The following is a 144,179-nucleotide window of genomic DNA, read 5'->3' on the forward strand; positions in this document are numbered from 1 at the left end:
GTCTCTATCTCTAATTGATGAAGAGACGCAGATCTGCCCAATGGTGCACCTCAATCCATGAGACAGATGGGTATCCATGTAGCTCGGCCTTGTATGTACTGCAGCGCAGCCTTTTTCCAGAGAGAGAAAGCACACACCCTCCTCTGCTGCAACCCTCTGCTTTTCCATGAGAGAGAGAGAGAGAGAGAGAGATTCAGTCGGCTCTGTATGTACTGCAGCGCAGCCTTTTTCCAGCGAGAGAAAGCACACACCCTCCTCTGCTGCAGCCCTCCGCTTTTCCACCAACAGGGAAGTGCCTCCTTGCAGCCCGCCAGTCCCTCTTCAGAAAAAGCACACGCATGGCTCCCCATAATAGCTTATGGGCCATGATCCCCTTAAAGCTAAGGGTGTTATTTTATTTATAAGGCTTTTAAACCTTTGTCCCCTTGGATTATGTGAAGAGACTTTAATCACTTGGCCCCAAATTGGTGCCATTCACACTATCCACCATGTCCCTATGCACACTTGCATACTGTCCAAAGAAAAACACAAGGTCGTGACAATATTCTTGACAAGTTGGATGGATCGGCATGCTTTAGCTGAATTGATTTCAAGAGTGGGTATCATTAAGTGCTTGTGGTGCTTGAGGATATACATAAAATCGCTTTCAGGATAGCATTTGGGCTTTATCAGTATCTTGTTATGCCTTTTAGTCTTACGAATGCCCTAGCTACATTCAATAGAATGATGAATCGCATGTTTTGTGGGATACAGGAAATTTACAGGTGTCTTATTTGATGACATCCTAGTCTTCTCGAAGACCGAAGAACAACATAGAGCTCATTTAACTATTGTTTTTAAAGAACTCTGTGACCATAAACGCTTCATAAATGCAAAGAAGAGTGAGTTCTTCTTGTCAGAGATACACTATCTTGGGCATATTGTATCCAAAGACGGAGTGCGGATGGATCTTGCAAGATTGATGCATTTGGAATTGGCTTGGACTGAGATCTACACGATAGGCTGGCCTATTAAGTGTTGAGCTACCCGGTACAAGATCAATGCGATTATGTTTCGGTCATACGGTTGGCAACTTATTTGGTAACTCATCCGCTAAACAATCATTGTACTCTTGCAAAAATTTCAGCCTATCATTACTAAGAGTACATGCACCTTAGTTTCTTCAACATGATTCCGTACAAAAATCAAGTACGCAAAAACACTCTTTCTCATTACATTCTTAATTTATACACGAGATACAATGGGGATAGTATCACCCTCTTCACTAGCATCAATCACATGCTCTCGGCCTTTATGCATGAAGGTGATTTTGTTGGTCTTGTAAGCCTTATGCGGATCAATGCACATGTGCCAAGGCTTTCCAAGCAATACATCACAGCCATTCAAAGACGCTACAAGAAAATTTTCATGATCCAAATAGCCTTGAATGTGTATGTGTAACTTACCAATGATTGGCACAACCTGCACTTCTTTACCAATAAAGGCAACCCTTGCTTCAATTTGAGGACCCATGTCCCTTACTTCAATACCCAAAGCGGCTGCCATGTGTAGATATAAAGTTCTCAGTTGTACAATCGTCAACAAACATAAACAAAGTGGACTGATACTTAAGTTGACCAAAAGCTTTACATACAACCCTGTCTTTACTATTATTTGAAGTATTCCCCTGCACATTGGGCTTCAGTGCATTCACATTATCAGGCTTCTTCTTGTTTGGGCATGCTTTTGCTATATGCTCAGTGCTTTCATAAGTAAAGCATTTACCCTCACTCATATAGTGCTCTTTCTGCCCAGCAGTGAGACCATAGTTTTTCACTTTGAAGGAATGCTTCTCGGCATATTTATTTTTAGCTTTTCAACCATTTTTGTCTTGGTTTTGGTCTTTTTTGCAAGTTTGGGGCAGCCCTCTCTTTGCCTTAGAATGAGAGTTTAGCCTTGTTGGATCGACTCAACTTGAGTTCCAATTGCTTGGTGGTAGTGGCGGCTGCGATTAGTTGTTGTAAGGTGTGACCAATACATTTGTACTCCCACTTTGTAGACGGGTTGTAATCCCCATTGGAACCTTCTCATTCTTTCCACCTTTGGAACATGCATAAATGGAGACACCTCCAAAAACACTTTCCAAAACTTGTGTACATATGTATTCACAGTTTCCCCTTCATTCTACTTCCAATCCCACGTCATTGTTATCTCATTTAATGCATTGGGAGGCAAGATTTGGGTATAAAACCTTTGGCTGAATTCTTTCCATGATCTAACAGGATTTGGGGAGAGCCTCTCAGTAAGCCACCAATAAGTAGTTGTACCTTTCATAAACATGCTTACATGCCAGATCATGGATTTCTGAATGAAATCCTCATCAGTAAAAGCAATATCGAATTGGGCAATAAAAGCAAGTGCCTTTGACACATCATATTTCCCATGATATGTATCAAACTTAACAGATTTGTCTCCGGCTTTGAAGTCACAAGACTTTGATGCATTAGCTTGCATCTCAACATGTTTTCTTGTGTGCATGTCCATTGGGAGTGTCTAGGACTGGGATCATTTTGGGAGCAAAAGAGAATGCATTGGGCAATAAAAGAAAGTGCCTTTAACACATCATTTTTTCCATGATATGTATCAAACTTAATAGATTTGTCTCCAGCTTTGAAGTCACAAGACTTTGATGCATTAGCTTGCATCTCAACATGTTTTCTTGTGTGCGTGTCCATTGGGAGAGTCCCTAGGACCGGGATCATTTTGGGAGCAAAAGGGGATGCATTGGGCATAGAAACATGTGCCCTATAAGCATGAGTCATGGTTTGCCCCTCAACATACATTGGTGCATTCTTATCCAGAACTTCTCCCTCAAGAGCACACTCGAGAACATGAGTAGCATGAGAGATGCACGGAATATCTGCACCAACAGAAAATTGCAGCCCATGTTGCATGTGTTGTGTATGCACATTTTCAGTCTCGGTAATGGCATTTGACATACGTTTTAACCACTACCATAAACATTGCATTCTTCACGGGTTACATAAGGTACACCTACGGCGTGAAGTTGATGATGGTTCCTTTCTTATTGTATGAGGGTTCATCCTCTTAGACATGTACTCTTGTTCAACCACGTGTGGAGATACTAAGACATGTGGGATAGTTGCATTTTCTCCAAAGGCATCCTCTGTACGAGCAGTAACCTCGGTGAATCTAAAAACATTCACCTGGCCAATCCTATTTAAGGAATCTGTAAGCCAGTTCAAACTACCCTTCCTATACTTAATTTCCATGCCAAAACCCACTGTGCCTTCTTTCCTTTTTCCTAACCTAGGTTAACTATCTTATAGGATAGGCTACGTCAGAAATATAGATACATTGGGAACTCTACATGCTGCAGATCCTAGCGTCCCATACCACTAGGATATACGACATATAAAATCTCTTTTATTTGATACTCAGCGTGAGCACTATCACCACCATCTTCCAAAGGCCAAGGGGGATGGTGTTTTTGGGACAGATTCCATACCACATAAAATCTCTTTTATTTCATACTAGGCCTGAGCACTATCGCCACCATCTTCCAAAGGCCAAGGGGGATGGTGTTTTTGGGACAGAGATTCCATACCACATAAAATCTCTTTTATTTCATACTAGGCCTGAGCACTATCGCCACCATCTTCCAAAGGCCAAGGGGATGGTGTTTTGGGGATAGATGCCATATCACTTGACCTGGTTGTGTGTGTGTGTTTTTTGAGAGAGGGGGGGTAGTTTAAGTGGACTGGTCTTTTACCCTTCAGGGCACCTAGAAGAGCTACTAAGGCCATTGTTTTGCCAAATGCCCGATATGGTAACAAGTGAATCCCTAATGTGACATCCTAGAAAACTCGAGGCCTTCGATAAAGATAGAGCCGATAGAGTCCTGCCCCAGGAGCTTCTCGAGGGAAGAAGGGAAGGAAACCTGACCATGTGTGCAATAGAAAGAAAAAGAGGGGGAAAGGAGATTCATGTTAGCAAAAGTAAAATTTAGATATGCCTACTGCATTGGATTGATTCTATGTTCTTTGGGAGGGCTGCCTTGGAGTAGGGTTCTGTCGTGACCCGGAACACACTGTGACCATATCCTCTCGGCATCTCCAAATTTCTTTCACCAGAAATAAATGTTAGTTTGAAAAATCTGTTGTCAAAGCCTGACAGGAAGCACCTCAATGGGCTGCCTCTTCTTAGGTCTTGTCTGCTCAATTTCTCCAGCCAACAGTTCTGGCCAGATGGGACAGTAAAATTCCTCCTCAATTTAAGTGCTTGTCTATTCAGTGCCCCACAATCTTAAATCTTGAAACATGGGTGTGGAGTTCTTTTTTTGACTCCTTTGTATGATATGCAGGTTTCCGAGGCATTATGGTTGTGACAAATGAATGAGAGACTAAAGAGTACAGAGTGGCATGATGGGCTTGTTATTTTCGCTCATTACAAAACATTTTTGTTTGATGTTCCATGTGTTGTTTCCGGTGACACTGGTTTGGGAGGCCGTGATAAGCTTCATCTCTCATGTGATACATCCTTGGCGCAATCTGTTTTGGTTTTGCTTCAACATTTACCTCAATCTATGGAGTGGAATAGGCTCTCTTAGCATGAAGATCCTTCTGCTGCCGATCCGGATTTACAATACAATGCGAAGAGAGGATACGGTGCAGTACATTTTACTTTACCATCTGTTTTCCATTTTTTGAGGGAGGGGAGTTAAATATAACTTGGCTTGTGAGCTCTTACATGAGTTGTCTCACCTCATTCAAACCCCAACATCTACTGAGATGTGCGCGGCCACACACATGCATGCGCACACATTCGTTTATATATTTTTATGTGTACACATATATACATATATATGCATGTGTGTGCTCACATGCTGGTGTGTGCATGGACGTATGCATCATTTGTGTTGTGTGTATGATCTTTGTTCAGTGTGGTCCAATTTTCTTCAAATTAGTTGGTGTTCCCAGCACAGACTTGCCTTAACACATACTGAATGCCGATGGAGCTGTAGCTCAAGGCCTCACCCAGGGTTCGAGCCTCCCCAAGGGCTACCCGAAGGCACCACTGTTCACGGACAGGTTTCTAACCTGTCCACGGACAGGTTTATAACCGCCTACGGGCAGGGGCTTCTCTACACGCCTACGGGTGGGAAATATTTACTGATGCAGGATCTCTCGATGGAATTTATAATACAGATACTGAACGTTCCATGCAGATAGAGGCACAGATGCAAGAAATACAAAAGCTTCATATCAAGTCTGAAAAGAGAAATAGGGAGTTGGAATGTGAATTGGAGCAGGTAATAGCTGACTGTAAAGAATTCAAGGAGCTACTGGAAGATGCTGAAACTGAGAAATTGGCTATTCTCAAGAAGTACCAGCTGCTTCAACTACGTGTAAGATGACATGTCATATAATAGCCTCCTACATCTGTTTGTTTTACTGGATATGTACACCATATCAAGACATCAAACAAACTTGTCATTGATATTTCTTTCTTTTAATCTTTTTCCTATTTCCAGGTTCTAAAATTGGAAGAAGAGAATGATTCCTTGAGAGCACAGGAGAGAATCTTGAAAAGCATCCTCGGAGGGAAAAGAAAGTTATTACAGCAGAAAGACATGGGTTGCAACTCTCTTGTGGAGAAACACAAGGATGATGAGGATTATGTCCAGCCTCTTGCCGTACACAAGAGAAACATTACTGGGAAGATACCTTTGCAACTTGATTTCAAACAAAGAAGTGCAGCTTATAATGTTGAAAAGCATTTTGTCAGTGAGAGAGGCAGACACGAAGGTCGGGAAGCTGCATTATCGTCCAGCATATTCAGTGTTTTCCTCTCTTTGCTAGTCGGAATGATCGTATGGCAGGCGCAAGACCCATGCATACCTCTTGTCGTAGCCGTGTTCATGGTCGTGTGTATGTCATTGAAGACCGTGGTGCAGTTTCATTTATCTATAGATAATGGGCCAGGTTTTGATGCTGTGGCCCTTCTAAGTTTCAACTGGTTCATCTTGGGCACTCTAGCTTATCCAGCTCTGCCAAGCATTGCTCAAATGGTAGCCCCGATTGTGACAAAATTGGGCCAATGGTTTTTGAGGTTGATTGGGGTGAATTACATTGCAGAAAGGCTCAGAAGTATTTTCTTGTAAGTATGAGTATATCCAAAGGGTGTAGTGTTTACAGGTACTGTTAGGCTTAGTATTCCACCTTTGCGTGGCGGGTGATACAAGTATAGATATTTATGGTGGTGGATCCAAGTATCCAAGTACAGGCATTTTTAGGACCACTTTTGACTGAGTGTGAATATGGCTTTTTGTGTGGCTTATCACTTGGTAGTTGGCAAGGGATTTTCACAGAGACACATGCTCAACAATAATTCATGTGAAATTGTCAAATAGCATTTTGTTCAGGTTGTGAAAACCTTTTCATTGCTAAGAATCATGGGCTTCAGCTCGTTAAGTACATGTAGCAAGTCACCTTCAGATGATAGCAATCCTTGCGGCATTGCTACTTCGGTGCGTGTAAAATATATTGTAAGAATCATTACTCCAGAGGTCACATTAATGACACAGCTACATTGGTATTTCTAAGGATGTAAAATGTAGTGTTAATAATGCTTGCTTCAAGAGAGGTTAAAGTGTTAGTTTTTTTTTATAATCTTTACCTATATATATGTAATATACATATATATACACATTTTTTTCTCTCTACAAAGCTCAAATGTTGAAGTAAAATTCTATTAGCTACCCACTCATCTATCTCATCCATAGTGCAGTGTCTCTGTGCTTTTTTGAGAAACTTGTTGAGAAAATGTTGTTTTAACTTTACACTGTTCAATTCTTCTACTCGTTAGTAGAACAAATTATGTGATTTGGAGACCAAATTAAAGGATTAATCAAAATGGCTTCATTTAAGGAAAATATTCTTGTAGATTCATTCTTGCTCTCGATTCATTTTGCTTTTAAATGTGTGTGTGTGATATATTTTATACTGTATGTCTAGAGGTTGGAGCTTTAAATTGTTTTTTAAGATCCAAAATGTGTCATGCTAATCAACTCTCTGCAAGTTATGACAAAAACGAATCCAAAGAATCATTGCTCCATGGTATTAGATATTTGATGTTATAGCATAGTCTTGTTTTAGTCTCTATAGTCAACACACATTTTATAGAACGTGTCCTTTTTTACTAGCAAAATATGAGAAGCAAATGAGAGAATATGGGGTGTACGAGACTTTTTTGAGGTATTATTTTGTCATCTTGGAGGATTTATTTTCCTTAACTCCATTTCTCCACTACAGAGGTGAATTGACCACAATTGCATCAAGCACCAGCTCTATCTGATGCTCTACATTTTTGTGTGGAGGCAAAGAAAAGGGCAAGTCAGATTTAAAGGCATTGGAAATTTTAATAACAATTTTCTTCCTTCACCCCCTATGCCATGCTACATCTAGAGACACATTTTTTCCTCCTAGATAGAGAACCATTTTTTAATCCTGAGGAAATCCATATGTGTGGTTCTCCTTCATATCCATCACATGAGTAAGGTCTTGAGATGGCTATTTAATCCCATCAAGCTTTTAACATATGGCACCTTTAAGACAACACTATCTATGTGGCAAAATTTTCAGTCTTCATTCTTCATTTGTAGTATCCATTCTTTAGGGATCTATTTGCATTATCATATGTACTTAACATCTGCATTCTATCATGGCCTAGGACAAGCTTCACTAAAGCATTGTCTTTGTCAGACAATGTCTCTTTAGTTTGGTAGAACGAGGTAAGAAGGCTCTCTAAGTATACAATAGTCTCTCTAACCCTCAATAGATTGCATCTATGCATTTTTATCTTGAGAAGAAAAATGGTTGGACATGGTGGATCAGTGTATGAAACACAACATGAGAGGGACCCAAAACTCTGCCAAAAAGGAAATGGAAAAAAAATAGGGATCTAAAAAATAGAGACATTTGAAAAGGTAGTTCTCTTCCATCCAATCTCTTGAATGTCCTTTGACTTTTGCTCCTCATAAAGCCCAATCTAGTTTAAATTGGATGTAAGGAATCTCAAAACGATGTACAATTTCTTGAGTTTTTTTATAAAGATTCAGAACAGAGCCATCATTCTTTCAAAGGTTACATAACACTATAAAACCAATGGCAAATTCAAATACATAGGCTTAAAACCTTGGACCTGAAATTTGGAAATGGCAGAGGTGGTTGGCAACGCAGAGACAGAGAGAGAGACAGACAGACAGAGAGAAATCATGCTCTAATGGGCTACTACGACTGCTGTATTGTAACAATTTACATTAGTTGATTTTGTTTTGGTTTATGGTAGAATTTCCTTTGTTTTTGAATGACTAGCATCTAATAAATTCACTCACTCACCATGCACACCCCAAACATTTTGTTGGGGTGCATTAATTAAATAAGGGCTGCATACACAGGGTTGTCAATGCTTCATGCAAACCCCCCAAACAAGTTGTTGCGGGTTTGCAGGATTCTTTTCTACACCAGCTCTGCCGGTTTCGTCTTCGCTATATGTCTGTCGTCTGCAAGTTTTGCTTCGTTCGTTGTTAGGTGCAGATGGCGGCGGCCATGCTGCGTTGGGTCTTCTGTAAACTTCGTTCTATCTGTGCTTGTCGTGTGCTCGTTGCTATACTTTACTATCTACAATGCTAATCAGGTGATTTTCGTTTTGATGTTTACTTTTAATTGGTTCTTGTTCTCTTGCTTCATGCCCTCTCTATTTATGTTTGCTTCTGTTTCCACAATGATTATGGCCTTTTAAATCTGGAATTGTTTTGAAGATTTAGAGTACAAAAAGTTGTGTAAATGAATATTTCAAAAAGTAAAATTTTATAAAAACGATTAATATGGAAAATTTATTAAAACAAACAAATTAATTAACATGTAGAAAATACTATAATAAATTAATAGATGATTGTCTTGACATAAAAAATGAAAATACTATAATAAATTTTATAAGTTAGATGATTAGTTAGATTCAAATGAAGTAAATTTAAATTACGTAGAAAATTCATAATAATGCTTTTTTATACATATCATTATAATTAAATTAACTCTCCAAGAAATAGAGTGAGCTAGAATTTACATTGAATTTTATAGCATTACTCAAATTGAACTGGATAAAAAGTATCATTTTCATAGAGGAACATTGATGTAATTAATTTATATTGTAAATGGAGAAAAAGTAAATGATTAATAGAAATTTGGTCATGAGGAGAAAGTAAAATGTTGGTCTAGAATTTTTAATTCTGCCATGTTGATTTTTGATCATTGTTAAATTGAATAAGAGTATAATCCTCTGCCATTTTCCTTGTTTTTTTGAAGGTTCGAGCAAACTAGATGCAAAAGGAAAAAAACCAATTCAAAATGAAAAGAATGCAGATTTAGAACCTTCCGTACATGAAATCCCGTCTTTTCCACCCAAAAAAAAACCAAGCTCTTTGAAGTGTCTGTTACAATTGCAATAGGGAATAGAGATATTCACTTATCCTGTACCATTGGAGGAATTTGTGAGGATGGAATGCTTGAAAGGTCTCTTTGCACTTGAAAAAAGGAGGAACCTTAAACCATTTACACTTTCAAATGGTAGCTACTTTAATGGCACCGTCCCTATTAAGCATAGGAAAAACCATAAAGACTTATTTAGGATGGGATTCGTTTAAGCCAGATGGTGCACTGGTTATGTGTAGAGGCCTTAGACAAGTTAAGATGCATACAGTCGAAGGGATGATGGGTTATTGCATGAAAGATTTACACAAACCACACTTTAAATTTTTTTTCACACAACATATCTGCTGAGGAAATAACTAGAGGTCGACAGCTATATGCCTTATATAGCTAGGCTGACTTGAAGAATAAAGTATGCTTATCACCTATCAATCTTTTTGAAAGAGCTTACGCCTACATGGATAGTTATATAGCCAATAAAATTGGCGTATCTTTACAAACCACTCTTCTAAAAATGATTCGTACTGGAAAGTACTACTCGGCAGCCTCGTGGATTATTCCAAAAACTGGGTTGGGTATGAGCAAAAAAAGGTATGCAACCATCTGGAAAGTCATGAAACTCCCGCATCTCACTCAATGCATAGATATAGAAGAGATTTTCTTTGTGGATACTCCTCCTACCAGGTACTTTGACCCCTTCAATGCAAGAACCAACGGAGATTACGAAGAGGAGGACAATGCTGATGCTGACGAAATCCAAGACAACAACAATACAACATCGAGAAGCCGATCAAATCCTATAGTTATTGATGATGATCAACAACCGCAATCACCACATGACTACAGTACATCTTATCTATCTGTATGGGAGAGACCATAGAAATTCAAAAAAGCTATTGTAGATGGATGATGAATTTGTACGGCTCTCCCTAGAAATCTGCAAGTTTGTTGGTCTTACAGATGAAGAAGCGTGTTTTGTTTAATTTCATGCTTCACTTCTCCTCATATGTAATTACACCGCGTGGTTTATGAGCTTTCATTATAAATAAAACATGTCCTTCTTACAAATTTTTGACTTTCTTGTTTTTTTAATTTCACAAATGTATTTCTATATACAAGTGATATTTATTTGATTTGGATTCTGCATATTGGCAGTTCTAACATCTTATTTTACAGAAACTAGCGTACACCTAACTTATAACCTTTTTTTTCTTCCTTATATAGAATAACCTTAATTTTTTAATCAATATAAAAATTTATCTTTTAATAAGGTTATACCTTACGTAGATAATGTATAATCTAAGGTTCACAAAAATGCACTCACAAAAAAAAAAGGTTAGAGTAAATATGCACTCATAAAAAAATTAAATTAATAGATTAGAGTGAATATGCACTCAATGTTTATTAGTCCAAGAATTGAGTAAATTTGTTCTTCTTCTCCAAATTTATAGGTTTTCCTTTGTTGATTTTGGCAAGCTTTAAGGTCTCCTCCATTCTCTTGATATGGTTTTGGATATCATGGGCATACATTGCTATAAAAAAAAAAACAAACAAACAAACCTACCCTCATCTACATTATCTATTCATTTGGATAGAAATAATGTAGATAAGAGGACCAGGTTTGAGGTAACCTTATCATGTTGCTTAGTTAAATAACCTAGCAAGAATGGTGCTTAGAACCATAGGCAAAAAATTTAATGTGTAGTCTTTCATGGTCTTTAGATTACCCTTTGTGGAAATTTTTCATACCAAGGCCATTTAGGTGTGGTACACAAAGAGGAGGTAAAATACCTTATCATGTTGCTTAGTTAAATAACCTAGCAAGAATGGTGCTTAGAACCATAGGCAAAAAATTTAATATGTAGTCCTTTATGGTCTTTAGATTACCCTTTGTGGAATTTTTTGCTTCCATTTAGCTGTGGTACACAAAGAGGAGGTAAAAGACCTTGGAAAGTGTGATAGATCAATTTGCTTGACACATGCATATGCATATTGTACTCCAAATCTAGTAACGTGGCGAGAGGTAGATTTAAATAAAATTCCAAGATAGATCAATTTCTCCTCACATACTTTCCAAGGTCTTTGTGGAAAAAGTGTGATAACGCATGCATGTGCATAATGTAGCAGGGTGTCAAGGTAGATTTATGGGAAAAAAGACACCAATGTCCCTAAAATCATTTCTCAAGAGGAGATTGTGACTGTGTCTTCAAGAAAACCCTTGTCCTCCAACAAATGAACCTCTCTTGCTCTTTTGGTGTAATTAATAGAGGCATTGGCAATGACAATAGCTTGATGTAGGCAATTACTCTTGATTAGTTATGCATTCATGAACATAGCATTTATTTTGGGTATTGAGACTAGCAAGAGTTCTACCCCTTATCTTAGTTTATGAAAGGAAGATTGCGTCTCTTTGCTAAATGTGTTTTATTAGATATTGGACTATATCCTCTAATCTAGAAAGAAAATGGATGGTACAAAGAGCACCAGGTTTAGTTTCATAAAACTCTTCCCCCACTAGAGGTCAAGATAGAGCTGCCTGTGAGAGTTAGAGTCATGTAAAATGGGCTATCTTGGGATTGAATCCAATGGAGAGGAGTAGGTAGTGACATTTCGGTAAATTGTGAGTAAAACTAGGGGTCCCGTGACAAAGTTATTTATGCTAGAGCTTCCACAATGAGGAACAAGTAATACTCTTTGAATAAGGCCATTGAAATAACCCTTTATAAATGATCACCCCACGTGCCTGCATAAAATCCAAGAAATGATGACCATATCCAGTCATGTTTCCCCATCATCAAAGAGTTTAGTTGTCTTTATTTCTTTAGACTTCATCTCTTACAATCTAACTATGTCTTTTTCATAATTAACCATCTTTATTTGCTTGTTTACAACTTTGGCATTGAAATATCCTACTAGAAGGACATGTCGTGCTTGTAGACTATGAGAAATGTTGATAATCTACAAGGTGAGAAATAAATGTGGCCACAAATACTAGTTGAGAATGTGTTACTGCCTTGAGTTACAAACTTTGAAAGATATGATGTGAAGACATCAAATACTAATTGAGATTCTTCTCCATTTATTTTCATCCACTTGTAATGTGCTTATTCCTTGAGTCACAAACTTTGTAATATATGATGTGAAGAGGATCGCAACACCTTTGAAACCTAAAACTTCAAAGGATTTTCACCTCTTGCCTCTTTTATGAGGCCTAGCAATGTCACGTCACTATTGGTAGTTCCCCCTCTCAAATTTGCTAATGTATGGATGTGTAAAAAATGGAATCTCTTCTTGTACAGATAAAGCTACACATATTTGATCACATTTTTTCGTTGCAATTGACAATCATGTATGGTCTCACATACCTTGTTCTATCATCAAAATTTAGCTACCTAAAATCTAGTCATCACTGAATGTCTTATCTTGAATCCATGACACATCATCTCAATTGATTGAGTAGAGCCATATTACTCCTAAACCTAGAAGAAGTAAAAAAATGGCCCTTGCGAGAGGACATTTTCTAAGCCATCGTGTGAGTGGTGAGTGGTCAATAATCATTTTTTTCAAAAAGGGTCACCAAGGGAAATTATGGACCTTCATGGATGTATGTTACTATACATCATCCATTGGAAGTATGTGATCCAGTTTCAACATGTCAAGAGCTAGAAAACGATAATGGAAATAGGCAATGGTCCTTGTTACATGGTTTAGCTTAGATGCATCATAATGTCCATAATGATGCTCCAAGTGTGCACCAAAGAAAGCCTCCAAACACCATGGAAGTGAGATACATGGAGAAAATTGGTAGTCCATAGTGTAATTTTAATTTCTCTTCTTGCTATCTTGTGAAATCTTGAACAAGGAGATCATGAAGGTATATGGTTGTCTTGAGAGCTATTTGTTTCTCATTAGCTCCTCTCACCATCAAGTCTCAGTGAGTAAGAGATGATGAGGTTATGTGGCTAATTTGTCATATTTGATTTTTCTCACATCGTAAGTGAATTGAGACAGGTCTTTACAAATATCCACATTTATATATTGAGTCAGAGGAGAATTACCTTTTCAAATGTCTTGTCCATTAAGAGATTAGAGGTCTTGCCTATTAAGACATTAGAGGTGAATATCATTGCTTCCAATCTCTTAATCAAAGATTTATAGGTCTCTTATTGATTTGAGACTAAATGGTGAGAGGAGCTAATGAAATCTCCATGGAGAGGCATGGGCGCTGGATATAGTTGGCATGATGATAAAAGCATTCAAGAAATACATAAAAACTTGTGCCTCTAAAAATTCATCTTTGTGGAGAGATACCCTAGCTCAATCCATGCCCAATAGATAGGTAGTAAGTCTATCTCATGATTCGGTTAATCTTATGTTTATTTAAGTGGAGAGTAAGGACATCCAAGTTGTATTGAACGTGTGCTAATTGGTCCATGTGGGTATCTAGAAAGAAGACATCCAATGACCCTATACAAATGTCCCCACTCAAATTTCCAAGATGCATGGAGGAAGTGAGTGCCACCAGCTTCCCAAGGTCACCTCCACATCACCAAAGGAAGTTCCACCAGCTAAGGTGCCACCTCGTCCACCCAAAACCATAACAAATAGTCACACCCCCCCAGGTGCAATTCCTCTTGGTAGAGAGAACTACCTCCCACATGGCAACATGATTAGTATGACAACTTTATAATCGACAAATAGTGAACCCATTACCCACCATGCTCAATCAAGATGCCCACATAGGTAAGCTTCGGAACTCTCTCTACTGTCTCAAGATCTCATGAAGGAATTCAATCTCAGCACATCGAAGGAACCACATCCACTATCACTATTAGTGACACCCACCTTTGACTTTTGTAGTGGCCTTTTTCTATAGCCATATTTGGTAGTGATGCGTGTGAGCACACTAGGACCATTTAGGGCACTTTCTTCTCTCTTTAGGAGGCTTTTTCCCACGTGCTAGTATACACCCATCTTGGGTTATACTTATCATCTTTGTATAGCACACATTCATTATCTATCTGTCATCTCATTGTGTGATCCCTTGAGCTTCTCCACTATGTGTGTGTATGTGTGTGTGTGTGTGTGTGTGTGTGTGCGTGTGTACACTCCTACAAGCCTTTTTCCAACATTTGGTATCAGAGCACACGCTCCTTGCCCCTGTGCGGCTACCTACCCTTCACCCTGAGTCCCCTATCTTCTTGATTCGGATCAAGGAGCCCTTCTAGAAGAAGAAAGAGGACTGTGAAGTATGTAGTACTTTGTACTACAAGTTTTTGGTCGGATTTTTGTTCCATGCACGACCGTTCGCGATTTTTGGTTTTCTGACATCTTCGGGAACTGGATTTGCACTATTCTTCATCGGATTCTGGAGTAGTTTTACTACAGACAGGTGTGCAGATACATGAGAAAGCATTAACAAACACTCACCACACTAGATTTTGTCTACCCGCTTCACTTCAAGCGACATTGATCTCTACATCTTACGAGTTAAATTTCTACTCACTATACTCTCCATTTCTTTCATACACCTTGCAGGTCTCCATTGTCAATGGCCTTATTAGCAGCCCCCTTGGTTGTATCGAAGGAGTACTCAGCACATTGCAGATTACATGATTACTTGCTTGGGTATCATTAGAAATGCCAAACAGTGATGTATTTCATATGTTATCCACTAAGGATAAGCTTGACGGGACCAACTACCCGTTTATGGTCCTATATGATGTGGCATGTATTGGTAGCCAAAGGACTGTGGAATGTTACGGTCAGTATTAAGAAACGTCCTGGTTCCTCTAATGAGTATGATGTAAAAGGAACATCTACAGACATGGACTTAGTTTCACATGGTGCATTACCACAATGTAGCATACCTCGTACGCATGAAAAAAATGGGATGGAAGAGATGCACACAGCAGGCACATACATTTCTTGCTTTGTTAATCAAGAGGAGTTTCGTTCCTCACATTCGGTCTTGCAGGACTGCTAAACATGCTTGGGATACACTTGCATCATTTTACCATGTACATAATGAAGCACGTGTTGCTTATATATGCAAGCAATTAGAGTCAGAGCATATGGATGAGGGAGACTCCATGGATAGTTTCCTTACAAAAATCAAGGATTTTAAGGAGTAGTTGGCCAGTATTGATGAAGTATATCCTGGCAGTTCATTGGTGCCTACTGTCTTGAATGTGTTGCTGGACACGTATTAAGGTTTTGCTTCTATATCAGACTCATGATGAAAGGCAATCCAAATGCCTTGAAGTTTGAGGAGTTGGTCTATGTGCTCTTGCAAGGAGAGTAATCCATGAAAAATAGATCTATCATACGTACAGGAGATTAGGCTTTTGCTGCACCAATCAACAAAGAGGTAAAGATAAATCCTTTCCTTAGGGTGGTTACAAGCTGAAATCAAAGTCATCAGGCAAGCTTGCAGACAAAAAAAAGCAACAAGCCTGCAGACAAAGAAAGCAACAAGCCAAAGAAAAAGGAGAAATGTAACTATTGTAGAAAACCTGGTCACTACATTAATGAGTGCAAAAAATGGCTAGAGAAGGAGAAAAACAAATACTCGGGTATGGAGTGCTGATGCATCAACATCTAATGCAAAAAACAAAGAATCTACAAACTATGCACATGATGATTCAGCTTTCATTATGTAGTGCAGTTTTGACCCTTCACATAAGGATGTATGCATGGTTGTTTACAGATGTACATGTCTAGTATTTTGACAATGGTGCTAGTAAGCACATTACTTCTCATCATAGTTTGTTCTCGTCATTTGAATCTGTTCCCCAGGGAAATACTATTACCTATGAAACAACTCCTCATATCTTGTAAAAGGAGTTGGTAAAAATTTTCTCACTGCTGTAAATGGTGGAACAATCACACTTTCATATGTATCATATGTACCCCGGGATCAAGAAGAACTTGTTATCTGTCTCTACCATTATTAAGGCTAGCTTAGTGGTGGAGTTTGTGGATGACAAATGTATTATTCATGATCGTTAGTGAAGGTAATACAATTGTTTCTTCTAGTACTTTGTCTCATGGCCTTAGCAGGCTAGATGCAGCTTTGGTCACTTAAACTTTGGTAGTTTGCTACACTTGCATAAACATGACATTGTGTTTGAGTTGCCAGATCTTGAAGCCCCTATCAAGCATGTTTGTGCGGCTGTATTCTTGGAAAAATGCAGCGCGCATCATTTCCCAAAGATGTTTCAACTAGAGTTGTCCGAAAATTGCAACTTATACACAATGATGTATGTGGTCCCTTCTTGTGAGGACACCATCTATTGGGGGCTACCTCTATTTTGTCACATTCATTGATGATTATTCCAGACATAGTTGGGTATATCCATTGAAACAGAAATTAGAGGTTTTTATGTGCTTTAGGCACTTTGTTGCTATGGTTCAAAATGGTTTTGCATGTAAGATTGGTATCCTACCTACTAATCAAGGGGAGGAGTATATGTCTAAGGAGTTTCATGCATACATGGCTAATCATGGGATAAAACACCAATGTACTATGCCCTATAAACCTCAGCAAAATGGTGTAGTTGAACATAAAAACATGTCTCTCACGTAGATGGCATGTTGTATGGTCAAAAGTTAAGAGTTACCTCATGGTTTCTGGCTCGAAGTAGTTATGTGTGGAACATATGTTTTGAATAGGTGTCCAACAAAGGCTTTGCATACAATTATGCCTTTGGATCTTGGAACGGCAAAAATCCCTATGTGGCTCACTTACACATTTTTTGTTGTCTTCCTTATGCACTTGTGCCTGAGCAACTTTGCAACAAGCTTGACCGATAAGGCTGTTAAATGTATTTTTGTGGGGTACAACTTAGAATGTAAAGATTACCATCTCTATCATCCTACTATTAAGCAAATTCTTGAGAGTAGAGATGTTGCATTTGTGAAAGATGTAATTCAACCCTTGCTTTCATGTAAAAAACAGCAAAATGTATGTTCGCAAGACGTATTCGACACTCTCCTTCCATTGTTCAATGCAAGACACATTGATATAGAGCATTTGGAATGCTGAAAATCACCCCACACAGGTTACAAAGCAGCATGTTTTTCAGCCTATTGATGAGATAAATGTGATGATGCAGTTGATGAGGAAAGAAGGAAAATTGAGGAGTCACAAAGCATGCCAAAATGGCTGGTTCAAACATTATGTGACAGCACAGTAGCAACTCCTTTGACTAGCAGAACACATGCAAGATCTCATCATGCATCTCATGTTGATGCAAGTTGTGCTCTTATTTCCAGTTTATGTGATGAAGAGGAGCCTGTCTCCTTTGATGAAGCAAAGGAATCAGAAAATTGGATGAGTGCTATGAAATTTGAGTATGACTCGATACTCAAAAATGATACAAGGGATTTGGTAAAGTTGCCTCTTGGCAAGAAGGCCATTGGTACGAAATGGGTTTACAAGCTCAAATGTAGAGCAAATGGCAGTGTTGAGCGATACAAAGCTAGGCTTGTTGCAAAGGATTATGTGCAAGAGAAAGGCAATGATTATGGTAAAACATTTACACCCACATGTCGTATGACTACCATGCGGAGTATCATTACATTAGTAGCACCTAAAGGCTGGAATGTATGTAGTTGGATATCAAAATTGCTTTCTTGAATGGAGATTTGCATGAGGAGGTCTATGTATCTCAGTCTCGTGGTTTTGTTCATCACAAAAGTCAGGAATCAAAAGTATGCAGATTAAAGAAAGCTTTATATGCTCTTAAGCAAGCTCCCAAAGCATGGTACGAAAAGATACATGCATGCTTGGTTGCATAGGATTTTTACAACATCCCAACTGGCAGTACCCTCTATATTAAGAGAACTAAGGATGTTTTATTGGTCATCATGTTATACTTTGATGACATGCTGCTCACAAGCCCTAATGATGATAATATTTCAGCTTTGATAGAGCTGACTTGGAGAAGTCTTTTGAGATGTCAGATCTTAGACCATTGCATTGTTATTTGGGCATTGAGTTTTGGTAACGTAATGATGGCATTGTATGCTGCAAAGAAATTACATAGATGCATTGATGAAGAGGTTCGACCTTGAAGACTATAAACCTATGGGCCACACCTATGGAGCTAGGTTTACGAAGAAGTCTTGACTCTTTTGATGTTGGCTTGTATCAAGAAACTGTTGGATGCCTTATCTTTTTGTGTAACACCAGGCTTGCATTCAATATGTGACCTCAATATTCAGTAGATTTATGTATATCCCAGGCACAAAGCAATGGCAGTCTCTCAAATGGGTGTTCTGTTACCTAAAGGGCACTAAGAACTTTGGGTTATTTTATCCCAAGGGAGGTAAATCATAGTTGCATGCATTTACAGACTTAGATTGGGCTGAATGTTATGACACATGAGCGTCCACGAGTGATTCATGTATATCATGGTTGAGCAACAAGAAGCAACCCATTGTAGCCACTTCTAGCTGTGAAGCTGGATATAGGGCAATGTTTTATAGCTACAGTTGAGTGTGTTTGGCGTAGGTGCCTTATTTTTTATTTGGTTATTGGCTAGTCCTTGGCCACTACCATCTTCATTGACAGTCAGAGCGTTAATGGTAGTTGCAAAGGAATCCAGTTTTTCATGCTGCACAAAGCACATTGGGGTGCACTATCATTATGTCAGGGAGAGATGCTCTGCAGGGAAAATCAGCTTGGCTTATGTGCTAATACATGACAACTTGGCAGATTTGTTCACGAAGGCTCTCCCACAAGAGAAAATTGAAGCTTTTTGCAAAGCTTTAAAATTACTTCCCTTTGGGGACTAGTCTCGACTCCCTATCACAATCCAAAGCACCTGGCACATCCTTATACTTCTAGTGCTAGATCACCCCTTGTTCACATCATCACTCCAAAAGAGATTTGTAGCCATATTTGGTAGTGATGTGTGTGAACACACTAGGACCAGCTGGGCCACTTTTTCCCTCTTTCGGAGGTTTTTTCCCTCATGCTAGTATACACCCATCTTGGGCTATACTTATCATCTTTGTACAACACACATTCATTATCTATCTATTATCTCATTGTGTGCTCCCTTGAGCTTCTCCACTCTGTGTATGTGTGTGTGTGCATTCCTGCAACCATGTTTCCAACATTTTCTTTACACTAACTTCTTCCCATGGCAACTCAATACATCTTTTGCGTATCTTTGTCCACATCGGAGGAGTCACATCCACTATCAGCAGTGGCACCCACCTTTCACTTTTGTAGTGGCCTTTTCCTCCACACTAACTTCTTCCCATGGAAAATTCAATACACTAACTTCTTCCCATGGAAACTCAATACACTAACTTCTTCCCATGGAAAATTCAATACACTAACTTCTTCCCATGGAAACTCAATACACCTTTTGCGTATCTTATATACCATTCTTTCACCTTTCACTTCTGTAGTGGCCTTTTTCTCCGCACTAATTTCTTTCCATGAAAAATTCAATACATCTTTTGCATATCTTCCATACCATTCTTTGGGCATCTTCAAAACCATTCCCTATCTTTTGCATATCTTCCATATCATTCTTTAGACATCTTCAAAACCATTCCCTAAATTGTTAGTATGATTAAAAGAAATCCTATGATAAGAAAGAGCACTTGGGCTCCCAAAAACCCACAAGGTTTGTGTCATCAGTTGTTCAAGTCAAGAGCTTACCTTAACCTTGTCAAATCAGTTGTTCAAGCAAATATCTTATCTTAGCCTTGTTAAATCATATGTTATTGGGTCTTACCTTCAAGCCACAATGCGACTTCCCAATGTGGGTGCAGTAGCTTGTTCCTCCCATCCTCACTCCGTTGTCACACTAGAATGCTCCTTTGCTAAGGGGGTGAAGGTGGAGCGCTCTATGCCTAGATGGAGGTAAAAATAGAATGTCCTTCATTGCAGTTCTTTCTCACAAAAGGTGGAAAGGGAATAAGCTAATGGAAGAGGGTAACCAACCTATAAACAAATCTATCTAGCATGCAAGCAAGATTCAATAGCATACATGCAAGCAAGAGTAGAGAAGAGAAGATCTCATAAGTATTCTATTGCAAGGGAGTGAATGCATATTGCTTAGTGTCAAAACTGAGTTAGTGACTAGTTTTCATACTAGGCTCACTAAAACTTAAAACTAGTCCGGCCACTATTACTAGTCTTAAACAAGAATGTATATGAAGTCCTTAGACTTTCCCTATTTAACCAAGTATGTACATGAAGTCCTTAGACTTTCCCTAATTAACATTAAGGCCACTTTATATGTCCCAGCACTATATTATTAAAAAAAGGTGTCGTTCGAGTCAATAAGATGGCAAACTACCTTACGAGATGGTAGGTCACGTCGTGAGTGAAACTATGTCAACCTACAAAGTAAGATGGTAAAGCACCTTAAGGTAGGTCGGGCGAGTGAAAAAAGGTCAATCTACGAAGTCATTAACATATCCCCTTTCCTAATGGTGCACCCTCGCGTCACCGAAGTCAGTGGTGAAACTAATTATTAACCAACCATGTTAGAGGAGTAGTGTTTATGGTCATGGATATGGCATAAAGGTGGTGTGAGAGGTTAAGTTGAAGATTCAGGATGAATCCACAGTTAGATAGAAGGCATGTTGTAGTAATCTTTGGATAGCCTTGGTGGTAGGAAACTTGTCGAGGCAATATGAAAGTTATATATAATGTATACAATGTAGAAGTTCTTCATACAAGGCCTCCTTCTTTTGTGGAAGTGGCGTGGGTCCTTCAAAGTTAGGTGATTGGTAGAAGTGGCTCGACGATATTAGTGGTAAAGTTTATCTACTAAGGGTAGGTCTAACAAAGAACGGCGGGTTATGTAAATGTAGTGAGAGAGTTACCTCATTTACAAGAAGCAGATTGAAGATTGGGTGTCTTCTAAAAATCAAAGATCGAGATGAAGAAACAGGACTCCTCTCCCGTGGGAAACTTTACTGAGAAAGGCACAAATCTGCCACCACAAATCAAAACGTTGATTTTTTAGATGATCTATGTCATCAAGGTTATCCATACCATAGCTTATTTCGATTGAATGATCTATGGCTCATTACTAGGGGAACTAGAGAAATTGAGAAACTTAATAGTCCTCATTAGCATATTGGAAAATGACCAAGATTTTATTGCGTTCCCTTTCAATATAGGTATAGATTTAGATCTATTGAATCTCTTTTTAAACACAATTAGACTTGGTGTTTTAAATAACTTATCTATTGTTTTTGCTCATCGTTTACTGCTAGTATTTGACGACCAAATTTTGATGTACAAAATTGTTAGCCCTTTATTAAAATTCAAGCATAGATTTAGATTATGAAGCAAAAGTGCATCTTTCCCTTTATGTGACAAATGAATTGTGATAAATGTGAGAATCAACTTATTCTTGTCAAGTCAGATAACCAATTGCAAATAAATAAAAAGTATGGTCGCAAGGCTCAAACTTAAAGGAATTGACGGAAGTCTGCCCATGAATTCAGCAGGAAATTCAGAAGGTTAATCCAGATCTATGGAAGTTGATGTCCTCCTTGGTATAGGGATGTTCTTTAGATTTTCCCTCCATTTTTGGATCTTCCTGAATCGGCTCTAAGGGTGGCATCCCCTCTTCCAAAGCTTGTGTAAGGGCTTGGTCATGTGCGGTATAGCCTCCAATCCATCCCTTTCCTAGGTGTCTCACTATAGGGTTTGCATTCTTTCTAGGTTTCTCTATTCTACGAAGGTCCTTCTTATATCCAGTTTTTGTTTCCATTGATTTAGGATTTTCATTTGTCTATAAGCCTCCCTGAGTTTTATTTATACCTCTATAATGTCTCTCCACTCCTTGTTTGTTGATTTTTTGTGTTTGCGTCATTTTTGCTTTTTCACATGAAAAACCAAGGTGGTGTGTTTTTAAAACTTTTTTCCAAAATCACAAAAGTATAAAAAAATATTATTGTTTGAGTCTTGTTGAAGATTTCACTACCTTAAATATGATAAGCAAACTCAAACTGCACCCTTTGAGCACGTAAATACAAGATTTAGACCCCCAAAATTAGATCAAAGATAATTATTGGTTTTTTACACTTGGAGTTTTTCACGGTCATGAAAAACCAAAGAAATTCACATCAATAAAATGTCCCAAATATTATGACTTGATTTGAGGGACTACTTTACCAAAAAGATAAATTCTTATCCTCACGTCTTGAAAGAAATTTTGGTGTGAAAAACCAGAGCTTTTCATGGTCATGTGACTATCTTGAATTTTTCATGTGTGACTATCTCCAAGGTACTCACATTATCAATTTCTTGTAATTACACCAAAATTAATTTCATCTATTGAGGTTGTTCAGGTGACTACATGATCTAGACTTGATTGTTTAAGCTCATCATAAGTAAATTTTATAGTAGAAGATATATAAAAAATTGGCGTAAAAAATTTAGACTTTTTCAGGATTGTGAATTGCAAGAAAATCACTTCAATATTATTTTATCTATTTGGATTACAAAGGTGACTAAAGGTTAGAGCTTGACTATTAAATTCCATTAGTAAAGAAATTATACTTAAAAGATCAAGTCCATCTAGCATGAAAAATAAGAGTTTTTTACAGTCCTTGCTTCTTGTGACAATCTCCAATTGTTCACAAGTGACTATCTCCTAAATATTCATCGTGATTATCTTTTGGATTAGCTCAATTATGGATGGTGCTTTGTCTAATCAAGTGTGGGAATAATACTAGTCCATGAAATCACCTCTTAAACTTAAAGGATAAGAGAAATTTTTAAATATGAAAGACTAGAGTTATTCACACCGTTAATAACCTAGCTTGAGGCTTATAAAAAAGGGTCCAGACATTGAACTTTGGCATGCTAAAATATCTTACATGCACTTGAGATCTAAAAAGATTTTGGGAGATGTGATTTTTCGAGAGGATAGTGCATCCAACTATCAACGATCTTCCTACCATAGCAGTATTAGATCCAGTACTTTAGTTAGCACACTCAAAGTCCTTTAGGATAGAGCATCCAACTATCAACGATCTTCCTACCATAGCAGTATTAGATCCAGTCCTTTAGTTAGCACATTCAAAGTCCGTTTATCTAGAAGGGTCTGAATTTAAGCAACACTAGTAGTGAAGAATCCATAGAAGAAGCTCAAATGATTGATGAGAAAGGAGAGGAGAAAGTTGCAAGCTCCCCCACAATATCCAATGGTCTGTTTAACATTTCTTAAAGGCTATTTGGATTGAAGTCAGATATGGATCAAGAGGCTCACTCAGCCAACGAGGGTCATGAGAGCAATATTCAAAGGTTCCCAATAGTAGGTAGAGGGGTTACACAAGCAAAACATCTCCTATAGACTTTTGTACCGAGAGGGAAACCTATATCCACCATCCTAATGAGCAAATCTCTTTCACTCCTAGGATTTAAAGGGATGTGAAAGGCATCACAAGGGCTGATTTTAAGAATGAGAGAGGGGGAAAGCCTTTCCAAGAAGGCATAGCATCTGTTTATCATTTTAAGATAACAAACAATTTAGAAAACCATTAAAAGAATAAAGAAAAATATAAGATTTCTAACTTACATGAATTCTGGGAGCTTTCCTTTGGCTTGATGGTTTGAGGGTTCTACTCTTGTTTGCAACAAGAGTAGCCACCAATTCTTTAGAAGAGGGAATGGTAAAAAACTAGTTGATAACGATAGCATATAATTGGACCTTGTGCCGCTATATTCCCTTCTTTGCTAATAATAATAGCATATAACTAGATCTTGTGGCCTAAAACAATTTCCACTCATTAGGTTATTTCAACACCTTTAAAATCTCTCCTAAAAGGATATCCTAAAAATATTATAATCTCTGCATCACAAAAATAATTAGACTGGAACAAGGAATTTAGGGTCTCTTCTAAGCCTTGAAGAAGAGCCTTGGAGTAACTTTGGCATTTTGCGAAAGAATTAATAATAATAATAATAATATAATCATGGGAGATTCAAGTTAGATAAAAGATAAGAAATAAAAACATTTGAAAGCCCTTGAATTTATTTTAAAGGGATCGTAATATAAAACTTTAAAGCTTTAAAACTCTGATATATACTTCAAACAATGAAAAGAGGAGATAGAAGCTTAATAGAAAGCTTTTATCAAAGCCTTAACCAAACCTTATCATCAAAGCTTTAACTAAAGGCTCCATTTCAAGTGAATTGTAGACGGCACATGCACGGCACAAAGCTTTAACTAAAGGCTCCATTTCAAGTGAATTGCAGACGGCCATGCACGGCACACAACACCACTAAAAAATAAATAAAGAAGAATTATGCCGAACGATTAAGAGGAAAAATATTTATTATTTCCAAACCTTTTAGCAAGGAGTGAAGGTAAGGGTAGGTATTTGAAGCTTATAAAAGCTTTCAAGTCTAAGATGAGGGTTGAAAAGTTTCTATTGTAAGCTTTATGATATAAAGCCTTGATATATCTAGGGTTTAGATAGCTACTTTATGGAACGAATTATACAACTATATTATAGGTTTAAAATTTAAGATTTTTAGAAGGATGATTAAAGCTATTAAAAGTTTTAATTTTAGTTTCAAGGTAACTCTACTAAAGGTTATAAGTAACTAGTGTGTAAGGACATGGAGCCCTCATGTATGTTTAAATATTAATCTTTAATTTCAACTGCACCTCTCCATATTCATGCACCGCCAGTCATCGGTCTACAATTGAGAATGGGTATATATATATATATATATATCATACCTTTGATTTTATTAACCCAAAACAAGCCACTAAAGCGCTGTGTTTTTTAAAAAATTGGTTGTGCCTGATAGAAGGGGCTATATATATATATATATATATATATATATATATATATATATATATATATATATATAAAAGGCTTGATTATTAAGCCTTTAAACAAGGCTTATTAGGCTTGACTATTAAGCCTTTAAACAAGGCGAAGAAAAAAGAGAAGAAAAAGAAAAGAATACATACATACATATATATATATATATATATATATATATATATATATATATATATATATATTCTAGCTCACCCACAAGCTTGGGTAGAGAGATTTGCGCCCAGCACATTACTGAGGAGGAGAAAAATAAAAACCCAAAAATAATTTTGAAAAATAACTCTCTGAGCAATTCTCATCCCTCCATTATAGGAATTGAACAGAGAGACAGCTTAGCAATCCTGAAATCAAGGTTCTAATCTCCTCAATTTGCTGATTCCTTCTATACGGATGGATTATGAAGCAGATTAGTGAAATTAAAGGTGATTTATAGTTTTGAGAAATCCACTAATGGTTTTCCACCTAGTTTTACCCTTTGGGCAATAGATTGATGGGGACTTGTTGTCCAATGGTTAAAGACAAGCCTTCTTTCAACCATACATAAACATAAATCCATAAACGTGAATTTAAATTGAAAAATTTACCAAAATCACATGTTCCTTTGTCTCTTTCACCTCTTTGTCCACAAGTCTTTGAGTGCCTTCAAGAAGATTAAATTAAACCAAAGCTCTAATACCACTGTCACACGAGACCCTTTTGTACTTCTTGAAGAATTAATTAAAAACTCATAAAATATATCAAAAATTAAAACAAAACTTGAATTAAATTAAAATAAAATCACATAGCATAATATAAGGCAAGGAAAAATAGAATAACATTACCATCAAGATAAGATTGGGTGCAATCTCCCCCCATGCTATGTAGCTCCACTTCCACAACATGAGTATTTAAGAATTTTATTCATAAAATAGCCCAAGGAACTAAGAATAGATGAGCGTACAAATTAGGCTTGCTTTTCTCAATTTTGGGGTATTGCTTTACATATTTTTAATCATACCAAAATCCCTAAGGTTTGTACATATAAAAACCTTTGCCCAAATATAATCGCTAGTGAGCCTTATTACATAAAATGACTTTGTGCACATTTGCACATATATTAATCTTGTGCTCACTTGCACATTCCATTAAGTTGAATCCTGCATAAATTAAATTTAACATATTTTTGTATGATTATTAATTCATCAAAAATATGATAAAATATATACCTTTAACACAAATAAGTGTTGAAGAAAGCAATGTGTTAAGAGCTTTCACCAAAAGGAGCTTCTACTACACAAGCACATCTTTAGCCACATGCTTATGCACAACACCTGTAATATATACACATAGGCTCTACATTTAGTAAACTTATCTAGTAGGTATAGGAACCACTAGCTCAAGCACCTGCATTAAGCCTCATTATTAACAACCCTCTCAGTATATTTTTACGACCATTGGTCAGCGCAAGCTTACCTATTATACAACCCATCACCTCATTTGTTGTTGACAATCGTTCTCCAATTATATTTCTGGGACCATAGTAGGTGCAAACATGGCCCAAGGCATGATGCATCACTTGGACCTTCCTTAGATCATTAGCAATCTTCTATGGCCTCTCACCATGCTAACTATTGATCCACATTTCCTCTTCCCTAGTTCTTGATAATTTCGAATCCCTTGAGCCAGAGAGGTCGCCCATCTCCATTGTAGCATTTATGAGCAAAGTCCCCATTGCCATGCATCAACTTCTAACTATCTTGATGCCCCAAGAAAAGGGATATTGAGTAAATGTCAAGAAAAAGCAACCAAAAAAGTCAAATAATTTTTGTGAGTTAGAGAAATCTTCAAGTTTGAGAAGTACACACATAAGGCACACCTTCCTCCGATTGCCCATACACGTCGCTTACATATTTCACTACTGACATTACATTTTTTTCACATCTTACATCTCATAGCATGCACGAACATATGCACCTACAATTAACCTTGTTAATGCTAACCCTCGAGGTATATCTCTCATGAGGGTACCATGGTGGGCACAAGCCTGGCCCATGGTAATGACCAATCGCCCAACCTCATGGACCTTACAGGTACCTCCAAGAGCTTTGCCCTTGCTAACATATCGACCCCACAAATAAGCCCACCCTCTAAGCATCACGTTGTGAGTCCTGAGCTAGAGCGGCGCCAAATATGTTCAAGTTGAGAGCATACCTTAGTATGTGTCATTGGGTCTTGTCTAAGAGCCGCAATCTACAACTTCTCGTGTGAATGTGCTAGCTCGTCTATCAAGTGCTCACTTGGTTGTCACATGGGAATGCTCCTTGCCAAAGGGAGAGCTCTCAATGCCTAAATGGAGGCAAGAAAAGATGGTCCTTTGTGATGGTTCTCCCTCACAAAAGATAGGAAAAGAAAAACCTAATGCAAGAGGGAAACCTACAATCACACCTTTCCAAGCACGCATCCATCAAGCAAGTAAGGATATATTAAAATGCAAGAAGTAAGAAGAGGGAAGGATGAGATATCACAAGAAAACTATCATAAGGGAATGATTCTCTATTTCTTATTGTCAAAAATGACTTGTAACAAGTGACTAGTTTTCACACTAATCTAGTCAAACTAAAAAATGGTTCGGCCTAAAAATGGTCTCACCTTTATTGCTAATCTTAAGTGACTATGTACACTAAGTTCGTAGACTTTCTCGATTTGACATTAAGCTCATGGTTGGTAAGGCTACTTTCTATATTCTAGCATTGTCTTACAAAAGATAAGTTCCCCTTCATGCAGATAAGATGGCAAAGCGCCTTATGGTAGGTCGGGCAGATAAAACCATGTTAACATACGGAGTGGTTAAAACGTCATCTTAAAAAGGATAACTTACAAAAGATAAGTTATAAAAGATAAGTCCCCACCATTGAACATGTCCATGAGCAATTAAGATGATAAAGTGCCTTATGGTAGGTCGGATGGGTGAAAACCATGTTAACCTATAGAAGTTGGGTGGATAAAGACCGTGTTACAAAGCACCTTATGGTAGGTCGGGTGGGGGGCAACCATGTTAACCTATGGGTAAAAACCATGTTAACCTATAAAAGCTGGGTGGATAAAGACCATGTTAACCTACGAAGCACCTTATGGTAGGTCGGGTGGGTGGAAACCATGTTAACCTATAAAGTGACGAGCAGGTTGGGGAAGTGAAACCATGTTAATCTATGAAGTGTTTAACATACCCCCTTCCTAATGGTGATCGCATCCTCATGTCACCATGTCACCCAAGTCAGTGTCGAAGCTACTGCCAAGGTGGAGAGGTGGAAAGGTATGGATGGTCCAAGATATGCCATGAAATTGGTATACGAGGTTAAGTGGTGTGGTTTAGGAATAATCCACGTTCAAATATAAGATATTTGTGATAAGCTTTGGGTAGACATCACACTCCAAAAAACATATAGTTTTAGAGCCTTGGATGTGTTTGTTGTTGCTTTTGATTTTGATTTGAGGTATATTTTGCATTAGGGTGTTCTATTTTATCTACTAGTAGGGTAAAACCTTGATTTTTTGGTGATTTGCATGAAATTTAAAGCCCAAGAGGCTTAGATTTCATTGCTTTGATCCAAGAATTAGTTTAGCAATTGTGATTAGAAGTGGAATCTACTCTAAAAACATGATCACTAAGCTCCATTAGGTTGGTTATCAATTTTTATTCATGCATTTCATAATTTGTTTATACATTATTGAATTGGTAAAGTAGAAGCATGTGAAATTATCCAAAACAAATCAAAAAATACTTCATTAGTTACATCATAACCCTTAGTTAGGATTTAAAACATTAAACACACTCCATCAAGTCCAAAAAATCATAAAAACCACCAAAATTTAGGCTAAACCAGCTCTCCGCCAATAGTAGGGGGGACGTGAGTCCATAGTCCCATGCAAAAAGACATGATTCTAGAGCCATGAGCTATGAGCTATAAGCTATAAGCTGTGAACCTGGACACATGAGCCATGAGCATGGACACATAAGCTATGAGCCTGGAGGTAGGTATGCCTAATATAGTTTAGACCAATTATCAGTTGTAAATACCCATATGGACACACCTACCCATGTCCTTGGAAGAAGGCAAAACCTTTTACAGGCATAAACCTAGAAACGGGAGCTTGGAGACGTGAGTCTAGAGGTATGAACTTGGACATGTGAGCTTAGAGACATGAATCTAGACACATAAGCTTGGAGATGTGAGTCTAGAGGTGTGAGCTTGGACACATGGCCCTAGTAATATAAACATACACACATGCACGCGTGCACACTCGCGCACACACACACACACACACATACTAGTCTGAAATAAATCTTAGACCTAATCTAGAAACACCTGATCTAAAGTAGTTGTTGGAAATGAAAATACAGTTAATGAAAACCCGATCTAAAGTAGTTGTTGGAAATGACAATACAGTTAATTATAGTGCATCAAACCAGACCTCGTCAAACCCACCAAGCCTTAATACCCAGAACCCAATAGAGTGATCCCCAGTTAAGAAGGCTAGACTCCTTACGATCCACCTCAAGCAAGGAGATTTGGGAAGAAATGAGCCAATGTAACACAGATATAAGTAGAGAAATAGTGAAACACCTGGAAACAAGAGGAGCCGCCAATGATCCTTCGAACTCCAGATTCAACAATAGGTTTTGTGAACACCACCTTAAATTTTATAAAGAAGGCATTCAAGTGCCCTATCTTTGGACATAGCTCTAGTGAAAGGAGTGGGAGTAAGACTTGAAACCTCAAGGTTTACTCCCACAAGAAGTGGTCAAACCACATCCACAACACCATAATGTTTCAAACATTTAGCATCGATCTTGAGTTGGGTTTATCCCAAGCAGACTATGACCAACAAAAAGCTCAATAATTGCAATTACAACAAATGAAACATGTGCATTTTACCATACCACCAAGGATAAATGTTCCACAATACACCCAATAGCAAGTGCACACAGCACAAGAAGCTGTAGTCCCGCTCTCCCTAAGGGACCTTTATAGAAGTGTATGTAGCCCATGGAACTAAGTTCCAATTCTTCTATGTTTGGCCGAGGAACAAGAAATGTGGGGAATGGTAAAGAGCCAATGTTAGGGAATACCTCCTCACAAATGGAAGTGCAATGGCATTTAGAGAACCGAAAGTGTCCTCAACCTGCTGCCGCCCATGTAGAGCAAGCTTATAGCCTCAAAGCCAAGCTGGGTGGATAAGAGGATAAGTGTCATTCAAAATCGCACATCCCAATCCCATAGGATAAGAGGTCCCATACCCTAAAGTAGAGGCTCTCACACAACCTCCTTATGCTCCACCACCACGTGAATATACCAAAGATATGCTTAGGATGGCATTAGAAATGGGAAGGGGGGTTATAATCAACACAGTACCTAGAGGCTTAGGGTCAGGAAAAACTAAGCCAATCCACATCTCAAGGATGATGCCCAAATTTGATGGAACTAGAAATCCCATTCAGTACCTAGAGAAGTTTGATCAAATTTATGAGGCCGTGGGATGAATTGATGATCCCACCAAGGTTTGTTCATTTGGACTTTACCTTAAAGGCAAAATAGGCCAATGGTTTATCTCTCTATACCCCCTTGAAAAGGTCACCAGACACACTTTCATAGTGGGATTCTTGCCAAGTGGAGCTAGATGGAGCCTCATTGCACAAATCCATAACCTCAAGTAGGAGGAGGGAGAATCCATGCAGGACTACATTGCTAGAGCCAAGTATCTCCACACAAGATGTAACACCCACGAAAGATAAATGACTTATCACTCATCGATCGACTTTATAATTAGTCTTAAGAGAAAAAGGCTTCATGACTCTCTCTATAGGTCTAGGCACTACATCTTTGATGAGCGTTGTTATGCAAGGCAATAGAACTAGTAAATAACCTCTAAGAAAAGGATGTAGAAGTCGTCCACTTGTACCAAGAGGTAGGGGATGCAACATCCAAAGCCTCATCATTGAGGGTGCAACTAGCATCCACAAAAGACTGAATGAATTATCATCATCGATCGACTTATGAGACCAGTCTTAAGAGGACAAGGCTTTATGACCATCTCGACAAGTCTAAGCACTACATCTTTGATGAGTGTTGTCACATGAGGCAATAGGCCTAGTAGACAACCTCCAAGATAAGGATGTAGAAGTCATCCACCACGCGAACCAAGAGATAGGGGATGCATCATCCACCACGCGAACCAAGAGATAGGGGATGCATCATCCAAAGCCTCATCATTAGGGATGCCCAACCAGCACTAGCTAAAGTCCTAGTCAAGGACATGAGCGTGGACGAGTTAGAAAATAATATGCTCAACCGATTAGGCTACTAGCAGGTAAGATAACCCCAATTAAAGCCAACCCGAGCTAGCATCTCAAGTAAGACACCCACATCTATTTCCATGGAGGGATATGGTTTAGTATGTAATTTGTCACCAAAATCATACAAGTACAAAATGTCTAATTCTAAGGCCTAGACAACAACAATATTGTGCTCATTGTTAGCACCACGAGAACCACGACACAGCTCATTATTGGTACCAGCGCAATAGGGTGGACTACAGCACCACGCTAGATGCTCCCTGTGCCAAATTGTCCTTGCCAACCCCACCAGTGACTCCTTAATAGGCACAAGATCTAGTGCCTATATATCAAAACCCTTTACTACGAGATTGGTCAAATTGCCATATCCACCTCCGGTACTATCACCCTAGTCGGTTCCTCCAAGAACTGCACCAATAAAATAGTACTCGGTGACCCTGCCCATAGAAACAAAAAGCCAAGAATAAGAGAGCTATGAGTCTTATGACCAACAAGACCCATATTAAAAAAAACAACATAATCCCTATGGGTATCCTGACCTAGGTTCATTACCCATAGACTACACCTCTCTATTCGAGGCCATGGTGCAACAAATAACAAGAGACCTCAACAACATGGTATGTAGGCCACCTATATAATGTTTTGATACACAAAGGCCCATACCGTATTATGGAGTGCCCTCACAAAGACCTTGCACCAAATCCCCCATGTGCTCCTAGCACTCTAAATCCCGTGCCCAATCCCAATGTAATTCCTTATGTGGGCACATGCTATAAGTGTTTATTTGACCATGCATACAAGGATTGTCCTAACAAAGTGACAATTACCTCCATGTGGTAGAAGCATCTACCTCCACTTTGAGACGAGCCTTAACTTATTAAGCATATAAGGAGGACTCATTTACACAGTCCCCCTTATATGCAATCACAAGGATCCAAGCCAAGACGACAAGGGTTGCAGCCAAAGGAGCATCCACCAAGGCTGCCAATAACTAAAAAATCCCAAGCTTCAACTTCAAAACAAGCAACTAAAGAGCCAGAAGTGCAAGCTTCAAAAGTTGTAGTAACCCCTAAAAAGGCCAATGAATTAGAACCCAGAGGTCTATAAACAAAAAACCTCAAAGAGCATGTATAATGCAATGCACGCAGGATCAATTGTCAAGGGCAATGACATTGTGACTATCAAAAGTGGTTTGGACGAGAGCTCTAAAGATGCCTCCCTTGCGGAGAAAACCAAGGATCTCTTCCATAAACCCACTCTTCCCAAAAAAAAAAAACCCATAGACTATGAAAAACTTACAAAGAAACTCAAGATTTATCCCAACACCATGTTGGAGAAAGAGAGAATGAAACAATTCCAAGAGCTTATCAGGAAGTTATAGGCTGAACTAGAGCCAGTGTTAGAGCAAGTTGTCAATGAGTATAAACCATGCCTGAGCATATCCCATACCCTATCTAAGCACCAATTATAGAACCAGTGGTGGGATCCTTAGAGTTCGCCCCCAAGGCCTCAGATAAACCTGTATCCATTCTTAAGAGGCCACAAACAAAACTAGTTTCGGAGCCTTTGCCTTTAAAACCAATCTAACCACCAAGCCCCACATTTCAAGATGATGTAGTGAGGGGATACTCAGTGGGAGGTGAAAGTTGGCCTTCCATGGGTCAACATGGAAGGGAGATGAAAGTGAGGTAAAAGTTGGCCTTTCATGGTCACTATAGTTAATGTAACATCTTTTTTGAGGTGATCGGCAAGGACTTATGCTGAAAAGAGTCATTAGAGAAGAAGGTTATAGCTTCTTGGATGGCTTCTTAGGCTAAAACTAAGTGACAATTGACCTAGCCACTCAATACTAGATGGTGTTTACTATGATGTATGCTATGGAATGGGGAACCTACACGTAACACATCATGCCATTCGGCCTAACCAGTGTGCCCCCACCACCTTCCAATGCTTGATGTGTGTATAGCCTTCAAGGATTTTCTTTAGAATATCCTATGACAATCTATGTGTACACTACAAATGGAAGGAGCATCTTGCTCATCTTCGGCTAGTCTTTGAGAGGTGGTGCAGACTCTACTGCATCTTGTTAAACCCTATCAAATGTTAATTTTAGGTAAAACATCCTTGGACACATAATCTCTAAGAACGGTATCTCTAGTGATGAAAATAAGATCCATGTAATCTTAGAGTTTCCCCCACCTATCAACTATAAAGGGGTGCAAAATTTCATGGGGCACATAGGGTATTACAAAATATTTATCTTCTTATATTCCAAGCCTTTGTATAAGCTATTGATTGTCTTCAAATGGACAGACACATGCCAATGGGCATACAAGAAACTAAAGAAGGAATTAGCAAGTGCATCCATATTGAGATCCCCTAATTGGATTTCTAATCTTCCATGTATATATAGATGCTTCAACCTTTGCTGGCAGATGTGTGCTAGCACAGTCATTGGGGGAGCACAACATGGGCTTCCCTCTAACCTTTGCTAGCCATCAACTTAATGACATTGAGCACAATTACACCACCACTAAAAGAGAGGGGTTAGCCATAGTATCATGCATTAGCTATTGACAAACCAAATTTGTGTTCTTTATCAGCATTGTTGTATTTGGTAAACAAGTTTTGTACCATAGGGCATATCACCAAATGGATGTTAGAGTTAAATCTCACCATTGCAGTGCAAAAAGTGTCTGTGCATGTCCATGTTAACCACCTTTCCAAAATTCTAAATAGAGAACCCACTCTATCTAGGGGGTGGAAGATGACACTCCATTGTTCCACATTGACCATGTATCATAATGGAGTGAAGACATCACCCACTTCTTGGCCAATGGATTTCCTATTGACTTGGCCATCAAAAAGGATAGAGCTAGATGCCTCATTAGAAAGGCATCCCCCCATGAATTGTGATAGTAAGTATGCTTTACAACAATAAGGGTCGAGACGGCGTTATGAGGAAGTGTGTTCGTGTGAACATGACTTTGTCACCCTTTCTGGCATAGGTGGACACTTTGCAAGGGACACAAGTTCCCACAAGGTTCACTAGCCAAGATTTGGTGACCTACACTCTTCGAAGACGTTGCGATGTGCTAATTTTTTCAAGTGCTATGATGACGATAAATGCCAAATGTTCACCATCATCTACAAGAAGGACCGAATGCCCATAACCCCAATAGCTTTGAAATAACCCTTTGAAAAAGGGTTTTAGATTTTGTTGAGGGAACCCAGGTGCATTTTATCGTCATCGTTGCCACACATAGATTATTTCACAAAATGGGCCGAGGCTAAAATGACTCAAAAAAGTTGACACAAGCACCAAGTTCTTCTATATGAATGTGATTACCCATTTTCATTGCCCATTAGAAATAGTAAGCCATCATGGTACACATTTTCCTTGTGGGGTGTATAGAAAGTCAACACCCACAAGGGAACGACAAAGTCCAAGGTAGAAACATGACTTTATGTACTATTCTCACTAAGAAGATGGTAGAAGCATCAAGGAGAAATTAGGAGCATTAGCTATACTCGACTCTATTGGCATACAAGGTGGCTGTTAAGCAAATTCAAAGGTTAACACAGCTATGTGAATAGAACACTTTGTTCTAATGCTCTCACTAAGAAGATGGTAGAAGCATCAAGGAGAAATTAGGAGCATTAGCTATACTCGACTCTATTGGCATACAAGGTGGCTGTTAAGCAAATTCAAAGGTTAACACAGCTATGTGAATAGAACACTTTGTTCATGCTCCAAATTGTGGCCAGACATAACCTTAAGTGAAACCCTTAGAGCAACTTAGTGAGTAAAGAATGCGATCCACTTACAAGCCATAGACCTAAGGCGCAATTGATGTGACCAACTCAAGGATAAGTATATGCAGGTAGGAGACATGGTGCTAATGTAAAATGTTAAAAACACAAAATAAAAACTTAAGTATAGAGTCCAAGGTCCTTACCAAGTGACAGAGATTGCTCCTTTAGGAGGCATAGTAAAGATAGAGACCCTTTATAGGATTGAGATGGAAGGTTATTTCAATGGTAGCAAACTGAAATGCTATTATGAACCTCTCACCTAGGACATGCTCTTCCAAATCCACAAGAAAAAAGAGGAGAAGCGAGAGGTAGACAACAAAAAATGGAGAAGCCCAAGAGTAGACCCTGTAGCGTACAAATAATGCAATCGATCTCCATGATGTAGCTAAAACAAAAACACCCATGAAACCTGCTTGCCTTAATCTGGAGTTTCCCAAGAAGACCATCTAGAGGTGTGGCCAAGCTTAACATCGGGGCTAGCCATAATGTTTTATCTTGGGAGACGTGGACCTCATTAGCACCCACCCCTCACACATTTCAACCATGATTACCATAGTAAAATAACTCCCAATCTATGACCATTGGTTGTTTTGAAGTGGATTTCCTTCTTAGATCTAAACCTACATCATGCGAGTTTTATGTGATCGTTACACAAGTAAATTAAAAGAGAGAATCATCTCGAGAGGGGATGGATTGTGGCCATAGATTACATCATAAGCTGGCAAAGAAGAATCATGCGATGCTCAAGCTCCCCTTCATAATGGTTACCATACCCTTGGTGTACCCTTAGTGGATGAGGACAACCCAAACCTATCAACATCCTAAGTCTCATCCTCCACTTACAAACCACCACCTCAGGTAACCTCTAACACTAAGCAACCCTCTCACCTCGCCACATCAACCACCCTCTTAAACCTCACCCCGATAAATATGAAGACCACCTCCCAAACCTCAACCTCAACAACCCCCTTCAAGGAGGTCACCAAGAGAGAATGGGTACCCAAGAGTACCCTAGCTAGCCAAGGAAATTATGATGCCCATACAAGGATGCCACCATGGCCCAAAGCCCAACCACGAGGTAGAAATCCACCAAGTGACCACCCCAAGAACCAGAGTTTTACCCAAACCTTGAGCCCCTGCTTCTTGATCCCCGTGAAGCCTCTAGAAGCCTAAGGCTTCTACAAAGGGAACCCATCTATTTGGGTCCTAAAACCTCGCAACATACATAAACCCGTAAGCCAACATACATTCATTGGTTGTCGACTAAACTACTAGAAGCACAAATATTTTATGAAGGCAACCCCCACATCTAGGTGCTAAGATTATAGAAATATGTGCCCTAGACCTTGCAAACACACCCTCGAACGTCAAACCCAAGTACACCTGCACCACCCATAATGCAAGAGTAAATTACTACATTTTAGAGGCAAATAGCAATTAAGTGTGATCATAGGTATGAGTTAGAATGTTGTATCAAACGTTCAAGAGAAAATGTGATTGAGGCTCTATTACATATCGAGAGTTCTCATAAAGATTAATGAATTAACCAAAAGGCATTCACTTTCTAAAATTATGGAAGAAAGATGTTCGTCTTATTGTATGGCGCAGTTAGATAGATGATTACTTTTTAGGAAAAAATTTCTCCAAAAAAAAAAGATTAAGTGGATTAGGTAGGGCAAGCATACACCTAGTACATGGAAAGAATTTGAAGAAACATTTTCTTCCTTCTTCACAATACAAGGCTAAAGCTCTTCAACAATGGGATTCTCTACACACTAAGTGGAGAAAGAAAATGTATAAGCATACATTGACAAATTTTAAGATATCTTATTGTAGGTTCAAGTGATTAAGAAAGTAAAGAAAGAGAGAAAAGAAGGAAGTTCGTTACCGGTCTTAAGCCTATCCCTCACGGCAGCTGTGAATATGTTCATCATCGTTACTCAGCTCCCTACTATGGATCTTGCTCTCAATTCGAAACCTAAAACTTATACTTCTAGAGATTCTAGAATGCAGGATATTAATTGTGCAAAATCTTTTAAACCCTCTTTTCTTCGAGCAATTTTGATAAATCTAGGATGTACAAAGGTAAATAAGTGGTCAAAGGAGATGTTCAAAATGATGTAAACACCAAACCCTTAAATGGCATGCCGAAGAATCACATCACCAAGTGTTTTAGATATCATTAAAAAGTGCACATCTAGAAGAACCCCGCACCTATAGCTCGTGTCAATATAGTTGAAGAAGATATTGATGATTATTCACTCAAGCAAGATAGTAACTTTGATCTTGACTATTCGAATGAAGGTAAGATTCCTATTCATGCCTTTTTGAGAATTCAAGGAAAGATAAAACGTAAACAAGTCTCTATTTTGCATGACAATGGTATTTCACATGATTTCATTTCCAAAAAGACATTACAGTCACTTAACCTAGATGCATTAAACTCTAGTTATAAAGTCAAACACATTCCAAGAAACTAAGTATAATTGCACTAAAGAAGTTGAGGATCTAGAATTGGAAATGAAATTAAGGAAAAAGAGGACATTTCTAGTTACTCCTTTGGAAGGTATTGATATTATTTTAGGAATGTCATGAAGACATGAACATAACCCTTAAAATTTGATTATGACACTCATACAATATAGTGAATGAAAGATGATAAGGAAATATGTCAAGTGTCGAAATAGGTCATCTTTTAACTCATACCCAACTAAGAGAGCTATAAGAAAGAAGGAGAAGACATTTTTGTTTCTTGTCAACTTGGTGCTAAGATTGACTCTAAACCTAATATGTCTCATGATCCTTTTATTTCTAAGTGTCTCATGATGCTTTTATTTCTAAGTTCTTTATGCTTTATGGATGACCTACCTCCTAGTTATCCTAAATTTGAGATAGTCCCTAGAAGCTCTCTGCCATGTAAAGCTCCGTATTGAATTTAAATGCTTTATGGATGACCTACCTCCTAAATTTGAGATAGTCCCTCGAAGCTCTTAGCCATGTAAGGATCCTTATTGAATTTACATTCTTGAGCATGTAAATTTGAGATAGTCCCTAGAATCTCTCTACCATGCAACGCTCCTTATTGAACTTACATGCTTGAGCATTAAGAAATTTAGAGACAAGTTAGGGAGTTGTTAGAGAAAACTTATTAGACCCAACAGTTCTCCATTCATCAATGCTCCAGTTCTTTTCATCAAAAAGAACAATGGGATATATCAAATGTGTATTGATTTTATATCATGCTGTAAACAAGTTAACTGTGAAGAACCAATATCGAAACCTCTAGTGGATGATCATCTAGACAAGCTCAAATGAGCATAAGCCTTTAGCGAAATTGATCTCAAATCTACTTACCATCATATCCGTATGGAGGAAGGAGACATTTTCAAGACTACCTTTAGAACCCAAATCGGCTACTATGAGTTTTTAGTTATGCCATTTGGGTTGACTAATGCTCTAGCTACTTTCAATTGAAAAATGATTAAAATATTCTTAAAGTATCAAAATTTTATTGTAGTGTTTTTTATGCTATCTTAAGTTTGATTTACGAATTGTCATGAGCATAAACAACAATTGGGACAAGTGTTCTCACTTCTTTGAGAGAATGAGAACCTCGATAAGAGTAGTTTCTTTCACGAAGAGATTAAATACTTAGGACATCTTGTATTTGTTGTAAAATATCAAAAGCACTGTTACTTGGCCCCAAACTGCATGAAATTCACGAACTTTGATCGTTTCAGGGCTTGTGTAGCTAACTATAGGAAGTTCATTAGAAACTTTACATATATTGTATATACATTAACCGAACTTCTTAATGCATCAACGCCTCGGCCGGAGCGCCGAGGACGTGGCCATCCGGGGTTCAGTGGGAGAGGATGCCCATGCGGAGTCATGGGCGGCCAGGCTAGTGTGGACGGTAGGCCACACACTATATAGCCTGGGGGATGAGGGACAATCCTCATTCTTCCTCTATGGCTGGGTGGTGATCCAGAGGCCGTCCCCTCCTACGGTAACGCCCGTAGTGGTGTTGAGGTATCAAAGCATAAGTTTTGATTGGATCAGGGTCTGCGCGTGACCGGGGGATCGGAGCCCACTCAATGGTTTTCAACCATTCAAAATCTCATCCTTATCTCCACAATGGAGTGTGTGGAGGGAGGCGGCCAGAATTGAAAGGAAGAACTCTCTCTCTCTCTCTCTCTCACTCTCTCTCTCTCCATCGCACACATCAAAGCAATAATCTGCAGGTAAGCATTTCGTTTTTTTTTTTTGCGTTGAAGCTTGTCTGCAAAAACACAATTTCGTTTGGGTGGTGAGAGAGTGGTCGCCTGGTGTAGAGCATTGCGTCCGGTGATTTTGAAAAATAATAAGCGGATGCTTGGTGCTGCCGGCGGCGGCCAGCCTGAGAACACAAAATTGCTGTTGCGCAAAGGGAGGTTGGCTCAGTTACGAGTGGTTGAGAATATCCTCTTGTAATCAGAGTATAGCGGTCGGGCTCGACCGCTTCACGCAGACTCCTCACAACCATAATGCTGTTGTGCAGAGGGGGGGGGGAAGACCACCTGCCCAGGCCGCCAGGCGTAGCCAATGTCGACGGCGAGCCACCACGGGCGGCCTGCCCAGTGGGCGGCCTGCCCGGCCCACAAGCTGCGGCCAGCCCTTAGGTGGCCAACCAAGCCACGCAGCCCAGCAGCCTGGCCATAGCGGGCGGGCCTGCCCAGCCCACAACAACGGGCGGTCGGCCGGCCCACCCAGCGCACAACGGGCGGCCGGTCGGCCCACAAGTGGCAGCTAGCCGTCCTCTTTTTTTACAATGGGCGGCCAACCCACAGCCAGCCGAAAAAAAAAATAATTTTTTTATTTTTGTTTTTTTTTTTGGGTTAATCAAACGGACCCTCTCTCTCGGCTGTGGAGGGATAATCCCGACAAGGGATAATCCAAAGTGGTTCTGGAGATTAATTTTTGTTATGAGTTGCAGGCATTTTTCTCTCGGATCGGAGCATCCCAGAGTAGCGACGCTTGTAGAGGCTCGCAGCGCAACACAAATCGACAGTCGACGACAGGCGACCGTAAGGGGGGTGACTATTCTCTCTCCACCACTGCTCATTTTATTAGCATTTTTCTTTTGTAATTTTCGAGTTCTCGCATTGTCTTTTGTGCAAGAATTAAAGATGTCTGCTAGGCGTAGTGTGTCCCCACCGCCTTCTACTTCTCTAGGGTTTTCAAGTCTCTTGTCCTCGGTCATGGGTTTGACCTCGACCGAATTGTCAGGCCGTACACGTCCGACCGTTGTCCGGTCCAGAGTGCGCTCGTCAATCACACGTGATCCGTCAACGCCCTCCTCGTCTATTGACCCTGCCTTAGGACCCAGGAGCCCGCAGCGGTCGCATTAACAGATGACCCCTTTCTGGTTGATGAGCCAGATGACATGAACACTGACGTTGCCGAGGGGACCGAAGAGGACCTCTTGGATTATGACGACGACGATTATGACCTATTGGACCCTGCCGACGTCCTGACAGAGATGGAGCTCTCGTGGACTTTTTAAATATCTTAATGCCAAACTGAACAATATGGGTAAAGTCCAAGCTAACTTAGTCACACGATGCTACAGAGCATCTCCACACGGCTAGATGCATTGACAGCCACCTCGGCTAGTACTCCGACTCCTCGAGGTCGCCGAGCTCCTACGGCACGGGTGAGCATAGCCTCGCCAGTGGTTGCAGGAGTACAAGCCGATGTGCCTGCGCGGGGCCGTCCGTATAGCGACAGCTTCGTCGTTATTAAAAGACTTAAAGCCGCCTAGTTTTGGTGGCGAGGAGAAGGAGAGAAACAAGGACTCGGTCAATATGTTTCTAGCGAAGTGGTCAGATTTGCACGCGCTGCGACAGCAGCCTAGCCGGATACAACCCGTAGAGGCTAGCCTCTCATTAACCGGCAAAGTGTACAAGTGGTGGATGAGTTTGACAACTCGTCCTACCACTTGGACGGAGTTTGAAACGATGTTTCGAAAAGAGTTTTTGCCTATTAATGAGGCGGAGAGAAGTTGGGAGTTATGGGACAAGTGCTCGATGGAGAACAAATCCCTAACTCAGTACATCTCAGACTATAGGGAGATAGTACTCAAGCTAAAGGGGATCGATGCATTCCAGACATTGTGAGGCTTTAAAAGAGGCCTCAAAGATGATTACCTTGAGTACGTAGAGCCCTTACAGCCTAAAGACTTAGTAGAGGCAATTAAGTATGCGCAGATATTTGATGACATCAAGCGTCGTAGTACGCGTGGTGGTTGTAGCAAGGCCGAGGGTAGTGAAAAGAGGAGGTTAGGCCTTAAAAGAAAAGGGTTCCGCAGTGATAAACAAGGGGATAGGACGGACCAGGAAGGACAGGGTGGGTCATTGGTCTAAAAAACAGCGACCATCCAAGAAGAAAAGAGACATCGAAATCCAAAAGAAAGAGTAGTATATTAAAGCGCGAAAGGAAAATTGATGCTTTAATTGCAATGATGTAGGACACACGAAGGCCGAGTGTCCAAAGCCTAAAGCCAGTACGAGTGGCAACGAGCCCAAAAAAGATGGTAAATCCTCGAGGCAGTTGCATACAGTGCAAAGACTCCCTCTCAGTTCCGCAGAGTTCAGAGAGGTGACAGTGTGTCATTGTGATGAGCATCATGCTTGTTCAGTGACACCAGCGATGTGGCAGCCTACTGTAGGTCCGCATGACATGGTGCGATGTATGGCACCATAGGTGGCCATAGAGTCACAATTTTTATTGATGATGGAGCTAGTCACAACTTTTTGAACTACTCGTTAGTCAAGAAGTTGGGGTTGACTAAGACCCGGAGTGATCATGAGTATACTGTTGGCCTAGCCAACGGATATGACAAAACGGTATGGAATACCGTAGTATTGGGGGTCCCATTATCTATGCAGGACTACGAGGCTCCGCTTGACTTTCAGGTCATGCACTTGGCCAGAGCAGACGTATATCTAGGCAGGGAGTGACTGTATGGCTTGCGCCCTAGTCTAGCTCGGAATTACTTACATAATACGCTATGTTTTGAGCATGGAGGTAGAGTCATTACCCTACAAGGCGACCGTATTGTCCCCGCCACACCACTTATTTCCTCCATGGAGCTATGTACAGCGGTCCGCAGAGACCAGATAGCAGAGGTATATGCTTGTTACCCTCTTTAAAATTTTGTTTCCGTAGATGAAACTGTAAATAATGTTTGCGTAAACAAATAAGGAAAATAAAATAGCCTTGGACGAGACCCACTATTTGAAAACCCTGTTTGGCATGCATGTGATTCAAACAACAAAAAATCCAAGGTGAAAGAGACATTAAAGAAAAAGTACGTAGATACTTTAATGAATTTATTAGAGGAATTTCAGGATGTTTTTCTTTATGATTTGCCAGATGGTTTACCACCATCTAGAGAAGTAGACCATGGCATCGAAGTTATGCCAGGATCAAAACCTATAAGCAAACCCGCTTATAGATTAAGCCACTCCGAGGCACAAGAGGTGGAAAAACGGAATATTTGAACAAAGGCTTTATTCGGCCTAGTTCAAGTCCGTGGGCATCACCTATTCTTCTGGTAAAGAAGAAAGATGGATCTATGCGGATGTGCATAGACTATAGGGCTCTTAATCAGATAACGATTAAGAACAAGTATCCAATGCCACGCATGGATGAGTTGTTTGATCAACTCTATGGATCGAGATACTTTACAAAAATAGACCTGAGATTAGGATATCATCAGGTTAGAATTAAAGCAGACGATGTTGCGAAGACAGCATTTAGGACCCATTTCGGGCATTTTGAGTTTTTGGTTATGCCATTTGGGTTAACCAATGCTCCAGTGACGTTTATGATGCTGATGGACAGCATTTTATGTCCATATTTAGGAAAATTCGTAGTAGTTTTCCTATATGATATTCTTGTGTACAGTAAGACACAGAAAGAACACATAGAGCATTTGCGTCTAGTGTTCAAGTTGTTGCGAGAGCACAAACTATTTGCAAAGAAGAGCAAATGTGAATTTTTTGGAACAGAAATTCACTACCTTGGCCATATTATATCCGCTGATGGTACGCGGATGGAGCCATAAAAAGTAGAAACTATTCTTAAATGGCCAGTGCCGAAGAATCTCGAGGAACTGCAGATTTTTCTTGGCATGTCGGGGTTCTACCGACAGTATGGACTACGCAAAGATCGTAGCCCCATTAACTGACCAATTATTACGGGGTCAAAGACTAAAAACATTAGTTGGGGGGAAGCCCAACAGAAGAGCTTTGATAAGCTCAAGGTGACCGTAGTAGCAGCTGCACCTATTTTGACTATTGTCAATCCAAATGAGCCGTTTGTTTTGGAAACAGACGCTAGTAATGAGGCTATTGGGGCAGTACTTATGCAAAGGGAACGCCCAATATAATTTGAGAGTAAAAAGTTAGATCGTGCGCAACGTAACTACTCAGCTTACGAGCGAGAGTTACTAGCGATAGTTCGTGCACTGAAAAAGTGGAGACACTATTTATATGGTGCTACTTTTGAGGTTCGAACGGACCATGAAAGTCTGAAATGGCTTTCAAGTCAAAATGAACTAAAGGGTAGAAAAGCTTGGTGGGCGGAGATTCTACAGGAGTTTGACCTTCAGATACATTACCAGAAAGGTAAGTATAACGTGGTGGCAGATGCACTTAGTCGCATGCCACAAATTAATGAACTAAGTTTCACAGTCTTCAAGAATGATTTCTTGGAGTCACTACATGGTTTATGTGAGCACGATCCATCTTTTACAGAGGTCTGGCGCGCTGTACGCGTACGCACTTCTTCACAGACGCGACCACCTCCCTCCTTGGCACATATTGCTAGTCCAGAGAGACTGGCCGAAGGTGCAACGGGAAGGGAAGCGAGAGTTAGTCCGGAGAGACTAGCTGTGTCTTCTGGGTATAGTTTGGAGCAAGAGAGCTCTAACGTAGGCCCTTCATCACCTTTGACTGCCACGGCTTCAAAGGGGATTGATAAACTTCGTCGGGGGGAGAAATATGCTAATTACTCCATTTGACGACGGGTACTTACTCTACAAGGGTAGAGTATGTGTACCAATTATTGGTGACTTTCGGGCCCAAATTCTTAAAGAAAGTCATGATAGTCCAAGTGCGGGTCATCCTGGGATTCAGAAGACCTATGCACTAGTAAAAAGACAGTTTTATTGGCCTAGTTTGTTTAAGGACGTCCAGACTTATGTGTTGAAATGCAGTAAGTACGAGGTCAATAAACATGAACGTCTTAAGGTTGGAGGACTACTCCATTCGCTGGAGATTCCTCAAGGGAAATGGAAAAGCATTTCCATGGATTTCATTACCGGTTTACCCAAGACGAGTCGAGGGAATGACTCGGTGTGGGTGGTAGTGGACAGGTTAACTAAAATGGCAAAGTTTATCGCCCATGAAGAAAACTGTTAAAATGCCAGAGTTAGCAAAACTCTTTATTGAACATCTCTACAAGCTATATGGCTTGCCCGCAAATATAGTGTCAGATAGAGATAGAAAGTTCAACAGTCATTTTTGGAGGGAAGTCTTCAAAAAGTTGGATACTACTCTGAGTATGGGTACGGCGGATCATCCGGAGTCTGATGGTCAAACTGAAAGAGTTAACCAAATTCTAGAGGATATGTTGCGTTCTTATGTTAGTAAGAAGCAATCTAATTGGGAAGAGTACTTGCCCTTATTAGAGTTTGCCTATAATAGCTCCAAACACTCAGCGACTGGATTTACTCCATTCATGTTAATGTATGGATTCCAGCCGAGATGTCCGATGGCTGTAGGCCTAGAAAAGGAGAAGATTCAATCTGTCAGGGATTTCCTTGAAGATATGAATGATATGCTTAGAGCCACACGTGAGAGCATTCGTAGTGCTCAAGATCGCGCTAAAACTTATGTGGATAAAGGACGTAGAAAGATGACCTTTGCAGAAGGTGACTTTGTATTCCTCAAGGTTCCTGCGTAGTCAGAAACCATGAAAACGGGAAAGTGTGATAAACTTTCTCCGAGATATTGTGGTCCTTTTAAAATCCTTAAGAAGATTGGGGACGTAGCATATAAACTTGAGTTACCGGAGAGTTCTCAAGTCCATCCTATCTTCCATGTAAGTAAACTGAAGAAATCAGTTCACGGGTTAGAGAACGCAGTTTCTCTAGAGATTTTGGTGGACTTGATAGAGCCACCAAAGATACCACATGAACCTGAAAAGATTCTAGAGTATCGTGACAGACAAACCCGCCGACATAAAGTGTACCAGGAGGTACTTGTTAAATGGACAGATAGGGATGAGGGACAATCCTCATTCTTCCTCTATGGCTGGGTGGTGATCCAGAGGCCGTCCCCTCCTGCGGTAACGCCCGTAGTGGTGTTACAGCGATCTAACATACACCAATCCTAAGACTACCATATTTGACGACCATTCTTTGTGGTAGTAACTAATGTAAGTGGGCAAGATTTTGGTGATGCTCTCACACAGGATGGTCACCCCATTACCTACGAGAATCGTAAGCTTAAACCAACATAGAGAAATTATAATACAGATGATAAGGAATTAGCTATTGCTACTGTACGTACTCTCTGACTTTGGAAATTGTGATGCACAGATCACTATGGAGGGATCCCCCCATCCCACCAAGCTATATGTGGCTTGCCTACCCACACTAGCCTGGATGCTTGCGGTACTCCGACCCAGGTGTCTCACCCTTAAACCTCGGACTCGCTCGCCACCCACTCTTTGGCATGCGGTCTCATAGTCCAATCGAGCCCATGTACACGCTACATGCTACATGACATTACCTCCCCCTTAAGAAGAGTTTTTGTTCTCACGAAAACAAACTTTGCATAGTTCTAGGGAAGTGTACTCAAGCGTTCCCATCTAGACGCTTCATCCTCTCTATCATTCCACTTAATGAGTGCCTCTCGGTACACAATATGCCTTGTCTTCTATTCTTTAAATTTGAGATTCATGTGGAAGAGACGTTGGTTCAACAAGCTCCACCAAAACGTTAGGAGTAATTACATTCTCTTTATGGTCAACAGTTTTTCAGAGTCTACTGACATGAAAAACAGGATGTACTCAAGAGCTCTCCGCCAACTCAAGTTTGTATGCTATGCTACCGATCTTCTTATGGATTTTAAATGGACCACAATATCTAGGAGAAAGCTTTTAACACTTTCCCATCAGCAGGGACTTTCAAGAAAACAAAATCACTCTCTTCAAAGGTCACTTCTCTGTAGCTCTTATTTTGCACGACCTTGTGCACTACGAATACTATCTCTTGCCACTTTTAGCATATCTTGCATGTCTTCAAGGAAACAAGCACAAGATTTAATTAAGAGAGACAAAAATTACAAAGTCTGGCTGGGAAACAGCACCACAATCGAAACAATAACAAATCTCAAAATTCCTTATCGTATAGCTTCAATTCTGGATTGAAGAAGAGACACAAAATGGATGGCTTCCTCCGTCTTCATTTGGAGCGCAAGCTGCTGAACCTGGACCGGATTGCTTGGTTGAATTGGAGGTTCTAATCTGAGAAGTTTGTTTGTTTATGACTTCCACTTGATACAGATGAGACTGTATACCACGCAAGGTCCAAATATTTTTGATAAACCATGTTCTTGTAATGGTATTTATGATCAAATAATTTGTGAATACAATTTTCGTGATTGTAATAATTTATGCTCAATTATGCATCCATAAATATCAACTATCAATCCTAAGGTTGCTTCATTGGTTTAGTTTGAGGTGCATTAGCACAATCTTACTTTAACTATCAAATGTTTAACTTATGTCTCATTAATTAGACTTGTGCAAAGCATAATTATATTTACATTAATGTACAATCTAATAATGACTAATGATGACACATGAATGAAGGGGACAAGAGATTACGAGAAGATGTTGTAAGAATGCTTTGCATAAACATCACTTTCATGCTGGGTATTTATCTTTAGTAATCTCTTGTTTAGATTTTCATGGACAAGTTCAAGTTCCATACATTTAATATATAAATCAATATACATATAGTAAATATATAATAATATTATATTAATACTATTATATATAAACATATTCACACACATACGTACGCATACACAGTCACACGTGCGTGTGGAGGATGTGTATGTGTGTGTGTAAGAGAGAGAGAGAGAGAGAGAGAGAGAGAGAGAGAGAGTTTCTGTGTGTGAGGAGAGAGAAAGAGTGCATCTGTACGTGTATGAAAGAGACATAGACAGAATGCATGTGAGAGAGACATGCGTCTATGTGACAGAGTCACACATAGACACATACACACGCATACACACATGCACACAAATACACACACACTCACACACATACACATGCATAGATGTATACACAAACAATTGTACACTTGCATACACACATACATATGTATGCACGTATGCATACAAGCAAAAACATCATGGCCGCAGCAACTCCGGTCACATACTTGTGTAAATGGGGCTCAACAAATAAATATTGATAATTTTCTATCCACTTGGAGAAGAAGGATGCCACGTCTGCCAAGGGGGTGATGATGGCCATGCACTGTAGAGGCTATTTTTCCATTCCCATTACTGGAGCGATGGAGCTCTTTCATCAAAAACTGCACACAGGTATGCACTCCTTCTAACCTTATTTTTATTTGAACTAGGGTTTCGCTACTTTTCGTATGGCTACTGTTCGCCTCTTTTTGCACTTTCTCTACATGTTGAACATGCAGGCTAGAGTTAGCTCGTCGCTTGCCTTCGCTTGCATTCTCTCTGCAGATTACGGCCTTGTTTGCATCTTTCTCTGCAGATTATGGTTTTGCATCTTCTCTGCAGGATTAGCTTGTTACCTGCCTTGTTTGCATTGTCCTTGCAGATTATGGCTAGAGTCACCTTGTTTGCATCTTTCTTTACAGATTATGCATAGCATTATACTTGCAGGTTTAGGGTTAGCTTGTTGCTTGCCTTGTTTGCATCCCCTGCGCAGACTATGGTTATAATCTGTTGTTTGCCTTGTTTGCATTTTTACAAATAACTTGTGTCTCTGTACCTCTCTCTGTGCAGATGATGACTAGGGTTTTAATGTCTTGTTTTGCATATTTTTCTTTGTCTTTGCAGAACTAAATTCTCTTCAAACAGATTTTTTATTGAAGCACAAATGATCATGGAGAAATTGCTTATTGTAGAAAATGCTGGTTTGCTCCACAGGTTATCAGAAACAGATGATCGTGATCTATCGGCTCTTCAGGGAGCGCTGTTTCAATTAATCAGTAGAGTTATTGTTGGTGAAAAGCAGTTTGCTGATGAAAGCATCAGTCCGGTGGGGATCATAAGCCTATCATGACGCGTCAGCATGAGACCACTGCTTCTACAATGGTGCCCTCCCTTTTCAGGACATTTTGCAAGCAAAAACACAAACAAAGCCAAGACAGAATACCCACTCTGTCATGGCCCTCAGACCTTCGATTCTTTGCAGCAACACAATAAGAAGTTAGTTTTTTCACTAGAGCGCAACATCATCGTAAGGAAGGCGAATGGAAACCAGGAAAGCTCGGCTGTAGTCAGGCATGCAATACCGTCTTCAACTCAAGAACTGAACTGCTTAGTACAAGGCAGCAGTTATTGCAGTTTTCATGTGCAGAAGAGATGTTCCTTTGTCCAAAACATTGGTTCTAACCTGGCTCTTAGTACAAGTGCATGCCCAGGTCGGTTTTTGAAGGGAAAACAGGCATTAGTTTTGTCATATCCACGTCTGAGCAACAAGTGCTTGGATATCCAGTTGCGTGCTTTAGAAACTAACCTGTACTTCTCGGTTGAATTTACAGGAGATTTGTGGACAAAACCTGCAAGAGAGTTGCGTACGTTTAGGGTGTATGCCCAAAGTGGAGACTCGCGAAAGAGCTGGTGGAAACGCTTTTTGTTTGATCCGATTGACAGCAAAGAGTTTCCAATTCTGGTGCCAGATACAGAAGATGAAGCAGAAGATGATCTCGATGACTCAAGTCAAAATTCAATGGATTCTGGTGGTGGTGACAGTAGAGAAGACTGGTGCAAAGATGATATCGACAGAATGTTGGCCGATGATGCCAGTTTTGCAGCATGGCAACAGCGGACCAAAGCTCGCACTGAGCTGCAGGAGTCTCAAAAGCTTGGTAGTGATCCTGATAGTGCTGACTGGGAGGATTGGCTTGATGATAGCTGGGGTGATTACAGTAGCTATGTTGGTGGCAAAGACAGCGGCTGGTACTCTTCTCAGTCAGACTGGGAGAAAGGAGGGTTGCCTCGATCACCCCCCAAATTGCCAGAGCGCGGCATGAGCAGAACAATGAAGGAGTTGCTTTTTCGAATTTTTGAGAATGAAGAGGAGGTGAAGGAGGATCTTGCATTCGAGGATAGAGTATTCCGGTTCACATCTCAGACTACTGTAGGTGTTGTCTCTTCTCTGTTTCTTTTTCAAGGATCGGTGAGATTTGCTAGCACAAGTAAATGGGGGTCTAGAGCTCTGATGTGGTATATAGATAGGTGACTTCTTGGTTCTTGATGGATCTCATGTTGCTTGATGTGACTAATGTAGGTTTTGCTCACACAATGTTTGCTGTTTGCCTTATACATATTCTAGATGAGATCTATTATTTACAGTGTCTCATTTGAAAACTTTCCTCGTAGCATCTAGGTGATGGAGACACCAGTGTAGTTTCATGCAATTTACAATCCAAGGATACACCTCATTGTCCTCTTGACCTTTCCCTTTTTGTTGCACTGTGACCAAGGGCTGCCGAGCTTTGCTAAGCTTCATTGCGAAGTTTTTCTTTCTCTAATTCGCCTTTTAGCATTCTTCTGTTTGCAATAGCTGGTACAGGTGGCTCGTTTGTGCCCTTGCCCAAATATCACATAGGGCTAGTGTGCTGGTTATGTTCGAGTCCTTCGGTATCCCATCTTTTGTGCACTTTGTTGTAGTAAGCACACAAGATGGTGCCAGTGCACATCAAGCACTACTAACATTAGTTTGATTGAGCAAAGAAGCACCTTTGGTGTATGCAACATGCACATACCCAATGAATGGAGGCATCCTTCTTCTCTCCCTCAAAAAGAGGGTTCTCCTGTAGTATCCTTGCACCTGGCTCCACACCTCTATCCTTACGCATATCAGGACTATGCCTCTCCTCGTTCCTTGGCTTTTTTGATTTGAAGCTTCAATTGCAACTTCAAACTAGTATGCTATAAACCACAATTAACATCAGCTGAAAGGGTACCAACACATTTAAACACTTCATAACAAATATACATTATATTACAAAGTCCTTCTGAGTTACAAAACAGAGGGTGGCATTGCAAAATTACCCTTCAACATATTGGAGCATCTTTCATTACAAGGGACAAAACATGACCCTTCCAATCTACATGGATGTATAACTCTAAATATATATCAGTAACTAAGACACACCCTTGTCCAAGATCTGCCCAAATCCTGCTGCCAGGTTCACACAACTAAACGTGATCACTCGGTCGTGTCTTCACTCCTAGCTTGGTCGTGTCTTCACTCCTAGCTTCTGCACAAGTTTAGCATTAACGAAGTTGAGTGCTACTAGGGTCAAAAAGGATGTGTAGAGTCTCCACATGGCATCCTGTACGGCAGTTGTACCAGCCTGTATGGTCTATACAAATCTATGCCCAACCCTGGCCCCTTTCTCGTAGCAGCCCTTCCATGCATCCCCATCTACCTTGCTTGGCACCCCATGCAGTCCATGCTTGCGTTCCTACAGGCGGCAACACTTATGTGCATGACCCATAGCTACAAAAGCACACTACAGCCCATGCATAAAGCCTGGGCAACCTTTTGCTCACTTTGACAAGAAGAAATCGTGCTCCAATTAGGGTTTCTGCATTCAGGGTTTCTGGGACAAATTTTCCCCCTTCTTGCACACACGCATACATATTATTCTCTTTCTCTCTCTCTTTCTCTCTCTCTCTCTCTATCCCCCAAGAATCCACAAGGTTCCATCATGCAAGCAACCATGAAAAAACACTTGCAGATCAAACATAGATATGGTGACCGAGAGAAATACCGGAGTCCAATGCAAACTTGAAAAGCAATAGAAAGACACGCAAACCTTATTCCTACTTCCGCGATTATGATTGCTCTGATACCAATCGTAAGATCCACCAGGATCTCACTAAACACAAACAACGAGATTAGTACAAAATAGAAGGGGTGCATGCTAACTCACCACCCAACCATAGATTCCATCTGGAATCACCCCTGAGCTAGAGGCTAAGGTTCCAATCCCATGAACCACGCTAGTTAGCACTGGTCTACCACCAATGCTTGCATGCTGAGGCCGTCGGCGTGACCGTCCGTGAATGGTCGAATTTGATCATGTTTGTGACGGTAATCTTGGTTCATCGCAGACCACCAAGTGAACAACTCTCTGTGAATAATAATAACCCAAGTCTCACTTATATAGTGGCTACTATCACTATAAATAATTGTCCGGTCATAAATAGCCAGAATACTTGGTTTTATTAACCAGGAGCCTTAGTCGAGTGTATACCCTAATCCAAATGCTCCCCTAACTTGCCGGAAAAGTCTTCAAAGAAGGGCAAAGACAAGTCACATGACACTGACACAGACTCGTCTAGTGATAACCCCAGCTCTCCCAAGGCCTTACAGATTGGAGAGAACATGACTAGTGTCCTGCTCTGATCCTAAGGGCATCCCCCCGCGTGCTGTCTTCCAGAAACGGCTTGTGGGCGGGAGGGGGACTTCCATGCAGTCATTTGTGATGAAGGTTAAGGTAATTCATGACCAATTAGTGGCATGGGTACTGCCCTGACCTCTTCTCAGTTAGCTGCTTTTCTCCTCATTAGGCTTCTTGCAGATTATGACATGGTTTCCCGAGCTTTGCGGGTTCAGATCACAACACATTCCCTCGAGTTTGATGATCTGTGTACTCTCCTCTTGGAAGAGGAATCCATCCTAGTTTTACAGGGGAAGTTGAAAGTTTCATCGTCCATTGGACCTGATTAGGCACTCGCGACGGTGTAGAAGAAAGTTCGGAGTCGGTGTTACAAGTGTGGGAAGAAAGGCCACCTGTCAAAGGGTTGTCAGTCAAAAGACAAAGGCAAAGCCAAGGACAAGGGCAAGTCTTCAAAGAAGGGCAAAGACAAGTCACATGACACTGACATAGACTCGTCTAGTGATAACCCCAGCTCTCCCAAGGCCTTACAGATTGGAGAGAACATGACTAGTGTCCTGCTTTGATCCCCCCGCGTGCTGTCTTCCAGAAACGGCTTGTGGGTGGGGGAGGGGGCTTTCAAAAGCTCTCTTATTTAAATTTGGAGCATGGGACCCATGCGTCGGAGTTCCAAGTATAAAGACAGGGAAGTTCACTTGATGGTCCGGATGAGTTCCAGGATCAACCAAGTTTCCTTCATGGTTCGGATGAGTTCCATAACTATTGGTCAGCAAAGACTATGGACAGGATGTGTTCCATGTTCCTTTGTTAGAGGTTATTGGATGTGATGTGTTCACAGTTCTACTTTGAGTTTGGAGCCAAGTAGATTTTCTTTTGCTCTTTATAGTGGCATTATGTTTTCTGAAGACAACAAGCTGACATGTGCATTTTTCGAGGTGTACTCAGTACTGGCCATGCTGAGGTGTCCATGGTCGCGCCTTCGTCATTAGTTTTCTTCTGACCTTTTTTGCATACTTCAAGATGCAAAGGGGGTGTTAAAATATTGCCTCTCTCTTAATGTTGTCGTGGAGGTCCTGTCGGTCTGTTTTCTATAGCCGACTTGCTTCATGCACAAGTATATAAGAGTTGCTCTCTTTTATTCATTCATCATCTTACATTGCCCTATTTGCTGGCTCTTGTACTATGTAACCTCAAGCTAATAAAGCTCTTGTTCTTGCTTGCAATCTTTATCTCTCTCATGTTTATTTGCTTCCGCTTGTGCACATTCTTTCAGGCGGTACTTCAGGGTTGTGCAGGCGGATCAGGGCGGTGCTGCTAGCACAAGGCGGTGGTCTCATGGGCAATAGTAGGAGTCGGCGTTGCGCTGTTGCACAGGGTGACACAGGCGGGGCTGGAGTCTCTGCGCAGGGGCAACAGGCAAAGATGGCGATGTCGGGGGCCGTACATGCTGTTGGTGGCAACTGAAGGTAGCAGCAGCAAAGGCGGCTCAAACAGGGCGCTGCAGGGTGGCGAATACAGGCGGCGCAGGCGTAGCTATAGCGGCACAGATAGGACGAAGGCGACGACGATCTGGGGACGGTGGTGGTAGGGCACACAGGGTAGCGTTGCTGCAGCGCAGGCAGCGGCAAAGCTCAAAGGGCGGCGCTGTTGTCTGTGAAGAGGCACAGGGTGGCAAAGAAGATGATAATGATGCTCTCCACAAGGTTGCTCTTGCTCTCCACAAGATTTCTCTCCATGGGGTTGGTCTCTAAAAATTTCTATGCTTCTCCATGAGGGTACAAGCTTCTTATATACTAGATGGGGGTCCTTGCTTTTTGTCTTGCCTTGCTTTTGCTTTGCCTCTTTGCATTTTTTAAATTAAATTTTAATAATAGCCAAAGTTCTTGATTTGTGCTTTAACAACTTTAGGGCCTTGCTTTTTGGCCCTTGAGCTGCTTTTTGAAAAAGTGGTTTTTAGCTTTTTGATCCAGTTTGATGTTCATCTGTCCAATGGTGCCCTCAGCTTTTGGTCAACATAGTTTGACTTTTTGCTTTTTCTTGCTTTTTGACCAAGAATGGTACTGTTTCCTGTGCCAACCTGAGGATGCCTATCTCCATGTGTCCATCAACCAATCCAAGTGTCTGGGCATGAGTTCCATCATGTGAAAAGAGCTTGGGCCAAATAGTTACATTTCTTCCCTCTTATATCACAGTTGTCCTCAGCTGTGGTCTACAGATATTCCATATGATCCTGGTACTTGCCCCATCTGGTGCTCTTGTGCATCTGATCTTTCCTCATATATGTGGTGCCTTTTGCTCCTCTAGCAACATCTTTATGCCTTTCTTTGACCGATGTCCTTGTTCTTGATGGTACATGTTGTTCATAGCTTGTCACATGGGTTAGATATAATAAATGTGTACTCACCTTTTGCAAAAACTAGACACAAGCTAGTCAACAAACAAGTATGCATCATTCGTGTCTAGTGGGTATTCCAGGTATTGGCCAGGTAGTCTTGAGCCCGGTGGACTATCACATGCCATAAATCCAAGCATTGTCCACACATCAAAAACATCACACAAAGTCAAAGAATTTCAAACATACATCAATATGCAATGCACAAGTAATGATCCTCCTGTTCATGGATTGTCTTGTTTGGTTTCATTGAAACTGTGTTGAGCCATCTAGTTCCCGAGGGAAACCACTCAGACTATCTTCAAGGCCATCTGAACGCAATGACTGCTTGAGGAGTCTTCCATAGTCATCTGGGCCATCTAGTCGCATTGACCGCTCGACTTTGAGATGCAACACAGTCGTCTGGGCCATTTGGTCGCAATGACCGCTCGATTGCAAATTCTAATACAGTCATTTGGGCCATTTGGTCGCAATGACCGCCCGACTGTGAAATCCAATACAATTATCTGGGCCATCTAGTCGCAATGGCCGCCCGATTGCGAAGTCCAAAATATCTAGCATCGTTGCTGTCCAATGGGTCTTCTGGCATCATTGCCTCCCATATACAAATGTTGCTCCTTGGGCTTTCGGACATCGTTGCCACCCAAATGAGAGCATATCCAATCAAGACCATTACATAAGAAAGATAATGATTAATTCCATTTCAGCATAAATATATACAATGAAGAGGGCTAGAGATACAATCCCTCGCTCTTAAATATGTCTTGATCACAAGACTTTTCAATCATGTACTTCAAATACATATGGACCAATTGCTTCCTCATAAGCTCGAAGAATATCTGGATAGTCCTTGAAGTACTCTTCCGGCATCCACCATTTCGCATCCATAGGCGAATAGTTCTTAAACTTCAAGAGGAATTTCCCGACCATTGTCCTTCCTCTTTTTCTCACTGAATGGAATACACTCTGTTCCGGTTGTTTGGTGGATCCTCCAATACAGGCTCCTCTGGGGTGTAGTCCTATATATGGTTTCAATAAATTGACATGGAAGGCATTATGTATCCTCCAATGATCTGGAAGGTCCAGTCGATAACATACATTGTTGATCTTCTTGGTAACCTGAAAAGGTCCATAATATTTGCGCGCAAGCTTGTTAGACATCATCCCCTTGTTGTTGGCTTCCTGTTCAGTGTCCTATTTTAGCCTCTAGGGCTGACTATATTTGCTAGAGGGGTTGGTCACCCCTCACATATTTTTCTCCTATTTTATCCCCATTTTTATGGTGTCTTGGATATTTATCCTAGTCTTGGACATTTATCCGAGTCGTGTGGATGCTAGTCGGTTGCCTACTTTTGGGCATATATATAGCTAGGCTTGCCTCCCTCATTATTCACTGCTTGCTTAGCATTGTTTGCTGCAGTCCCTCACATATGAGGTTTTCTCCCCTCTTGCTCGGGACATGTGTTCCTTTTGATGATGATACTGAGAGCAGGTTCTCACCTGTGTTTCCTCTCCATCTCTCTCTCTCACTCTCTCTCTCTCCTGTGTTTCCACTTTCCCTTCTTCCGTTGCACATTCTATCATGGTATTCGAGCACCGGTGATCTTCAGTGTTGGATGCTCCCTCCTTTAACTCCTGCGTTTCTGCGTTTTTCTGCAGATGGACATATCTGCGTTTTTTTTCTTAGAGTTGTTGCTGGTCGCCTGCCTCTTCTAGGTGTCTTCTCCATTGCAGCTATTGGTCATCCTTTACAGGTTTTGATCCCTGAGATTCACCTGTTTTATGCTCTATTTGTGTTTTTCTACAAGTGGTTGTCTACAGCAGTTTTGCAGCAAGTCTTCAATATTCAGCAGCATCTACCCCCCTCTGTAGTGCTGGCTGCCTATTCTGTGCAGGACAGTAGCTGCCTACATACTGCGTTTTTTCTCCGACAGGTTTTCTGATGCCGATTTGCTGATCTGAGGCTTGGGTGTACCTATTTCTTTTGCGTTTCCAGAGTTTGCCCTTTCTACTGCCCCAAATACCTCTGCGTTTTCAGATTTGCAGCCATGGTTGCTGCGTTTTTCTGAACTGATCTTGCTGGTAGCTTTACCTTCATCCATTTGGGCTTTTTTTGTTTGGATTGTGGCTTTGGAGGCAGTTTGGTACTTGAGGAGGATACTGAATTTCTGATTTCAGTCAGCGTTTTGCTGATTTTGGAGCATCTATACCTGTGTTTTGTTCCTGGCCTACACAATTACCCGGTTTCTTCATGTTCCTTACCTTTTGTTGGCGGTGGAGTGCTATTTTTAGTTGGACAACAGTGTTTTGGCTGCATTTTGCTTCCAAAGGAGTTTTCTACACTCAGAGAGGGCCCATCTCCAGCTACTTCACTTCAGGATCAGTTTCGAGAGTTGTTTTTTGTATATGTGGGGACTTTCTTCTGTGACAGGAGTTTACAGATTTTGGAGGAGAGTAGTGATCTTTTCAGAGATCCTAAGCAGAGTTTATTTTGTCCGAGCGTGTGTTCTTTGCAGTGTTTGCAGAGAAAGGAGGGTGTTTTGCCTGTGAGGTGTGATCCTTTCACATGGATCACTTGTTTGTTGTTGATTCTTGGGATCTTGTTACCATTGCAGTTTATATTCCTTCTTCCCTTCCTCATTGTGAGGAGTCTACCTTTGCCTCTCTTTGTGATGCTTTTGAGGATGCCCCTCCCCCTGCCTGTTTGATGCGGTGTCTAGGTTTGTTGTTTTGGAGGATGGACTTTTGGACCCAGTGGGATGCTTTGGATATGTGGTTGCTAACCGTGCCTAAGGCACAGTGGTACTTCCAGTTATTTTCTTCCAGAGGAGTGGTGTACCTAGCACCTTGTTTTGTTGCTTTTGTAGCTGAGTTGTTGAGGAGATTGCTTGTGGAGCTTTCCTGGTACTTGTTTCTGCAGTCTTTCGAGGACGGCGTCTTGGGTTCTTGGAGTTCACTTAGCATCCGGTGCTGAGAGGGGGTGTTAGACATCATCCCCTTGTTGCTGGCTTCCTGTTTGGTGTCCTATTTTAGCCTCTAAGACTGACCATGTTAGCTAGAGGGGCTGGTCACCCCTCACTTATTTTTCCCCTATTTTATCCCCATTTTTATGGTGTCTTGGATATTTAGCCTAGTCTTGGACATTTATCCTAGTCTTGGACATTTATCCCAGTCGTGTGGATGCTAGTCAGCTGCCTACTTTTGGGCATATATATAGCCGGGCTTGCCTTCCTCATTATTCACTGCTTGCTTAGCATTGTTTGTTGCAGTTCCTCACATATGAGGTTTTCTTCCCTCTTGCTCGGGACATGTTTTTCTTTTGATGATGATATTGAGAGCAGGTTCTCACTTGTGTTCTCTCTCTCTCTCTCTCTCTCTCTCTCTCTCTCTCTCTCTCTCCTGTGTTTTTACTTTCCCTTCTTCCGCTGCACATTCTATCAAAGCTTGGGTTCTTTGTGCTCCTTAGCTTTTGACTTTCTAAGTCTTTGCTTTTTCAAATCGCAATAAGACCCAATCCCCTTCTTCAAAAGTGACCTTTCTTCTGTGCTTATCTACAGCTTTCTTTTGCTTGGCTTGAGATGTCTCAATAGCCTTTCGAACTTGTGCAAAAGGCTGTATCCAAATCTCGAATGAACTTGTCCGCATGAAAGATTTCTTCTTTGGTCTTTCAAATAGGCAACAACAATGGTTTGCCATAAATAATCTCAAAAGGAGCTTTGCCTGTCGAAGAGTAAACAATGTTGTTGTAGGAAAACTCAACCAATGGCAAGTACTTCTCCGATTGATCCTTTGCTTCGAGAGCATAACACTGTAGCATATCCAAAATAGTGAGGTTTGCGATCTCACTTTGTCCATCTGTTTGAGGATGATAAGCCGAAGAGAAATTCAGCTTTGTCTCCATGTTGTTAAAAAGCGCTCTCTAAAAGAAACTGGTAGTCCGAGGATCTCTATCCCTACAATGGATTTGGGTAATCCATGATGCTTGAAAATTTGTTGAATAAACAATCTTGCCATATGATCTGTACGGATGGTCTTCTTCACCAGAATGAAGTGGGCTTGCTTACTGAACCTGTCAATAATAGTCCATATTCCATCATTCCCAAATCTTGACCTTGGCAATCCAAAGATTAAGTCCATAGCAATACTTTCCCATGGAATATTGGGAATAGGCAAAGGTTGTAATAATCCTGTGGGTTTTGTCGATCAAACTTGACCTTCTGACAAACCAAACATTCTCGAACATATTGATCGATGTCCCTTCTCATGCTAGGCCGATAGAAATAATTCTCCAAAGCTTGAGTTGTTGTCATGATTCCTCTATGTTCCATATAAGGTGGGGCATGGCATTCTTCCATTACCAATGGTCACACATAAACGGGTTTGCATCATAAGAAACCCTTCCTTGATGACATAAGAGGTCACGAAGTTTCCATTTTGCAACCTGTCCCAGATGTCCTTGAAATCTTCATTTATAGCATAAAGATCTTTCACATAGTGAAGTCCAAATGATATCCCGTAGAAACTGCATGGGTCATGGGTCTTCGAGATAGAGCATTTGCTACTTTGTTGTCTTTACCATGGGTATGCATAATTTGAAAATGAAATTGGGCTAAATAACTAGCCCATCTTATATGCTTTTTTGGTATCTTAGGTTGAGATATAAAATACCTAAGACTTTGATGATCCGTCTTGAACTCAACACCCATAAGATAGTGCTTCCAAATCTTTAAGGCATGACTGATAGCCATCAATTCTTTCTCGTAAGTGGGTGTGGTCTTTTCAACTCCTTGAAGTCTTCGACTCTCATAGGCCATGGCATGGCCCTCTTGGTTCAAGATTGCTCCAATGCAATCTCCTGAGGCATCACACTCTACCATAAATGGTTTTGAAAATCTGGAATAATCAATACTGGTCGTTTGCTAGTATAAAGCTTTAGTGCTTCAAAGGATTCTTTTTCAGCTTTGGTCCACTGAAATCCCACGGCTTTCTTTGTCAAATCATGCAGTGAACTTGCTACCACGGCAAACCACTTGATGAACAACATGTAGTAAGAGTATAAGCCAAGAAAACTTCGAACTGCATGTAGTAAGAGCATAAGCCAGGGAAACTTCAAACTGCATGCACACTAGTCATAGTTGTTAGATACGATACTGTACGGTTCGTACGATGTGATACCGTACGGGAAAATATGTTACGATATCAATTTTTTTCTTATCGTATGATAAAATACAGTGTTTTAAAAAAATACTTATAAACTTAGGTATTTCCAATTTGAGATATGGAGAAGTGAAAATGTCGACGAGAGAATGTTCACACAACAACTTTAAATGAATTCAGAAAATGAGATTGTCTTTGAATGTTGAGGTCAATATGCTAAGTGATGTAAGCAAAGCAAGAATCTTGAGCCCAAATTATCCCATAAGATAATATATGTGAGGGATCGCTAGCGTCCCATACCACCATGATACCACCCATACATACCTTATTAATTTGAAACTCCCTAGTATGTCGTCTAGGAAATATGAATAAAATCATGTATAAAAGGAATAAGATGGCCTTATCCTAGACTTTCACATACTAAAACTTGTCTCTATATACCTGAGACTACATCAAGGAATGACTCTTTCCGAGTACATCATTAGAAAAGAAATTGAATTATTGGCGCCTTTCTAATGATAACTACCCAATAAACACAATAAAGTTGGGGTAGAAAAATAACTCACCTAGATACATAAGCAACTAGGTATCCAAGTTGGAATATGTACAAGAGTACAAGGAATTTACTCCAATATTACGTGCAAAAAACGAAAGTAAACGCTACCTTCAAAGTACATGATATTATCCAAAAGATCAAAAGATCCTTATAAAACCATGGATAAAAGCATAGAAGCTTCTCAAATCCATGAAAACTATACTTGATCATAAAAATCAATGCATAACATCTAATGGTCATTAATCATGCTAAAAGAAGCATTAAAATTGGTGGCCAACTCATCAATCCGGAGTATATGAACGTAGTGTCGTTCAAACAAAACTCCAAAGTAAGCAAGTGAAACACATGTGTGTAGCACTCAATAAACACAAGTGATCTAGGCAAAATCTGATGAGTCCATATAAAACTTGGAAAACATCCAATAAAATCTACCAAAACAAACAGATCAACTAACTCATGATGAAATTTGTCTTAGGCTTAGAAAATTAAGCATAGACCACACTTAAACAAGTGCAAAATAAATTATCATGGAAAAGTATCAAGGTGAAACATACTTTGAACGCAGATTCTAGTCATCATTGAAAAAATTAAGGAACATGTCCAAAAAGAATGGCTAAACAATGGTAAAAAATCATGTAAACATAGTTCAGAATTAATCCAAACAGAAATAACTATTAATACGAGGTATAATTGTATTAATAATATGCGAATAACCCGCATCTATCTAATGTCACCACGAGAAAACGTACTTCAATATTAAATAACCCTCGAAAATATTAAATTCTCGAGAAAAAGATTTTTTTCTAATTTTATAGGGCCTCAAAATACGATAATTTTGAATTCCACCCAACCTATCTTATGGTATTTCAAACCTATATTTTTTAAGAAAATTTTTAGCAAATAATTTTGCTAAAATATCATTGATATTTTAAAAATACCAAATTTTAGGATTTTTTAAATTTTCTTGAGAATCCCACCGTTCACGAAATTTTCAATTCCACTCGACAATTCTCAAATCCAATGAAAATTTATAATTTTTTATGGATTTTCTAATTTTTTGGGTCAAAAATATATTTTTAAAAGAATTTGAATGGTCATGGGCGCCCGAATGGACACACCACATGCCAAACACTAATCCCACATTTTTCAAAAATTTAAAATAACCTTTGTCTAATTTTTCACTAATTTTTAATTTTTTTTAAATTTTAATTTACCCCGAACTAATTTAGAATACGAATGGTCAAAAAATTTTGGAATCCCAATGGTCTTTCCGGAATACAGAACGCCAACAGTTTCGGGAAAATGAAAAGATAAAAAAAGTCAGAATATGAAAGGTCAAAAGTCTCCGGAATCCGAAAGGTCAAAAGATTTTCCGGAATTTGGAAAGCCAAAAGGTTTACCGAGAATGCGAAAAGCCAAGAGATTCCAAGAAAATAATTTCAAAAATTTTGAGAGAATTTTTTTCTCAAAATTCATATTTTCTCATAATTTTCAGGCTTCTTTTTTCAAGTTTTTTGGAAAAAATTTCAAAAGCTTTTTAAAAAATAAAATAAAATAAAAAACAAAACTTTAATAAGCTTTTTTCTAAAGCTTAGAAAATGATTTTTTTAGGGAGGGTGGCGTTTTTTTTGCGCTCGCCTGCAGCGAACCTCTCTCCCGTTACGCGTTTGCGATTGAAGCTGGAGAGAGGAGAGTCCTCTCTCCTCACCCCTCTCTCCTCTCCTTCTTTTCGATTCCTTCTCTCATTCTCCACCCCCTCCTTCTCTGTTAACAGAGAGGAGGATTAAGCTTTAATTAAAATTTTACTTAATCATAATTGAATATTAATTATGATTAATGTTTAATTTAAAAAATTTCTTTTTAGAGAAGTTTACACGGCAGGAGAAAAAAGAAGAAGGAAAAATCAGAATTGAGAGCCGAAGAGGGTCCTACGCACATGGGAGAGCATTCAATGCATTAACATGCTGTCCCCTATTGCATTCCAGCAGAAAATCGGCAGAAATTTGATTGCATACCTACGGAAAAACTCGCATAAATGTATAAAAAATACATTTTTAACCATAAAAATGCTCAAAAAAAAAGAAAAAAATTCCTAAAAATTCTAGAAATTTAGGGAATCCATTCAACCAAAAATATCCACAATAAAATATGTGGCATTTTCGTAAAAATTTTCAGTAATGCTTATTTTAAACCATAAAAAATAAAGAAAAATAACATTAAACTCTAGGAATTCCCTCACAACGTTGATTCGTCCATTGAATAGTAGTAACACACGTTTCAATCGCCATATCGACTATCCATGTGCAAATCATCAACACAAATCAAGAAAATAACATTTTTTATTTAGTAAATATTAAAATTTACTTCAAAAAATGCAAAAAAAATTACAATAAAAAAGAAAAAATAACAACAATTAACTAGAGATTGCTCTGATACCACTGTTAAGACCCTAAGATCTCTCTAGATAATTGTTATGCATAAACATGCTTAAATTAGGCATAAACTCAGGCATCGGTTTGGAAGTAAAAAAGGACTCTAGGTTTTATAAAGGTCTCTGTTTTCACAACCCCATGTGGGGGGAGGGGACAAAAGATTTTAAAAGCCTTTAAAAACTTGATAATACCCTTTATGAAAGTAAACGTGGCCCATATGCTATTATTGGAGCCACGTATGCTTTTTCAAAAAAGAGGGGTTGGCGGGCAGAAAGGAGGCGCCTCTCTCTATTGGTACACATGCGCTGGGGCTTTTTCTCTCTCTTACTTGGAGAAGGGCGAGTAGATGGCATGGCAGCTAGGCGCCTTTTTGAATGGTGAAAAAGAAGAGTGTTGGACTGCAGAAAACAAAGTGCCTCTTGATGGTTGGACAGTACTTACAGGTGGGCTGGTTGGATTGCAGAAAGCAGATGGGTGGGTGCGCCTATCTACTGGTGGAAAAACAGTGGGACTGCACATGCGCCTTGGCTTTCTCTTTCTCTCCCTTGCTTGCTATGAAACGCCCAGTAGCACTGGTGCTTTTTGTAGGGGGCGTGTTTTTGCAGAAGATAGCGGGCTGGTTTCTTTGGACATACATGTGGCCAGGGGGCTGGTTTCTCTGGACATGAAGGTGGACAGGGGCTGGTTTTTTCATGAACATAGACATCATGTCGATGGTGTTTGTCATGGCCCTGTGAAAATGGAGCAGGACAAGTGTGGGCATGGTGGTTGCAGAGTCAGAATATTTTATGATTCACATGGGGGGGTGCCCGGACAGTGTTTAAGATGTGTGGACATCCCTAGGTGTGAAGGGGGAACATTAAAACATTAAGTTTGAATGTTTATTGAAGTTTGCCCCTAGGCCTTAGTGGCCCTAGGAACTTATTAAGTTGGGGCCCTAGGGATTAAATTGGAAAAGGAGTTTTCTCTCTCTTCTCTCTCTCTCTTCCCTTTTTGGGGAATCGTGTAGCAAAAGGAGAACTCCCTCATGCGCTTGAGAACAATCGTGGAAAAGCAAGAGAAGGAGGCGACTGTTGAAGACCAGTTTTGGCTGCTGTTTTTCTGAGTGAAACCAGCCGTACAGCACTGTACGGCCAGTACTGGACACTCTCTCTCTCTCTCTTTCTCCTCTGTTGCTGGCGGCGCACAGGACAGCTGCTGGATTGGCTGCGCAGAAGACCAGTACAGGCTGTGTAGTGTGTTTTCCAGCAAGTACACCCTGTACGACTGCCGTACAGTGTACGGGCAGTCAGATACAGCACATACAGGTGCAGGCGGCGCTTTTCTGGGTGCTGGACAGACCTGTGTATGCTGATTCAGGCTGGTACAGAAGTGGACAGCAGGCTGTTTATGCTAGTACAACGCCTGGCACGTATCCCGAGGCGGTACAGACGGGTACTGTGCTGATTTTCAGATCTGTACTTTACAAGGACAGCATAGGAGTGAGCATCAGGAGGAAGATACAGGCAAGTGCAAGCACATGTGTGAAGCAGGATTGTGGATTCAAGTGCCTGCAGGCACAGATTGGTGCTGTTGCTTCCTCAAGTGTTGTTTCACGAGCTGAACTTGGTAAGCCTTGACTCTGTTCATCTATCTCTCTTTCTATTGCTTGATGTCTGCTACAGGTATGTGTTATCTGGCTCCTTGTGAGAGGAGGAGTATGGCAGATTGACAAGGGATTAAGACAGGGATTGAACAGCATATGTATGTTGAGCTGAGAAGATGTATCATGCTCTTGAGTTATGCCAGATGTATGCCCATGGCTGGCCTGCTTTGTGAACTTGGCTGATCAGAGGGAGGCACAGTGTGTTGCTTGAGGACACAGATCTGTGTGCATAGATCCTCTGTGCTGAGAAGGATTTGTGGGCAGTCAGATTGGACTTACAGGTGTAAACTCTTGGCTGGTTTTTGTGTTGTACTCAGCCATACATATTATTTTAATTGAATAAAGAAATACCGCAAGGGGCGCCAAGCTTTGGGGCCAACAGGTGTCGCTGTGTATTCAGATTTGGGCACTCTAGCCCCAATCTGTGTTTGGTTTTTCATCTAGACTACAAGTGGACGGGTGATTGCTCCTACCGCACTCTGGTTTTCTATCAGAGGCCGGTTTCAAGGTTCCGTTGCCGGGACCAATCATCAACTTTCTGAAGGGGGTGAGCTCGTGGTTGCTTTGAAGAAAGCCATCGCTGAAAATTCAGCAATCATGTCTGATACAGAGGAAGAGTACTTCTATCAAGAAGAAGAAGAGCAAGAGTCTTCTCCTGAAAGAGATGTATCTGAGGATATTTTTGCAGGAGAACAGGCTGCAGATGTTGAGTCTTATGAGGATGTAACACAGCCAGAAGATGTGCATGGTAAAGAGGATGATGATGCTCGGTTCAAAGATCGCTTGGCTAGTGTTATGGATACTTTTATGCAGCTCACACAGAGTGAGAGATTTGCTGAATTTTTGAGATCTCGCTCAGAGCCCCGCACAGAGCCCCAGAAAAAGAAGGAGGAGGTTCGTTCAAAGAATCTTTCTCAGGGTCATAGTGGTACCACTCCACAGGATCCATCTCCTGCACAGTTTCCGAACATGCAGCATGCTTTTGGTTCTAACCCACAGAGTTCCTTCTATGGACAGCCACCTATTCCTCAGCAGAACATGCATCCAGGTTATTTTGGTGGTGGCTCGGTGTTTCAATCCATGACTGGGGGTTATCCTCAGGGAGGCATGGGTATGTATGGGCCTTTTGGAGCCAATTTTCAGCCTGGCATGCAAGGGAATATGTATGGTGGTATGCAGTCCGGTATGCAAGGAAATGTGTTTGGAAGCATGCAACCTGGGATGCAAGGCAATATGTTTGGTGGCATGCAGCCAGGTATGCATAGTGGAATGTATGGAAACATGGCTGGGATGTATGGTATGCCTGGTGTTGGAATGGGAAATGTTGACCCAATGATGGGTATGAATGTTGGGGGCAGCAATCTCACGAAACCACTTCCATATGATAATCTAACGCCTATGGGAAAGGCGAAGGATTACAAGGAAGGGGGAGCTGCAGTGAAGTTCGACACTTTCAGTGGGGCCAAGGATAAATTGAAGGCACTTACCTTTTTACAGCAGTTTGATGCTGCTTTTTCTGGTGGGAATTACACAGAGTCCTCGAAGGTGAGGAAAGCTGCCACTTTTCTCAAGGGCAATGCTTTGCAGTGGTGGTCTACTCTTCTTTTGCAGGGCATAGCACCCACCACATGGGTCCAATTCAAACAGGTTTTCTCTTCCGTATGGCTCACATCTACATTTGAGGTGGATGTTATGACCTCATGGCACAAGCTGGATGCTTCAAAGTGTGATAGTTTGGAGGATTATAACAAGAAGTTTTGGGAAGCTCTACTCCCAGTGACTTCTTATCGTGCCGTGCCATTATCTGAGCAGGTTGAGAAGTATTGTTGTGGGCTGCCCAAGGAGGTACGAGATTATTGTATAAAGACAAGAGTAACGAACATGTCACAGATGATTGAAAATGCTATGACAGCTAATGCGTTACTCACAGGTGGTTCATCTGGATTTAAAGGCAGTAAGAAATTGGGCAAGAAAGCTGAAAAATTTGGGCATGCTTCCCGTGATGCTAAAGGGTCTTCAGAGACAAAGTATAAGAAGTTGCCAATGCCCAAAAGGACTTCTGAGGAAAGACAGGCTTTGAGAGATGCTCAAAAGTGTTTTTACTGTACTGAAGAGGGGCATATGTCATTCAATTGTCCCAAAAGAACGTCCAAGAAGGACCCTGACAATAAAGGAGAGCCCAAGCCAAAGAAACAAAAGCCTTCTGCAGGCTTAGTTCCTGATCTTGTGGGTGAGCAGCTAAGTGGTGAAGCTACAGAGTTGTGCAGGGCATGGGGCAAAGTGAGAGATCAGAATGCTTTGATCTTCTTTGACACAGGTGCTAGAGCCAACTTCATTTCACCAGATTTGGCTGGCCGATTGGGGATTCGCGCAGAGGAGATGGGGCCGTTACATGAGGCAAATATGGCTTGTCCAGGGTATGCAGAACCCGTTACTCCTATCATTGGGAAGCTTCGGCTTATTTGCAGGGTTATGTGGACAGCGAGGAGTTCTTCATCATGCCTTTGGATGGCTGTGATGTTTTGTTGGGGATGCCATGGTGCCACAGGGTACATGCGGTGGTGGATACTTACAATAGGACAATTACTCTGACTCATAGAGGGAAAGAGCATGTATTGGATGTAAAACTCAAAGGGAAATCTGTTCCTATTGTATCCGCTTCGGCGATTTCATCAGTAATGAAAAAGCATCTTTCCGCGTACTTGATTTATGTAAAGGATGCACAGGATGATGAGTCTAAGTCTAATTTGTCAATGTTAGATAAGGACAGGGCTGATTTCTTAAGTGGGTTTCAAGATTGTTTTTCCGAGTCATTGCCAGGAGAATTACCTCCTGAGAGGCCAGAAGATCATGCCATAGATCTGATTCCTGGTAGTACTCCACCGACTAGACCGCCGTATCGTGTTAGTGCAGCCCAACAGGAAGAGATTATGAGTCAGGTGCAGGAGCTATTGAATAAGGGGTTGATTCAGCCTAGCTCATCACCCTTTTGCTCACCTGTGCTCTTAGTGCAGAAGAAGGATGGTTCTTGGCGCATGTGTATAGATTACAGGGCGCTGAATAAGAATACCATCAAGAATCGATTCCCCATACCGAGGATCGATGACATCTTGGACCGCTTACAGGGCTCCACAGTTTTTAGTCGTATTGACTTGAAAAGTGGGTATCATCAGATACGCATTAGACCCGAGGATGTGCATAAGACAGCATTCCGAACCACGTTTGGGTTGTATGAGTTCTTGGTTATGCCCTTTGGTTTGACAAATGCGCCTGCCACATTTAACAGAATGATGGACAGGATTTTCAGGCCTCATAGAGAGTTTGTGGGCACATTCTTTGATGATATGATTGTGCATTCACAAACTGAGGAAGAGCATAGAAGGCATTTGGCCATTGTGTTTGCAGAACTCAGAAACCATAGATTGGTGGTTAATGGCAAGAAGAGTGAGTTTTTCTTGCAGGATATACATTTCTTGGGGCATATTGTGTCTGGTCATGGAGTCCGTATGGATCCAGCAAAGGTGGAAGCAATACTTAATTGGCCAGCTTTGAGGACCGTGCATGATGTACGCAGTTTTCTAGGATTGTGTTCCTATTACAGGCGTTACATACGGCACTTTGCTGAAATTGCTTCGCCTCTTCATGCTTTGACGAAGAAAGCAACTCCGTTTAGATGGGCTGATCGGGAAATTACAGCATTCAAAAAGCTCAAAGAAAAGCTTACTTCGGACCCAGTATTGGTGTTACCGGACCTCCGAAAGGCTTTTGTTGTCCAGTGTGATGCATGTGGAAGCAGCATTGGTGCAGTTCTCATGCAAGAGGGACATGTGATAGCCTATGAGAGTAGAGTTTTGCAAGATGCCGAGAAGCATTTATAGGTGTATGAGAAAGAGATGTTGGCTGTAATTCACGCTCTTTCTACATGGAAACACTACTTGCTTGGGGCTGATTTCACTGTACAGACAGATCATCAGACCTTGCGTTATTTCCTCACGCAGACTAAGCTTTCAGAGAAGCATATGCGTTGGGCAAACTTTTTGTCAATGTTTCACTTCCAGATTGTGCATGTGGAAGGCAAAAAGAATGTAGTGGCAGATGCTTTGTCACGCAAGTCACAGGTCTCTGCAGTTTCACTTGCTTATCATCATGAGCTTGATGAAATGAAAGAGCAGTATGCCCATGATGAGGATTTTGAAAGGTTGTATGATCAGATGTCTGAGGGTCAGCGGCATGAGCATTACATTCTCAGAGATGGGTTTTTATTGATGCATGGCAGACTGTGTGTTACCAGGCCATTGCGACTCAAGGTTATGATTGAAAGTCATGCTCCACCGTATGCAGGTCATAGAGGTATTGACGCCACGGTCAAAGCAGTGGAGACTTTCTTTTATTGGCCAACCTTGAGAAGAGATGTTGATGCCTTTGTGAGGCAATGCATCATATGTCAGAAGGTAAAGTTTGACCGTCAGAAGACACCAGGGTTATTACAGCCTTTACCTATTCCGGATAGACCTTGGGAGAGCATTGCCATGGATTTTGTATTTGATCTTCCACGGACACAAACGGGAAATGATGGCATCTGGACTATCATATGCAGGTTCAGTAAGCAGGCACATTTCATTCCCGTGCGGAAGACAATTAAAGTGGATCATATGGTGAAGTTGTTCATGGCGAACATCTTCAAGTATCATGGCTTGCCTACGTCTATCATTAGTGACCGTGATCCACGGATGACGAGTTTGTTTTGGAGAGGGTTGTTTGACAACATGGGTACAACTCTCAAGTTTTCATCGTCATTTCATCCACAGACAGATGGTCAGTCAGAAGAGGCTAACTCTACAGTGTTGGATCTTCTCAAGTGTTATGTGTCAGAGCACAAGCAACAATGGGAAAAGTATCTTCCTTTAGTGGAGTTTGCATATAACAACACTGTACATAGCTCGACAGGCAAGGCGCCTTTTGAGATTGTAGAAGGAGGGAAGAAGGTTCCACCCATTTTGCATACAAAGGATAAGATCTTTGAGGCTGATCAGTATGTGGAGAGCTTGGATGAAGCTTATCGGAGAGTTAAGTTGGCCCTCCAGAAAACTCAGCAGAAGCAAAAGAAAGACGCAGACCGTCACAGACGTGATTTGCAGTTTGCATTGGGTGATTGGGTTCTTTTGCGCTTTGAAAAGGCTAGACTCAAGAAGATGAAGGGTAAAGAGCGCTTATTCCCTAAGTTGAGCATGCGATATTATGGGCCTTTTCAGGTTTTGGAAAAGATTGGTGAGGTAACCTATCGTTTGAAGTTACCAGATCACTGGAGGATTCACAATGCTTTTCACGTGAGTCTTCTTAGACCTTTCCGTGGGGATGTGCCTGAGGATGTATCAGATGAGGCTCAGCCGGAAGTTGAGGAACTTGATGAGGTTCTGATTCCAGAGCAGATACTGGCACATAAAGAAAGGAAGGTACGAGGTAAAGTTTCCCGTCGCTATCTTGTGAAGTTCAAGAACTATTCACCGATGGATGCGAAGTGGATGGAGGAAGGTGACTTAACAAATTCACCTCATGTTTTGCAGCTTTATCTCGATGCCTTTGAGTTAGAGCCGACTCTTATTGTGGCTCATTCAGGTTCAGCAGAGCATGGGTCTGGAGCATTACCTGATGCTCAAGAGGGGGGTAGCACCTCCACTCCCTTGATACAGACAGGCTCAGATGACATCTAGAGGTCGCTTGGTGCAGATTTTATCTCATCCGAAGGTACTGAGGCTGACAGTACATCTGTTTATGGGACTTCTATGATATATGTGTACTAGTCACATGGAGATTTTTGTGGATATGTATGGTTCACAGTGGTATACAACTTGGACTATTACTATGCCATTGGTTTGCAGTGAATGTTGATACATGTATATGGCTCAGAGAGATTGGGACGCTGATCTTGCCATATTGTATATTTCACTTTGGATATTTTGATGCATCACCAGAATGCAATCGAGGACGCTTGCCATCTTTCAAGAGGGGGGTATGTCATGGCCCTGTGAAAATGGAGCAGGACAAGTGTGGGCATGGTGGTTGCAGAGTCAGAATATTTTATGATTCACATGGGGGGGTGCCCGGACAGTGTTTAAGATGTGTGGACATCCCTAGGTGTGAAGGGGGAACATTAAAACATTAAGTTTGAATGTTTATTGAAGTTTGCCCCTAGGCCTTAGTGGCCCTAGGAACTTATTAAGTTGGGGCCCTAGGGATTAAATTGGAAAAGGAGTTTTCTCTCTCTTCTCTCTCTCTCTTCCCTTTTTGGGGAATCGTGTAGCAAAAGGAGAACTCCCTCATGCGCTTGAGAACAATCGTGGAAAAGCAAGAGAAGGAGGCGACTGTTGAAGACCAGTTTTGGCTGCTGTTTTTCTGAGTGAAACCAGCCGTACAGCACTGTACGGCCAGTACTGGACACTCTCTCTCTCTCTCTTTCTCCTCTGTTGCTGGCGGCGCACAGGACAGCTGCTGGATTGGCTGCGCAGAAGACCAGTACAGGCTGTGTAGTGTGTTTTCCAGCAAGTACACCCTGTACGACTGCCGTACAGTGTACGGGCAGTCAGATACAGCACATACAGGTGCAGGCGGCGCTTTTCTGGGTGCTGGACAGACCTGTGTATGCTGATTCAGGCTGGTACAGAAGTGGACAGCAGGCTGTTTATGCTAGTACAACGCCTGGCACGTATCCCGAGGCGGTACAGACGGGTACTGTGCTGATTTTCAGATCTGTACTTTACAAGGACAGCATAGGAGTGAGCATCAGGAGGAAGATACAGGCAAGTGCAAGCACATGTGTGAAGCAGGATTGTGGATTCAAGTGCCTGCAGGCACAGATTGGTGCTGTTGCTTCCTCAAGTGTTGTTTCACGAGCTGAACTTGGTAAGCCTTGACTCTGTTCATCTATCTCTCTTTCTATTGCTTGATGTCTGCTACAGGTATGTGTTATCTGGCTCCTTGTGAGAGGAGGAGTATGGCAGATTGACAAGGGATTAAGACAGGGATTGAACAGCATATGTATGTTGAGCTGAGAAGATGTATCATGCTCTTGAGTTATGCCAGATGTATGCCCATGGCTGGCCTGCTTTGTGAACTTGGCTGATCAGAGGGAGGCACAGTGTGTTGCTTGAGGACATAGATCTGTGTGCATAGATCCTCTGTGCTGAGAAGGATTTGTGGGCAGTCAGATTGGACTTACAGGTGTAAACTCTTGGCTGGTTTTTGTGTTGTACTCAGCCATACATATTATTTTAATTGAATAAAGAAATACCGCAAGGGGCGCCAAGCTTTGGGGCCAACAGGTGTCGCTGTGTATTCAGATTTGGGCACTCTAGCCCCAATCTGTGTTTGGTTTTTCATCTAGACTACAAGTGGACGGGTGATTGCTCCTACCGCACTCTGGTTTTCTATCAGAGGCCGGTTTCAGTGTTTAACTGATGGAACTTTCAGCTTCTCTTTGCTTTGGTTCGGGACTGTTTTGGAAGGGTTTATGGATTGTTTCGTGGCAGTTCATTTGGCTACGAACATGAGCAATTCCGGGGTTGTTTTGAGACCCGTCGAGGGCTTTTTTGAGACTGTTTTGCTTGGCTGCAAGTATAGTGTCTACATGGGTTATTTTCTGCAAGTACAAGGTCACCTAGATATGTTTCTTGGCATGGGAGCGATGCAAGCTCTCATGGGTGCATACCCATGGAGCAGATTGCTTTCTTCCTGCCTGAAAGGAATAGAGGGACCTGCAGTTTTGGGCATACCTATGTAACATAGTTGTGGGGCTGAAATACAGCCAGACATATTCAGACATGGGTCTCATGCTGGGTCAGACCAGATGTTTCATGGGAAAACAGGTCACCCGATGTTTGCTGAAACATTTATTTGTTTCATGTGGAAACATGTTTTTGGGTTTCTCGAGGAGATAGGTCACATGCAGGCAGCGGTCACAGGAGTGGACACATGTTTTTGGGTTTCTCGAGGACACAGGTCACATGCAGGCAGCGGTCACAGGAGTGGACACATGTTTGGTATAGCCTTGCCACTGATTGGACAAGGGTTCGGGAATCCATGACAGAGACGGATAGTACCCTTGGAAGGTAGAGAGGGAGTATACAGGTGTGTCTACTCTGTGGTATGCTGCACTGTGATGCAAGTTCTCTTTTGGGAAACAGTTTGGGAGTCTATGTTGTGATGCAGGAGCACTGGATGTGTCAGGGTGTGATGCTGTTCATAGGGTGAGAGGCTATGGATAGTTGTGGCAGCCTTGATCATGGGAGAAAGTTTCTGTTTACAGGACTCATGTGAAAGAGTCTTTTGATGTGAACAATGGCTGGACTTGTTTGTGGATGCCAAGTGGACAAGAAGCCATGATGCAGGATCTTTGCAGGCTTCAAGAGTTCTACTGTGACGGCTGAGTTTCCAGCCTTATTGTAATCAAAGCTCTTATAATCAATTAAAGAAATACCGCAAGGATTGCGTTTTAGGGCCAATCGGTGTCCATGTACTGTTTGCAGGAGCACTCTAGCTCCCCTTGTTTGTTTTCCTTTTCTAGGTCCTCGATGGTGTTGAAGTGTTTTGTATGCAAGTTTGTTTTTGCCTGAAGGCTAGAAGCCTGTTTTTACAAGGTTCCGTTGCCGAGACATCGTCGACTTTCTCAAGTAGGCGAGTCCGCGTTTGCTCTGGCAGGGACAATCGCCAACTCTCCTAAAGGGGGGGGTCTCATGAGAGTCACTTCAAAAGCTTCAACATGCGGAAAGTGAAAAGGAAGTGCAGGATTGTGTGTCTTTGCCTATATGAGGTGAAGAGCAAAAGTTGAAGATGAAGCTCAGGAGAAAAGACACCAAGGACAAGTAGTTGGCCAGGAACAAGAAGCAAATGAAGTGTTATGGTACAAAACCTGGGTTGAAGGGTATGGCTTTCGACACTTTGTCACTAGTGGTATCTTCACGGAGGCTTCATGGGTTCTGAAGACAGTTTCTTTGTGTGTTTAGCAGTGGTGATCTACTATGCTTCATTAGGGACTTGTGCTTACCACTTGGGTGGAGTGCAAGCAGGTTTTGGGTGCCTGAGGATGTATTAGATGAAGCTCAAATGGAAGTGGAGGAACTTGATGAGGTTCTTATTCCCGAGCAGATACTGGCACACAAGGAAAGAAAGGTACGAGGTAAAGTTTCCCGTCGCTATCTTGTGAAGTTCGAGAACTATTCACCGATGGATGCGAAGTGGATGGAGGAGGGTGACTTAGCACATTCACCTTAGGTATTGCAGCTTTATCTTGATGCCTTTGAGTTGGAGCCAACTCTTGCTACGGCTCATTCAGGTTTAGCAGAGCGAGGGTCTGGAGCATTGCTTGATGCTCAAGAGGGGGGTAGCACCTCCGCTCCCTTGTTACAGACAGGCTCAATTGTCATCTAGGAGTTGCTTGGTGACATCTTTGTATTCACTCGAAGGTACTGCGGGCTGATAGTACATCTGCTTATGGGACTTCTATGATATTGTGTACTAGTCATATGAGATGGTAAAGTTGGGTATGGTTCACAGTCGGGCGCACCTTGAACTATAATTGCAACTATGGATAACTCTATGGAGGGCATAAGTCTTGCGAGCAGTCCTAGAGTTGGTTTGGTTAATGGATATATGGATCGAACTCTATTTGTGCATGTATGCATACACTTTTTGAGGTATTATTGTATTCTAGTGTCATTGGATCCTGGTACCATTGAGAAAACATTGGGTGATACTCTAGATTGTGTCGTGTGATGCATGTATATTGGTATGATACATCAAGTACTTTATTATGTTCATGGATGCACCACTGGGTGTGACTCCTGCGGGATGGCCATGAGACATATGTGGAAAGTACTTACTGGATGTATTGTTTGGATGCATTGAGTGCTTTCATATGCTCATGTTGTACCACCAGTCGTGGGTCTTATGGGATGCCCATGGGCGTAAGGTTTGCGAGCAGCCCTTAGACTGTTACTTTAGAGTAGGTAAAGCATTTTGAGGAGCATATTGTTTGCGAATGCATATATGTGTCATGCATATGTGTGTCATATGTAGAATGATGCATGGTTTTGTTTTTGGCTAACACATGTTACATGTTTCCACTTGGTTTAAGACTTTTGCCTGAGGTTCTGAAGGAACAAGCAAGAGTTGTTTGTCATTTTGACGTGAAGGTGTGGCCATATTGTGCAGGATGATTGTTTCATCACCTAGATGCACTTGAGAGCCATTGCTTTTGTCATATGGGGAGTCTTTCCTCATAAGATGCCTTAGTGTGCCATTGAGTGCAATCGAGGATGCTTGCTATTTTTCAAGAGGGGGGTATGTCACAACCCTGTGTTTTTCTCTAGACAGTATGCAGGTGTGCACGGGGACATGGTGGACAGCGTAAATGGCATCGGTTTGGAAGTCAAAAAGGACTCAAGGTTTTATAAAGGTCCCTTTTTTCACAACCCCATGTGGGGGGAGGGTACAAAAGATTTTAAAAGCCTTTAAAACCTTGATAATATCCTTTATGAAAGTAAACGTGGCCCATATGATATTATTGGGGCCACGTGTGTGCTTTTTCAAAAAAGAGTGGCTAGTGGGCAGAAAGGTGGCGCCTCTCTATTGGTACACATGCGCTGGGGCTTTTTCTCTCTCTCTCACGTGGACAAGGGCGAGCAGATGGCATGGCAGCTAGGCGCCTTTTTGATTGGTGAAAAAGCAGAGCGCTGGACTGCAGAAAACAGAGCGCCTCTTGATGGCTGGACATCACTTACAGGCGGGCTGGCTGGATTGCAGAAAGCAGATGGCTGGGTGCGCCTATCCACTGGTGGAAAAACAGTGGGCCTTGGCTTTCTCTTTCCCTCCCTGGCTTGCTATGAAACGCCCAGCAACACTGGTGCTTTTTGGAGGGGGCGTGTTTTTGCAGAAGATAGGGGGCTGGTTTCTCTGGACATAAAGGCGGACAGGGGCTGGTTTTTTCATGAACATAGACATCATGTCGATGGCGTTCAACTGATGGAACTTTCAGCTTCTCTTTGCTTTGGTTCGGGATTGTTTTGGAAGGGTTTATGGATTGTTTCGTGGCAGTACATGTGGCTACGAACATGAGCAATTCCGGGGTTGTTTTGAGACCCGTCGAGGGCTATTTTGAGACTGTTTATGGGCTGTTTTGCTTGGCTGCAAGTACAGTGTGTACATGGGTTATTTTCTGCAAGTACAAGGTCACCTATTTATGTTTCTTGGCATGGGAGAGATGCAAGCTCTCATGGGTGCATACCCATGGAGCATATTGCTTTCTTCTTGCCTGAAAGAAACACAAGGACCTGCAGTTTTGGGCATACCTATGTAACATAGTTGTGGGGCAGAAATACAGCCAGACGTATTCGGACATGGGTTTCATGCTGGGCCAGACCAGATGTTTCGTGGGAAAACAGGTCACCCGATGTTTGCTGAAACATGTCTTTGTTTCATGTGGAAACATGTTTTTGGGTTTCTCGAGGAGATAGGTCACATGCAGGCAGTGGTCACAGGAGTGGACACATGTTTGGTATAGCCTTGCCACTGATTGGACAAGGGTTCGGGAATCCATGACAGAGATGGATAGTACCCTTGGAAGGTAGAGAGGGAGTATACAGGTGTGTCTACTGTATGGTATGCTGCGCTGTGATGCAAGTTCTCTTTTGGGAAACAGTTTGGGAGTCTTTGTTGTGATGCAGGAGCACTGGATGTGTCAAGGTGTGATGCTGTTCATAGGGTGAGAGGCTATGGATGGTTGTGGTAGCCTTGATCATGGGAGAAAGCTTCTGTTTACAGGACTCATGTGAAAGAGTCTTTTGATGTGAACAATGGCTGGACTTGTTTGTGAATGCCAAGTGGACAAGAAGCCATGATGCAGGACAATCAAAGTACATTTTCCAGCATGACTCTCTCTCTCACATTTTTCTCTTAGAGCTCGACTGTGTGTGTGTGTGTGTGTGTGTGTGTGCATGTTCTCTTGCAAAGCCCCACCATAGCCAAAATATACATGCGGAGCCACATATACGCTGCCTTGTGTGCCCCCTCCGTCCATGAACTGGCTGGCTTGTAGCACCCCCTTGGAGGCAAGGAAGCTTCATATACTCGGATGTAAAAAAACGCTGCCCCACATACCTGCAGAGCCAATTGGCTTGGGCAGGAAAGCCACCTCATATCCCCACAGAGCCACATATACATTGCCCTATCTGCCCCCTTTGTCCAGCTGGCTAGTAGTACCCCCTTGGAGGCAAGGAAGCCTTTTATACCCGGAAGTATAAAAATGCTGTGCCATATATCACCAAAGCCGATTGGCTCAGGCAAGGGAGCCACCACATATACCAGCGGAGCCACATCTGCCCCCTTCGTCCATAAATTGGCTGGCCTGTAGCACCCTTTTGGAGAGGCAAGGAAGCCACATATATGTGGATGTATAAAAATGCTGCCCTATATACCCGTGCAGCCAATTGGCTCAGGTAGGGAAGCCACATACCCGGATGTATAAAAACGCTGCCCTATCTGCCCCCTCTGTCCATGAATTGGTTGGCCTGTAGCACCCTTAGAGGTAGGGAAGCCACATATACCCGGATGTAAAAAAATGCTGCCCTATCTGCCCCCTATCTGTCCATGAACTAGCTGACCTGTAGCACCCCCTTGGAGGTGCCCTTTTGCTGTGTTTTTCTGTTGTATATGGCCACCTACTGTGTGCTGTCCTGTAGCGTGAATAGGCTGTGTTTTTGCCGAATTTGGTGACCTACTGTGTGCTGTCCTGCAGCCTGCATAGGCTTGTTTGTTTAAAGCTGGCTGCCTATGCTCTCCCAGATTTGGCCTTTGCATGCCCACCCCCTAATGCTCCTCCTTCCACTCCTGTTTGGCTGCATTTGAAGCACCAACAGACCGCCTTGGTTGCTTTCTCTGTTCGCCCTCTACTTGGTGAGTTTGGCCCTCCTTTTTGCCTTTGGCTGAGCGCCCGGGCCTTGCACACACAAGAGCTATTTGGGACATAATTATCAAAACAAAGCCTTGATGAAAAAAAATGCAAACGTGAGTGAAAACGCTGATGATGATGGGGTTCTCTACGATGTGTCTCCACGCCCTTGTGAGAGAAAAAAAGATTGCAGCCTTTTTGTTGTCAAAAACCCGATGCTTTGATACCAATGTAACATGGGTGGTTGCGGCGGAAGTGTGTTTATGAATTGATTTTGTGCGTTGCTTCAATAAGGACACCATCATGCATAAGATCACTTAGGGTTTGGGTCTATTTTGAGTAGTAATTAACAAAAGCGTATCTACATGAGAACACCTTGAGACTCTGTGCAAACATCCCAGGGCCAAGTCACACTATCCATAAGCATAGGCATCTAACTCACAAGAACTTGAAGTTTCGAAACTATAGGTGCAAACACTGCATAAGGGCGTTATTAAGACTGCCCACCATTTAGGCCATACTGCATCAAAGTTATCACTACAAATTTCTATGGTGCACTATGCAGAAGCGTGGTTCTTTTGACTACTTTGAAGCACCAAATTGAGAACAGACAGAGGAGAGAAAGAAGGAAAAGTTTAAAGAACCATACTGCAACAAAGTTATCACTACAAATTTCTATGGTGCACTATGCAGAAGCGTGGTTCTTTTGACTACTTTGAAGCACCAAATTGAGAACAGACAGAGAAGAGAAAGAAAGGAAAAGAAACTAGTGGAAGACTTGATTCTTGCTCTTTCTCAAACATCAGCGATCATGTTGTCACAAGTTTTGAATACGGTAGATTTTGGTGAAGGCTGTTCATCACACCAAATTTAAAACTTCAAATATTTCTAGTTTGATAGTCATCTCGTTCATTCACCCCCTTGGTAAACTCATAAACGATGGTCAATAGGATCTTTGTTGTTGGTGTTGCCACCAATTCTAGTGTCATCAGCCTGACTCCTTGCATAAGGTTATTCGGTACAAAGCTTTGCAAGATGGGGGATTTTTACTTGTTGACTGTTTGTGCGAAATTGTATGTGTGAATTGTCTTTGCTCATGGTGATGACCTGGATTTTATGAACGTGAAATGCCCAAGGCGCTTGGGGATGCCTGAAAAATCCTAAGGATGGGCATGGCTGCAAACTCGCTCCTGCTTTAATGTGTTTTATTGTTGGTAAGTTTGAAACGGGCCTATTTCATTAAGGTTTTATTGAGTTATAACTTCCTGGTGTGAACTTTTCTAATTTGGCCAGGACCAGTTGAAGGATGTGTTGTATAAGTGAGTGCATTGCACATATTTCGGCATCTTCAATTGGCATCATGCCATGAGCAAGTTATAGCCAGACTTTGGATAGTGAGCTTTGGCAGAGAGGTAGGCTAGGGTTTGAGCGAAGTGTGCGGTTGGTGTTGGTGTTGGTGTAGCCTCATGTTCAAAGATGCCCTAGACAGTTTTCTGGCTGGGCATTGAGCTTGCCAGCAACCCCTTTGATTAGTCTTATATGCAAATTTGTGCATAATGGTGATAAGGCTTTTCTACTATACAAAACAAGCTTCCAATGAAGCATCTGTTTCAATTGGTATCTGTCACCTGCACCCGCTACCACACGACCGTACTTGGTAGAAAGTGCACTTGTATAGTTACCTTTTGAGGTTTAGTGATGTGTACGGAGCATCCTATGAGCCCTAGTCGCCAATTGCCAGCAGCTTAGTTATTAAGACAAACAGTCAGTGCATTGTCCCACACACAGACGTAACCCACTTGGACTATTTTCTGTGTAAGTGTCCAGTGAGCTTGTCAGGCCAAGAGCCGGGAGAGAGCTGGACAAGTGTGTGAAGTTTGAACGAGTCATAGGACCCACATGACATTTGGCAGCCCAAACCCAGGTGCTGGGCAGCATAGATGCACATCTGAGCAAAGGCCAAACAAGGTGGACAAAGCAGTTGGGCAGGAGGTACAACTATATGGGCAGGTCAGGTACAGGTTGAGTGCAGGTTCGATACAAGTCAGGTAGCCCCTTTTTGCAGGTAGTGGGCTGTTATAGCAAGCTGACCCTTAAAAGGGTTCCAATTGCACGGTGCACCCTATTAATAGGTCCTCTTCCTTGCCTTATTCCTCATAGCTTAAGCATACGAGGGCAAGCATCAGGAGTCATTCTCCAGGAATAGAGATCGCCAGCAGAAGTACCTAGACCTACAAGGAGCAAGTGTCCAAGATCTTCCACAGTTCAGCAGGTGGCCCGCTCAAGCACAGAACCAGCCTATGTGACCATTGTTTCGCCTCCATTCAGCGGGGAACTCAGTCGATGCTGGTCAGTTCACACGTCGTGTTGATCATTAATGTTAATGTTTGCACTTATCATTATCCAGCACTCCTGCTAGAATACACTGCTAGGTGGGGAGGCTTAAGTGGTCACTTGGGAGACCTATGCATGTGCTTTGGATGCCCTTCCACAAGGAGGATGGCAAGGGTCTCACTTTTTTGCTCACTGGAATGGAGTCATGGGTAGCTCTGGTGGTTCCATGGACTCTTTGGATTCCCATGGATCAATGGAGAGAGCTTATTAGCACCTTCACAGCCTGGCATATCTGGCGGGTGCTGTACAGGGAGGCCATTGAGGGCATAGTCACCGTGCCAGCAAAGACCATTTGCCCCATCTGGACAGAACCTAATGGGTGGCTGTGAGAGCATGAAGGAACACCACACCATCTTCCTATGTACTTGGGGCCCCAGGCCTTTCCTCACCCAAGGGAAAGCTGCACCACTTTTCAGTACAGGCCCCAGTGTGGCTTTTTCCCAGTGCCCCCTGATGTAGTCTCCAACCATTGAGGGGGCAACTCCCCCCCCTCCCCCCACCACCACCACCACCACCACCACCACCACACACACACACACACACATAAAAAATTAAAAAAGAGAAAGGGAAAATAAAAAAAGTTCTTCATTGTATATACTCTACCTCTTTGGGGGTTCCTGCGAGCAGATGCTCTCTTTTTTATTAGTAGAAAGATCTTTCTTGAAAGAAAATGGATATTAGTTGTGTATCAAAGGCTAAAGCTTATTACTGAGGAGATGCTTGAGATTATTATTACTATGATAAATTTACTCAATTTTCTGAGATTTTTGCAGGTTAAATTTGTGGCAGTGCTGGTTTTGGTACCTTGGTTGGTTGCCTATGTTTCCCATGACTATGTGATAGTCCCATTTCTAAACAGGTATCAATCCCTTAAGCTTTTGTTCGTCCAAATTTTTGATTGGGACAAGTGTTGCATGTGGACTTTGTGCTTTGATGTGTCAGACTCCAAAACTCTACAAGCATCTATGGCAATAGTGTCTTAAATGGGTGGTATTTGCAAGGACACCGGTACAGTGGTGATTTTCTTAGCATAGAAAGCTGTGTTCATTGTGTGGGAGGGGTAAACGGAAACGTTTAGAATACATACAAGCTGTGGATTGTTGATGTATGTGAGTAGAAAGAAGGCTTGCATATAGACTGATAGAAGTTGTATGGATGGTGAGGTCAGAGATGGTCCTTAGTGGACCAAGCAAGGATTGTAGAACCAGATCTTTTCAGGTGCGAACTTTCAAAGCATGTTTTCTTTGATGCAGCACACATGTAAGGGATCGTATTGAAGGTGGCCAGCATAAATAAACTTGACAACTATGGTTCAGTGTAAAAAACGTACATTCTATCATTCAAATCGTGCAATGCCAGGTTTCAAACAGGGGGGTAATGCCCCATGGGGTTAACCGTTACTATCTAGCAAATGCCGAATCTGAGATGTCAACGATCATCCTGGTGATTCCTCATGACAAGCCACAAACATTCCACAGACTCTCCCTCCCACTTCTCTTGTCAGCGTGGGTCACTATCTGATAGAGACGTTTTTTTAATTTAAAAAAGTTGTTTTTTTTTTGGAGGGGGGGGGGGGACACATTGCTATCGTGTGAAATGTTTGCTATGTATGAAGCGCATCTGTTACAGTTTGAAACAGGTTTCATTGCTACCATGCTTGTGACATGTAGACATCTATCTAAGTGGTCTATGCTCAATCAGTTGGTCAACCATTATTGGAGAAATGAGCTAAACTTAAGAACAAAATGCAGGTGATGTTGACACTTGATCTTTGAGGTGAGGAATTGTTTTCACTCAATATGAGTGAAGCCAAAGCTTTGATACCTATGTAACAACCTCTGCTATGCTAGAAACAAACTTATTTAATTTGAGAGTTAAAAATTGGAATAAAAAAATTGAAGCTTGCTGTGCATCCAGTCATACAAATGCTTGTGCTTTCTGTGCATGATAAATTTGATAAATTTGAAGCCAAAGGGAGTCGGGATAACTGGGTTGCTCTAGAATTATCTTTTATTCTTTAAGTGTATAAATTTGATTGGTCAATCCACTGGGGACTTGTCTTATGACATCTGGGAGACTTGCAACATCCGGCAGACCAAGGATTGATAGAGCCACTTCTATAATCTGGAAGAGATCACAAGGGGTGAAGAGGAGGCACCAACCACATAACCAACCTGGGCAGATTAGGATAGTGAATATGTTGATGGACACATAAAAGGGTTCACCATCTAGGCTCTCAAATGGTAAGCTTTGTAATATCCCTCTGACATGTAGTGAGCTTGGAGCCTTGGCAGAGGAGCATATGTTCAAAGTTGTTTACTAAGCTTGCTTGCTTGCAAACTTTCGTCTTGCAGACTTCCCAAACAACCATGTCCGTGCAAACTTATAAGTTGATTATTAGAATTATGGGCATGCGGGCTTCTTAGCTTATAGGCTTCATGACTAGTTGGCTTGTATGCTTATGGACTTTCTGACTAATTGGTTTCTTGTCTTGTGGACTTTCCAACTACTTGCCTTGCATGCTTGTGGACTTCTTGTCTTGCAAACTTCCTGAGTAACCAACTAGTAGGCTCCTCGGCTTGCAAGCTTATGGTCTTGAAAAAGTTTTGGCTTGTAAGCTTATGGTCTTGCAATTTTTTTGGCTTGTAAGCTTATGTACTTCCTAGTTATATCGGACTTCCAAGCTAACTGGCTTGTGGAGATCCCCACTTTGCAAGCTTCTTAGCTTGAAAACTTACGAGCTTATGGGAATGCAAAAGTGCATGCTTATGGACTAACCAGCAAACTTGGAAGCCACAAAAGCTGCAAGCTTGCAAGCTGGCCCCATAAGCCCTTAGATTAAATGTTTGACATTTGTTCTTATGTTAGATATGGAAAAATCATGCTTCCCTCTTTAGAAAATCTTTCTCCACACACCCACATGTGCATGTACACAGATATGCATTCATTAACACATTGATAATTTGTGACTTAGGTATGTGGAGACTGTACCATTGGCAGCAGAGTTGTTGGATTTAAGGGAGTCACAAAAGCTAAAGATGGTGGAGACTCTGAAGTTGGAGCGACAACGTGTGCGCTTTGAGGCAGCACTTGGCAAAGCCCCTCCACTCTCGGATGAAGAGCTCCTAGAGCATATTCGAGAAGAGGCGTACGCATTCCATTACTATCTCTGGGTTTCAAACCTTAATTGATAAAGCTTGAGGTTTGATTCGTTTTGTTCAGAAGTCTTCTCCCAAGTATGTATTTTTACAAGGCTTGTGAGACCCATCATTAGCTTAATTGTAAACATATCATTAACTTGTAGCAATCTGTCATTATTTTGGTCTAGGTTTTTTTTCGGTATCAACTTGCATGCCTTCTTTCGACAGACATTGCCTTTATTTTGCACTTGCTTTCTAGTTTACTCAACTTCTTTGGTCTGTCTGTGGGATCTTTGAACAGGTTAGAACTGCGAGATGAGCTGAGATTGGAGAACAGGAAGGCATTCGGGAACATATGGTCTGATGTTCTGGCTGGTTTGACAGTTTTTCTACTGCTGGTTTTCAATCCAGAAAGGGTAAATCTCAAGATAACGTTAATTCAAGTTAATCATTCTTGTGACATGACCATAACAACAATAAGATCCATTACATCCCAGCTTCAGAGATATCAAAATGACCTGTCTTTATGGATTTGTCTGTTATTGAAGTTATTATGGTTTTGCTGTTATGGTTTGCTATATGCAGGTAGCAATCATGCGGCTCACAGGGAATCGACTATTCACAAATATTTCAGATACTGGAAAAGCATTCATCATTATTTTATTGTCAGACATTTTTTTAGGGTATACACAAACTCCTGAAACTTTTGACCCTACTTTGCCATCTCAAAAATGTTTTTGCTGAAATTTTGGATTAGGTGCAAATATCATCTTAAGTGTTAAGATTTGTATTTTGGTTAGGAAAGGGAAATGCTGGATCTACAACTCTAATAATGATTGTATGATGACATTGCGTCTGGAGAGTCTGGAGCAAGACACACTCACATCACAGGTTATTGCTGGAGCTGCTTGCCTTGGAAACTGAATCATATAGAACAAGAAGCATTTTCAATGAAAGGCCAGTAGAGTGTCAGTTAGCCTTTTTCAGATCTCTCTTTCTCGCAGTACCACTCCTACTCTGAGTTTCACTCATTACGATTATCACTTTAAGCATGACCTAAATCCTACCTGAAATGCCATCAAGCTCTCAAGAACAAGAATCTGTGTGGCCCCTTACAGACCCCTTGATTTGGAAGCCCCACGTTTAGGCCCTATGCAACACAAACAAGCTTGTACCTAATCTCTTTGATATCGCATGCCCTCGTATCTCACCTATAATCTCCACAAAATTTGGCACCAAAGTCATGCATAAATAAGAAAATGGAAGACCTAAGGTCCACGGTGAGCTTTAGTCACAGGGCTCACAGCTTTTTTCTCATGGTTGTGAGACTTAGGGAAGCTCTTCAATAAGGTTGTGTTCCACGGCTTTCCCAAATCGTTGATCACCAACACAGCTATAGCTATCCAAAAAGCAGGAGGTTCAAGGGCATTTAACACAAAACTATAAAAGAGAGATGTGAAGTGAAACCACACTGGAGCTGGCGTGGGCTGACCCCCCCTTGGAAAATATTCATTAACCAAGGAGTATATTAATCCGTACAAGCCTGGGGGCCTTTCACTTCTCCACATGGAGACGGCCAGACTATCCAATTACATTTTGTGATGAACTTAGTACAATGGGCATGTTAATCTTGCCCAAACATCAATAGATATGGTATATGAACCTTGCCTGTGAATACATGTATAAGTGTACATGCCTTTACTCTAGCATCTTGCAATTTCACAACAAAACAGGGCACCCAACCTTTGACAACGTGTACTGCAAGAACAACAATCTTGTGCAGTTGGTATAGAGGGTGTAATAGGCAGTATGATTGGTACAGCAGGTACAATAAGCGGTACAATAGCAAGGTACAGCCAAATACATGGCTGGTATAGCACGATCTGCAGGTACAGATGTACGGCCAGGCACAGGGCAGAGTAGTAGTACAGCCGGCAGGCGCAGAGTACGACCAACATCAACAAATGTATAGACATGTGTACGGTCAGTTCAGGGGCTGTACGGAGATATATATGGGTCTTCCTGGAGTGATGTGCAAGCCACAAAGATGATGACTTCCCAAAAAGCATGTTCATGCCCCGTGTTCGGCAATATAAAAAAAGTTTTCAAACATACATAGAGTGTCTAAAAATACGAGTAGAGTGTCCAACATGATATATGCAGAACTGGGTGCTGTTGTGAGTAATTCCTCACATGTATTAAATTATAGGGCACCCTTGTTTTAAACTGGCCGGCTTTTTATTCAAAGAGTCCACTGTTTTTAAAAGAATGTGAACTGGCCACCATAAAAACACATAAAAGTGTGTGTCCTTTTATTTTTGTTTTTCTTAGGCTGCTCCCGGTGGTCTACAAGAGTAGTTTCTCACATTTTTGTCCTTTTAATTTGGTCACCTGGCACTTTCTTAGGCTGCTCCCGGTGGTCCACAAGAGAAGTTTCTCACGTGTCTTTGAGCTTCCAAAGTCTTCACTGCCATCTCACAAATCCATGTCATCCTTCTAGGTACGGTCAACAAAACCAATTGTACCTGGCCGTGTGCTATTTGTTACTGATAATCCCCCATTCCCAAAGCTTGTACATCATAGCCTTTCGGGCATCCTGGTGTCCTCCAAAGTGTTGAGAATGTCCAAAATGGTGCCATTTGCCCTAGCTTCTTAAAAGTTGTCCTCAACTTTATAAAATTTAGCCATTACACAATCTAGAATATTTCAATTGGCCACCACATATTGATAGATACCAATAGAAGATCTTCCAGATACGGGCACAAGAGCCAATTGTATCTTAGATACTAATGAAAGAAAACATTCCAAATACGGGTTATAAGACCCAACCATATCTCGAGATTAGAATTCATAAATCCAAGGATTGAATCTTGAACTTGGGATAAAATTCAAATCCATATAAGCAAGAATACTCTTAATTCGATTGTATTTCTTTAGTGAATGGTTTTGTACCAACTTTCGATTGTATTTCTTTGGACTTGCGGCTCTGGTAGAGCCGCAAGTCCAAAGAATTCCAAGTCTTGTCTGGGTTGCTACACACCGCCAGCCATATCTTGGTATATTACTACTACCAAGCCAAGTCATTGACCCTAACTGCCATTCCATCATATTGTCCATGAGCCAAATCTTGGACCTTAAGAGCCATACCATCATAGAGTCCAAGATATGAGTGACCCTCCTAGGTGGTGGGGATAGGCCAGCTTCTTTAACATGAAACTAAGGTGGGGTATTACTGAAGTTGTGAAGTTTTTTCCATTCTTGAGGGGAGTATGCATAGACTATTGTGCCTTTCTTTGTCACTGAATAAAATCACATTTATGCCTCCCACTAGGGAAAAGATGCCATCAATGTGCAAGGTAATAGTGTATAATCTTCTTAAGAAGGTTAAGGCTTTTGGGGAACTACAGCTGGAGATGCAGACAGTTTTCACATGGTCTTAGTCATAGTTCTCAAAGAAGTGTTAATGGCTCAGGAGTTCCTGGAGGATTTTTGGGCCCGCTAGTTGACAGGCCTGTCTCAACTTTCCAGTGGCTGGTCGCCCACAGGGGCTCAGCAGTTGGCACCTGGCTTGTCTACAGCGGTCTTCCGGCGGCTGCGTCCGATGCGGCCACCGTATGGAGACACAGAGACATTGCCTATGGGACTGCCCTCAGGCGCAGCAGATTTGGCTGCGGATGCTGCGTATTCTGGCCCCCCTCTCTCCAGAGGGTATGTATACGTGGGGTGCCGCTGCTTGGTCGACTTCGTCAGAGCTTGCTATGGGCTATGAGACAGAGCAGGACAGCCAGGCCATCAGATTCATTAGGGGCCAGCCTCGCCTTGTTCGTTCACCGGATTTCTCGTCCGCCAGCTGGACACAGGAGAGGGATCTACGATGGGAGCTCCTCAGCAGCCTCACCATCTGGTTCACCTGGAGGGCCCGGTGTTTCAGGGCCTTTGAGGGGAGACTGGAGCCACCAGCAGAGACTGTTCGGGGGATTTGGCAAGAGTTGATCCACACCCTGCGAGGACAGTATGACCGCATCCGGGGCGACTCGGATGAGGCGATCTTGCGGCGCCAGGCCTTTCACACCACCTGGCGCAGCGGCCCCTTCTATACCCTACACGCGGGGTCCCCCCGTTGGCACTACAGGCCACCTGTTTGGCTTTCCCCCCCTCCTATTGTATGATATAGCCCCTCAGTTCTTTGTACTGATACTTGTACTTTTTAGCACCTAGGGAGAGTCTCCCTGGCTGCCTTGCTTTGTTCACTGCTCTGTTTTTCTTGAGAGCAGGAGAGGATCTTTTGTAGCCCTACGGGCGTTTTTACATAACTAATGAAAGGATCTTTTCTCAGAGAGAAAAAAAAAAAGAAGTGTTGATGGCTTGCAAATCTTGTCTCAGGCGCCATCTTCAAAATTTAAGAGTTTGGATTAAACAGGCTCACAATTTTCCTTGGACATGGACAGACTTCAATTTCAATTGCACATGATGGTTTCCATGGATGTAGTATGAGCTATACACCAAACAAAGGTGATTTGGAACCCAAGGCTGAAATAACATGTAGACTTGTATGCTCAGCAAAGGTTTTGGTGGTAGATAGGTGGCTAGAGCTTGTGGCATTGTGCGGGACTAAATAATTCTTGTGCATGTAGTGTAAGAGTGTTGCACACACGTTCCAAAATCTCTCTTGTTAAAAATTTATGCGTGTAGTTTGAGACTCGAGAGTGTGCAAGTGCTGCTTCTTAAAGCTACAGTGAAGCTCTGAAGAAATGGATGGCTAGTTCATTACCTCTTTTGATCATTGGGCTTATACTTGACTTATAGATGCTATTTTCTAGTGGTGGGACCTGCCATTTGTGAGACGTGGCAATTTTCCTTTTGAGTTTGTTTCTCTTTGGGCACTCAATGCATGCTTATTTCCAATTCTAGCTCATGGTGCAGCTTTAAATGGTATAGATTCATCTTCCTTGGTACTTTGGTTTGGTACCTTGCTAGGACAGAAGATCTTTGTAAGTGATATGAACTGAGTAGTCCAAAGCATACAGTCTTGTAGGCTATAAAAGATGATTTGTTTTGAGGTGACGTCATGGAATTAAGATAATGTGTCATTGACAGCAAGGTGGTTAGAAGTGTTAGGTACGATATGTACCATAAGTGTATGGTATGCATCTGCAAAGCACTAAATTGAAGCATTAAGCTAGCATTGTTGAATAAATCTGATTATTGTTTGGCTTGCCCAGATATCACTCTGAGTCCGGCTGGGAGACAGTGGTGGAGATGTTCTTAGAGCATTATGGGTTTGAGGTAGAACAAGCATCAATTTACATTTTTGTAGCCATAGTTCCGGTCACGATAGATGCCTGCTTTAAGCTCTGGGTATGTTAGTCAATCTCTAACCCTACCACATTGTTCTTTAAAATATTTTTTGTTTGCTTTCAGGTTGGTTTTTTTTTTTGGGGTTTCAAAATAAACTGATTGTGTGTTTGAAAGAGTGCATTTTTTACTTCTATGCATACGTGCACTCCACATTTATATGCTTACATTAGTTTTGTTATTGTTTACATCATTAGTCTCTCTCTCTCTCTCTCTCTCTCTCTCTCTCTCTCTCTCTCTCTCAAATTTAAAAGAAAAACACTTTTTGATTGTACTTAATAATGATAGGAAAAACATGATTGATTGTACTTATTAGCTATAGCATTGGGTCCACCCAAGAGTCCCGACTTTCAAAACCGAATTAGAAACTTATGCTTGGGTGGTGATGAGAACATGAGTCTCGCTTGGTTTACTAAGAGGTTCTTTCTTCCTCTTCCCTCCTGCTGTGCAGCACGGCCAGTTGCCATACTTACCATTATATGGGGATATTATGGAGTTCTCATAGCTGGGGGAAGTCCTCCTGCATGGGGACTTCAACGCCAAGACGGGGGGAGTCAACAGGTCCCACTACTTGATCTGGATGACCCTATTAGACCACATCAGCTAGACATCATCGACACAGGGTTATAGAGATCATCACAAGACTGCGAAGAGGTCACGGTGTATGGGAGACATTCTTAGAGCTGGGAGCTGCACATGGTCTTGTTATCTATAACGGGATGTCCTGATGGCCCTCCGCCGGCACACTCACATCCTTCCCTTCTCAGGAGGTACCAGCACCGTGGACTAGTTGATGGGATCTCTGGCTTTGGCACACATCCCTGACTTCTCCATCCCGCGACCCCTCTTTGAATTTGACTATGCCTACATCTCTTTCACTCTTACTTGCACACCACCCGTCCCTCCGCCACCACCTCCCATCTCACATTACACCCGGTCCATTTTGATCACGAGCTTGATCTTGTTTACTCCGACCACATCTACCGCCAACTCTAGGATGTGGATCCTACTATCCCCCAACCCTCACATCATAGCTCACCACCATACTCCACACATCTCCCACCACTTCTTTCATCTGCACACGGTGGTCTACCACCAAGCCACCTTGCGGTTCCATGCCCTAGAACTGTTGGTATGATGACGAATGCTGAGCCACACGCTCCTGTCTTAAGCATGAGGTATGGATTGGGCAAATCATGAAGTGCCAAGTGCAATGGATTTCTCAACACCTCACCCAACCCAAGAAATGAGAGTTCTACGCTTGGAAAGAGGATGCATTATACCAACTCTTCTTTGGGCCAAACTACAAAGAGGCGTGGAGAAAACTACTTCGCCTGAAGCAACCTTGAGCTTGCTTGAGCGGCAATGCTTCCAAGCACATTTCCAGGAGCCTACAACGAAGGCTTGGCTTTTTGACACCCTCGTCACACCAGCTCTGATGTATCGAGCAGCCTTCTTGGGGCTAAATTTATCCGATAAGAATTGGCAGCGAGTTAAGAGGCCCCAGGTCATGATGTTCTCCCCATATTATCCGCAGCAAACCATCAGTCCCACACCGTATTATTCGGGAGAGTTTGTTGCAGCCCGGATGGTAGTGGATGCACGCTTCTAGACAGTCACATACCTCTGTCGCATCAAGCACATGGATCCCTAAGGGACCCAAGCCCTCGGGTCCTCAAGACAGTCACATACCTCCGTCGCATCAAGCACATGGATCCCTAAGGGACCCAAGCCCTCGGGTCCTCAAGACAGCTAGCACTCGAGGGCCACTATCACATGCATCCCGCACTTGCATGCCACGTGGAAAAATATGTACAGCAGGTGCAAGACCTTGAATGGTCTCTTGTGAGCCCTAGTCTGGGACGAGTCAGCCAGGGTTCCACTCTAAGCGTCCAAGGTCAGGTGTACAAGTCCCGTACATGGCCTTGGTCAGGTGTGCAAGTCCCGCATATGAAACAATACTAGTCCATACTATGAGTCACCCTCTGGGATGATGACAGGTGTTCCGGGCACTAGGCTTGTAGCCAAATGCAAGGCACCTGAGGAAGCATGTAGTTGCATGTAGGACTCCATAGAGTATAGGGTTCTACGCAATACTTGGGCCATGTAGGGCAGCCCATGGGCCATACAGTTGGCCCATAAAGCTCCATAGCACATAGTGGCCAGCCCTACGGGGGCATAGGCAGCCTGTTGGCCAGCTCCTACCAAGCTTGGCCAACATGGCAGCCAGCCAAAGGGCTGTAGCCCATTCGGCCAGCCCTTAAGGGTCAGCCCAGGAGGAGGCCAGCGTATCTAGGCAGCCTGGACAGCAGCAGAGCCAAGGCGGTCAACATCTGAAAAAGGCGCCCATTATATGGTATAAAAACAAGTCATGGGATGTTAATAAACAGGCCGACAGCTATTAGAGCAAACCGACCAGCAGAAGACTTGCCTATAAAAGCATGGGTTAGCCAAAGGTCATAATCATCTCCTATTCACGAAGTGCTGAAGGTATTCAAGGGCCAGGACAGCCAAGGGAATTCCCAAGCAAAGGTGAACTTGAAGGTCAAGAGTCAGGCATTTCAGGCTGTAGCTTTACAGCCAGGTTGTGCCTACAGATTTGAGTCTTTTTCTCATCATTCAATAAAGCAAGTACACTTGTCCTTTGTGGGGGCCCTTCAGAGAGTATTTGGGACCCAATCGGGTGTACCGTGCTTTTATTGTGCTTTTCTCTCTCTCTCTCTCTCTCTACATCATGGGGTCAATGGAGACCACACAGGCAGTGACATCTTTCACCATCCCCCCGTCCTATTGGTGCAGATCACACGTACCTCTTATTGTCACTGGCTAGCTCCACTCCAGCACCCACACAGCTCACACAGGCATCGCATACAACTTTCTACTTCACCCATGACTTGGCAGACATATATGAGCGTCATATATGACGGGCTATTCCAGATGGATCCCTTGTCACCTCTAGACACACTCACCACCCAGCTGTCATCTCTACTACATACGGCCGCCACCCGCAGCTTCCCCCATCATACACACATTGCACACAGAGATAGATCTGGGAGCATGCCCAGAATCGGTGGTATGATGATGAGTGCAGAGAGCTATATAGACACCTCCATCCCCAAAGAGCAATGGGAACCATTACACAAGAGACGGGCGAGCTGACAGATGAGGACCCTCACACGCCGTAAGAGGCGTGCATATGGCACAGTACTGGGATATATACCACCTACTATGAGCAGAGATGCAACGGCGCAGGATGAGAGAGCCTCGCCCTCGTACCCTGATTGAGGATCCACACACATGGCACACATATGCAAAGAGCCTCTACCATATCCCTCAGCAGCCGCCCATACCACAGCCACAGGAGTCCCGCCTACCACCTCTACTTTCTTTACCGCCTCGATGGTAGAGAGAGCTATCCGCCGGTTACAGCATGGGAGATCGGCTGACCACACAGGTATACAGAGTGAGCATCTTATTTATGCAGCTGATACACTTGGACCCTTTGTTGCTCACCTCTTTAATAGGGCACTAGTGGAGGGCCTACCAGTTGAGTGGACTATGCACACCATCGTGCCTCTCCACAAAGCGGGAGACATGCTAGACCCCAACAACTACAGGACTATCATGATTGGTCATACATTGGCCAAACTTTATGGCACAGTGCTCGAGGCAGAGTTGAGCTCATATGCAGAGGAGGAGGGACTGCGAGCACCAGGGCAGGCTGGATTCCGACGAGCTTTCTCCACTATTGACCATATATTCACTCTGAGATGTCTGATTGACCAGGCTAGGGCACGGGAGAAGAGATTATATTGCTGCTTTGTGGATTTCTGCAAAGCATTTGACACGGTGCCACGAGAGAGACTCTTCCAGCGCCTACTGTCATTGGGGATCCCATCAGAGATGATTTGGGGCATCTATGCTTTATATGAGCAGGTCCTCGGGCACATGGGGGCTATTTGATGTTATTGCTAGCACCATAGGTGTGAAGCAAGGATGCCCACTCTCTCCTACACTATTTGGGCTATACATCGATGAGGTGGCTGACTTCATTGGTCACGGTGGTGGGGATGGGGTAGAAATCTCAGGTACCACAGTCCACATTATGCTATATGCAAATGATATTATTCTGGTCTCTGAGTCGCGGATGGGACTACAACACCATCTCCATGCACTCGATGACTTCTGCACACAGAGGGGCCTAATAGTGAACCTTGGGAAAACCAAGGCCATGATTTTCCACACCTCAGGGCCGGTTCGACGATGGGCCATCTTCACACTAGCTAGAGGATAGGTAGAGGGGGTAGACTCATATGTGTACCTGGGGATTACATTTACGACTCCGCCAAGAAGATTTACCATGGCATAGGCAGCCAGGGATTGACTCACACGAGGGTATGCAGCTCTGGCCATGCTAGAGAGACAGTGTCATCAGGCACACTTCCAGGAGCCCCGCACGAAGGGGTGGTTGTTTGACACACTGGTCACCCCTGCTTTGATGTATGCTGCAGCAGTATGGGCACCTGGGCTTGCCACCTCCACATGGTCTTAGATAGAGAGGCCTCTGATTCTCATGCTCTCACGGATGATCCGCAACAAACTTTCCATCCCACATGACATTGTCCGGACGGAGTTTGCTGCACCTCCTATGCTAGTAGAGGCCCTTTTCCAGACGATCTTCTTCATATAGAGGATCAGAGATATGCCATCAGATCGACTCTCACATAGAGCTTTTGAGGCGTCCAGGCAGCTCGCAGAGAGTGGAGATAGGAGATCATGGTATTCATAGATGATACAGTGGCTCACTCAGCATTGTCTCGACATTGATCGGCTGCCACCTTTCCAGTATGATATACATGCACCACACATCTAGCTCTCTCATAGTGAGAGGAACAGAGTCCTTCGGTAGGATTTATGGCAGTGAGCTCCAACTCACTGATTTCTTCCAGAGATCTATCCCAGTGCCTACCCTAACACAGGAGGGGGTTACACTTCAGCGCGCTGCAGACCTCCGAGCCAGACGGAGACCGAGAGCACCAGGCTACCAAACTCCCAGACTATATCAGAGGGAGATCACAAAGATACGGGCTCGACATCAACACCATATCCAGGAGCGGCTAGCTCACTTACACTCACGCTCGGAGATCATGCTCCAAGGTATTTTTGCCTTGCCATCGCCTATGTATCACATATTACACTCCCATTATGGTACTGGTTGGCGCTAGACAGATCTGCATTGCATTCTTGTATACCCTACGTATATAGGTTGCATACTGAGCCTCTAGCAGTAGTGCACCATCCATCACACCCCCCCCCCCCACTAGCTCAGTACTTTCGTACTTTATTTCATGTTCATTTTGTCCTTTTTTTTTGGACAACCAGAAGACATTGACAGTTGTACATTGATTTGTCTCATAGGTCGAGTTCGGCCTCTAGTAGACGTTAATACAGCTTTCTTTCTTTCTTTATTTCTCTCTCTCTCATCCAGCGATGGGGTGAACCTGTGCACCTTGCCCTGCTTGTGCTTCACACTGCTGGCATCAGCATGTCGCAGTCTGCGGTTTCGCACCTGCGCGCTGCGTGCTCCCCGTGCCTTACACGTGGCTCCTCCCGCCTCCCTTATCCCACCCACCCTTCCTCAAGCCCCCAAGGCAGCAACATAATTTTCTCCCTCCCTTTTATCAATGCCTACTTCACAGGAACTCATGGAGAACATGGAAAGCAGATTGAAGAAATTGCTCTTGGAGAACAAGAAGGAAGAAGGACATGGACGGGGCCATAAATGTGTGCCAGAAGAGCTTAATGGAGAAATTCATCAAACTTGACGAGGAGAACACCCTTTTGCGAGCGGAGATGGTCGCCGTGAAGGACGAGAAGGAAGTCCTCAAGATTGAGCTACAACAACTAAGAGACAAAGTGACTACTGTTAAACCCGTACCGAGAGATAAGAAGGGGAGCTCCCTCCCGATGTTGTAGCCGACATAGCGGAGCTCAAAAAAGCACAAGAAGAGTTCAAGGAGAGGACCACATCGGCGGTGGAGGAGGTTGCTCGCAACATTGAAAGCACAAATGGAAGCCACCAAGAAGGCTTGGGTCAACGTAGTGAATAGTGAGGTCAAGCAAGAAGTGGAGGATGAGTGGAAGATGGTGAAAGCAAAGCAAGGGCCGTCTCACTCAAGGAGGTCGACCTCGTCAACACAACAATCACCGAAGAAAAGCTAAGGAAAGCCTGCAAGCTCAACGTACGGATCAGTGGCATAGTGGAAAAGGAAGGTACCTCTCTTGAAGAGGATGGGAAAGTTCTATGTAAAAAACTCGACTACAAGGAAGAGGAACCCCTCCCCTTTGCCAAAGCGTGGAGAGCTGGCAAAGACCTTACGCGTGCACGAGCCCTCATCCTCTTGTTTGAGGATGAAACAAAGAGGGTGGCCTTCATGAAGAAGAGGGTCATACTATCAAGGCTCGAAGGTACCCCGAGCTATCTAGATGACGACCTCACTCCCAAACAAATAGCACACTGTAAGTAGCAAATGCCTAGAGTAATAGAGGCCTGGAAGGCAGGGAAGAGGGCAGTGTATAGAGATGGTTATGTCATCATCGACGCATAGGGCCGTGCGGCCTATGAGATAGAGCTATGGATTGCGGTTTGGAACTGCAATGGAGCACTATGGTTCGACCAAGGATGGATAGAGGAGGTAATGGGAGACATAGATATCGTGTTCTTGACAGAGACACACCAGAGTTAGGAGAGAGGCCTACCACGGGTGGAGGGATATCAGTGGGAGTCGGCTTTTAGAGGAAGCACTTGCAGGGAGGGTAGCTTTCGAGGATCAGGAGGCATTGCTATTCTGGTCTTCAGTCGAGGATTCACATTGTTGGGCGGGATGAGGAGGCACGCTTTATGTGGGTGAGACTCCAGGTGACGGCTACCCATGTACTATACATAGCACTATGCTACCTTGCACCTGACACATCCCACTATGCACGATTGACACAGCCCAATGACGAGTGTCTCGACCCCGTGTTTTTCTCTAGATAGTATGCAGGTGTGCACGGGGACATGGTGGACAGTGTGAATGGCATCGGTTTGGAAGTCAAAAAGGACTCAAGGTTTTTTTTTTTTAAAGTCCCTTTTTCACAACCCCATGTGGGGGGAGGGGACAAAAGATTTTAAAAACCTTTAAAAACTTGATAATACTCTTTATGAAAGAAAACGTGGCCCATAAGCTATTATTGGGGGCCACTTGTGTGCTTTTTCTAAGGAGGGATTGGCGGGCTGCTGCAGGCGCCTCTCTATTGGTGGAAAAACAAGGGGATTGCACAGGCGCTTGTGCTTTCTCTCTCTCTCTCTCACTTGGAGAGGGGCGAGCAGATGGCATGGTAGCTAGGCACCTCTTGATTGATGAAAAAGCAGAGCGCTGGACTGCAGAAAGCAGAGCGCCACCTGATGGCTGGACTCGTTTCGGGGCCAATCGGTGTCCGTGTACTGTTTGTAGGAGCACTCTAGCTCCCCCTATTTGTTTTCCTTTTCCAGGTCTTCAAAGGTGTTGAAGTGTTTTGTGTGCAAGTTTGTTTTTGCACTGCCCTTTGGTTTTGTTTGAAGACCAAGGCCGGTTTACACGAGCTGCCGGAGGAGGAGCAGGGGCATAGAGAGAGGCTGGAGTCAGTGTATGAGGCCCTATCAGAGGACATCACACAATATATGCAACTAGGTGAGGTTGTCTTGACTAGGGACTTCAACGTGAGGACACAGAGTCGATAGTGCAATGCCTTCGACTCTAGGGACCCCATAGAGTTACCCTCCCTCCAGGAATCGGGGGTTGAGTGGAGATCAACAGACAGAGGAGATATCACTCAGTACGGCCGACAACTCTTGGAGCTAGGTTTGAGGCATCATCTTGTTATCTATAACGGGATGAATCGGTTGCCAGCATCCGGAGCTTTCACTTGCTATCCACACGGAGGAGGGAGCAGCACAGTAGACTACCTCTTGGGTTCCAGGGAATCTGCTGAGCTCGTACATGATTTCACTATCCCCACTTGCCTGGTTGGTGCCGACCACACTTTTCTCTCCTTTTCTATGACAACCCCCACCACCCCTCATCACACACCACACCACTATGCACTTCACGCACGAGTGTGATCATCTTTATAGTAACGCTATATACTTGGGCCTACTTTCTATGGACCCCTCTGCCCTTCTAGCCACCCTCAGTACACTGCTCATTGACCTTTTACACTCTTCCGCCCTTACTAGCTTCCCTCACACTTTTCACTCCACCAATAGCGCCAAAACTGGGATGATGCCGCAGAATGGTTGGTATGACGATGAGTGCCGTGATCCTCGGGCATGCCTCAAAGGGCAGGTAGAGTCAGGGAGATCTCCACCCGCGAGGCGCACAGATTGAACCATGCCCTTACCCGTCGCAAGAGACGCGCATACGAGATGGAGAAATATTGGGAGTCCTACAAACTATTCTTGAGTAACAACTCAGCTGAAGCCTGGAGGCAGTTTTGATAGCCCTGTCCACCCAACCCCTTCACTGATCCACAGGTTTGGCACACCTATGCTAATTCCCTCTATCATGTCCCAGATCAGCCACCCCTCTCACACCCACTAGAGCCTTGACCTACTAGCCCCCCTCTCTTTACTACAGCCATGGTGGAGACAGCTATTCGGAGGCTAAAGCATGGACGAGCCGCAGATCATACTGGGATCCGAGATATACTTGTTGCTTTCATGGCCCACCTATTTAATCGAGCACTTGTAGAGGGCTTCCCACCTACTTGGGCCACGAACACTATCACTGTGATCCATAAGGCGGGCGACCCTATGGACCCCGGGAACTACAGGACTATTATGGTTGGCCATGTGTTGGCCAAATTCTATGGATCAGTGCTTGAGGCTGAGCTCAGAGGGGCGGCGCCTTTACTGTTGCTTTGTGGACTTCCGCAAAGCTTTTCATAATTCAATGCTCTCTTTTTTGTAAAAGTGGCTTGTTCTAGCTTAGAGTAGGGTTTGTTGTTTTAACTTAGAGTAGGCCTTGTTTAGTCTTTTCTTTCTCGCTCTAGCTTAATATAGACTTAGTTTGGTTCTTTCCTATGTTTTGTGATTCTTTTTTGTTATTCCGTAGAGCAGACTTTGAGTGCTAGTCTCTATCATGGCTGAGTATGTCCATCACCTCCGGAGAGTGATAGAAACTCAGTTCGCTGGTTTTATAAAGCCTGTTCTTTTGGACTAAACCTTATACAAACCTGCACCTACTCTCGGGCACTAATGACGTGAGTAGGGATGTCATAGCTTTTTGTCCACGCTATGCACGATAGAGTTGATGAACCTACACTTCATGTTCGGAGAGACATTGGAGTTCATGGTTGCACTTTTGAGTCGAAGTCTTTTTTTAAAGTTTAGCTTTATGTTTGGTTCCGGCTCTTAGTGCTTTAGGTCTAGAGTTTACAGTTCTCTGTTTTGCTATTTTGTGTTGTTGTTTAGTATCTCAGCTCAAAAGGTTTAAGTTCTTATTAAGAAGTGTGTATACTTTGTGTTTTTTTTTTAAATTTTAAATTTTAAATTTTATAAATTTTAAAGTTTCTTTCATTCATGTAATTGTTTTGTTTTGTTTTCTTGTTTTCTTGTTAATTGTTAATTGTTTTTTGGTTTTTTGGTTTTTGTTTTTTGTTTTGTTTTTGTTTTTGTTTTGTTTTGTTTTGTCTTGTCTTTTTTTTGTTTGTTTGTTTTTGTTTTGTTTTTGGTTTTTTTTTGTTAATGTCTTAATTAAAAGTCTTCGTTTGATATTATCTTTTGATTTCCTCTCCTTAGTAGCTAGGTTTTTTTAGTTTATTTATTTTTGATCTTTCAAATGCTTTGTTTTTGTCTTTGTCCTTCTTCACTATTATTTCTTTCTCAAATCTCTCAATTTGTAAGTTCAGATTTTTTTGACCTTATGAAGGTATATAAAGCTTTTGCTACTGTGCCCCGAGACAGGATGCTTTAGAGACTGCAGGATTTGGGGGTTCCCTCACAGATGGTACAAGCTCAAAGGGATTGAGGGAGTACAAGATGTAGTGGAAAGCATAAATTCATCATAGACATTCGGTCCTTTTTATAGGAGAGACCCCTTTACATATTCTAAAGCATATGCTAAATATGATGCCACCACATATGCCAAATATGAAGCCACCACATATGCCTTTTAAGAGGCTGTTTCCACACAAGAGACGTCGTATACATACTGGCAGTTATTCACACACGTTGGAACTGCTTTATTTAAAGCCTACATTCAGTGCTAGTTTACTCAACCATACTGCTGTGGTAGATAGCCACTGCTAGGAAGCTCAGGAACTCCAAAATCAGAAAACCCCCAAATTTTGGTAACTTTTCCAGCTTCAAGTTTGTGTGCAAGTACAAAATGCCATGTCAGCACTATACAACCATCCCCAAACAAGTGCAGATTTTGCAGAGGTGATGTACAGAGCAAGGCGAACACACGTGTGAAGAAAAAGTGATCGTGCAGCTATACGAGTGGGTCGTACAGTTGAGAAATTAGGGTTTGCTAATGTCAACTGCACAGGTAGATTCGGGGTGTCTTGTTATGTACCCTGTATGAAAGGTTTGGGCAGATTTTGATCAAAAACCCTAAAATAGCAGAAACCCTAAAACAATAGAAACCCTTTGCTCTGATACTAATTGTTGGCCCACAGGAACCTATTGTTAGGGTTTGTGGGGTAGTGGAAGCTTTCACACACACAAAGGAAGCAAATCAATTGAGAGAGAGAGAGAGAGAGAGAGAGAGAGAGAGAGAGAGAGAGAGGGACTAGAACTTGCATGTATATTTACACAATGATGAATAAGTGACAAGTACAAGTGATAAAAATAAAACCTAGTCTAGGTGTCCTTTTACACCAAATGTCCAGGGGTGAAAAACCCGTAGGGCGAAAGTGCCCTTGGAGTTGGTGCTTGTTCACATGCAACACTACCTCTCTCTCTCTCTCTCTCTCTCTCTCTCTCTCTCTCTCTCTCCATCAGCTGTGCTCCTTGTACACTCATCACAAGATGCAACAGTTGGTATCAGAGCTAAAACAGATCAATCGTGAAGGCATATGCTTATATGAGAGAGAGAGAGAGAGAGATGTTGCTAGCAAGATAATCAACACGTTAGCAAGGATTAATGAGAAAATTAAGTAGGAAGACACGAGAGTCATGGGAAGCATATTTGCATTTTAGAAAAAGGTCCCTTTTATAGGGGAGACCCCCCTTTACAAAGGTGAAGCATATGCTGCCACCATATATGCCATATGTCAAACATGATGGCATGTGTCCCTAATAGGTGTCACTTTTCTACACACCACTTCTTACATATTATTCTTCTAAGAGGTTGTTCCCACACAAAAGAACTCATACACACTAGCGGTTGTTCCCACGCATTGGAACCACTTTATTTAAATCAAAGCTTACACATAATAGAATGCTAGTTTACACAACCACCTAGCATTGGTTTATTCCTACATTAATCACTTTTAATATTTAACCGGAGTCATGCCAAGAGAAGCCAATTGGGAATGGAACTCTTGCCGCTCATGTTTTTGGTTTTCTAGACCTCACATGAGGGTTCTTTGTACTTGTTTAGCCTCTTTGGAGGGTGGGGTGTGGGGGTGGCATTATGAGGACACTTTCTTTTGACTAACGAAGATCTTTTTTAGTTGGTTGTTTGGGGCGCGTGCGCGCCGGGGGGGGGGGGGGGGGGGGGGGGGGGCGGGGGTTGTTGAAGAAGCCTTAGGAATACCACATGTTCTATGCTAGTGGAAAATGTTTAGAAATAGTGAAAATGAAGATGAGAGAAGTCCCATCAGTAGTAAATCTAGTTAATGCAGCTTAGTTTTTTCAAGTGATGAAGAGTCTCTATATAAATTTTATTATAGTCTCACCATCTCCTACTTAGACAATTGTTCAAATACCTTTGCTATTACTCGCAAAAAGTTATGTGAAGTGCAATTTAGAAGTTACTTCTCATCTCATATGTATTCTAGTTGCTCTTCATCTTTGAAAGCACCAAAACTTTTGCAAGTCATTTAATTTTAACTATAACCTGAGACCTCTTTATCTGAATGGAGTGGAAATTCCATAAAAATCCGCCAATGAGGTGATAGCTCAAGTGGTGAAGGTGTTTGCCTAGGACCAAGAGGTCCTCGGTTCAAAACCCCTTTGGTGCTTCCTCGACGGCATCGCCTACAGGTGGATAAATAAGCGACTCGGACGGCCGCCTATGGGTGGTGAAATTTGGTAACTACGGGAGGATCTTGGGCCAAAGGTCAGTTGAAAAAAAAAAATTCAATAAAAATCCTTGGAAGCCAAGATTCATGGCATCAGCTTGTAAGGCCTTTATAGCTGATGTTTCTAGGTGGTTGAGGTTTTTCTTCAAAGCACTAATCATGAGCTTTGGAGTAACCTACTTAGGGAGGCTGGATTCTGAAGGATTTTGAAGTTATTCCAGTTATAAAAGCCTTCAATTCCTCTTATAGCGTTAGACAACCCCCCTCTCTCTTCAAAATTTTGACTTTACCAATCTTTACACAAATAAAAATATTTAGATTTAAAATTTTGTAAAAAAAGCTTTGGGTTAGATATTAGGTTATAGACTTGATAAGGATAAATGTAGAGCTGTGCTAGTTGAAAAACCAGCTTTACATTTTGTCTTTTCTTGTATCAAGACCAAAAGGATGATGCAAACTCTAGGAGATATACGGAGTTTGTCAACCTTGAAGATGTCACTTGTTGGGTAGATTTCTTAGTACATAACGTATTTTTATCGTTTGGGGACTTTGTTTCGGCAAACAGTTGGAATTTGTATGGGTACATATTATGTTCTTTGCAAACTTAACCTTTTTGTGCATGAGTTTGATTTTACAGAATGTACACCCAAACAAACCCCCCCCCCCCCCTCCCGTCTTGAAATCTTATCTATTTACTTTCTCTTTCACACTTCGATTGTTCTTCCTTGTAAGCACTGGGTCTGGTCCTTCCAAGGGTCTGGACTCTTTTGAAAACCAGTGAGCAACTTATGCTTGGGTGCTGATGAGAATACAAGTTCCGCTTAGCTTAATAAGATTCTCTCTCTCTCTCTCTCTCTCCCCCCAAAAAAAAAAAGAAAAAAAAAGACTAGTTTTCTTGATTTAAGTTATAACTTTCCAAGTATCCTGTTTTAGCAATTACTCACTTTTATTTTTTCTTTATGTTTGCAAAAAATATATATTCTTTTCCTTGTTTGTGTTTGTTTATTGTTAAATTATTCAAGATAAACAGAGTTGTACTTGTTTTTCAGGTTTTCCGCTTTCTCACCAGGCTCTCCCCATCCGCCGCAGCCACATTCAAAGAGATGAAGCGTCACTAGTTGCATCATATTCATAAAGTAATCATTTATCCATTTTTTCAACAGGTTGTAGCTTAAATTTGGTCTTGTTTATAAGTCATTCATATTGGATACATACATATTTTTGGGTATTACCTATACATAGCAGGTGGTGTTGTAGGTTGGTTAACAATTTTTTTCTGGAGGCTATAGAATCTCTTATGAACAATGAGCTGTGTACTATCACAGCTTATTGTCCTTAGTGGTTTGGTTTGTGAAGTGTACATGGATTTTGTAGATCTGGATATAAACTTGTTTTCAACGTGAAACCTTCATACTGACAAAAGCAGAGTGAAGACTCTTTTGGCATTTACATGTCAGTATGGCTTGAAGGTAATCGAATTGAGTTTTTTTGGGGGTTGTTTTTGTCATGTTAAATTATTGGCTTCAAGGCATAAAGTGGTGGAGCTTATGCAGTTTCAAAACGTTGTCAAAGTGTCCAGCTGTAGCAACGCAGTCAAAGTGGATGTTGATTTGTCAGTACTTTGCCTATTTTGAAGAAAAAAATAGCCAAAGTGGATGTTGGTTTATCAGTACTTTGCCTATTTTGAAAGAACAATCCCAATCACCATTAATGTATGGTGAGTAATCAGAAGAAATCCTTGGGAAGAAAACTTTCAGGACTAATACTTTTTTCTTTGAAACCACTTTACATTATTGCAGCATTATATATGAAAAGAACACATTCTCTTATTATCTTTTCGTGAGCAGCTAATGATTTTATCTGCATGGCAATCCACGTTTGAGTAGTTTTATTATGTGTGCAAGTGCAGTTTCATCAATGCAGCATCATTCTTTTATTGCTAACCTTCATCATTCTATGTTACCAGCCCTGACTGATTCCATACTTCACGTAGGTGGAAATGCTCCTTTCTATGGCCTTTTGTGATTGGAGTTGAGCGAACTTCCAATATTTTCATCTCCAGTTGCCTTTCTTTTTATGCTAGTTTTGTTGTGGTAGATTTGTGTTAAGGTAGGGATGGCCTTGGCTTTGGTGAGTAATGAGTGGCTCCCTTAGGTCATCCTTTTTTTGCCTTAGGTGAATGGCTAAGTGATTTCTACACCAGCCTTCAATTTCACCCTGTTCTCTCCTCTTCCTTTTCCTCCCCCTCTCCCTATCTTGTGTATGATTTCTTAAAGAAGTGTAAACACGATCTTCCATTGTATATAGCACCCCAAGGAAAACGGGAGAACTATGTCTAGAAACTGGTTGATGAAGTGATCGTGATGAAGGATATTAGGTAGGTAAAGCTTGAGCAAAATGCTAGAGAGTTGGGAAAGTGCATACAAATCTCTTCTTGATGTTGTTGGTTAAAAGAAGTGTATGTAGTAGTGTGTTTGAAGATTGAGAAGTATTAAGAATGTACGAAAAAGTATTTGTTACAGGAGATGCAAGGGATGTAAGAAATAAATGTAGAAGTAGACAATGCTAACTTGACTAAGTGATTATCACTGAGGATAAGAGGTTAGCAGTGCTCTAGTAAGAAACAATATATTTGAAGAAGTGCGTGTAAAGCGTCCCTCCTTTCATGTCGCAATAAAGATATATATGTAATGGAAACATTGTCCTGCAAATTGGGAGTAATGAGGGTGGATAGTAATGAGGTAGGCTCAACATTTTGGCATAATTTAAGTAGAGAAAAGTAACAGGAGAACTATGTGTAAGGCGGGTTGATGATGAAGTGATCGCGATGAAGGATAAAAGGTAGGTAAAGCTTGAACAAAATGCTAGAGAGTTGGGAAAGTGCATAAAGTGCTCCTTGACAATGTTGGTTACAAGAAGTGTATGTAGTGGTGTGCTAAAAAAGTAAGAAGTGTGAAGAATGTATGAAAAAGTGCTACAAGAGATGCAAGGGATGTGAGAAATGAATGTGGAAGTAGACAATGATGTCTTCAAATAGCCTTGGGGAGGCTCAAACCTAGGGCCCCCCTTGACTATGAGCTAGTTGACTAAGTGATTATCTCTTAAGGATAAGAGGTTGGCAGAGCTCTAGTAATAAGCACTATTTAAAGAAGTGCATGTAAAGCATCCATTACATGATGTCGATTCAAAGAAATGTATGTAATGGAAACATTGTCTTGCAAGTTGGGGGTGACTTGGGTGGATAGTAATGAGTTAGGCTCAACATTTTGGCATAATCCAAGTAGAGAATAGTAATGGGAGAACTATGCGGAGGAATTGGTTGATGAAGTGATCGTGATGAAGGATATAAGGTAGGTAAAGCCTGAGCAAAATGCTAGAGTTGGGAAAGTGCATACAATGCGCTCCTTTTGACATTGTTGGTTAAAAGAAGCATATGTAGTAGTGTGTTAGAAGAGCAAAAAGTGTTAAGAATTTATGAAAAAATACTAAAGAGATTCAAGGGATGTGAGAATTAAATGTAGAAGTAGACAATGTTGTCTTCGAGTAGCCTTGGGGAGGCTCAAACCTAGGCCCCCCCTTGTGAGTATGAGCTAGTTGATTAAGTGATTATCAGTAAGGATAAGAGGTTGGCATAGCTCTAGTAAGAAACAACATATTTGAAGAAGTGTATGATGTTGATTCAAAGAAATAATGTAATGGAAACATTGTCCTACAAGTTGGGACTGATTAGGGTGGATAGTAATGAGTTGGGCTTTAATTATTTTAAAAGAGAGGTTTTGGGTCTTGACTTCTTGCATGGGAAGTCTTTTTCTTCTCCTGCTCTTTGCTCTTTGGTCATCGTGTTTGCTTTGGCTTGGAGTTCGATGCCAACATTCCTTTGCTATATGTTTTATCTTACCACAATGGTGACGCTTCATCTTGGTCTGGCTTCTCACTCTTAGTCTTGATCTTGGTCCTTTGAGGAAGAATTCTTGTTCTCTCGTTATAGGTGCAATTTGGTCTTCCTCCATGTGTGCAACTTTGTTCAAGTTAAGAGCTTACCTTAGCCTTATCGAAGCATGTCTTGCCTTAGAGCTGCAAACTGTAACTTTCCTATATGGGTGCGCTAGCTCGTCCATCAAGTTCTCACTCCATTGTCACACCAAAATTCTCCTTTGTTACGAAAGGGTGAAGGAAGGGAGAGCTCTCTATGCCTAGATAGAGGCAATAAGAGATGGTCCTTGGTGATAGTTATTTCTCACAAAAGGCAGGGGAAGAAGAAGCTAATGGAAGATGTTTCTTTCTCACAAAAGGGAGGGAAAGAAGAAGCTAATGAAAGATCAAAACCTAAATTGAAACCTACTCAAATATACATCCATCTAGCATGCAAGAATCCAATAGTATGCAAGCAAGTAAGAAGAGGGCAGAAGGAGAGCTCACAAGTAAACTATTGCAAGGGAATGATTATGTGTTGCTTCTTGTCGAAATTGGCTTCTATACAAATGACTAGTTTTCATACTTGGTCGACCAAACTTAAAAATGGTGTGGCCTCTATTACTAGTCTTAATAAGCAGTCATGTACGCGAAGTTTGTAGACTCTCTCTATTTGACATTACGCACATGTTAAGGCTGCTTTATATGTTCTAGCTCCATCTTACAAAGGATAAGTGCCCGTTCGAGCAAGTAAGATGGCAAAGTGCCTTTACGGTAGGTGGGCGGGTGAAACCATGTTAACCAACCAGGTGGTTAACATACCCCCCTTCATAATGGTAGTCGCATCCTCACATCACTAAAGTTGGTGGTGAAGCTGCTAGGGTAAAAAGGTGTCAGTGATCAATGATGGGCCATGAAGTTGGTAGCCGAGGTTAAGTGGTAGAATTCAAGACCGATCCATAACTGAATGCTGGTGAGCCAAGTGGTGGAAAGCTTTGGATAGCCCTGATGCCAGGCAGCAACGTGCCAAGATGGCATGGCAATGTAGAGCTTCTTCATGCTAGGCCTCTGTTGGTTGTGGACGTGGCATGGACCCTTCATTATGAAGTAGTTGGTAGAAGTGTTCCCGTCCCGTGATTGGTGAAATGAGTGCCAAGACCACCATGGAATGATTTGAATAGATAGATAAGATAGTAGTTCGGATCTTCATATGGCACAACATGAGAGTATGTCTCAGTCTCATAGTGTGATGTTGAGAGAGGAGGCTTCTTCGTAGTAGTGAAAACATCGAGTAGGGGAGGTTGTGGTTTTAATGTGGAGCTGAAGCAAAGGTTACATTCATTGAAGCTCTTTGGAGAGGTACCTACAAGATTGAGGTTCTCTAGGCAATGGGTCATACCATGGACCAAGCTTGTGTTCACCATGGTTCCCCTATCCGGAGATGTACTTGGAGGGTTGGCGTTGATGAGGTTAGTTGTAGGTGCATGTGTGCGTGTGTGAGATGCAAGAAGTGAATAATTTGTGATGCCCGTATAGGTGAAATACGTAGATGACGAGCATGGGCAATGGACGGAAGGTGTGGCAATGTGGGTGCACTTCTCCAACACAAAGACCACTCCAACTCAACTGTTTTTTTGACGCTCTTGGCTACTTTCTTCAACTTTAGTTGACATTTCTTTTCTTGAAGTCAAGATTATTACATTGTTTGAGGCATGGCATTGGACTTTGCACATGCTTGTGCTCACAATTGTAATGGACCCGAGTGGTCTTTGTGGCAGCTCGAAGGATTATTACATTGTTTGAGGCATGGCATTGGACTTTGCACATGCTTGTGCTCACAATTGTAATGGACCCGAGTGGTCTTTGTGGCGGCTCGAAGGATTTTTCATTGTCGTAAATGTGGGATAGATGTGGAGTGGATCAAATGAGTGGTGTGGTTAAAGACAAGGCCATGGAAGGTGCTTGCTAATGTGAGGAAAATCTAGGCAATGGGTCATGGCGACTGTTGGTGATGATTGCAATGTATTATAAGTGAGATGATTATAATTGTGGATTTCAAAGTCACTTTCATTGTGCTCAAGGTGGGCAAATTCTTACCTCCAGACCATGGCTCAAGAAGGCTTAATTTGGCTCAATATCGCTTCCCAAACATCACTTTAGATTTATTTTGCAACTTTCTGAGGTATAGATGATTAATGCTAAGAAAACTTGCTAATGTGCAATGGATTTTGAAAAAACTAACAACATCCAATGAATAGGAGAGTTGACAAGCCTGGTAAAGGAACCATGAGGAGATTGAACATGTTGCCAGGTGTTGCCATAGCAAGATAGAGTTGCAAAAAGGAAAATATAAAAACAATATTTAACAAGTCGCAAGGGCAAGCATCCTTAACATGTGCCATCAACACACGAACATTAATTCACTAATAATTCAGTTGATGTAGGATGGTGGCCTTGTGATGTATTCTCAAAAACTAAATCCTATTACATATAAGATTTTTTTAATCAAGTGCTGACAAGAAGATGCACATGCCTTCAATTTTAGCCTAATGGGTATGTCGCTCTTGTATATCAAGAAACAAAGAATCTAATAGGATGCATTCTTTGAGGGAGTCATCTTTGTTTCCAACGGGAGATACATTATGGAATGCATACACACAAGATATGACTTGTACCATGAGAAACAGAACTTATTTCTTATTCACATGGATTGTATGGGTACTCATGACGTAGTGTGCTTACACGAGATATAGCATGTGAAAGAGATTTCTTTATCCACATGGATTGTATCCAAAAGAACCATGGAACTGAATTTGGCAAGTGTTAAAATTTTGTGATTAAAGATGGTTTTGGCCCAAGAATATGATTATTGGCATGCAAGACAACCTCTCCTTAAGCTATATGAGAAACTTATCCAAACTTCATTCTTCTCTAATTTTGGAGATCAATTATGGTAGGACAAGCATTCTATGAGGTGTTCGATTTTTTCGTTTTGGTGAAAGTATATTTGTGCAGATTGTATACTTGGTAGAGAACTATTTGTTTCAAAGATAGGATTAATTACAACTGCAAGTAGATTGCAATATAAGTGTACATAAACTATTATTACATACCTCGTCCCACAACAAATCTCTATTACAAACCCAAAAAATATATATTCAAGAAAGTGCACCACATACTACTTTCTCATTTTGGATAACAAAGAACGTGATTGATGAAATGGTCCAGATTAAGACTCTATGACTACTAAGAGGATATGACTAAATGTCACCACCTCACACTCCAAATTTTCTCATGGGTTTGATTTTCAAGCAAGTTTCAACCAGTCCCTCATATGTCTGCATATGATATGACATCGACATGAGTCATGAAGAGGGTTGGTCACCGACATGAGCCGAAATCCTCCCATGACTATTTGATCCTTTCAAAATTATACAGACCTGACCACGGCCTTGACATTTAAGTAATTGGATTATGTATATTATTAACAAAAAGTGTAGAAATCCAACTCATAACCAGTCCTTGCAAGACCTTGCACTTTCTAGAGAAAGAGAGAGAGAGAGAGAGAGAGAGAGTAGAATTTAAGTATAAAAATTCGAACTTCTTCATAACAAAGTTAACAATAGTTATATTCAAGGCCATTAGCACCATCAAAATCCTCTCGTGTGTGCATGAGCGTGCACTTACAATTTGCTAAAGGCTCTAATCTTGCTCAACCTGCATGAGCTGGAAGCGCTTTTGGAGAGTGTTCTGGGAGAATCACTCTCTCAAAGGCAATACTCAAGTTTTGCAATATTGTAAATTTTATGGGGTTTTTGTTTTAAAGGAGGGAATGTAATGTGTTATATCCTTCAAGTTATATCTTAGCTAGTGATAAGATGAGACTAGGTCCATGGTTCATAACCACTTCAAGTACGAGTTACTGCTCATGGGATAACATGAAAGGATTTATCTATTGATGAAACGATATTTTTTAGGGCATGGGGCCTATTTGAAAAAGTTGCCACGAGGGGTGTCACCTTGTGTCATTTCATAGCCACATCATACTTTCATACTTGTTCTCTACCTAGACAAACACTTAGTGGTCCTACAATGTTTACATGAACAGCATATGCTAGCATGGCTTAGGGTAAAATATCCCCAAAAAGTATTGTACAGCACCCCCAAACTTTAGTATCACTGGAGGAGGTCCATTTTAAGAACAATTCATGCATTTGGTCAGTAAAAAAAACCAAAAAAGTGTTATTTATTTTGGCGGGAGGGTTCATTTCTCACACCCCTTGTGGGATGAGGAAGAGGGGTGAGTTTTGAACAGGTATCCTCAGCTCCCAGAACTGGAGTTCTCCCCCCCCCCCCCCCCCCATCCCCCAGCACACACCCCCAAACAAAAAAAGTCCAACATGGTCTTCAACCGCAAATCTAGAAGCATTACGATGGGATCTTTTCTTCATGGTTGAAAAATCTAGCACAATAATTAAAAAACCAGTGAGACAATCATAACATATACAGCATCTCACGATGTGGGTGGGGAACTGCACCTCATGAACGGGCTTGAACGGGCTGATCATCGGCATAAGCAATCTGTATGTGTAAAGGCCCATATCTTCTATAACCACAGTGAGACATGCTGCTTATTTTTTCAATAAACCTTTTTTTTACTTGATTACAACCAAACATGAAAAGCATAATCTCACCATAAATACGGTAAGACTTTAAATCAATGGGGCTGTACAGGTGAAGAGTGAGAAGCAATGCAGAAGACCACGGCACAACAGACAGACAACGCTTTTAAACTTGTCTATGCCTGGGCACACCAGCCAGGGCAAACAGTCACAATGATGCAAAGTAAGAACTGATGCATGTTCTTTTATATGAAGCAACAAAGCTTATACTTGTCTTCATAACTGCCTGCAGGCAGAGTATGAAGATAGTAACTTATGTACTCTTATGTGACCTATATTTTGTCGATTTTCTCAGCTTTGATAACAGGGTTAGCCTTCGTGATGGCATCTCGGGCAGCTGCTTTATAATCAAAGGAGCAGTCATGCTTGTCGTTGTATCGATGGAGAGAGCAGAACAGACTGCCACAGCGACACTTGAATCCTGTCAGGCCCACCCGCTTGTTGCATGAAAAGCATCTGTTGGGCTTCTGAGGCGGCTGCTCGGAGGGAGTCACTGCCTTGGAACTGTTGGGGGTGGCAGTAGCAGCCTCAGTCATCACAGATTGGCTGGATGTCATCCCATCCTCTAACACTTTAACATCCTGATGCAGGTGCCTTTCTATCACTGGTTGAGAATGGACTGCTGAGATGGCAGCTGCCACCTCCGTCGCTTTGGCCTGTTTTACAAGAACATCTCGATAGCACCGAGAGCAAAGATTCATGGTCGTTGCACTCCCAAAAAAACCGCAATTATTCGAGCACAAAACAGGCCCTTCTGGAGACTGGCAGCCTGTCTCATCCTTGTCCATCTTCCAGCTTTCCTGTGCAGAGTCACAGTCACAAAATGTCTCCACAACATCCTTGAAAATGCACACAGGCATGCGCGCGTGCACGCACACAACCCCCCATGTACGTATGTACGTATGTATATATATGTATATTTGTAATTTCTTCTACTTGAAAAAGAAATTCTAAAAAAAGATGTGGACACATGGTAGGAAATCATTTAATTATCTCTACGTTTCCAACTTCAAGGTAATAATACTCATAAGTTTGGGCATCTTAGGAACCCCCTGTAAGTCGGTCCAGAGGATCCGCTCTTAACGTTAGGGTTTGCCCCATCAAAAGGGCCGCTATACTATAATGTTATAGCCATCCGGATGCCACCTTAAGGGTCATCAACAAGTCCTTCGACAGAGCCTCTGCAATGCTAGCAGGGCCTGTGTTGGGGGTTATTAGGGCTTTCTGCCCCATCAGGAGGGTCTCTGTGATGGCAACCAACAGGGCCTGTGTTCGGGGCAGGGTTTCCTAACAGGGCCTGCATTAGGGTTAGAGTTTTATAGGCCCATGGTTGGCCCATCAACAAGGGCTGTGTTAGCGCTAAGGCCCTCAAGCAGAGCCTCTGTTAAGGTCGAGTGAGAGACATCAACTTTTTGGTCCCCATCGGCAGGACCTCTGTTAGGGTTTTCAACCAGTAGCGGGGTTTTCTGGTCCATTCTGTATGATGGCGTTAGGGTTATCTTTCCCATTCTGTATGGGCTTTCTGTACCATGCCGTTAGGGTTTTCTTTCCCATTCTGTGAGGGTTTCTGAGCCTTATTAGGGTTTTCACAAAAACCATCTGTTAGGTTTTCACGGCCTCGAGCAGGCCAAATCGAAATAAGGTTTTCCTGCATCAAACAAATAGGAGAAACGGAAGAATACCTTGCAATGGGTCTTCGAAGCTGTGCGGCTATGGTAGGCCTGCTCCTCCCCCGAACCTATTTTCTCAAACGCAAAATGCCACCCTTACATAGACCCAAAAAAAAATTGTTATTTTAAGCTTGCTTTAAAATGAACGTTAGATAAACGTTAGGCCTTGATTAATTGATAACAATGTTTACGTTTGTTAACTTCATTTGAGATTAATTAATTGATAACAATGTTTAACTTCATTGAGATTAATTACATGGGATCACAAGGGTTTCTGTACATATGTGTGCCCATGAAATGTATGATTACACGCGCTGCTAATGGGAGGGAGAAGATGACTATTGTGATGAGGAAGATTGCTTAATAATTTGGTTTGCTAATAGGTAAAATTGCCTGATAATGGCTAATAAGCTTGACTAACCAATGTGTATGCTTGCTTATGGCTAATGGCTTAGATAAAATGACTACACGACTAGTAAGATTGCTTAGTGATGGTTGTGAGTACTAAAGGCCTTTTTTGGTAAGCACTCTCTTTCTAGGCCTCTAATTGTTGAACCGATTTACGCATTTTTTTTGGGGTTTGCTATAGCTAGCATTAGAAAACTATGCATGCAAGAATTTTGAATCAAAGATTGCAAAGTGCCTTGGCGTTTACATACTATAATCTTCTAAGCTATAAGCCACAACATCACACCACATAAAAAATAAATGGTTTGCCACCCAACATGCCAGTTACTTCGTTTCCAAGTCTTCCCTTCTTAAAGTTGGTTGTTTACAGTACCTTACCTTGCCCACAAGGCTACATGGCATAAAAGCATGGATTATTTTAAGCACTTTCACTTGAGTCTTTTTCCAATCAAAACTCTTGCTTGGTCCTCCACCGAACAAAGATAAATTGAAAAAAGAAAAAGAGAAAGAGACCCCTAACCAAAAATAGTGTGTCACAAACTCCCATTCATTCACCTTTATCCTCAACCCACCACGTCCAAACTCTCCTCACCATATTACATCCTTCCTCGCCATAATGGTTATCCTAATTATATCTTTCTTATTCCATTTATGCCACTTCCATTTTCATAATCCCAATTTAGTCTTTCTTATCTTATAGAGACAATGTTGAGGATATATTCAATACTTACCCTTTGCATTTTTTCTCATAAGGTTTCTCCTTTCATGCATGTTTTGGGGCTAAAACATTATATGACAATCTTTAAAACATTGTATGACAATCTTTAATATCTTCTTGATGTGCATGAAATGTCAAAGTATACCTTTATGGTAGTTTATTCATGCACTTGTTTTTATAGTCCCTATACTTTTGCATTATTGTACGAAGGTATCTTTCCCTTTTCTTTTGCATCTTTTTATAAATTTCATGATAGGAATTGTGTATTTTATTCATAAAGAAAGTGCAAGATAAACTGCAATAAAAAGTTAGCGTACTAAATTATAATCATTGATGGAGAAATAGGTGGATTGCCACATGGTGATGGGTAGCATCTCTTCACTTACTTAATATTGGTCCATGAGTAGTAATTTGTTAACATGAAGTCATAATCAACATTTGCATGCCATGGTGCATTTGAATAAGTTTGGAGAAAATTTGGAAGAGTTTGGAGAGTAGAATGCTAAGAGATATAGGAATACGAAATTCCTATCATGAAATTTATAAAGAGATGCAAAAGATAAACTGCAATAAAAATCTAGCGTACTAAATTATAATCATTAATGGAGAAATAGGTGGATTGCCACATGGTGATGGGTGGCATCTCTTCACTTATTTAATATTGGTCCATGAGTAGTAATTTGTTAACGTGAAGTCATAATCAACACTTGCATGCCATGGTGCATTTGAATAAGTTTGGAGAAAATTTGGAAGAGTTTGGAGAGGAGAATTCTAAGAGATATAGGAATTAATATGCCATAATGTTATAGGTCATCGTGATTTGAATTTGCATGTATGTTTTGCATTTGTGTATGCAACAACTTGAGTGTAAAAATGACTGTATTAATCTTGAAGGGTAGGGTGGGCAGGAATATCATCGATTATTAGGCTTTATTAATTAGTATAATTTTATGTATCAATAGTTTAAAGTATAGTAGCATACTAAATATAATTACTCATAATAATAATATATAAATGTATGATTTCATATCACATAGCATATATAAATATAAATCTGGAGCATGTAATCATGTAGCACATTGTCTATGATTTATGCCCAAAATGATACTCATAGAAGCTTAATCCAAACAGATGTTATGAAGTATAATATAAATTAAAAGTAGGTTTCTCAATAGGCCTACCTTACATTTTATAAATAAGTTAGTTTCTTGTCATATATTCTAACAGATAGAGATTTGGTGTCTTGTAGTGTTAGTCGTGGGGGTTGGGTGCAACCAGGTAATGACCTAAAAGGGGGATGGAAAAGCTTGTGGGTGTGCGCGCATTCGTTTCATGGCTTGGCGTATTTGTTTCATGTAATATGTGTGTGTGTGTGTGTGTGTGTGTGTGTGTGTGAGAGAGAGAGAGAGAGAGAGAGAGAGAGAGGAGAGAGAGAGAGAGAGAGAGAGAGGAGGGGGGCTCTAAAAAAATCTACTTTATATATTTGTTTTATACTCTCAACATTTCACATCTTTCAGGTATGAAAGAATAGTCTTTTTCAAGATTCTTCTAAATATATCTTTGTTATGTATTACTTAGCGTTAAACATATCTTTGTATTTCTCAGCATTAAATATATCTTTGTCATGTTTCTCTCATATAAATTAAATTATCAATCAATAACTTTATAAACTTGATTTTTTTAAAAGACATATTCATTATTTAAAAATTATAATGCCACCACCAATCAATTATTTTTTAAGGAATCTTTAAAAGAGATAAGAATGATCACTTCTCAAAATACTACTAAAAAGGAAACATAGAAAAGCCACGTGGTGTAGCATGGTTACTTTGTGTTCTTTTTGTATTGATTATTGGGAGCGTGCATTGCCATGTTTAGGTTTATAGTAGGAAGTTTGAGCCACATAAAGTGATGTGGCATGTGAATGGGCAATAAAAGGAATATAAAAAAGAACCACATTTTAGTGCGTTAATTATTTGTTTTATAATTATTATTTTCAACTACATGTGATGTAGGAAATACCATAGGTTACTAAAGGCCTTGACCAAAATTTTAAGAATATATATAAGATATTTATAAGTATGCTAATTAATGTGTAATTGAACTTGAGATATAGGTGGAAAACATTCAAGAAATTCCCATGAGGAAATTTGGAATAGTTTCTTACAAAATAGGTTAACTCTTATAAGTATGCTAATTAATGTGTAATTGAACTTGAGATATAGGTGGAAAACATTCAAGAAATTCCCATGAGGAAATTTGGAATAGTTTCTTACAAAATAGGTTAACTCTTGTCTATACACTAGAATAAAGATAGAAAAGTTTGAACATATGCACTATTATCTAATATTTTTATTGATACAAGATAAAGAACTTATACTAGATGAATATAAATATTATGTTCAATATAAAGTATTTAAATACATTTTCAAAATTATCAATAAAGAGTAGATGTTACACACACACACACACACACACACACACACACACACACACAAAAACATACATACATACATACATATGTATGTATGTATGTATGTATATGCACACATACATACATACATATGTATGTATGAAGATTTCTTAAATACAAATTGTATAGAATACAAGGCCAATTATTATATATATTTTAAACATAGATATAACTTTGGTGTTTTAACCTACGCTCGCCTAATGTGTGCTTATACTTGGGGTAAAGGAGTTTATACACACACACACATATGCCCATTCGCTAACTATTTTGTCAATCTTTAAGTCCTCTTTGATTACTTTACTAACAATTGTGATATTGTCCCAACTCACTCTTTGAATTATTCACAATGGTATTTGACACTCACTAGTTAGACCTTGTTTCTAATCACAGAATTCTAATTTGGATTGATTGGAAGTATATTTCCTATTTACTTTATCCCTTTGTAAACCGATACATCTACTTTTAAATGTGAGTGGCACATGCAGTTAATTGCACCTTCTATCGATGTCATATTCTTGCAATTATGCCACTAATTGTCCAAGTATGCCATTGATTTCTACTCTTTCCTAAAAGCCTTCTCTTTGCATGTAATAATGTGATTATAATGCCTACATTCTCTTATCACCATACGTCTCCACATAGGCAAGCTACTCGATTATAATTTTTGTAAAAATAATTTTCTCTCTACATGTAATAAGGTGATTATGGTGCCTACATTCTCTTATCACCATATGTCTCCATATAGGCAAGCTACTCGATTATAATTGTTTTAAAAATAATTTTCTTCATTATGTGATCATTGTCAAGATTAGTTCTCTTGCCTTACATTTTATATTTTTTCCTCCAACTCTTTTGAAGCTTCTTATCTCATTTAACTACTTAGGTTTAGTAAACAACACTATTAATGGTTCTTAACCTTGTTACTATATTGCAGCTATAACAAGTATTTGTTATGGCTAATTGTATTATGTTTTCGTAATTGCAAAAAGGAACCAACTTTTTATGTACACGATGCATGCACTCACTTGGCCTCAGTAATGAAGGATAGGGCTTTTATGGAGATACTCCATTATGCTTAAGTTTTGTGGGCCATACTTTCAACTATGCAAGTCAAGGCCATGGTTTGGGAAAGGTAGGTTCATCTTTGCCTAGATCTTGTTCAATTTTTAAAAAGTTATTCTCAAATTGATATGGGAGAGAAGGAAAAACACCTCCTTAAATTTATCAAGTTTTAGTTATAATTAGATTAGACTGTGAAGAAAATGCTTGTTCAAAATTATAAATTTCTCTTGATAGGTTCATCTTAGCCTAGAACTTGTTCAATTTTTTCAAAGGTCTTCTCAAATTGATATGGGAGAAGGAAAAACACCTCCTCAAATTTATCAAGTTTTAGTTATAGTTAGATTAAACTGTGAAGAAAATGCTTGTCCAAAATTACAAATTTCTCTTCAATTTATGATGAAAAGGGTTGATCTAAGGCTCAGTAAAAATAGTTTCCCAAATCCTAGTCAAGGCCTTATACTTTACAATGACCGTGAACTCTATCTTTTATACTCTCTCATCAAGAATATTCTCATTTTATAAGCCAGTGTTACCAAGACTTATAATTGAGCTTTGTGACCACCATTTACTCACGTTTTTAGTAAGATGTTAGAACATGATTTTACGAGAGATCAAACATTGCCCCAAGTGAATGCAATCATTATGGCCAAAGAGGGTGGGCACTAGTAGTAATTACCATACTAAATTAGACATGGTTTCCATGGGCAAGAATAGTTAGCTTTTTAAAGAGATTAGACTCGAGAGGGTTGAATAAGTGTATTGCAAGAGCTCAAGAGAAGTATACATCTCAAGCAAATAGGAAGCGCAAAGATTTTTCATTTCAAGAAGGTGATTATGTACTTTTGAGAATTGAAAAAACGTCAATTAAAGAGTGTGGAAAAATTCCCTACAGTGAAGCTAGCGCCTAGATATTATGGGCCATTTAAAATCCTTCAAAAGATTAATGATGTGGCCTATAGGCTAGAGCTTCCATCTAATTGGAATATCCACAATTCTTTTCATATCCATCTCTTGAAACCTTTTCGAGGAACACTTCCTACTCACCCAACATATGAGGAACCACCTCTTATTGAAGAGTACTAGTTCCTGATGCTATCATTGACCAAGAGATAATAACAACAAGAACAGGTAATCAATACTTCAAGTATCTTTTGACTTTCAAGAATCATCCTCAAGAAGATACTAAATGGATGCCTGAGAAATTTTTCCGAGTTTACCTTGAAATTCTTCATTCTTTTCAAACCCAACAAATCCACAATTGAGGACAATTGCAAACTCAAGCAAGAGGGATGTCATGAGAACATATTTTAAGTCCTCTAGAAAAATATTATTTATCCCCACTTGAGTAATTTGGGGACGCCTAGATTACTCTTGCGTCATGCCAGCTAGGTTAATATCGTGGGTGACACCACTATAAATATTAATACATGCGGTATATGACGTATGTTTGAGGCCACCTATGATTATTTCAGTTAGGTTTGTATGGCAGGGTGATTCCTGGGGTACTTATGCCTGGTAGTCATGAGTTGGTGATGATTTGTGCTTGTTTAATATTTGTGGGATTAATTTAATAATTAATTGGGCTTATATTTTCAGGTGATGAAGACTATGGGAATTGAAGAGTTTACTTTGGAAGAAATGTCTTGGCTCATCACATTTCATTTTTGGCAAGCATAGTAGCTTGCAACCTTAGCAAATGATTTTTCCATTTTGAACTTTAGGAAAGATACATTTATTATGTGGAATTTATTAAAGCCTATGGCTTTATCCTAGTCCCAATATTTGACACTCTATTTTTGTAAAAGAAGAGTGCCGTGCTCTCTAAAAAGCACATCTTGTATATTTTGGGGGCTATGGCCTAATTTTGGTGGAAAGAAAGCTAATAAAGAAATACTCTTGTGTGGGGAGAGGCACAAGAGGGGGGAAGATTGCACCCAATATGGTCTATTGAGGTAAGTATTTTAATTTTGTTAAGTGTTTAAATTTCAATTGATTTGAAATTTAAACACTTAAATTTCAATTGATTTGAAAGATTGCACCCAATATGGTCTATTGAGGTAAGTATTTTAATTTTGTTAAGTGTTTAAATTTCAATTGATTTGATTTGATTTAATTGAAGCTTGCAAAGCAATGGTTTTTATGGTTGAATCAATTCTTGTGAATTCTCTACTATTCCACAATCTTTCCTAGAATAAGATTCAGGTTGCACTTACGGGGCCTCAACTAACCTTGGGAGATCTTAGTGAGTCATATCGCCTTTCCTTCTCAAGTGACGATTCTTAGTTCTAGGAACCCATTCTTAAAATGTCTAAGGAATGCTTGAATCCTTTCCTTGAGATCCCTGGTGAGCCCGCTCAAAAAACTATGAGCAAACCAATGCCATGTGATTGGGCAAGAGTCCTAGAGAACACGACAATATTGAAAAGACAATACATGGCTTCCTTAAGCAAGCATGTGTATATGGACGAAGGCCATGGGGTCTTTAATCTAGAACCTTGTGAAGGATCTTGCAATGAAAACCCCTTGAGTCCCTTAGTTTTCAAGATTGAAGGGATTCTATTTTTACAAAGATGTTTGGGAGAACAGATATCTTCCTTCTGAAGAATCTGAAATTGAGCAAGTCACGGTTGAGCTTATATAGCCGAAGCTCGTGAATTCTCCATTGTACTTGACTCCGTGCCAATGAAATCACGATTTGGTGAGTCATTACCTAGAACTAATAAAGGTAAAGAAGTCGTGCAAGAGGCACAATCCAAAGGCACTTGGGGTATTGGTGCTACTAGTGGATTTCTAGAGTTTACATACACTCTTGGGGACGCATCAACCTTGAGTATGCATCTGCACCGCCAGTTAGGGAAATGGTAAGAGAAGAGGGAATTCACATTGAGCGAGAGAAGGTACCTATTCCATACTCTTATGTTCACACAACGATACCTCCTTTCTCATATGGTGAGTTTACCTTTGTCCCTACCTTTGCAGCTAGCACGGGAGTACTTACCACATTTGGACCAATCCATATGGCTCAACCTAATAGGAGTGGGAATGTAGACCCATTATATGCTACCCCAAGAGTCCACACTACTTGAATGGGTGGATTTCAAACTATGGATATACATGCACGAGAGGGACTAGATACACCGGTTTCTAGAGGCAATATAGCTCCTCTAGCAGAGGGTGCTATCAATCGATGATACCATAAGAATGGCCAAAGCTATTGCTAGGAAAATAGCAAGTAGTAGGGAACTAGCTTCTGCCGAACTTCACTTGCGTGCTCCTTTACCTTGAGAACGTGAGGGAGATAGGACAACATCCAAGGTTTGGATTGTGTCAAAAGAAATGACTAAGCTCAGGTGGCACGGGTGATGCCCATGGTCATATTGAAACTTTCGAGCAAGTAAGTGAAGCATTGAGTGTAAATGGCAATCCTACAAAAAACAGAGCGTTTGGCTTCACACATGAACAAGGTGCATCTAAATGGTTCTAGACTTTAGAACCATAGAGCAAGGCCACCTATGAGGACTTGAAACAATCCTTCCTTATTTCTTATGCAAAAACTAGAGCCAAATGGAGTTTAGTTAATCAATTAAACACTCTAAAGAAAAAGGATGGTGAATCTGTGAGGGAATACATCAACCAAGCAAAGTACTTGTATAACTATTTTGTGAGCCTAAGGAAAGGCCCAACCAGACCCAATTAATGTCTTTATTCTTGGAAGGTTTACAGAGCGAGAAGCTTCATGATGCCCTCTACGCTTGAAGACATAGGACATTCAATGAATGTGCCTTAGATGCCATTGATTATGATGACAATTTAATGGGAACTCCAAAGGAGGTTAATGGTTTTGAAGCATCATTCAAGGCTCCTTCTAGAAGTGGATCTCAAAGCCATAAAACTAATGAAAAGAAGGAGGATGGGGATTTGGTTGAACGACTGATGACACAACTCAAGGATGAGTTTAAACTAGTTATGAAAGAGACAGGCAATCTCCATCTCTATCTGCGTAGGGAAATGGTTTGGTGTGCATACTGTAAAGCAAACCATACCACTATAGAATTCCCACATCTCAAACGGAGACCTAACCTATGGTGTGGATATTATGCTAGCATGGGTAACGATGACACCATCAGGTGTTATCGGCTCAATCCTACTTTAAGGATAAATCAGGCATCTGGAGCTCTTGCTTTACCAACTCCACAAAGACCGTTGGCATTACCTGCACCATGTTTTTGGTTGAATCTTAGAAATAGATCTCCTCCAAGATCTAGATTTCCCTCTATCATCAATACCATTGAACCTCTTTAAGGGTTAGTAAAAGGATCTATTCCTATGCTTCCTAACTATCTAGAGAGTGGTGAGAACTCTGAGGATGGGTATGGAAAAGAAAGAGGATTCCCACCAGTGAGTGACGCCAACAAGATCTATGAGATTTCCAAGGCTTGCTAAAAAGGTGAGAAAGGCTTGCTAAAAAGGTGAGAAACACAAAATAGCCTAAGACATCTAACATGTTGCAATCCCTCTTGTTAACACCTATCAAGATGACATTGGGGGCATTTTTACAAGGCAATCCTACCTTGTGGGGGGGTCTATATAACATTGGTTAAATAAAAAATTCCCAATTGAGTCCTTGGACATGGATTCTGAGGGAGAATTTAATATTGATAGGTATGATAATTTTGACTCTCGTGAGATGACCACAATATTCTTAAGGTACCCATCAACAAACTCGGGCAGTATCAATACTACAAAAGAGAGGATACTAATGTAACCATTCCTATTTCCTACAAAGGAATTCAAGTATCTGCCATCCTTAATGGTGGAGCTGGTGTTAGTATCGCAACTAAAGCCTATTGGTTGGATGAGATGGGTTGAACCTCCTTTAGAACCTACAAGTGTATCAGTCTAGATGGCTGATGGCTCTATTAATAAGCCTCTTGGTAAGATTAGTCACATGACTATGGATACCTATGGTATGCGCTTTTCCCATGCATTTGTAATCATGTATTTCCAACATTTTACCAATTACAGCATAATATTGGGAAGGCCATTTATGAGGCAATTACAAATGATACATGACTAGGGTATGAACCATATTTACCTCCGAAAGAATGAACAAATCATTAGGGTAGATTTGGTGAGTTACAAAGCCCATCCAGTGAGTCAAACTCCTTTGGAGCTGGGTTTAGATAATACATCTCATACTGAAAAGTCTACAAAAAGAAGTGTATGTATGGTGTGCAAGCATAAGGCTGCAAAACTAGAAAGCTGAATCTTTGTAGAAAAGAAAAAGCTCATTGATGAGGGAATAGACATTAGTCTAAGGAAAGTTGAAGCAGGAGTTTCTAAACAATAGAAAGAGATTGCTTCTATTCCGAACCCCACTTTTTGTGAGAACTAGATGTAACTGTTGGTTGGCTAACGACAGACGTAGTTCCTAACAAGATGGGAACAAAATTCATGAATGCCAATAATGAGGAGACATCTCTTTACATGATGACTACTTCTTTGCAAGATGGTGATCCTACTGCTTTTTACCTTAATTGGACAAGTTCAAATGAGGAAATTTCTAAGTGTATTCGTAAAGCCAAGAAGACGCTTAGAAAAATACAAAAAGACCAGTCACTATTAACCCTACACCCCAGAGCTACAAAAGGAAAAGCATTTCCTTCAGTATGTTGGGGCCATGGTATCCTTTGATAAATTGACTGAAACCTTAGGTGATGACATGAACCAAGTCGTTCCATTTCATAAAATGGAGGTGGCAACTCTTAATCAAACATCTAGTTCCGAGTCTGAAGACTAAACTTTACAAATATTGTCCAGGTTTGCTAGAAAGAGAAGGAATAAACTTTTTAAGGAAGGTGAAATAGAAATGAAACAAAAAGCCCAAGAAGAAGAATAGTTGGAAGAAGATGATTCCAAGATTCCTGATTATTTCAGGAATTATAATTTGGATGAACTCTTCGTGCAATGTGAGGAAGCTCCACGAACAAAAGGCGAGGGCTTTGAACCATCATTTAAAGGCCCTGTCGAGGTTAGGAAAGTGGACATCACGGACCTTGGTAAAGATCCCAACCCAGTCTACATCGCCATGGACTTGGCTGAACAAGAAGAGATGGATCTCATTGATCTTATCAAGGAATTTAAAGATGTTTTTGCTTGGAAATACTCAAACATGAAAGGGGTTCCTCTTGAAGTCTGCAAGCATACTATTCCAATCATGGATGATGCACGACCAGTGCAACAAAGATCTCGTCCTATGAATTCAAATTATGCCAAATTGGTTAGAGAGGAGATTGATAAATTGATCAATACAAGTTTCATTTATGAGATAGAAAACACTAAGTGGGTTTCTCCTATTGTGGTTGTACCTAAAAAGAATGTAAAACTTTGAGCATGTGTTGACATGAAAAAGGTCAATGTTATGATGGTTAAGGATCATTATCCTTTACCATTTACTGATAAACAATTATTAGAACGAGCAGGAAAAGAAGCCTATAGCTTCTTGGATGGTTTCTCAAGCTATAACCAGGTATAAATAAATCATGCCAATCAGCATAAGATAGCATTTATCACCCAATGGGGAACTTATGCCTATAGGGTCATGCCTTTTAGTTTGACCAATGCTCCAGCTACATTCCAAAGACTTATGTGTAAGGCTTTTAAGGACTGCGTAGAAAAATTTATTGAAATCTTTATGGATGACCTTGGGGTGCACTTATCTTGGAAGGAGAATTTGAATTGTTTACGTAAAGTTTTACTGATGTGTAGACTTTATTGAATCTCCCTCAATCGTGAAAAGCGTCAGTTTATAGTCAAAAATGGCGTAATCCTTGAACATATTGTGTCCAAGAGAGGGATCTCCACTGACCTCAACAAGATCAAAGTAATTCTAGAATTACCTCCTGCAAATGCCAAAGGAGTATAAAGGTTTATGGTTCATGTTGGCTCTATTACCAAAGATTTATCTTCATGTATGTTGATATAGCCAAAGCATTGTACAAACTCTTGATAGTTTTTATCTAGATTGATGAATTCCAAGAATCCTATCAAAAAAGAAGGTGCTTGAGTTAGTCCCTATTCTTCAGACTCCTCGTTGGGGTGTGATTTTTCATTTCCACATTAATGCCTTAGCCTACAATATTGGATGTATACTTGCCCAACCTAGTGAACACAAAATAGATTTTCCTATAAGCTTTGCAAGTAAACAATTTAATGAGGCTAAGCAAAACTATATGACCACAGAAAGGGAAGGTTTAGCTATGGTTTATGTACTTAAGAAGTTTAGACACTATTTATTGGCAAACAAATTAAATTGTGTTCTTTGTAGACCATCAAGTCAGGTGGCTATTGATCCTTATGGAATTTGACTTCACTATCATTGTGGGGAGAGCTCTGATCATCACATGTGCTTCCATATCATCACATGTGCTTCCATATCATCTATCCAGAGTAGCCAATGGTGAACCTCCTATAGGTGTTGACGATGACTTGCCTGATGCATGTCTATTTCAAATAGACATAGTTCCTGAATGAAGCTTTGACATTGTGAACTTTTAACGAATGGACTACCAATGAAACCTGAACCATCTAAATAACAAGCAAGACGATTGGTAAAGTTAGCAACGCCATATCAGCTGATTGCAGGATAATTATATCGGTTAGGCAAGGATGGAGTTCTTCATAAATGCATGCTGGAGTTCGACTATGTAGCTGTCCTTGTTCAAATTATTGCTAATAGCTCCTTTCCATGTCCTGGACAAGGGGTTAGGTCCTTGAACCTATCTGACAAGTCCTTCTATTGGCTAAACTAGGTAGTCGGGCCACTTGACATTCATTTTTTACCTTTTTGGACCTTGTAGACTGATTTTGGCCTAAATGGACTACCTGCACTCCTAATTTCACAATTCTTCCTCTCATAGCATGTGACCAATTTTTTGTCCTCTATTCACCTATCAATTCAAAATTTTCATTACTACTGCCTATTTTTAGAACTTTCCTATTTTTAGTGAGATATGACCCTATCACGCACTTCAGATAAAATGCGATCAAAGTCTCTAACATATTGGTCGCCAGCTTCAATCTTATGAGAGAGTCTAGTAGTCGGAATAGGCAAAGCTCTACCATAGATGATCTCAAATGGTGCTCGACCAGTAGCATTATGAGGAGTATTATTATAAGCAAATTGGAGTAGGTGTATGTACTTATCCCATGCACTAGGTTGCTGGGAAACATAGGCTCTAAGCATATCTAAGATAGTGCTATTTGTAACTTCGGTTTGTCCATTCGATTCCGGATGGAAAGCCGTGGAAAAATCTAACTTAGTGCCTAAGTTTGAGAAAAGAGCAACCCAAAAGTGACTACAAAATTTAGAATCTCTATCAGAAACTATCACTTTGGGTAGTCCATGATGAACAAAAATTTGCTTAACAAATATGTTCGCGGCTTGCTGAGAAGTTAGTGTCTTTTTACATGGAATGAAATAGGCTTGCTTACTAAATCTGTCCACTATTGTCCAAATCATGTCATGATGACTGGAAGTAGTAGGAAAGCCAGTAATGAAATCCATAGACACTTGTTCCCATGGTCTATCAGGAATAGATAGAGGCATAAGCAATCCCAAAGCTTTGCCTTTGTAGCTTTTAATTGTTTGGCAAATGTTACATTCAGTTACGAATTTAGCTACATCATTCTTCAAATGAGGCCAAAAGAATTCTCGAGAAACTACTTGAAGTGTTGCGGAAACTCCTCTATGTCCCACAAATGGTGGTTGGTGCATCTCTTCCAAGACAAGTTGTCTGTAAGGTTGAGTAATACACAATCTTTTCTCAAAGAAAAGATAGCCATCATTATGAGAACAAATCCCTTCAGCCGACACTATATGACCTAGGTATTCAATCTCTTCTTGAAAGAAAGAACTCTTTTCAGGATTGACATACAATTCATTTTCTCTCAAAAGATTGAACACTTATTCCAAGTGTTGTTCATGCTCTTGTCGATCCTTGCTGAAAACAAGAATGTCATCAAAGAACACTATAACAAAACTTTGAAACTTAAGGAATATGCGATTCATCATACGGCTGAAAGTAGTTGGAGCATTGGTCAAACCAAATGGCATAACCAAAAACTCATAATGACCAGTTTGGGTTCTAAAAGCTGTCTTGAAAATGTCAGATTGAGTCATACGAACTTGATGATACCCAGACTTTAGGTTAATCTTGCTAAAGACCTTTGTTCCTCTAAGCTTGTCAAGAAAATCATCTACCCTAGGAATAGGATATCTGTTCTTGACAGTAATCTTATTTAATGCACGGTAGTCTACACACATTCGGTAAGTTCCGTTCTTCTTCTTAACAAGAAGTACTGGAGCTCCAAAAGGTGAACTACTAGGTCGAATAAGGCCTCTCTCTAGCAAGTCTTCTATTTGGTTTTGGATTTCTTTTTGCTCTAAATTATTAACTCTATAGGGAGCTTTACAAGGTGGAGAATTTCCAGGCAATAAGTCAATACTATGATCCTCAGGCCTAGACTTAGGTAATCCTGGAGGTAGATCTTCCATGAAACAGTCACTAAATTTGGAGATAAAAAGATCAAACTTTGGACTTTTGGATGTATCAGACTCAGCATCAAGCTGGTTAACCCATACCATATAAGTCTTGTCTCTTTTTCTTAGAGCTCTCTTTGCTTGAGTGTGACTCAACAAAGGACTCATTTCTCCTTTGACTTGACACTGGGGAGGATAATATTTTCATTGTCCTTCCTTAGAGAAATGCTATGAGTGTCATAGTCTATAATAGGATTGTACTTGTGTCTCCAAGGCATACCCAAAATTATATCTACCCCTTGTAAAGGTGCAACTAAGAAATCCCTCTTTTGTGTTAAGGGCTTGATGCATAAATCCAAACCTTTCACCTCTTGCATGCAATTATACTTTGTTCCAGTAAATGCTGCTTTGACTTTATAGTGCGTGGGTGAATAATGAAGATTTAATGCTCTAAGTGCCTTTTCAGAAATGAAATCATGTGTACTATCATCATCATGCAAAATAAGAACTTCATGTCCATTTATCGTTCCTTTTATTTTAAGCAAAGAATGAACATGAGGTTTACCTTCTTGTTCTGAGTAATCTGGATCGGAATTACCCTCTTGCTTGAATGATTCTTCTTCATTGTCGTCTTCTTCAATAGTCAACCAACGAGATCCAATTTCAAGTTCTAGTTCACATAGATAATTCCTTATCAGTCCATCCATATCTTCCATATGCATGGGTGTCCTAGCAACCGCAAACCCGTGCATCACCTAGTCAGAACCCTCTAGGATCCTCCTTAGGTGTCCTAGCACTTCACTCAGGGACCGCTTCGCCGGTCCTCGCCCATCATACCGAAAGCACACCATTTTAACCATACCGAGGTTGGTCAAGACCTTGGCAGGCTTTGCCGTGCAAGCGACATCCTTTGATGACTCCCTGCCAGCTCTTGCAATGAAACTCTCCTTAGTTTAAACCATAAGCCAAATTCTTCCTCCAGTATTCTAGCGTAAGATAGTCCTTTAAAAAAAAATAGAGTTTCTATGCAAGTAAGAAATTCCCGTTTTGAGTTTGATTCCACAAAACCCTTTTTCTCACAATCTAGATTTTCTTAATGAAAATCACGAATCTCATATTAGGGTATTCCACCCATCAATTCCAATGAATTTTCAACTTATTTCTCGATGAATTCGGTCTAAGGAAAACTTCTCTAAATTAGCCAGTAGTCCATTCTTCGTATTGAAGAGTTGAAAATGGTCACGAGGTTTTGCTTAATTTTAGATTCGAGAGATGGGCAAGTATCTTACCAGCCCACCATTCTCACGTGGTCGTAGTCTAACCATAAATCACTCGGTTTAATCCTAACTTTGGTTCCTAAGGATTTTTCTTCTAATTATCTGATAAATTAACAGTGATTTCTAGTTGTGAGGAAAAATCCAAATTTATGAAGATTTATTCTTCTTGACCACAATAGAATTATAAATAGTTCTATTCAAGAATAAAGAAATTTTATAAAGATAACTCTTTTTCCAATAATTCATAATAAAATACTTTAATTAAGCATAAAGATTAGTATTAATCTAATTAAATATTATGAATATTTAGAAAGCTTAATTTCAAGAAAAAACCATTCAATTGAAAGCCTCTCAAGCATTAGAGGGGTTGAGAAGAAGAAAGTCATTGAGAAGAACAGAAAAAAACCATTAAATTAAGGCTTACCTTTGATTTTGGCTTGATTATTTTGGAGAGAAGTGAAGCCTACAAAGCAAGCTTTGGCCACCAAGATGGGGAGGGTAATCTCCAAGAGAGGATGGAGAATTGTGAAGCTCCAAGCTTCCCAAAGAAGAGGCAAAATAGAGGGATAATAGAAATTACACTAAAATTGAAGATAATAATAGCATGTAATTACTCAAAGATGAAAATACAAAGGAATGAGGGTCTATTTATAGGTCAGGGAGACCACTAACCAAGTCCAATTGAGTTCTAGAGGCTTCCAGCTTCAGTTTGATCCAGTTTGGACAAGATTTGGACTAGTTTGGCTCCCTTTTTGATCCAGTTTGTATGAGGAGAGAGAAGAGATAAAAATATCTCATTTTTTTGAATTAAAAATGCCAAGTAATGATGAGAAAAGTCAACTACTTCATGGGGCCTCTCTCTCCTTCTGAGGTGTCAAAAATTGATTTTTTAAACTAATAAACCTTAATTTTTAACTAATAAATCCAGTACTCAGTAAACTCTTTATCTTATGTGAGCATTTACTTATTTTTGGGGTATTTTCTTTTATTCTTTGCATTTTTGTCATCCCAACACTTAGATTATTCCTATTGGCCCAATAGAACCTCATTTGGACCTTAATAAAAAATTTCTAAAAATGTGGACCCTTAGACCTTTCATACATATATTCAATTAATTTCTAATGCACATTAGAAAATTCTTTTTGAACTTCTGTTTCAGGGGAATTCATCTTAGATATTAGGAGAAACTTTGTATCCAGAAATATCTCAATTTTGAATTATCTCTCTCTAGAATATTTTCTCTCTCTAGGCAAGGGAAAACAATATTTTCTTGCATTCTGAAATAGGGGATGATTATAGGGGATTGAGGTGAGATCTTATACATCTTTTAGGGCTAAGGAGGAATCTTACATCTTTGACATGAACCAAGGCCCAAGTGAGCGAGGCATACTACTGTACTACCATCGCCTCATGTGTCTACTAGCTTATATGCATGCTACATTTGAAGACATGGTAGACACTGGATTCTAGACTTTCCAAAGAACTCAAAAAAGCTTTAGTCTTGTCGAAACTTCTATCGACATGAGTTTGGCGACCAAGTCTTTAGATGTCGGTAACAACTTATGAGGACAGAACTTGCATTAGGTAGGGGGGATGTTAATCCCATGTTAGATTAACAAATTTTCTCATCCATTTGAGGACATTAATAAGTGTCATGCAAAGGCACAAGGCCTGAGCTAAGTTTTGGGCACCCAAGTATGAATAAAGGCCAGTTGTATATAAGGTATTTTCTCATAATGAATGGACACAATCCCCCTTTGTGCTATGAGAGCTCTTGTCTTGCCTTGTGATAGAGTGTGAGAGTGTACTCTAGTGCATGTGCCTTCTCTATGCATGCTTGTTTAGAGAAGTGAGAGAGAGATTGCCTTGGTGGTGGTGTGAATGACTCTACGATGACAGCATGGAGGTGGAGCTTGGAGGATTGGAGCTTTCCAAAATGAGCTTGAAGACCTCAAGGGACACGAGCTTGAAGCATTGGTAAGTCCCCAACTATGGTTATTTTCAATTGCTTCATCCAATGGTGAATGTTAGAGTTCTCTCTTTGGAGGTGTGGTAGTCCATAAATAGCCATAGAGTTTGTGAAAAGATGCGAGGAGTGTCAAAGATTTGCTATTCCACAACAAAGAGACAGGATGCTGCTCACCCCTGTGATTGACAACCCTTTGAGACGTGGGGAATTGACTTTGTTGGACCCATTAGTCCAATAGCGAATCCGCACAAGTCTGATATGTAATCATGACCACATATTATTTCACAAAGTGGGCAGAGGCAAGAGCCTCTACGCGAGCTAATGCATGAACCACGACCAAGTTCTTATATGAATAGATCATTTCTAGATTTGGTTGCTTGCTTGAATTAGTCAGTGGACCGGGTTCACATTTCATTAATGAGGTGATTGAACACTTACTGGCCGGATTCCTCATAGTCCATCAAAAGTTATCACCTTATTATCCACAAGCAAATGGTCACAAACAAGATTTTATTTGCCATCTTGACTAAAACATTAGAAGCCAATCGCACGTATTGGGAACATAAGCTAGGAGTATCATACATCATATAAGGTGGTGATGGGATAAACTCCCTTCCATCTAGCTTATGGCGTTAATGCCAATGGAGTACTTAGTTCCAAGCTTGCGAATTGCAGAGTACAAGAGAGGGTTATCAAAAATGCATTGGCCAAGAGATTGATTGATTTAGAAAAACTTGATGAAACCTGGCTAATGGCATCACATGAGCTTATGGTCAAGAAATTGCAGAGAAAGCGTTGGTTTGACCATAACCTGAAACAAAAGAAACTCGAAATGGGGGACCTCATCCTCATGTATGGTGTCGGAAGCACTTAGAAAAAGAAACTCAAATATAGAGGGTTAGGACCTTTTAGAGTGTCCGAAATCACCCCTCAAGGGTCGGTCCGATTTGAAACCATAAAGGGAGTATAGATGGAAGGATACATTAATGGGAGTAAACTCAAGAAGTATTACAGACCACTGACCTAGGAGATTCTCACACACAAGAATCTACTGAAACAAAAGAAAGAGCTAGCCAAAGAAAAAATCAAACAAGCTCAAGAAGAAGCCAAGGCTAAACAGAGACTCCAGAGGGGAAAATGTTACATGTGAACATGTCTTCACTCACCCTTCTTGATGAGGATGACTTGGACATTGAGCCAACACATCTCAGTGTAAAAGTATCTACAAAAGAGAGTCACATCAAGAGCATTGCATTAATTGATACGAGATCAAGTCATAACTTAATCTCTTATGAAACATGGGTAGCTCTAGACAAACCTCACCTCGAAGCTACAAATACACAAGTTCGAAGTGTGCATTTATCAGCTACAAAAGCCATGGGGTTTTTAAACATTAATATTTCTATCATAAATAATCTCTTGGTGGGAAAGGTGTTTGTCATGCCTGTAGGATCCATGGAAGAAGAGATGATTCTTGGACGATCCTGGATCTATGCCAGTAATTATCATATGCAATGGGGAGAGAGAATAGAATAACTCAATGATGGTAAGGATACCATCATTGTGCCATTATGGAGTCCCTTAAACAAAGGAAAATAGGCAATGATAGGTGACATGGAACCACCGATGCCACACAAACTAGCGGTCATACCAGATAAAGTGTCCACGTCACAACCTCATCTCCATACAAGAAAATCGCAAAAACAACAGTAAAAGTGTCCAATACATTAATAGTGGGTTCCCAAAGCCCAACTTCAAGCACAAGGATACTCTGATGCAAACAAGGTCTCATGAGGATTAAAGCAAAAAAGTCAGGCTACAGGCATGGAATAAAGAAAGCTAACCAACGACAAAGAGAACTATTCCAAGAAGACCCGCAATACTTGAAGTATTTAAAAACAATGGGTTCGAAACAATTTACTAGCTGCACAAGGCTATTATCAAGGCAATACAACAGTATGGGTACCCAAGTTTAAAAACAATGGGTTCAAAACAATTTACTAGCTGCACAAGGCTATTATCAAGGCAATACAACAGTATGGGTACCCAAGTTTAACCCAAGACCCAACACAACAAGAAACTTTAGGAGAACTGGAAAGGACCATAACCACAAACATGAATGATTCCCAATTAAATCAAGTGATAAGAAGGCACAAAAATTGGTCTGGATAAAGAAGCTTGTTCATCCAGTGGAACAGAAAGGTGTGACATTGCCAATTTCATCCACCAAGGATAAAAAACTAAACAAAGTTATGGAGAAGGGGAAGGAAGACATGCACGCACATGCACAAGAAACAAAACAGGTTCTGCAAGATTTGGTGAATGCACTCTTCAATTGAATGGAAGGAAAAATCAGTAGCTCTCCCACTTTGAATTAAAGTGGTTGAATCAACAAATTCCCACAAGTTCGAAAGTACCACATTGGTTTTTTTGGCAATAAACAGAGAAGAATTACAAGAGGTCCCACAGCAAATGGGTAAGAGGTAAAAGAGTATGATCTTCATGCCATGAAACATGTTCATTTGTTTCATGTGTATTCAATCCTTCTCTAAATGCATATCATGTGGCTTTGAGTGTTTGAGAATATAGGCAACCCTAAGGTATCAAAACTTGCATGCATAAGGGGGCAAATAGTTTCACACCGTGAACCGGTCTAGGGTACTTCTTCACGCCGTGAAACGTGCTGAAACAGTTCACATCGTGAACAAATTCATGTATTAACATTGTTTCCCAACCAACACTCATACATATGTTATTGCTCACCCCACTAACATTCTTCTCATCAAGCGTGCACACACACACACACATCACAAAAAAAAAAGAGAAGGGGAGGACCATGAGCTCCTACCAGTCATTATGACTGACGCTCTTTCTAATGTTACAAATGGCCTCCTCCGTTACACTAGAACCAGAAGTCGAAGAGACTTCGGTTGCTGTGACCCAAACTAGTACCATAGGGTCACTCATGGAATGAAGGAAGAGAGCACTTCATGGCACTAAGCTCAATTATTTGAGGCCATATGCACAAAGCAAAGACATTCAAACACTACACGGGAAAATCACACTCCAGTACCACAGCCTTGAATGTTTACAAATATTGGAGGATACAGAGGTTAAAAATAAGCTGGAGAAAGTGAATCTTGGCAGAATGGCTGAAAGCCTCCCCCGCACCATCAACACAGGTTTATGTGTGGAGTACCTCAAATCATACGACAAGTATACCAAGAGGGGAACAATAACAAAGGTAGATGGCACTGTGCAGAATAAGTCCTCCTCTCAAAGGAAATAATAGACGATGCTCCACAGCTGCCCCCGCCAATTCAGACACATATCCACAATATTGAGAAGCTGCCCATGGAAGATATGCTCAAAAGGATTTCCTATAACTCCAATGGGTCAGAGTATGACAATATACGTGATGAAGTCAATGAGAAAGTATGCAGAGCGATGTGTAGGATGATGCAGGTGAAGCTGATTAACAGGTATAATAGGGTCCCACTCAACTGTATAGCCAAGGTACATGAAGAAAAAGAAGAAGACTAGGCTTGGTACATCCATAGAGAGATAGAGAACTACCTAAAGTCACACCAATAAAAGGTGTGTAATCCCTATCGACTTACCAAAGTTCTCAATCATGCAGCTAATCTTCCAATTCTCGAAAGCATGCCGAAAGCACAGGTACAACAAGCTACAATGCCTCTAGAGCCACCAACCATCACTCTTGAAGAGCTATAGGAAGAACAAGCCCTCTTAAAGGAGACAAAGTAGATAATGCAGGAGTTGAAGAAGGGGAAATGGAAAAAGAAAGACAAAAATATGAGGGGCATAATCTCAAAAGTTGCTGAGGAATCCCAACGCTTGGAATGTAAAATAGCCCAGGATATTGCATCATATCAGTAGGTGTTAGAGCAACAAGAGGCAAGGGGAATAAACCTTTCTGATATACCCACCATTGCCGTGAGCATGGATTTGGAGTTATCTCTTCACACACCCCCTCCCAGCTTGGCACAAATGGCATTCAAGAACCTCTCACCACTCTGCAACTTTGTTCTCTTTAGATCAACCAACTTCCAAGGAGATTGGTGCAGAGAAATCCCCAGAGGAAGTAGTGCCGCAAAAAGATGTTAGCACAAGGACTGAAGAGGCTACATCTGCACATCTAGAGGCCACATAGGAAGACCACAAAGCTAAGAAAAGAAAGAGAGAAAAAGAACCTGCAAGCCTAAATAAGTGACAACTGGAAGATGAAGGCCCAGTAACTGAAGATTCTTTCTTGCTGCATAACATAGAGGCCGATTTCTTCTTACAGGAGACAATGGAGAGTCTTGACAGCATGTTGCACTTACCATTCCATGAAACAGAAGGCACGGCCTCTACAAGCACTTCTATCTGGGAACAAGAGCAAAGGGTATGGCGTTGTCACTTACTTACAACTTACATGCTCCATGACAGGAATGCCACCCTCTGGAAGCAAGTACAGGACACAAACCAAGTGCAAAAGCTTAAGGAGCAAATGGTAGCCACCAGCTGATGCTACACATAGAGAGGTCATCCTCAAAAGATTGAAGGCTGTGGAAAAACAAGAGGCAAGATACCAAGTGTTAGAAGGGAACAATAAAATGATGAGCAAAACCGTAGTTCAAGGGATCAAAGAGAACATGGAGATGAAGGCACAAATCGATCAACAACTTCAAAAAGAGGTGGAAAATGCTCGAGGAAAATAAGGGCAACATACACAATAGCTTAAAGAGGCTCATGAAACATTCTAGGTCAAAGAAGAAGGGTTAACAAAGAAAATCACTACCCTAACTGAAGTCATCGTTGTAGCTGAACAAAAAGTGCTTAACCTTCAAACAAAAAGGGAACAATTAAACAAAGCCCATGCAGAAAAGATTAAAGCTTTAAAAAAGGTGATCACTGTAAAATCTTTGGAAATGGAATAGATGCTGGCCAGCCACCCACCAGAAAGTGCTTGACCATGTCAATCAGCATAGCTAAGAAGCAGCCATATATTAGCAGAGGAGTAGCTCAAGAAGATTGAAGAAGCTAATACACTGGAAGCATCTGTGAAGCAGCTACCAGAAGATATGAGAGCTAGATGCTGCTCTAATGGTATGTGAAGTTGCCATCTCTGATCTTGAGTTGACCAAAGACTCAAAGGATTTAAGAATTGGAGTGCCAGCAGCTGGCCACACCAGGGAAAGGACAGAGATGGTGGATCCAACTAATGAATTGCGACTACTCATTGAACGAGCCTCGGAGATAGGTTCATTGTTGCCAATAATTCCTTGGGCCCCTCATCAACAAACACTAACCTTGTTTTTATCCACACTAACCCTCTCTCTTCTTCAATATGAGATTAACTTAATATAAGACCTCAATTTAGGAGACTTAACACTAATTTGCCCCAAAATACAGAAAGAGATGCCGATCCCACTATTATTATGGGTGTCTTTCGAGGGGGATTTAGTACTAACAGATCCATCTAATATCTTTTTCTACCCCTTGTATCCCATCATACTTAACCTCTGTAGTTGGTGTTAGGTACTACAAAACTCTCACATCTTGGATAACAGTGTTGACAAACTCGACCTGTTTATGCTAGATGATATACCCACAACATCGGCCAACGACGAGGTGGTTGCACATAGCTATCAGTGGATCATCAGCCACCACAGATGGTTAGAAGTTTATAATACGCACCAACATCTAAATATTTTAGAGTCTTCTCTTTATCATCCATTTGGTATTATTAAACTTTACTGCAATATCAATAAACATTTGGAGGCTATGATGACTAATGTAATTTATAACTTTAACAAAACACATATCGAATGTTTATATTTTAGAGTCTTCTCTTTATCATCCATTTGGTATTATTAAACTTTACTGCAATATCAATAAACATTTGGAGGCTATGATGACTAATGTAATTTATAACTTTAACAAAACACATATCGAATATCCTAACATTACTACATAAGATCTCATCATTGACCTCCAAGAGTTCATGAAAATTGACAAGCCCACCGACCCACTCACCCACCCCCAAGTTTAGGTGAGGGTCAGGAAGAAACACAAAGCTCATCCATTCCAACTATATATCCAATGTTTTCTTCTATTGCAAGCAAATCACTAAACCCCTTTCCGAGTGTGACTCTTACTAACAAGATTGAGGTAGATTGTATATTCTCTCACATAAATTATATCCCTCTCAGTTTTCCCACTAACACTCACCCTTGCGGAGATGCCAGCAACAAATCCATCTCCACCACAGCCGTTTAATGAGGTACATCTTATTCATCCACAAGATGACATTGAACCTTTCACTGACAACAATATCCTTGAGTCCTTGTCATGTGCAGAATATGAAGGGTTTATCAGGGCAGACAACCCATTATTGAAGCCAAAGCTCATGTCCAAAGTTTTGACGCAAATCACACCATTTGAACCAACCAAAGGATCTTGCCAAATGCCTATTTTGTACCAGTGACATAAACACGACAACCTTATGTGCCCTATCCTCTCCATGCACCAATGCCAGATTTGGAGGAGCTTTTACCAATTACAAGAGAAGGTACCTTATGGGCAAATGTGGTAAAGCATACAAAGCTGGCAAACCCCCACTTAACAGAGATATTAGAATTGTTACATTCATGATTGGTTTACTGTTTCCACAAGTGGCACGAAGAAAATCCCGTTCATACAAGGGGGGGTTACACGGCCATCATTACAGATGATACCAATCCCTGCATTGAGGATTTCGGTATACAACTAGAGTGGGTTAAGGAGTATTTGACAATTCCTAAATATAGTCAGCAACAGTAAGTGCTCCCTGCTGCCAACCCAAAGGGTTGATCCACTATACATGCCTATCAAGCGGAGGCTGACACCATTACAATTCCATGATGCCAAACACCAGGATTCTCATGTCTGCTATAATTTTCCACAGTTTGCACCATCATCACTTCCAGATATTGCAAGTGAAAGGCAACAAATGCTCACCTAGATACGAGTTTGGAACTATATTCTAGATCTAGATATCATGGCAACAACCAGATTTCTGAAGCTGATAGTGGTCTTGATAGATCAACCTAAAGAAAGACATGATGGGTTTGTAGCTGAACATCTCTTCTTTGACATGAACACAAGTCCTAATGACAGAGGCACACTGTTATACTATCATCGCCTAAGGTTTCTTCCAGATTACATGCATATTACATTTAAAGATATGGTCGACACACTGGGTTTTGGATGTCACACACAGTTTTTAGAAGAACCCTAAAAAAGCTTCAGTCACACTGCAACTTCTATAGGCATGAGTTCGGCGACCAGGTCTTTAGACCTCGTACCAGGTTTTGAGGATAGAACCTACATCAGGTAGGGGGATGTTAATCCCATTTTAGATTAACAAATATGCTCCTCCATTTAAGGACATTAATAAGTGTTATGCAAAGGCACTATAAAAGTTGTACATTATGAGATACTCGCCACCCAAGAACTTAGTTTTAGTAAGTTTTGGGCACCCGAGTGTGAATAAGGACTAGTTGTATATGTAAGATTCCTCCCTCTAGCTTTTGAGGTGTAAAGGTGTAAGAACCTCCCCTTCTGTTCTTGAAATTATTCCCCTCTCTGAAATAGAAGAAAGATTTTATTTTACCCTGTTTTGGCCTAGAGAGAGAAAATGTCTAGAGAGAGATAATCCAAAATTGAGATATCTTTGGATATAAAAATCCTCCTAGTGTCTAAAATGGATTCCCTTGAAACAGAAGTTCAAAATGAACTTTCCAATGTGCATTAGGAATTAATTGAAAATGGTATAAGGGACCTTAGCCTAAGGGTCTACATTTTCAGAAATTTTTAGATTATGGTCCAATTAAGGTTCCAATGGGCCAATTGGATTAATCCAAGTGTTGGGATGAGATAAATCTAGAGAATAAAATAAATTACCCAAAAATGAGTAAATGCTCACATAAGATGAAGAGTTGATTGAGTACAAGGTTTATTAGTTAAAAATTAAGAGATATTACAAAAAAATGAGATATTTTGGAATAATGATGCATTTTTGACACCTAAGGAAAGGGGGACTCTTGAGGTAGGCGCTTCTTTCACATGTGTGGAAGGGTTTTTAATTCAAAGAAATTGTTATATGTTTACCTCTCCTCTCTCCTAGATCAAACTAAATAAAAAAGGGAGCCAAATGGGTCCAAATCTTGTCCAAATTGAGTCAAACTGAACCTGGAAAATTTTAGAACCCAGTTAGACTTGGTTAGTGGCCTCCCTCACCTATAAATAGACCCTCAGTCTTTTGTAAAAAATATTAGAGCTATACCATGCCAGTATTATATTAAAATAATCATATTTTCTATTATCCCTTAAATTTTCCTCTCTTGGGAGCTTGGAGCTCTCTCTCTCTCTACAACAACTCTTGGAGTTGCTCTTCTCCTCTTGGTGGGGCAATTGATTGGTCGGGAGCCTCACTGCAATTAGAGAATCAAGCCAAACTTGGAGGTAAAATTAAATTTTATGATTTTTTCCAAATTGTCTCAATAACTTTCTTCTTCTCAATCCCTCTCAAGCTTGAGAAGCTTTCAAAATGATTGTTTTAATTCAAATCAAGCTTTCCCTAAGTTTCTTAATGTTTAATTAGAATTAAGTCAACCTTTATGGGTGGATGATGGACTAAGGAAAGCGGCCTATGAGTGAAGTGCTAGGTGACCTACGAAGGAGCCTAGAGGGTGCTGACCATACGGTGCTCAGGCTTTGGGTCGCCGAAGATACCCACACGTGCATTTTTGGGAAAGAAAATGGAACAAGGAGTTAGAGTTATTTTCTGAACTCGAGCATGGATCTGGTTGATTGGCCTTGCTAGTCCTCAATGGATAAGTCCATGAGTCTTTTATATGGATCTGTTGGTTGATCTTGCTGATCTTCAACGGAGAGTCCATCTGGATTTTTCTTATGTGATTATATTTTCGGGTACTATGAGCTAGGAACTATTGAAAAGGCCCCTGAGTGAACAGGTGGTGAACGTTTTGGTTACCAATGATGCCATAGGTACACCGATGAAGGAATGATTGGAATTTAGAATTCAAGCTAGATATTTTGGAGGATTATGATCAGTGATACTATGGTTTCATTAGAAGATTTTTTAAAGACAGCTGAATCTGTGAAATAGGCAATTTCATATTGGGTGTGTAAGTGGTGTGACTATCTTGAAGTTTGCTTGAAGCGTCGGCTAGGGGGCCTGAGAACTCTTTTCCCTGGTAGGTAAAAAATAACCAAATTCCTAAATGGATCCTATCACTACAGTGGTTGGGCGGTTGGCTAACCCATGGGATTGTTAGGCTAGACTTATGGATCCCTAAAATGAGACTCAATTTTGTTATGTTATGATTGATGAAGTAAATCCCGGATAGTCCTTGTTCTATAGAAAAGAATCAACAACGACTGTGCCTCTTGACGAGGAAAAAAGAGTTGGTCTCTATGATCCAAGTATTGGTCTCTTCCCTTGATCGGACCATGTGACTTACAGGTTCGGTCAGATCAGTTTGGTTAGTTAAGGCTCTTGATGACTACGTTAGAATAAAATATCCTAGAGGAATCGCCTATGTCTGCTGGGCGAGGGAAGTTTTTTCAAGTTTGGTTTGGGAAGAATCGAGGGATTATTTTGTTGTCCGGATATGCGTGGACGAGGCCCCTAGTGAGACGCTCCGCCGTGCGCAAGAAGTGCTACTTCCGTTGCTAGCACCCCAGAATTTATTGCACAGAGGGGGCAAGGATCTTTTAGTATATAAGGTAATTTCTCATAATGAAAAGACACAATCCCCCTTTGTGCTATGAGAGCTCTTGTACTTTGTAAAGAGAGAGAGAGAGAGAGAGAGAGAGAGAGAGAGAGAGAGAGAGAGAGAGAGAGAGTTCTCTAGTACATGTGACTCTTTCATGCATGCATGCATATGAGGGAGTGAGAGGTTGGTTGCCTTGCATACGTGGTGTGAGCGACTTTGCAGTGACAACGTGGAGATGGTGTTCGGAAGAGTGGAGCTTTCAAAGTGATCTTGGGGAGCCTCAAGGGATACAAGCTCAAAGCATTGGTAAGTACCCAATGATTGTTGTTTCTATTGCTTCTCCCATTGGTGTTTGTGTGAGTTCCTTCTTGGGAGGTGTGGTAGCCCATAAAAATCAATGCCCCACTTCTTAAATGGTTGTAAGGTCACGACTGGGTTCAGGGGCATTCTATCCTTAAATCATGGGATTGGCACTCGTTGACATTTGTCACATCGTTTGATGTATTCTGTAGAGTATCCAATTAAGGTGGGTCACCACAAGCTTGCCAGGAGGATTTTTTGAGCAGTACTGTCTACTAAGTGTCCACCCGCACTTTCAGAGTGAGCCTGCATGAGAAGGAAGACATATTTGTCTTTGTAGACATAGTGTCTTATGATTATGTCTTTCCCTTTCCTGTACAGTCACCCTACAATCAACTGATAAGGGGTAGCCTTTTTAATGAGATGTCTCACACAGACTTTGTTGAGGAGTGGGTTGGTGGGATGCCATTGGCAAAAAAGTGTGCAATTTCCTCTCCCCATTCAGGGATTAAGCATAGCTGGAACAAGGTAGCAACAACTGGCAGGTCATACTTAACACCCATCGCGGTGGCTCACCATTGGGGATGCATGACATATGGTCGACCAAAACATGTTGTGAGCCTTTTCGCACCATAACAGTGAAGTCAAACTCTAGCAGAATTAGCAACCATCTGGTGATTCTTCCACCGCCAGTGGTAGAGGGTTTTTTTATAAGGTAAAGGAGAGCTTGATGGTCTACGAAGAAAATGAACTTAGTTTTACCAAATGGCAAAACTTTTTAACCGTGTAGACCATGGCTAGCTCCTCTCGCTTTGTGGTGGTATAGTTCCATTCTGCCTCATTTAGTTGGTGACTGGCATAGCTAATAGGGAAATCCCTATTGTGTTTGCCGTCTTGTGCCAGTACTACACACCCAATTGCAAAGGCAAAGGCATCGATGTGAATGTGAAATATGATGTCCCAATTGGGGGATCTCAAGATTGGAGGGCTTGCCAAGGCTTTCTTCAGGGTAGTATACGCCTATTGGCACTCCTCTATCCATTCAAAAATGATTAGAAGTCCATAGAGGGTAGTATACGCATGTTGGCACTCCTCTATCCATTCAAAAATGATTAGAGGGTAGTATATGCATGTTGGCACTCCTCTATCCATTCAAAAAAGGTTGAGGAGGAATCTTACATGTCAGTTGTTGTAGCAAATCGAGTGCCTGTGCGTCTTGAAAGTATGTCCATGGTGGCTAGGATATGCATCCAATTTTCAAAGTCTTCCAGCTCTGGAGGGTTGTAAATTTCATGCTATCCCTCTCTTCATTGATCATCTTATGGCACGTTTGGCATAAGTGGATTGCAATAGATTGGGTTGTTGTTACCAAATCCTCTGTGAAGGGTCGGCCACTCATGGGATGTACTTTCCAAGTGCGCAAGTTTAACCTTTATTGTTTGTTATTTCTTCCAGATATAGATATAATCCGTGTCCTAGTCATGGATCATCATTTTGGTAGCATACCAAAATGATGACCGAAGGATATCTTCTATTACCTGGTTCACTCTTTCAGTCTGGCCATCTGTTTCGGGGTGATAGGCTGTACTGAGATCCAAGAAAGTTCCTACTGCTTCGAAGAATGTAGTCCAGAATTTCGATGTGAACTTGGGATCTTTGTCACTTACTATTCTCCTAGGTAAGCCATGCAATTTGAACACTGGCAACATCCACTGTAGTGTATGTTTCTTTCACTGGAATTAGATGGGCAACTTTGGTTAGTCTATCAACTACCACAAAAATGGAGTTGTAACCTGATTGCCCTGAAGGTAATCCAGTGACAAAGTCCATCCTGATACATTCCCACTTCATCTGAGGAATGTCTAGAGGCTATAGTTTCCCTGGCATCTTGACTCTCTCTGCCTTGACTCTCTCTACCTTGACTCTCTGACACATTAAACATTGTCGCACATGATCAAGTACATCCTTTTTGAGTCTTGGCCAGAAGAAGCTTTTCTTCACAGACATATACGTTTTTATAAACCCTAGATGTCAAGCTATCAGATTATCATGGTCTTCCCTTAGAATTCTTCCCTTTATTTCCTCATCATTGGGAATGCATAGCCGATTATTATAATACATGCATCCTTCATCCAATTTGTACCCAAGAACTCGACTCATTTCTTGAGCAGTCTTGCTTTCCTGTATTAGAAGGGTAGCAATAAGGGCAAAGAATTTGTCCTACATGATTCTCTCCCTTGCTTCATTGATTAATGGATTTGACACCACTGTAATTGCAAGCAAGGAGGCTTTTCTGCTAAGCGCATCTGCCACCACATTTTCTTTCCCCCCTGGCCGATACTTAATTTCAAAATTGAATTCTTCCACGGTCTGCATCCATCTCCTTTGACGCATGTTGAGATCCCTTTGGGTGAAGATTCACTTCAGACTTTGATGATCTGTCATCAAGGTGAACTTCTGTCCCAAAAGATAATGTCTGCACAACTTCAGAGAGCATAAACTATTGAGAGTAACTCCAAGTCATGGACGGCATAATTTCTCTCATGTGTTCTGAGTTTTCTGGAATGCATGACCTTCCTGCATAAGAGTACCGCCTAAGGCAACAAACCCACTGGCATCAGTAACTACCTCAAAAGTTTTGGTAAAATCTGGTAATTTAAGGACAGGGTTTGTTACTAAGGCTGTCTTCAGCTTATCAAAGGAACTCTGATACATTGCAGTTTACTTAAATAGGGTACTCTTCTTGAGAAGGTTAGTTAAAGAGGATGTTATCTGAGCATACCTAGGTATAAAGATCCTATACCATCTGGTTAATCCTAGGAACCCTTTGACTTCCTTTACCATCTTGGGTTCTGGCCAATCTACGATTGCTTGGATCTTTGCGGGGTCAAGAGAAATCCCATCTTTTGACACTATGAATCCCAAGTATTCCACTTGGTCAACAGAGAAAGAACACTTGCTCTTTTTCGCAAAGAGTTAGTGTTTCCTTAGGATTTCTAGGACCTTACGCACATGATCTTCATGATCTACAACATTCTTTGAGTATACCAAGATATCATCAAAGAAGACAAGAACAAAATCATCCAAGTATTCTCTGAGAATATCCTGCATAAGACAATTAAACGTTGCCGGGGCATTAGTCAATCCAAACGCCATGACTGTGAACTCATAACGCCCATAGCGAGTATTGAATGCTGTCTTCGAGATGTCCTGTTCCTTGATTCTGATCTGGTAGTACCCGGATTTGAGATCGATCTTTGTGAACATTTGGGTTCCGCTTAACCGATCCAGAAGTTCATCAATCCTGGGGTAGGATACTTATTTTTAATTTGTTAATTGATTCAATCCTCTGTAGTCAATACAGAGTCTTAACGTTCCATCTTTCTTCTTCTGAAGAGAACGAGCGCACCCCAAGGTGAGACACTGGGTCTGATGAATCCGTGCTCTAACAGTTGTCTTAACTGTTCCTTAAGTTCTATGGCTTCAGGGACTGGCATTTTGTATGCACATTGGGCTACTGGCTGAGCTCCAGGGGTTAACTTGATCTCATGATCTACTTCGCGAGACGGAGGAATCTTAGTCAGCTCTTTAGGTAACACATCTGCATACTCACTTAACCACTCTGGTTCTTTAGCCTTGCATTATTCCCCTGATGCTCAATTGCAGCATAGATTTGTCCTTTTTCTTCCTCCACTTCCTCAGCTATAGTGATGGCTCTAGCTGCTGTAGTCTGAGGTGGAACTCTCTCTCTGGTTTTCCCAGTTCGGAGACTGCTTTGCATGGAGGCTACAGGTTGAGCTGGCACTCTTCTGGGGTTGCCTTGATTTTGGCGCAGGGGACCCTAATTGGATTGATATGAAGGAGTCTGTCTCTGAATTCTGGGACCCTAGCTTCCTTGGCCCATAGAAGGAGATGGGAAATCCTTGAGTTGGTGCCCAAACCCCTGACATCCGAAGCACCTATCCTCACTTCAAATCTCTTCCCTCTGCATTCTTGAAAGAGCTAGAGTTCTTGAGAAAGAACTTTGAGGGAAAGGTCTTCCTTCATTCCTGAAACTTCACGACTCCAAATTCTGGTTGGGACCTTGGTGTCTCTTTGGAGGCGGAAGGTTGGAAGAACTTCCCAGTGTCTGGAATCTCTTGAAGGATGAGGGAGCTGGATTTGGCGGGACTTTAACGATGAAGGCTTTGGAGAAGTCCTTCGCCATTCTTACAGCTTCAGCCATAGAAACTGGCTTGGCATTCTTGACCAGGGTGTCTAAAGGTTCGTTCATTCCTCAAATGAACCTGGCCATAAGTTGCTCTTTGTCTAGCGGTGGTGAGTACTTGAGGAGAAGAGAAAATGCTTGGTGATATTCCTCAATGGTTTTTCTCCCCTGGTTTAGCTCTAAAAATTCATTCATCTTGGTTTCTAAAAATCCGGGGGGACAAAATCTCTTCCTTAGATAGGCTTTAAGATCATTCCAGGACTGGGTATTCCTATCCAGATGGTTGGTGTCGCAATGGTTTCTCCATGCCACTCTGGCTGTTTCCACAATTTTCAACCTAGCGAGAGCCATTTTCCTCCATTGCCTACTTCTCTTGAGCCGTGCCCAAGTTCTCCCCTTCACCTTTGAAGGGTCCTGGCTGAATTCTGTGAGAAGAGCCTTGCGAACGTCTGGGTAAAGCTCTTCTTCATCAGTGAGACAATTTGGCTAACGACCACGGTTCCCTCACCTCATGATTCTGCCAAAAATGATACATTATTAAATTTTTATTTTGATTTTGTCAACGAGATCCTAAGACTTATATGAGGTTCCAAAAACAATTTCTTAAACAAGATAAACGATCTTATTGGAGATCTATGACATATGTTCGAGTAACAGATTTTGCTTCATCAATTCATCATATAATAACAATCACTTATACAACAGGGAATTTTTCCACAAAACATTTCTTTATTTATATAAAGGTTGCAATATGTACATAGAGCATCTCAACTTCGAAAGTCAAAATCTCCTCGAGAAATGCATGACAGTGATACTAGGCTACAGGCATGCCCCGATACAAACGTTCCCTTACTACCAAGGGAGCTACTATCTTCTCCTTTGGAATAAAGCGACTAAGAAGTCTATAGATATGGCAAGAAAGTTTGAAATCTTGAGGCGTAGGGTGATATAAAATAACACCATGTACCACTTTTAGCCTCATCAAAATCATGGCCAACGAGATATTTTCCCTCAGCATCATGCGTTGGTCACAAAAGAGGCATGGACATATTGCCGTGGATATACGCTGGTCGCAAAAGAGGCGTGGACATACTGCCCTGCAAACCACTTGTGCTGCCATCTCTCCGTTGGGTCTGGGAAACATAAACCCTCGAAATGGGCTGCGATTTTGGCTCGGCTTGTCTCGTTTGAGTTGTAGCGGAAGAGATGAGATGCTCGAAGGCGAAAGCAATCATATCTTGTGAGACAGGGTGAGATTGAGGACATCGGATAAGTGTGGAACTTCCATCTATAAAACCAAATTCTTTGATTAAAAATCTTTATTAATGAAGTTTAAGGAATGAAAATACAATACGTAAATGTTCTTTCTGAATTTTTAATATAAATTTCTAATAAGAATTCCTTTTTCCTTATTAGCTTTTAACAAAGCTTTGATACCAGCTGTGAGACCCTCGCCCCCTCCGCGGTACCCCCTCCGAGGGCGTTGGCACGACGGAAGCAAAGTCAGTCTCTCACGCGGGGCAGGGATCCACACTCGGGAACTCACCCATGGATATCCAAAACAAGAGACTAGCCCGCTGGTTCCTCCAAAACCGAACTCGAAAAATCTTCCCTCGCCCGGAAGGCACAATTCCACGAGGAAAATCATCTAACGAGAGAATTGATCTAACGAGTC

At 41.1% G+C, this 144,179-nt stretch overlaps 3 protein-coding genes across 12 annotated transcripts in view; 2 read left to right on the top strand and 1 right to left on the bottom strand.

Moving 5' to 3' along the window:
- Positions 1 to 6,657, top strand: part of LOC147635955 (coiled-coil protein) — a 58,166-nt gene extending 51,509 nt beyond the window's left edge. The window contains exons 2-4 of the mRNA XM_086801369.1: positions 4,364 to 4,667; positions 5,228 to 5,407; positions 5,534 to 6,657. Of these exons, the coding sequence (XP_086657495.1) occupies positions 4,422 to 4,667; positions 5,228 to 5,407; positions 5,534 to 6,163 (1,056 nt within the window). The 5' untranslated portion in view covers positions 4,364 to 4,421 and the 3' untranslated portion in view covers positions 6,164 to 6,657. The remainder of the gene's footprint in view (positions 1 to 4,363; positions 4,668 to 5,227; positions 5,408 to 5,533) is intronic.
- Positions 6,658 to 48,029: 41,372 nt separating this feature from the next.
- On the top strand, positions 48,030 to 102,326 carry LOC147635956 (protein DAY-LENGTH-DEPENDENT DELAYED-GREENING 1, chloroplastic-like). Of its 9 annotated transcripts, none has more exons than XR_015266473.1 (11): positions 48,030 to 48,146; positions 48,729 to 49,225; positions 49,346 to 49,944; positions 80,506 to 80,591; positions 82,707 to 82,880; positions 83,174 to 83,288; positions 83,458 to 83,555; positions 88,095 to 88,230; positions 101,547 to 101,633; positions 101,872 to 101,966; positions 102,051 to 102,326. XR_015266473.1 is itself a non-coding variant. In XM_086801374.1 (10 exons), exons 2-9 carry the CDS (start codon positions 48,874 to 48,876, stop codon positions 101,613 to 101,615), a joined length of 1,629 nt encoding a protein of 542 aa, XP_086657500.1. In that variant the 5' UTR covers positions 48,030 to 48,146; positions 48,729 to 48,873; the 3' UTR covers positions 101,616 to 101,633; positions 101,872 to 102,326. The 9 variants fall into 9 exon arrangements, 4 of the variants coding, with proteins under 4 accessions (XP_086657500.1, XP_086657496.1, XP_086657499.1 ...); XR_015266476.1 differs by lacking the exon at positions 48,030 to 48,146 and adding an exon at positions 83,673 to 83,763 and having other exon boundaries at positions 48,162 to 49,225; XM_086801374.1 differs by having other exon boundaries at positions 101,872 to 102,326.
- Positions 102,327 to 109,043: 6,717 nt separating this feature from the next.
- On the bottom strand, positions 109,044 to 110,905 carry LOC147635957 (zinc finger A20 and AN1 domain-containing stress-associated protein 8-like). Of its 2 annotated transcripts, none has more exons than XM_086801375.1 (2): positions 110,774 to 110,905; positions 109,044 to 109,891 (listed from the first exon to the last, which is right to left on the bottom strand). In XM_086801375.1, the coding sequence occupies exon 2, from the start codon at positions 109,877 to 109,879 to the stop codon at positions 109,364 to 109,366; it is 516 nt and encodes a 171-aa protein (XP_086657501.1). In that variant the 5' UTR covers positions 109,880 to 109,891; positions 110,774 to 110,905; the 3' UTR covers positions 109,044 to 109,363. The 2 variants fall into 2 exon arrangements, with proteins under 2 accessions (XP_086657501.1, XP_086657502.1); XM_086801376.1 differs by having other exon boundaries at positions 109,044 to 109,886; positions 110,774 to 110,863.
- Positions 110,906 to 144,179: the final 33,274 nt, after the last annotated feature.

Source organism: Cibotium barometz, chromosome 8 (genome assembly GCF_041138505.1).
Source record: "Cibotium barometz isolate CiBa-2024 chromosome 8, ASM4113850v1, whole genome shotgun sequence".
Classification (NCBI taxonomy): Eukaryota; Viridiplantae; Streptophyta; class Polypodiopsida; order Cyatheales; family Cibotiaceae; genus Cibotium; species Cibotium barometz.

Excerpts from the sequence above, each read along its gene's own strand:
- LOC147635957 (XM_086801375.1), bottom strand. The coding sequence starts at position 109,879 with ATGGACAAGGATGAGACAGGCTGCCAGTCTCCAGAAGGGCCTGTTTTG.
- LOC147635956 (XM_086801370.1), top strand. The coding sequence starts at position 48,874 with ATGAGACCACTGCTTCTACAATGGTGCCCTCCCTTTTCAGGACATTTT. Across the intron at positions 49,226-49,345 it reads TAGTACAAGTGCATGCCCAG|GAGATTTGTGGACAAAACCT; the intron begins GTCGGTTTTTGA and ends TTGAATTTACAG. Across the intron at positions 80,592-82,706 it reads ATAGTCCCATTTCTAAACAG|GTATGTGGAGACTGTACCAT; the intron begins GTATCAATCCCT and ends TTTGTGACTTAG.